This window comes from Vigna radiata, chromosome 7 (assembly GCF_000741045.1).
Source record: "Vigna radiata var. radiata cultivar VC1973A chromosome 7, Vradiata_ver6, whole genome shotgun sequence".
Lineage (NCBI taxonomy): Eukaryota > Viridiplantae > Streptophyta > Magnoliopsida > Fabales > Fabaceae > Vigna > Vigna radiata.
In genome coordinates this window covers 6,837,840-6,973,871 of record NC_028357.1, presented here as the reverse complement: position 1 = coordinate 6,973,871, position 136,032 = coordinate 6,837,840, and the positions used below count along the sequence as shown (strand labels likewise).

General features: G+C 33.4%; 8 protein-coding genes, 1 long non-coding RNA gene and 2 pseudogenes across 17 annotated transcripts; 5 read left to right on the top strand and 6 right to left on the bottom strand.

Moving 5' to 3' along the window:
• Window positions 1-9,356: 9,356 nt before the first annotated feature.
• LOC106766001 (probable LRR receptor-like serine/threonine-protein kinase At1g51810) lies at window positions 9,357-12,378 on the top strand. 3 transcript variants are annotated; one of them, XR_002668981.1, is made up of 9 exons: window positions 9,357-9,618; window positions 9,932-10,472; window positions 10,598-11,061; window positions 11,177-11,312; window positions 11,434-11,505; window positions 11,607-11,675; window positions 11,780-11,851; window positions 12,021-12,086; window positions 12,163-12,378. XR_002668981.1 is itself a non-coding variant. In XM_022784420.1 (8 exons), exons 1-8 carry the CDS (start codon window positions 9,537-9,539, stop codon window positions 12,034-12,036), a joined length of 1,452 nt encoding a protein of 483 aa, XP_022640141.1. In that variant the 5' UTR covers window positions 9,357-9,536; the 3' UTR covers window positions 12,037-12,378. The 3 variants fall into 3 exon arrangements, 1 of the variants encoding a protein (XP_022640141.1); XR_002668980.1 differs by having other exon boundaries at window positions 12,157-12,378; XM_022784420.1 differs by having other exon boundaries at window positions 12,021-12,378.
• A 640-nt stretch (window positions 12,379-13,018) lies between these two features.
• LOC106766000 lies at window positions 13,019-17,044 on the top strand (annotated as a pseudogene).
• A 1,253-nt stretch (window positions 17,045-18,297) lies between these two features.
• On the bottom strand, window positions 18,298-22,737 carry LOC111242009. The gene is made up of 5 exons (XR_002668459.1): window positions 21,836-22,737; window positions 20,699-21,622; window positions 20,460-20,598; window positions 19,537-19,740; window positions 18,298-18,500 (listed from the first exon to the last, which is right to left on the bottom strand). It is a non-coding gene; the product is annotated as an uncharacterized LOC111242009 (long non-coding RNA).
• Window positions 22,738-23,480: 743 nt separating this feature from the next.
• On the bottom strand, window positions 23,481-26,026 carry LOC106769177 (pentatricopeptide repeat-containing protein At2g15690, mitochondrial). Its single transcript, XM_014654686.2, has 2 exons — window positions 23,958-26,026; window positions 23,481-23,839 (listed from the first exon to the last, which is right to left on the bottom strand). Exon 1 carries the CDS (start codon window positions 25,808-25,810, stop codon window positions 24,098-24,100), a length of 1,713 nt encoding a protein of 570 aa, XP_014510172.1. The 5' UTR covers window positions 25,811-26,026; the 3' UTR covers window positions 23,481-23,839; window positions 23,958-24,097.
• A 9,414-nt stretch (window positions 26,027-35,440) lies between these two features.
• Window positions 35,441-37,153, bottom strand: LOC106768042 (cell number regulator 2-like). The gene is made up of 4 exons (XM_014653008.2): window positions 36,900-37,153; window positions 36,717-36,788; window positions 36,396-36,608; window positions 35,441-35,687 (listed from the first exon to the last, which is right to left on the bottom strand). Exons 1-4 carry the CDS (start codon window positions 37,111-37,113, stop codon window positions 35,611-35,613), a joined length of 576 nt encoding a protein of 191 aa, XP_014508494.1. The 5' UTR covers window positions 37,114-37,153; the 3' UTR covers window positions 35,441-35,610.
• A 14,264-nt stretch (window positions 37,154-51,417) lies between these two features.
• On the top strand, window positions 51,418-52,343 carry LOC106768081. Its single transcript, XM_022784419.1, has 2 exons — window positions 51,418-51,970; window positions 52,039-52,343. Exon 1 carries the CDS (start codon window positions 51,557-51,559, stop codon window positions 51,959-51,961), a length of 405 nt encoding a protein of 134 aa, XP_022640140.1. The 5' UTR covers window positions 51,418-51,556; the 3' UTR covers window positions 51,962-51,970; window positions 52,039-52,343.
• A 6,044-nt stretch (window positions 52,344-58,387) lies between these two features.
• LOC106768169 (autophagy-related protein 2) lies at window positions 58,388-73,650 on the bottom strand. Of its 6 annotated transcripts, XR_002668457.1 has the most exons (16): window positions 73,213-73,642; window positions 71,324-72,405; window positions 70,604-70,752; window positions 70,190-70,362; window positions 66,861-70,031; window positions 66,646-66,758; window positions 66,053-66,269; window positions 65,642-65,755; window positions 65,026-65,133; window positions 64,804-64,936; window positions 60,399-60,601; window positions 59,834-60,030; window positions 59,667-59,742; window positions 59,465-59,513; window positions 58,986-59,102; window positions 58,388-58,702 (listed from the first exon to the last, which is right to left on the bottom strand). XR_002668457.1 is itself a non-coding variant. In XM_022783031.1 (14 exons), exons 1-13 carry the CDS (start codon window positions 73,417-73,419, stop codon window positions 59,673-59,675), a joined length of 5,937 nt encoding a protein of 1,978 aa, XP_022638752.1. In that variant the 5' UTR covers window positions 73,420-73,642; the 3' UTR covers window positions 58,744-59,102; window positions 59,667-59,672. The 6 variants fall into 6 exon arrangements, 2 of the variants coding, with proteins under 2 accessions (XP_022638752.1, XP_014508646.1); XR_002668458.1 differs by lacking the exon at window positions 59,465-59,513; XR_002668456.1 differs by lacking the exon at window positions 58,388-58,702 and having other exon boundaries at window positions 58,744-59,102; window positions 59,465-59,564.
• Window positions 60,629-61,528, bottom strand: LOC106768170 (annotated as a pseudogene).
• A 6,836-nt stretch (window positions 73,651-80,486) lies between the features above and the next one.
• LOC106769174 (prostaglandin reductase-3) lies at window positions 80,487-96,910 on the top strand. Its single transcript, XM_014654683.2, has 18 exons — window positions 80,487-80,595; window positions 81,159-81,332; window positions 81,705-81,886; window positions 82,115-82,220; window positions 83,020-83,096; window positions 83,937-84,024; window positions 84,929-85,115; window positions 85,387-85,513; window positions 86,148-86,228; window positions 86,329-86,430; window positions 86,588-86,683; window positions 86,850-86,924; window positions 92,290-92,409; window positions 94,940-95,068; window positions 95,566-95,643; window positions 96,198-96,284; window positions 96,440-96,526; window positions 96,613-96,910. The coding sequence occupies exons 1-18, from the start codon at window positions 80,541-80,543 to the stop codon at window positions 96,661-96,663; spliced, it is 1,902 nt and encodes a 633-aa protein (XP_014510169.1). The 5' UTR covers window positions 80,487-80,540; the 3' UTR covers window positions 96,664-96,910.
• A 9,199-nt stretch (window positions 96,911-106,109) lies between these two features.
• Window positions 106,110-107,496, top strand: LOC106765999. Its single transcript, XM_022784417.1, has one exon. The coding sequence runs from the start codon at window positions 106,493-106,495 to the stop codon at window positions 107,357-107,359; it is 867 nt and encodes a 288-aa protein (XP_022640138.1). The 5' UTR covers window positions 106,110-106,492; the 3' UTR covers window positions 107,360-107,496.
• Window positions 107,497-118,775: 11,279 nt separating this feature from the next.
• Window positions 118,776-124,005, bottom strand: LOC106768788 (CDPK-related kinase 5). 2 transcript variants are annotated; one of them, XM_022783029.1, is made up of 11 exons: window positions 123,040-124,005; window positions 122,689-122,819; window positions 122,378-122,419; window positions 122,157-122,265; window positions 121,612-121,690; window positions 121,218-121,514; window positions 121,023-121,135; window positions 120,833-120,940; window positions 120,690-120,752; window positions 120,432-120,599; window positions 118,776-119,229 (listed from the first exon to the last, which is right to left on the bottom strand). In XM_022783029.1, exons 1-11 carry the CDS (start codon window positions 123,589-123,591, stop codon window positions 118,924-118,926), a joined length of 1,968 nt encoding a protein of 655 aa, XP_022638750.1. In that variant the 5' UTR covers window positions 123,592-124,005; the 3' UTR covers window positions 118,776-118,923. The 2 variants fall into 2 exon arrangements, with proteins under 2 accessions (XP_022638750.1, XP_014509597.1); XM_014654111.2 differs by lacking the exon at window positions 118,776-119,229 and adding an exon at window positions 119,231-119,695 and having other exon boundaries at window positions 123,040-124,001.
• Window positions 124,006-136,032: the final 12,027 nt, after the last annotated feature.

The following is a 136,032-nucleotide window of genomic DNA, read 5'->3' as shown; positions in this document are numbered from 1 at the left end:
TTATGAATAAAATAAAATAAATATTAAAATAATTTTCAATTAAAAAGAACATGTATTGTTATACTATTTAGTTTAAAAATTAATACAATTCAGTTTAAAATTAGTATAGTTATTAGTAGTTTAGTTAAAATTAGTGTAGTTTACAATTTAGTTAATAGTTCAGTTAGTGTAATTTACAATTCAGTTAATAGTTTAGTTTAGTTTACAGTTCAGTTAATAGTTCAATTAGTGCAGTTTCCAGTTCAGTTAATAGTTCAGTTCAGTTCATACTGCAGTACAGTACAGTTCAGTACGGTTCAGTTTGATAAAACAAAATATAGTTCAGTTCAGTTTGTCTGAACTGTTTTGCAGTTCAGTTCAGTTTGTCTGAACTGTTTTACAGTTCAGTTCAGTTTTTAGTAGTGCAGTACAGTTCAGTTCAATTTGCCCACCCCTACAGAAAACCAATGAAACAATGAGTGAGACAACGAAAGAATGAACTGATTATGGAGGCTAATGATGATTGAGGTGGTGTATCAAGATTTGGACTAGGTGAAGGAGTCTAGAGGAGGTTCAAGGTCTTTTTGGTTGTGACTATTAAGTAGAGAAAGAAGGTTGGAGTATTCTCAACAACATTTCAGTATATATGCTCAAAAGTGGTTCATACATGGTGAAAATGGTTGCTTTTATAAGGAATTTAGTCCCTAGCTCGTGTTTATCATACATGGTTGACCACAAGCTACGATATGTGGATTAGATGCCACGTGGAATTGCACATTTAACATATCTTAACATGTGTAGAAAAGTAAGGAAAATGTGAGCATGGATTGTTGGACGTTGGCGCTAGGTGTGTGATAAGTGTATGTTTATGTTCTCATTTAGACTTTAATATTGAATTCTTAATTGATTTTTGTACTTTGAAAGAATATTTTAATTAATATTTGTTATAATTGAGTTTATTGAGTATGAGATACAAAAACAGGATAAAAATTGCATTTTAGTTGCATAAATATTCTTTAGATATTGTGAGGTGTGCTAGTGTAGCTGCAACTAAGTTGACCTCATTGAGGCGTGGAAATAAATTGGTTAAAGTTTCATGACATGTTAAAGATAAATCAGAAATAGAAAATAATTAAGACCACAAAAAGTCAATCCAAGCATAGCATGAAAAAGTGAAGAAATTTGACTGAGCCAAGAAGAGGGAAGAGGCAACAAAAATTGGATTTTGCAGTTTTTTCTATTTTTTCTACAAAAAAGGGATTTGATAATTTATAAATGTTTATGATAAAAGATAATTTAGAGAAAATATATCTTAAGATATTTTATTTGATATTGTTAAATAATTACCTTATTTAACTATTTCAGTAAATATTAAAAGATAATATTTGCTAAATCTTTTTGAATCTAGAAAATATATTCTCAAATATTTTTAGATCTCCACAATAATTAAATATATCTTAAAGATATTAGATAATTTAGAAGATAATTGTGAGATATTGCATTATCAGAAGAGATTTTATCAACAAAAAATATCTTCCAAATAATTTTATAATTATCTAAATTTATTAATTATTTGAAAGATATTGGATAAAAGATTTTATTAGTAGAATATTTAGAATTCAAGTCTAATCAAGTTCTATATAGAGAGACCCAAGGGAGGCAGAAAAAGGAATGACTCATTCATTCACTCATACTCCTTCATTGGAAACAATCATTCACCACTCCTCTCACTTTTATTTTACCATGTATTTTACTCCATTCATGTAGGGCTAAGCTTCTAGGGCTATTCCATTATAATTTCATTATGGATTTTGAGGTTAAGTTGAATTAATGTATTTGTTTCTTTTGATTATTGATTTGAGTTATCATTCTTCTATGTCTTTCATCTATCAACAACGTTAAAAGTAATGATTTGTGCATCATAAGGTGTTTGAATCTACATACATATTAATCATATGAGTTCAAGGGATTTTAAGTTTGATTGAGAATGTACTTTGATTAATTTAGGAACTTTCATATGATTAAACGAGTTTTTGCTACTAATGGAGAATGTACTTTGATTAGTGGTAAGAATTTCAACTATAATTAATTGAGAATTTACTTTGATTAATTAACTTTTAATTTGGTTATGAGATTTAAGAATAGACATGATTAAACACAATAGGATTCGATTGGGAATATACTTTGGTTGAATTCATTGTGAATAATCTAGAAAGGTTTTGCTTTTGATTGAGAATATACTTTAATTAATTGTAAGATCGCCCTCAAGTTAATTAAGAATGTACTTTAATTAATTTGAAACTCGAGCAATAATTTATGGATAGTCAATGATGAATCTATCTTGGAAAAGTAGTAGAATTATCCTATTTCATTATAATTGTTTCTAAGTTTCCTATTTGTTATTCAACTAAACTCAAACATTCTTCAAATATTAATTTCATTAGCATAACTTGTCACTTTTATTTTTAAGCATTATACAACATTTACTAATCTTTCAGAGTCTCCATAAGAATCAAGTATTGAAAAACAATTCTGTATTCATTGAAAAACAATTCAGGGTTACTTTAACCCTATTTATTTTCTTGACTACTAACTTGGTAATACTGAAGTTGCCTTAAAAAGTAATATTAGTTTGATAGCTTCAATGAAAGTGTACCAGTGTGCACCTGGGTCGTTGGGCAATGGCCTTGCTAGGCATTGGGCATGCTTAAATATCCATTGGGCGATTTGCTGTCTTTGAAGATAACTTCGTTTGTCATGTTCTACTTCTCTTTGGTGTTTTCTACTTTAGTTCTTCTTGCATCCTTCTGATCATGCTCCTAGTGATTGGTCCATTGGTTGGACCTAATTACAATTCCATTTATTGGTCTGTTGGTCCATTAGTTAAACTAAATTAAAACACGAATTTAACTACTGGTTGAAAACGGCTAATCACTAGCTCAATTACAATGCTTCTAATCATAGATCAACAACAATTACACACTACTCTAACCCATAATCAAACATGAATTATCCAACTAAGCGAAGACTAATCATGCTTTATAAAAGCGAATCAAGCAAACGCAATACTCCTATTTAATCATGTCCACGCTGCCACAAATTAAGAAAATGCAGTTTAATCGACTAAGAGAAGATTAAATACAATTGGGAAACTAAACGTGTACCTAATTGCAAGCACAAAACATAATTAAATATGGAGCAAGGTTATAACCACAAAAACACACTTCTAGCTCAGAAGTCTCATGGAAACGATGCAATTTTACTAATGACCAACCAAGCACACTTAAGCTAACATTGAAATGAAATTAACACAACCAAACAAAATTGAAAACATCGAAAGAAATGTGGAAATAAAAACTGAAGCGAAACAGTAAGCACAAATGCAATTCTGGAATCGAAATTGGAAAATAACGCAACTGCAAAACGTAAATTGAACTAGAAAACATAAATGAACTTCGAAAACATAAATGGGCAACAATGAAAGAGGGAAAAACGAAAGTGCAGAGGTGAAAATAAAATTGGAAACATAAATGCAAGCTAGAGATGAAAATGACATTCAATTAAAAAGCAAGATTCAATACATAAAAAGACCAAGGAAAGAAAGAACCTAAAACCCCCAAGGGGGTGGGTGGAAAAACGTCCAAGAGCCCAAACCCTAGGAGAAAAATGAAAAATGAGGGAAAGAAGGGAATATGAAATCTGATTTGGGGTTTATAGACCCCAAATTACGATTATGCCCTTCTAATGGGCTTCTACAAAATATTGACCAAAAATAGGCCCAAAAGTCAAACCTGGTCAAAACTAAAATAATTAAAATTACAAAACGAAATTAAATACAATTATTGACGTGGCCACATTCCTTTTGTCCCAAAGTGTGTTTCAAAAATTGTCCTACAAATAATAATTGGAATAATTAGGCCCAAATAATTCAAATTAATGAAAATAAGAATTAATAGTCCAATTAAGCCCAAATAGTGAAAATGAGACAATAATGGAGAATTAAACGCAATTCACTAATACAACTCGATGCGAATAGTAATAAATCAGATTGACTTTAAGAATGGAGAGGACTGACCTAAGATGATGTACATGATCAAGCAGACTCTTACTATACACTAAAATGTCATCAAAATAAACAATTACAAGTGTTCCTATGAAATCCCTAAGAACGTGGTTCATGAGCCCACATGAATGTACTTGGTGCATTAGTAAGGTCAAAAATCATCACCAACCATTCATATAAACCAAATTTGGTCTTAAAAGCAGTTTTCCATTCATCACCTTTTTTAATTCGAATTTCGTGATAACTACTCTTAAGATCAATTTTAGAAAATATGAGGAAACCATGTAACTCATCTAGCATATCATCTAGTTTGAGGATTAGATACTTATACTTTATTGTTATGTTATTGATAACTCTACAATCATAACACATGCATCATTTTTAATCTTTCTTAGACACCAACAACACAGACACAACACAAGGACTTAGATTATTTTGAATCCAACTCTTATATATCAAGTCTTGAACTTAAGACTTTATCTCTTTGGTTTCTTGAGGATTGGTCCTATAGGCAGATGTATTAAGAAGACTAGCCCCAAGCACAAAGTTAAACTCATACGATTGATGTGTTATATAGATTAAACACCTAACTTGATACTATGTAAAAATAATTACTTTTTACTTGATTAAGAAACAAAAGACATAGAAAAATATAAATCACAACAAGAATTAAAAGAATAAACAAGTTTATTCATCTAACCTTATAATCCAGTTAATAAATTATAACATAATCAACCATAGATGTTTAACACTCCATGGAATGTGGAAATAACATGAAAATATAAGAAGAGAGGTTTAAGAACATGAGAGAAGAGGGAGAGAACGAAATTTGAACCTCCAAAGTGTTCTTAAGCTCCCCTAATGTGTTTCTTTATGTCTCTTTATATATTGGATTGAGCTTTATTTCAAGCTTTTCTGTTGTTGTTATCCTCTTTATGATAATGTAATATCCTCTAATTATCTTATAAATAATCCAATATCTTCAAGATATGTTTAATTGTTATGGAGATATAAAAATATTTAAGAAGATTTTTACTAGATTAAAAACGATTTGGAAAATATTATTTTTTGATATTTATTGATATGGTTAAATAAGGTAATTATTTAACAATATCAAATCAAATATCTCAAGATATATTTTCCCCAAATTATCTTTTATCATAAACATTTATCAATTATCACAACCCTTTTAGTAGAAAAAATAGAGAAAAGCACAAAATCCAATTTTTGTTATTGGTTCCCTCTTCCTAGCTTAGCCAAATTTCTTCATTTTTTTTCATGATTTCCTTGCCTTTTTCATACAATTCTTGACTTGACTTCTTATGGTTTTAATTATTTTATATTCTTGGATTTATCTTTAAGGTGTCATGAAACTTTAACCAATTTATTTTCACACCTCCATGAGCTCAACTTATCTACAACTTCACTAACACACCTTAAAATATTCAAAGAACATTTATGCAACCAAAAAGATATTTTTATCATGTTTTTGTATCTCATGATCAATAAACCAAATTATAAAAATCCTAATTAAAATATTCTTTTAAAGTACAAAAACCAATTGAGAATCCAACATTAAAGGCTAAATAAGGACATAAATATGCACTCATCAAAGAGGCTCAAGGTCTCTCTAGATGTGACTATTAATCAGAGAAAGAAGGTTGGAGTATTTTCAACAACGTTTCAGTATATATGCTCAAAAGTGGTTCACACATGGTGGAGGGGGTTGCCTAGTGCGTGGTTATCATACATGGTTGATCACTAGTCGTGATATGTTGATCAAATGCCATGTAGAACTGCACATTTAACATATTTAACATGTGTAGAAAAGCAAGGAAAACGTGAACATGGATTCACTAGTGCAGAAAGGGCTTTAGACGTCTGTTATTTTGGCCTTTTAACGTCGGATCCAGATCCGACGTCTATGTGGGTGATGTTAATAAAACATCGGATTGAAGAAGACTGACGTCTATATAGATGTCGGTTGTGGGTATAACAGATGTCTATATAGACGTCAGACGTGTCCAGATCCGACGTCTATAGGCCCTAGAACGTTTTGTCCACTGTAACCCATTGGAAGTCACTTTGTGCACTAACGGAAACACATGCATACCTAAAAGCCAATAACACATGAATACCTAAAAGTAAAAAACATGCATACGCAAAAGCCACAAACATGCATAAATTAAAGCATATAACATGCATACAAAATAAGTTTTCAAGAAAGAAGCTAACATTTTTAGTAGATTTAAATAGCAATGGAGGGAAATGAAGGAGTGCACGCCCAAAAACGCAGGCTAAAGAGGGTCAAAAACGCAGCTCAAAATGCAACGAAAACGAATTTTAATCTATTCAAATGGAAGATATTTCATCAAAGAGTAATTTAATTGGAGTAAAAGTAAATTTAAACGGTCCAAAAGAAAGAAAACGCACCTGCAAAGCAATGCCGCAGAGAGACAAACGCGAGGAAAAAGACGATGAATAGTGGCAACTGCTCGCGGGTTCACGTTTTGCAGTTTAAGAGGCTATCGACGTCTGGTCAAAGGGGGACCGACGTCTATAGTAGTATAGAAGTCGGGACCCTAACTAATATGACGTCTTTATGATTTAAAAAATAATATTTGCGAGACATATAGACGTCGGTTACTAGGGGCACCGACGTCTAATTGAACTTTTCACCTACCTGTCAGGCATATAGTCTTCAGTTACATGGGGCGACGTCTATAATCGTCTATAGACGTCGGGTTGGCGGGATCTGACGTCTATATGGCAGAAAAGAATGACTATTCACCTACCTGTTAGACCATATAGACATCGGTTNAGGGGGGCGACGTTTAAGGGGTGACGTTAAAAGCTAATTCTCCACTAGTGATTGTTGGACACTAACGCTGGGAGTGCACCTAGGCCGTTTGAGAATGGCCTTGTTGGATGATGGTTGTGCTTAAACATTCGCTAGACAATCCGCTGCCTTCCAAGATAGCTTAGTTTACCATGTTTTACTTCTCTTTGATGTCTTTTACATTAATTCTTCTTCCATCCTTCTAATCATTCCCGGAGTGATTCATCTCTCAAGTGATCAATAAAATATTCTCACTTGTAGTTATAGTGAAAATTATTTTTAAAGTTAATCAAAATTATTAAACTATAAAATATTAAATTAGGTAATAATAAAATTATAAAATTATGAGATTAAAATTTATAAAATTATTAAATTATAAATTTATTAAATTATCAAATTGTAAAATTATGGAGTTAATAAATTTCAGAATCATAAATTTTAAAAAATATAAAATTAGGAAATTAGGAAATACGAAATTATAAGATTAAAAATTATAAAATTACGAAATAATTTTATAATTATTTAATATTATATTTTTATATTTTATGATTTTATATATTTAAGTTTTAAGTCTTATTTTATAAGTGCATTATTTGATTAATTTTAAAAATAATTTCATTAAATAAAGTAAATGGAAGATCTTCGTTATCTTAGTTTTTTCTAATAAAATATGTAGTGACGAATTTATATAGAGTGTTGGCATGTCTTATAATTAACAAAAGAAAAAAAATCTAATGACAGTCAGTTAAAAGTTTTTAAAGTTTTGATGACTCAGTAAACTATTAAAATTATCAGTGATTCAAAATTTAATTAAATCTTTATTAAAAAAATAAAAGTTACTGCAAAGAAAATTTAATATTATTAAATATTCAAAATAATATATTTTTATTTTTATTTTTTCAATGTCAAATGTTTAGAAGTAAATTATTATTGTGTACGTTTTAAATTAGATTTTCATATAACAATGGGATAAAAATTGAATAATTATATAAAATATTGTAGAATTACAAATAAATAATATTTTATGATAATCAAAATATTTACTGAGTTTGCAAACCTTAAAAGTATTTTTAAGTTTAAAAACATCTTATTTTATATATTAACAAAAATAGTCACTTGAATGGTACAGAGAAAAAAATATTAATCTAATAATAATTCAAATTTAAATATAAATTTTTCATATGAACTTTAATATGTATTAAATGGTGATAAATAAGATTTATGACAATTACAATAGTAAAATTATAATTATAAAATAAGTTAAAAAATAAAAATGATTACATAAATCATAAAGTAGTATTCTGCATTATAAAAATAAATAACTAATAAAAATATTGAAAAAAAATAATAATAAAAGTGATTAAATGGGTGTTGTAGAAATCATTTAATACACTTATACAAATGAAAAATGTATAATTAAAGGTTGTCTTACATATTTTTTGTTCCCTTGATTTTAAATAAAAAATGAAATTAGTTTTTTCTCGAAATTTTAGACTAATTTAGTTTTTCATTGGTAGAAATATGTGAATTTAGTTATTTTAACTAAATTTTATTAAGTTTGTTTGTGATTTCAAACACATTTGATAATATTATTTGAGAACATTTGAGTTATTTACACTGTTTGACACATTTTTTTTTTCAATGTTAGTTGAGAAACTAATGTTAATTAAATTCATGATAGCATTTGAGTTGTTTAAACAAATTTCATGATAGCATTTGAGGGTATTTGAGTTGTTTACATTCGTTAATACTTTTTTTTTCAATGTTAGTTAAGAAACTAATGTTAGTTGAGTTTATGATAGCATGAGTTGTTGATATTGTTTGATACGTTTTTTTTTTTTCAATGTTAAATGAGAAAAACGCTTCAAACTTCAAATAAATTTAACAAAATTTGATTAAAATGATTAAATTCACGTAATTCTAAAGATGATAGACTAAATTAGTTTAAAATTTCAAAGATGAATTAATTTTAATTTTCACTAAAAATTAAAATACCAAAAATATATTTATTCCTTAACGATATGAATATGAAAAGACAAAAAGTCCTTGAAGATTTAAGAAACATTTCCTTATATTAAACCTCTTAAAATGTTGAGAAATAATGATTTTTTTTAGTAAAAAATGTTATTCAAATGAAACGAAACGAAATTTAAGTATAAAAAAATAGAATATAAATTTTCTATTACTTTTACATGGACACTTTAAATTGTAACTTGAACATTTTCATACAAAATAAATAAATAATAAATAAAAATATTAAAAGAAAATCTAGAAAAAAATTCTACATTTTAATCTGAAAGTCAAACATTCTACATTTTAATCTGAAAGTCAAACATTCTCATTTAAAAACTAAAACAATAATTAAAAAAATATTTATTCAACTTGAATGAGAATTGCTTTTGCAGAATTGCAATTAGAGATAAATAAAAGATAGTAAATATTCTAATTAATACCAGCCAACGGCGGCAATGTCGCTTTGTAAATTACAGAGTGGATCGGTGTGGGACCAAGTCAAGGCATGACCATCACTATCTTTGAGGAGAGCCTTCTGAAGGATGAACCAGGCCATGCCTCTTTCTCTTCCGTTTTGAACAAAACCAGCAAAAAAGCTTCCCAAATCACAAGCTTTTTGGTGGGGCAGTCGTTTATGACAGTATGAGCCCCTCCGTCTTCCTTCTATGGCTTGTCACTATTCCTGTCCTAGCCTACTCCGCCCATTCTTCTGTCCCACCTCTCGGTATACATTTTCTGCATTCACCATTTTCATCATAGCTTAATCCTTCTTTTCTCAATGCTTGCATCAATATGCATACAATTTCATACTTTTTCACGTCTTTGTGATTTTGTTATTTCATCACCACATGCACAGATCATTCACAGCCTTAATAACCATATTAGGATCAGAGGGACTCTATAAAACTTAACATTGTGATTCAAATTGCAAACCTATCCTTGATAATATAAACAAACAATTGGTGGGCAAAAGTTCAGATATAAATGCATTAAGGAATTTGTGAGTTTGTAACACGATGGATGATGCATGGATGCAGGGTATTATTTAGACTGCGGGGGCTCGAAGGAGGTAACGGTAGACGGTCTGAAATATGTTCCTGATGGAAGCTACATCAAGGTGGGAAACACCAGCCCCATCAACAAGCCTGGTTTGTTGCCCACACTGTCCACGCTGCGTTACTTTCCCGACGCGTCGGCTGGAAAATATTGCTATTCGCTACCGGTGATCAAAGGAAGCAAATATCTGGTGAAGACCATGTACTACTACGGAGGATTCGATGGAGGGACGCAGCCTCCAGTTTTCGATCAAATCGTTGAAGGGACAAGATGGGGCGTTGTGAACACCACTGAGGACTACGCCAAAGGTCTTAGCTCCTATTTTGACATCACGGTGGTGCCATCGGGGAAGACCTTGAGCGTCTGCTTGGCCAGGAACTCATACACCGGTAGCTCAAGCCCCTTCATTTCGGCCCTGGAGGTCAGGATCTTGGAACCCTCTTTGTATAACCCCACTGACTTCTCCAAGCATGCCCTTGTAACCGTTGCCAGAAGTGCCTTTGGAGGTCAAGATATCATTGGGTAAATACGTCAATCTTTCAGCTCTTTATTTTCTTTAGAGTATGGGGGTTGATTAAACAGTGAAGATTAAGATTTAGAGATTTGAAGATTCTGATCATTGAGATGTTGTTTATTTGTGGAGCTAGTTTTCCAGATGACAAATTCAACCGGATGTGGCAACCACACAAGGACCAGAATCCTGTTGTGGAAAGCCAATCAAATGTAACTTCTTCAGACTTCTGGAACCTCCCTCCAGTTAAAGTATTCAACACAGGAGTTACCACTAGTCGAGGGAAGACTCTTGAGATTCAGTGGCCCTCTATGCCCCTTCCAAGCACCTACTACTACATTTGCCTCTATTTCCAAGACAACAGACAACCAAGCCCTTACAGCTGGAGGGCTTTTGACGTTTTCATTAATGGCCACCTCTTCTTTTCCAACCTTAATGTCACATCTAAGGGTGTCAGTGTTTATGCTGCACAATGGCCACTTTTTGGGCAGACCAAAATTTCATTGACCCCTGCTGTAGGAGTACCAGTTGGACCTGTCCTCAATGCTGGAGAAATTTATCAGATTCTACCGCTTGGTGGTCGAACTCACACTAGAGATAGTAACTTTCTCGTCTCTCTATTTTTTAATCTCTATGCTATGATTCTGCCCGTATGAGATACATTTCATGATGATGCTACTAGTTCTAATCTTTTAATTTTTGTGGTCATTCATAGTAATTGCAATGGAGGATTTCGCAAGAAGCATTCATAATCCACCTCCTGATTGGAACGGTGATCCTTGCCTTCCTAAGGGAAATTCGTGGACTGGGGTTACATGCTCTAACGGTTTTCATGCACGAGTCTTGACACTGTAAGTTCACCAATAAGCTCCAGCACTAGTTAGATTCCAGTGATGTCTGCTTTTTCAGTTCGTTTGATTCAATTCATAGTAAATGATCGGAATAACGTTTTTGGTTTTTGTATATGTGAAGGAACTTGACAAATGCCGGGCTTTCTGGGATACTTCCTCCAACCCTTGACAATCTAAGTGCACTAGCTCATCTGTATGGAATGCTGCCATTTTACTTCAACTGCCCCGAGTTATTCCTTCTTTTTGTTGTTTCTAACCTCATAGTCGTGTCAATTTGTGAACATTTGCTTACAGGTGGCTTGGGGGAAACAAATTCTCAGGCGTCATCCCAGATTTGAGTGGACTGAAGGATTTAGAAACTTTGTACGTGGCCACATTATTCGTAATTTTTAAGATTTCTTAAATTGTCCAAAGTTACATAGAACTTAACACCTTTGTTTTTTTCTTTGATCATTATTAAATCTAAGGCATTTGGAGAAGAACAACTTTGAAGGAGCACTTCCTCCATCAATAATTAAACTCCCAAGATTGCGTGAAATGTAAGATCATGTTATTTTTAAACAAAGACACTCATGCTTTCACAAATATCCTTCAAAGCATAATGTCACATTCACTGTTTACATTTCCCCCCACTTTCTCTTTCTCTCCTTCTCACATCTATCTACTAACTTGTTTATGCTCTGTGACAAATGGTGTCTGCAAAACCAGTCATTCTGATTTTTAGGGGGAAGTTAGCAAACCGTTATACTGAAGAGAAGTGAAGTGAAAGTTCAAGTAAGTGCAACACTGTACCCTTTTAGCTATGCTGATTATAACTAACCGAACTAATTGAGTTCCTCTGAAGCTCAAGGTCGCTCAAGAGATTTACCAGTGAAAATTGAATGAGCAAAAGCCATCGCAAATTCGACTATAATATAATCGCTGTATCTGATCGATGGGGGCGTTGAATCATGATTGCATGCATTTGCTGCAAATATTATCTGTAACTATACCTAAAAAGTATATATATGATGGGATATGATTCAAAGAATCTATTTCTTGTTTAGCAACATTCATGAGTCTTACGTTCCAGTAGTTACGTTATCACAGCCAAGCTAATCTAGCCAATAATAACAAATACACACTTATTTCAAACTATATCTTTAATACTTCATATACTGTTAAAATTAATTCTGAATAGAAAATCAATGCAATACAAATTAATAATTGTATACACTATAGATAGATGACTAGATCACTTGATAAAGTGGTAGTTCAAGTACAATATTAATATCCTATTTTAAGATACATTTAATGCTTTATTTTGGAGAAATTGTTATTTTTGATTAATCATTAATTTTCCATATATTTTATTTTAAAATTGTATTTAAGTTTGAAATATTATTTAAAATGAAAAAGTTAATTCTGATTAGAAATGAAACTGATCTAAACTTGAAACAATTCAAAAGAATAAATCATAGTTTGGGTTTCAAAGAAAAAACATGGCTTGAATTAAAAACTAAATTTTAAAAAATAGTTTTTAAATTTGTTTATGTAGCATAATCTAATGTAAATATGTTTGATTGTCTTTTTTCTATTTTTCTCTCACAAATGTTTTAGAGATAAGTTTCTTCAATTATACCATTTATTTATTTATATAATAAAGTAGATTAATTGAATCTGTGACTTCTTTTCTCATAAATTCTGTTTTCACATATTAATGTAAAATATAAACATATCCGATAATGAATAAAAATAGCCTGCTTCGTGCTTCTGCAAACCATTACCAATCTCTACGCACACCTTTCAACACATTTTCCCACAAAATAGGAACTCTTCCAATCTCCTTCTCTTTTGCCTCGCTTCGATTTTATTTCTTCGAATGTTCGCTACCAATGCTGCTACCAACCTATTCTTCCCGTGCAAACCTTCGTCCTTCCGGTGCCGCGCCGCCGCCGGAGACATCTCCGCGGGCCCCTCCTTCTTCCAGTCCGTCGCTGGAGGCCTCCGGTTAGGCCCCTTTCCCGACGGCGGAGGGCTCGCCGCGGAAGGACGGCGTGTCGGTGGGAACGAACCGATAAGGGTGAAGAAATGGTCTCGGAAGAACGAGAGTTATCTGGATAATGACAACGAGCCTCTTCCCCTTCCCATGACGTACCCCGATTCCTCACCCGTTTCGCCGGAAGAGATTGATAGACGTCTCCAATGCGATCCCGAAGTTCAGGTTTGAGCCTTTATGTATTTCTTATTTGCGTAGTGAGTTACTTCTGTAAAGAGGGTTAGGGTTGGGTTGTGTTTCATTGCATCCGTGATTAAAATAATTTGGCTTGAATTGGGTCACGGACGTTGTTGTTCTACGCAATTGAGATTGATCCAACCCCATTAACACTGAATTGAGTTGGATCGGATTTGATAGTATTCAAAAATTAAAATATATACTTACACTATAAAAGGAGTTATTTTTCATTTACCAATTAATTTATATATAACTTTTGAAAATTTATATTGTGTATATATATTTTTATTTAATAATATATAAATAAATAAAATCAAATCTTAAATTAAAAACAAAGTTATGTAGAAGTGAGAAGAAGAGCATTTTTATGGGACTTTCAAAATTCAGTTTGTGAGCTATCAACATTTTTTTATGATGTTTAGTGATGGAGTTGACATTACGTGAGAACTATTTGAATGTAAGGACAAATAAAAAATGTTGTTTTCTTTTCTCACAATCAGGAATTAGAGAGCAGGTTTAGTTTATCTCAAGTTTTCTATTGGAGTAAAAAGTGGATAGAGTTCTTAAATAGGATATGGAAGTCTAAGTTTTGTAAATAGTAATTTCAGAATCCAAAGATTATCCATTAAAAATACTCTTAAAGAATGTTTGGTTAAGGAAGCTGTGACAAATGTTGTACATTTTTTCAATCTTTATTTTATATAAAACATTAAAACTATACTATATACTCGATGGGTTAAGTTCAAGGAATGAACACCAAAGCTCAATATCTAATCTAATGAAGAATGTGTTTAATAGTTAAGATTTGGTCCTAACACTCAAATATCCAACCCGTTATGTTTGGGCTAGGTTCATAGGCAACTGTTACCCATGATCACCCCAACTTTTATTGGAGTAATTCAACTAGTTTACGAGATAAGTTTGTTATTATTATTACTATTATTATTATTACTACTACTATTATTATTATTATTATCATTATTTAATTTTAAATTTGACTTGTAGGATTGTAAAGAGGTGGTGTATGAATGGACTGGAAAGTGCAGGAGTTGCCAAGGATCAGGATATGTTAGCTACTATGGCAAGAGAGGGAAAGCGGTTACCTGCAAATGCATTCCTTGCATGGGAATTGGTAATACATATGATGAAAACTTGTGTTGATATTCATTGGGCTAAAACTTGTTTTCTTTGAGGAGGGGTTAATCATGAGATTGTGATAGGCCCATGGAGAATATTTTAGGCTTTAGGGGAGCAGAATACAAGAGAATGGGCCCAAAATATGGAGTGTCTATGTGAGGAAAAATAGGCAGGGAGGAAAGGATGTTGACATGGACATGGCAGAGAGAGAATGAAATGTGAGTGGGGGTGTGCGTTTTTGTTATAGGGGCAGTTAGGGAGTGGGAAAAGAGGAGGAGAATATCAGGTTGTGTGCTAGAAGAGATTCACTCTCTGTAGGAGCATTGCTTGGGGGTAGAAGACATACTGTCTTTCTGCATTTCACCTATATAGTATCAATACAATTTCATACAGTTTCGTATTATATTTTTTCTGATTCTCTATTATTGCCTATATCTCTTTGTATTGTGTGTGCTGGTTTGCATCATTGATCTGACCTGCCGGATACAAGATTAGTTGGAGAGGTTTTAGAGAATCAGTGAATGCCACCCAAAAAGATGGAGGCGAAGATATTGTCTCTAGAAATTAGGATGGACAAGTTCAAAGCCACCTTGATGGATATTCACGCTTAGGCTGGCGTTGATCAGGAGAAGTTGGTTTCATTACTGACCCATAACAAGTGTAGCGATAGCTGTAAAGAAGAAGATGGTGATAATATGATGGGTTTTCCAGAGATGAAGAAGTTTTTGTAGGGATTTTGGGGGTTAGAATTGGATGATTGAAATAATCGGCTAAGCAGGTAGAACTCCCTTTGTTTGATGGTGACGATCTAGCTTGATGGATTGCTAGAGCGAAGATTTATTTCAAGGTACAGGGCACGTGTTAGGTTCCTAGATAGAGGGCATACCTTTCTTGTTGGTTACATTCTTAGGTTCTTTGTTCTGTTTACTACGTTAGCTATAACAATACAAAGCTATAGATTTCTCTTGCTTCGGAGCTACCATAGAGTTTCTTTCATACAAATGGGTTATATCCTGTTAAAATAAGTGCTGTTTTCATAGATGTAAACTTTCTGCTTTAGTAGTAAGCTTTTCCTAACAGTGCACAGACTTTACTGGCATGCATGACTTTTCTATCAAAAACATTCCATGGTGACCTTAATTCGGTGTCAACTTTCTGAAATTTCGTATGTTCTCTTATCTTCACTTTTATCAACTGTTATTTTAATGTGTAAAGTGGGAATAACTTTCAAACTCTCGATGTCACAGGTTACGTACAGAAGATAACTGCTCGCAAGGATATTGATGTGATGGAGAATTTAGATAATGGGAAACCACCATGATGGTTGATGATCCTCCCGGCCTCCTCAGTCTTTGTTCTACTTTTATGCCCTTTATCCCGGGAACTTGTGCTTCATTTATCTTGATGAGTTATATTCTTCCACAGTAGTTCCTCAAGATATTATGTAAAGGAACATTGTGACGATTAGATTTTTTAAAGGTTGTACCCTCTAGAAAACTGACCTGATAAAAAGGTCCCCACAAATGAAGATAGGAAAACACACTTGTATCTTTTGGGAAGAATATATTCTTTTCCATAAAAAGGCTTATCTTTTGGCGCACACCATTCTTTTCATACCCAGAATTTTTGTTTAGCATCTCAAGTTTCGTACCGATGAGGAATTACCGATTTCCATATCTCGCTAGTATAAAAGGCCACAATGGCCATCCTTTATTTTAGTGAAAGGAAATCCATAGCAGGATAAAATGTCAGGGACAAGTTTCCTTGATTTCCAATACAACCTCTCAAGGAGAAAATACTTAAGGAAGCCATCACGTCTATTCTCCCGGGACAGGCAGAACTCTGGGGTGAATAGTGTATATCTTCAGCCTAACGCTGATGAGATGAAGCGAGTGTTTGATAAATTTGATTCCAATAAAGATGGGAAAATTTCTCAACAGGAGTACAAAGTGACCATGAAGGCTCTAGGCATGGGAGACTCGGTTCATGAAGTGCGAAATATATTCAAGGTGGTTGATTTGGATGGAGATGGATTCATCAACTTCAAGGAGTTTATGGAAGCTCAGAACAAGGGTGGTGGGGTTAGGGCGATGGATATACATAGTGCCTTTCGGACGTTTGATAGGAATGGTGATGGTAAAATAAGTGCAGAAGAAATCAAAGAAATGCTAGGAAGGCTGGGAGAAAGGTGTACCATCGAGGACTGCCGTCGAATGGTGAGAGCTGTGGACACTGATGGAGATGGCATGGTTGACATGGACGAGTTCACCACCATGATGACACATACTCTCAAACCTCTTTGAATGTTGTCATGTCTTTAATCACTGTCTGTAATCGATAATATTAGTATCTAATATTGTAAAAACTTTCTACTTTTTAATTTCTTCTTCATAATTTGTGTAATTGATGAAAAAATTTAGAACTTTAAAGGATTTAAAAAACTTGAAGTTTGATTTATATGTCACCAAAAAAATCAATCAACTATGTTTGAGATAGATGAAATAAATGAGAATGAAATAGAAGAGAGTTTAAATGTTGGGCAAAGAGATTCTAGTGTTTTTTTTGGAAGGGTGGAAAGAAATGCAACTTTTTAGGAATTTAAAAAAACAATGTGAGACTCACTCGGTTTTATTTTAAACTCATGCAATATTACATCTTCGTAGAAATCTTATAAATTGAACATAGTTAACTGCCTTTAAACACATTTCATTATTATTTGGAAAATGATACAATACCATAATATAACTAGGATGATAACGAGTCAAATTAGACATAAATAGTATCTTATTTTAATTTGATCTTGTAAAATAAAAACTCAATTCGCAATCCGTTCATTACTCATGCATATATTCATTTTAAAAAAACTCCCAAATATTAAAAATTATATTTTTAAAATAAAATTATAAAGATATATATATATATATATATATATATATATATATATATAATATTTAATATAAATTAAATTAAATCTTAATTTTAGTTAAATTAAATTTAATAAAATATAAATTTTATTTTAAATTAAATTTAATTAAATAAATATAAATTAAAATATCTATCCGAAACCGCAAATAATAAATCCTAGCTGTCAAAAATTTTATCCATATATGTATGCGAATTTTATCAATAGGTATCGGCAAGCGGAAATTTTTTTGTCAGACCTAGAATAACTTTTTAATGTTTAACTATCACAATAACATCTTAATCAATTATGGTTATCCATGAAACATAATTACAATTATTTGAAATTATTTCACACAACGGATTAGAATGGCCACTGATTTAAAATTATTTCACAAGGCAATTTCACAATTTTTTTTAATATATTTAAATAAAAAATTTGAATTAATCACATTTAAATTTTTTTTTTTTCAAATGTTTTGTATGATGATAAGAAAATTTAAATTTAGTGAACCTTCAATATTTTTGTTTGGATAAAATATTTCGATTATCACAAAATTTAAAAAAAATTATTTAAATATCAAATAATTATTAAGAATTTTGAAAATATTAACATTGATAATCTTTTATAGTCAAGGTATTGTTTTTTTATTAACCAAAGTTCTTCAAGAACTTTTTCCTTTATATTTGCAAAATAGGTTGCCAATTTATGTTAAATAAGATTATTATAAATAAGATTATTTTCAAGTCATGAAATATTAAGCTATGAAATATTAGATTAACCAAACTAAGATATCACAAATCATAGTTCATGTAGCACTGGAATATTTGAAATTATTTCACCATCAGATGTTTGGCATGCATTCTATTGTAGCACTGGAATAAATTGTTTCCATTAACTGGAAAATGCAAACAGATATTGGAGCATCTTCTACCTGCAACAATAAATAAAGATTAGCATGAAACATGATGCAATACACCTTGATGATAAAGAGAAATTAAGTGCATTCCAAAATTATAACAAAAAAATTGTGATGTTTTTTTATCCTTTTTATAGAAAAGGAAAGTTTACAAGGAGGAAAATATGATATATTGCAATAAGGTAAACCCCTTGTATATAGCTTGGGATGAATAATATTTCAGGTTAGTATGCATAGATGTAATTGTTACCATCAACCTAAAAAATAGTTTTCCATCAATCAATGTCAGATGGGTTTCAATCAATGGTTTCTTTCAAGAAGAAAAGATAGGTAAGTTTTATTTTTTATAAAAAAAATTATTTAATTAATATTTTAAATGGTGAAGAGATGGATATGAACAATTCCCCCTCAGCTCCTCCACAGTTTATGAACAATGAGAACAACATAGTCACAAGAACAACAGAGTCAACCAGATTGACCAAATAAAATTGAAAGACAAAGGATAAAAGCACTCAAACCAATAGACACTAGCAATGACATGCAATAAATGTAATAGTGCAGAAGACAATAAACATGATTACAAGAATGAAAATTATAAAGAACATAGATGCCATGCCAAAATTGTCTAACAAAAACGTTAAGAATTTACATAATTTAAAAGGTTGCATTAAGTTTTCAGGTAAGTTTCAATAAATTATGTTAAGTACCAAAGGAATGGTAAACCATTATACATGTATAGACACTTTAGAAGCTTAACTATGATGAAAAGACCTCTTAATAAGGAAATAAATTAAGATCAAATAAATCAAATACAGAAATGAATTCTTCATGTTAACAAAACTGTCGAAGAAAGTGAATTATTTAATGCTATACAATACTACCTCACTCTCGTGGATAACGAATTAATATTCTTATCAAGTGTATCGAGAAGTATAAAAGTAAATGTTACTTGGAACAATCTGCACCAGTTATGTTAAAACCAAAATAAAATAGTAGCAACTATTCATTTAAAAAACAAGATTCACTAACAAGAAAAAAAAAAAAAAAATACCTTAAGAGAAGAAGAATTGAAGAGAGGAGAAGTTGGTTACGGTGGCCCTTGTGGAAAGGAAGTGAAGCAAGAGTTGGCTTCCTATGTACACGTCTGAAAGAGTAGAAAGCCAAGGACAAGGTCGTCCCACATGAGAAGCCAATGTAGTCCAGCATATATGTTATGCGAATTGTTCAGATCCCACGAACAAGACCATGCAGGATCCTGTAATAGAATTCAAGGTTAAAAAAAACAAAGAGGTACTACTAAACTATGATGGGAGATAAAGTGCAATCTCTGAGCAACAAATTAGTAAATTAGCACACAACATAAAGGTGCATGAAAAAACTATTTTAAAAATCTATTTCTATAAGTAGTTTGGAGAATTCCCTCTTATATACATCGTTTCCAAGGATTTAGAATCACAGGAACTAACGAGGATTGCCTTGCCCTCCTGCTGTACGCTATTCAGTATTATTTGGTGCCTGAGGTTGGAGAAGAAAGCTAGACTTTTTGGGAAAGTTACTTACAACACTGCATCCTTTTTGGGATTCAGTGATTTTGTTATCTTTGTTATGATGTTGGGTTGATGGTTACTGTATAAGAGCATCTTTAGAAAACTTTCAAAAGGGATTGGAAACCTTTACTTAGCTTGCGGTCTTTTTGGGCTCCTTAAGGTTTTTCGTTGCTCAATTCAAGGAGGATAACATGTTAAATATACAAGCAATACAAATCTGAGGAAACACAAAGCATACCAATTATACACTATTGCAACAAGCTTTATTACTATTAGTTTACCAAACGAAAATATTGAATCAAACTTCACCTGTAGATCATAATTGATAACAAGATTGCTACTGTCCAAGTTGTAACACAAGAAAATACACCAATTACCGAGGTTTACTATGTCAAAGAAGACCAATTAGTACTCAATGTAGCTATACCTGAGCACTGATAGTTTCTTCCCCAATGAAGAAAAGGGAGCCATACTACTATTAGAAGGAGAAATATGAAGGTCTTTAACACCACTTGTAGCAGAAGGCAGTAAGATATCTTGCATCTCAAATGAGACAAGAAGCTCATCTACAAAGCCAAGTTTCCATGAAAGTTAAATCGAAATCCTTTTTGCACAAGGGAAACTAAAGCCACATACAAATAAATACTTCAAATTGAAGAATCTTACTTTAGTTAGCAAGTGCATTCCTTGTCCTTGGCTTTCTACTCAACTATATTTTCAAGTAATGGAGAGAATGAGCCAGAGTGTAAAAGACAGAGAACAAATTGAAGATTTCATTTTACATATGGTTATATTGACCAAACAGAGCTGCAAAGATTAAATTAGATGCAAAATGAAAATAGTAGCAACTCACCATATACAAACCACTAAGAAATTCCACTATGCATTCTTTATTAAAGTAAATATCATAAATTGGATTCTGAGATCAGTATTAGATTTAAGATTAACTCATTAAAGGAGGTTGGCCATAACATAATAGTTCCCTTATTGCATAATAATGTTACTTACTCTGATATCATCAATATCAGGATTAGACATACATAAAAATAATGGCATTCTCAAAGCCACACATTTATTATAGATAGAAATTGCATTAACAAAGGCAGCAATGAACTGAGAAAACTGTCCGACCATGATCATGATATCCTGTAAGAGTGCAAAGATGTCTTCTTAAATTCCAATAAGAAAAAAAAAAATTAAAATATCCGGAAAGGAAGGAGTATTTTAATATGCCTTCATTATTAAGTGATATGTTATAATAAAAAATAGTACTATGAGCACAGCCAACCTATGCAATTGATTTCATAATATTTGAAAGAAACTAACAATGGTGTTTCAAAATATTCCAAGCTATTATATGAATATAGCAGAATTGACAATCAGAAGGATATATATATATATATATATATAGGTAAAATTGTAGATCCTCTACAATTGCCCCTATCACACACGTCCTAATATTTATAATACGATAGAGCCTGTCAAGCAAAATAATGTTTCTCAAGATGAAAACTTACAAAAAGTTTGAACAAACTCCTAGTTAAACCGGCCAATCTCCAAAATTCTGCTACTAGTAAACCACTTCTGAATCTGAAAGAAAAACAAAAGATGGTTAAGTTACATAGAATTAGTAAGAATAAAATAAACAAAGTAAATGAAAGGACAAAGTTTTACATAAGAAAAAGGGTCTAAGGTAAAATTTAAAAGAAAATAAAATATAACATAATCTACACTGAAAGATTAACATAATATATATATAATCGAAAACTCATTACAAAAGTAATTAGAATAATGAAATTTTACCTATCTACAATTTAGCCAATTAGATCCCAAAAAATAGGTCCTCTACCACTTTACAATGTTCATCTGGGAAAACCAGTTTCAAGATTTGAAGCAATAACCCATAATAATAACATCCGTAAGAGAGGCAAAAAGGAAACTTTTAACCAGATGAACAATAAAATAATGTAACAAATGAATGATGTCTATATAAAGATATATAAAGATGCCTAGAGAGATGCTTAAGCAAAATAGTAACTAGCCCAAATGCCTCTTAGAGAGGTTTCAAAGACAAGAAATTACTAGGTATGTTATACTTATGTTCCTGCAATCTCTTGGTAGGTACTGGTGATGATAAAATCAGTGCTATTCATGGCTATTAAATCAGTAGTGAATTGACTTTCGAAAGGCAAAGTAAGATAAGAAAGAAGGGGGACAATAACTATTGTAACTCCCATTTTATAAGCCAATAAAGATGCAACAAGATTCCCATCACTCTATTTTCCAGTGATGAAGTCAGGATAACCTTGTAAACTCAGCAGCAATTTCACTGGCAACGTCCTGTTGACATACTCAGCCATCAATATTAAATGGAAATGATACAAATCTAAATTAAGGTAAGAAATTGCTTAAATCCTAATAATGTTTCATGGGCAAGTGAACAATTCAAATTACCTCTGAATAAGTCTCTAGATAAGGCCACACATAAAACCTTGAAATCCATTTACGAAGAGCCAGGTAAATTTCACAGCAAGATCGTTAAGAAAGAAGTTTATGTTTCTATATTTCTTATAATATATCATCCCATTCATACTCCTATTCTAGTTTGAGAGATTTAGTTGTGCCCATATCCATGCAATCCAGACTTCATTCAAATGCACTAATAAATACAGAAGTTGAGTATTGAGTGATATTATACTTTCAATAAATACCTTGTCAGCATTTCTCTTTAGAAGGAAAAATTCCTTTTCCAGCCGCAGCACAGATAGGGTGACAGGATCTCTGAATTATTTCTGAAAACCTTCCAAACAGACCATCTATATCAACAGTTCTGGAAATGCTTAAGATATTGTTGACCTGGAAAATAATTTGAAACAATTGATAATAGCAATAATATAATTGAAAAAATAGCATACAGCTATTTAATCATTTATTAAATTATATAATTGAAAAAAATAATTTTTTTTCAGATAAAGCCCATATTTCTGCAGCCATATAAAGATACAGTGAGATTCCTTTTATGAAATGGTTTATGTTCCATTAAACTAAAGAAAAAAGTTCGCAAAAATGCTTGAAGGTGATGGGCGACATTCTCCTTGTAAGCTTTTCAACATTCATCAAGTCAAGAACCTTTTTAGGCACAGGTTCTGCAGAAAAAATTGTTAACAATAAAACGGTTAAGGACCTCAACATTTCATTGCTATCNCCTACTCAAATAATCATAAGAAGCTTGTTAAAATAAAATTCAAGGAAAGAACAATTGATAAGAAACAGAGTAAATTGTACAAACAACTATTGAGGTTGTTCAAAAACACAATGTTCTAGCTTTTTTATGATCACAGTAACGGTCCTTATAATATTCACACAACACAATGAATAACAAGAAATGGCAGTGTAATTCATTTCAAACTATTAACAGTGGAAACCAGAGAAAAGGGTATCATGTGAGTTCCAAAACGAGTGGTGCTAGTGTAATTTGCTCTGGGAAATGAGATAAAGACGATTTGGAGTAAGAGATAAATTAAAGAGCATACTTTTAAAGCCTATTTGATTAACAACAGAAACAAACTTGTGAAGTTCCACAGTCCAAACAACTCGAGCTTTCTTATGACATGATGAGTACTCATTGTCATGGCCATTCTCTTGGTCCTCGTTATCATAGTCATCCTCGTTCCTCCTCTTTCAAGAAGACTTAACATTTTGATCTGAATTTCCTTTTGCTACTGAACCTCTTTCATTATCACAGATACCTTTGACACCAGAAGAGCAGCAAGTTGCCTTTGATGTTGATCAATACATTCACAGAAACTAAAAGCGCGCAACAATAGAAACCATATTACTTTCGTGTCAACAAAAAGCACACGCAAAACCCAAATCCAAATTCGCAAAAGAGCATAGATCAAAGGAAAAAAAGGAGAATGCTCACATCTTACGTAGAGAGAGAATAATTAAGTGAATTTCAGAGCAAGAAACAACACATTCTAAATCAATGCATATTACATATTTCATGTTCCATCCTAGTAGTATTTAAAGCTTGGGCGGCGCACATCTATTTTCCGGTATATTTCACCAGTAATCCCCACAAGAGCATTTTCCATCCTTGAAATGATGAAACCTTTTGTTATCTCTAACAATTAATTCCCTCCCAACAATCCTAGACATAATCTTGATGGCATTGTGGCAGTCACCACAGACACGAAGGTTCTTGATGATTCTAAGAGGTGTTCTTGGTGGAGTACTAATAAGGCCATAGGCAATTGCTAGACGTTCACTGTGGTAGAGCAAGGCTTGCTCCTTTGCTTCTTGATCAATGTCATGAAGAACATATCTTGTATCAGGAACATATCCCGCATCTTTCATCCCACTCAAGGCCTTCAACTTTTCATCATCCTTGTAAAGAGTAGGATTCTTATATTCAATAATTCTGTTCCTTCCATCAAGCATGCTAATTGCAGTATACTTCTTCGGAGGTGGCGTGGGGATCTTATTCACAGCAGCCTTTGATGGGTCAAGACTAACCATCAACTCTTCAGCATAGTCTTCAAGATCAACATCTCCATGAACCCGAGCATAATGCTTCAGTTTCTCCCATACGTTTACAGTAGGCTCAAATGGCAATTTGGCAATAAACTCCTCAGCTTCATTGAGATATGCAGATTGTCCCAAAACATCCAAAAGCCCCATGTAGTGCTCCACCCCAGGCTCTATTCCATACTTGCTTTTCATTGACTCAAAATGTACGTAAGCATCCTCCACAGCCTCTGCACTTGCACAAGCTGACAACACAGCAAGGAAAGTCTCTGAAGTAATCTCCAAACCCAATTCATTCATCTGCTCAAACAGCTGCAAGGCATCATCCCCATTGGTGTTATTTGCGTAACCCCGCATCATCAAGAGCCAAGAATCCATATTCCTGTTGGGCATATGATCGAACACCCTACGTGCATCCGTCATGCTTTTACAATTCCCATACATTTCAATCACCTTGTTGTTGAGCATGAGATCACTCCTAAAAGAAGACTGCAGAAAGTGGTCATGGGCCTTTTTAGCATCTTCAAGGGACTTGGATTGGCCACACAAGTCAAACAGAAGATTGAAGCAACCAGCATCAGCTTTGACCCCTTTGTCCATCAACTCTATTGCTTCTTTAACATTACCCTCCGTGCACAAAAGTGCCAAATCAGTGATTGAAGGAGGTGGCGGTGGAGGAGCAGGGGAGGCTTGTCCTTGAATAGATGTTTGATTGTTGTTCAGCTGGTTACTAGGGTTTCGGAATTGGTTAGGGTTTGGGAAACCCTGAGTACTAGGGCTCCAGGGATTCGGGGTAGCAGGGTTTTGACTGTTCCCTCGATTGGGGGAAGTGGATGGGCGTAAGTTAGGATTTTGAGAAGTGGGAGTTTGAAAATTAGGGCTTTGACGGGTTGGGGATTGAGGATTCCACTGATTATGGTTTTGGCCATGTTCTGGAAATGGAGGAGGCACATTATGTTGACGAGGTTGATGGTTATGGTGAAGAAATTGATTGGTCTGTGGATTGAAATGTTGAGACTGATGTTGCTGCCATTGTTGAGGCTGAAAGTGTGGAGGATCAGAAGGTGATTGTTGTTGGTTTTGGTGGGAAGGGAATCTTTGATAGTGGTGTGGAAGAGCAGAGGTGCTTAGAAATTTAGTGGTTAGGGTTTGGGTGTAGTGGTTGCCATGGATAAGGTGTGTCCGAAGCTTGAAGGAGGAAGAAAGCATTGTTGTACGCGCACGCTGAATCAATGGAAACGTCGCCATTTCTGATCAAGGAAGTTGCAGAAGGAGCTAGGGTCTTGGAGGGTAATGATAAAGATGAATAATGATAAATTGTTTAAAAGATATACGTTCATACATATGAAGAACGCCGTTTCGTATCTATATATGAATAATGCACTTTAAATGATCATAAAATGTAACTTTTTAAAGGTTCACTCAACACAAAACTCTGTTTCATTATTTCACACGTCACAACTTCACAGCATAATGCTATTGTAGTTTTCCTCTGTTTCGTTCTAATTCTTCCTCTCATATTTGAACATTAGATTTGTGTTCTAGTCTCTACTCTCTCTTTTTTCACGTAACTTTTACTTATGGTTAAGTTCTTTATATTTTTTTTTTGTCACTTCCTCCCTACAAAATTATTCTCCCCTTTTTGAAATCCAATCAATTAACATTATATGGAATTCTTATTTTCTTCTTCTCACATTTAATCTCATATTTGTGTTTTAACTCTATCTCTATATATTTGTATTTCATGGTGTTCTTAATACCATGTATTTATAAATTATTTTAGAAATTAATAATTGTTTTAATTTTTTATGATTTTAAGTTTTTTTTGTCTTTTATAAGGTTGAATTTTAAAGAATATAATTACAACTGCGTTTTTAAATAATAAGCTTTTTAATAGTGTATGATTTGATTTTCTTTATTTCTCAAACATAAAACTTAAAATGGAGTTGGACTTTTTTTAAAACTAGAAATTTATAGTGGAAATTGATTGAAAACCTAAAACTTTACTGGACTCATATTGTAACCAATGGGGTAAAATTTTTATTTGTACAGTTGAATTGACTTAATTATTTTTGTTTTAAATAAAGAAATATGTACAATACACAACTTAGACTCAACTACAAGTCAATCTCTACCTATTTCGGCTACAAGTTGACTTCTACTAGTCCAGTCACAGGCCGACCTCTATCAACCTAGCCACAAGTCGATTTGTATTAGTCTAGCCACAAGCTGGTCTATCGTAATCTATTGACGTGTTATTCTTTAGCTTAGCATAATCTACATCAAAGTTAAATGGACTATTGGGTCCACCGTGACCCATTTAGGTGAGAATCCATAAACTTATAATTACCTTATAAATAATATAGAACTTATAATTACCTTATAAATAATATAGTTATCGAGGTAAATGATTTACATTCACGTTTTACAACATTTTTTGCAGACACACCACCATTTATTCCATGGAGGACGAGTATCGAGACAAGGAAGGGAGAATATTTGATGCATGAAGGGTTCAGGAAGTCCATGGAGCTCATCTTCTCATGGTGTACTCGACTTTGCAAGAACCAATGCTGCCCATCGTGGGATCGAGAAGTATTCTGCAGAGAAAGTCTCATTATGCCTACAAGAAGTAGGAGGACAAGCACAAGAGTTGTCCTACCCCTTCAGCCTCGCCAACAAGTACCGATATCTACAAACAACATGTCTTGGCTTCTACATGCCAGAGTAGTGCAACAGAATGTTTAGCATGAACAATAAACCAAGAGGTGAGTAAATTGGTTTCTTATCACAAATATGTGCCTTTAATAATTTTCTCTTAATTTTAACTTCATTGGCGAATAATTAAAACAATAACAAAGAGTAAGGGAAAAGAGAAAACTCCACAAACTATTTTAAAATGGTTCAGACCACAAGAATCCTATGTCCAGTTGCTAATCTCAAACAGAGATTAACTATTCATTATCACAAAACCAATAAACTATTACAATCACACAAAAAGACAAGTTTAAGGGTTTAGAAACACCTCACTTGTTACCACAAGAGATGAAACTCACTTTCCTTGAAGGCCACAAGGGATGAATACCTCCTCTGAATGCTTCACGAAAGATGAATACTTCCTTTGAATCTTGACAAAGGATGACAAACTTCACTCAGCAACAACAACAACAACAACACATAATCACATTCCCAATGAAAGTTTTCGCTTTTGCGAACACCAAGTTCTCAAATCCAAAGCACAAGAGTTATACAAATCCTAGATCACACTTTTCACAGATTTAGTAAACAGATGTGTGTTAGAATGAGAGTCTAAAATCCATTGTCAGTTTTTTCTCGCGTGATAATTGATTATCCACTTACGGTAATCAATTATGCATTTAATGAGTGCAAAATGGTAAAAAAAACATGCTTAAAAACTCAGACGGTTAACTATGATAACCGATTATGGATAATTGATTATCATACTTTGGTAATCGATTATTCCAAAACTAAAATTGAGTTTTTAGCAATCTTTAAAAACCTCTTTGTGATAATCGATTATCTTTAAGTAGATTGTTATGAGCCAATCTAACAGTGATATGAAACAGAGAAAATATGCACCAAGAATTGTAGTATATTCCAGTATTATTTTCGACTGTGAGTTCAAATGGTATCACAATATACAAAAAAAAAAAACTATAATATTAACAAGCTCTCAGCAATGAAGGAATACTCTAGAGAGAAAGAGAAGAATTTCCAATCATTGCCTCCCCAATTGCATAACTAATTTCCCTTTTTGTAACAATCCTTTCCCCATACAAAATCCTTCAGTCGTGTATTCTCCTTTCTCTCCCTCACGTGTCTGTGTCTGCCATTACCTTCTGTAGACGGTGCCATGTGGCCATGTGACTCATCTTTATCTTCCATTTCCTTTTCCCATTCTACCCATGCAGTGACCCATTTATTTCCGCTCGTTACAATACCCTGCCCATCAAGATTAACCTTGTCCTCAAGGTTAAAGTCAGGGTAAGCTTGGACAAACTCTTTAAGGTCTTCCCATGTGGCTTCTATTTTAGATAACCCAGCCCAGTGGACTAGGACTTGAGAAATGTGGTTGAACCTGCAGAGGATGTCCCGTTTCTGAAGGATAGCTTGCGGCATCAACAGAGGACCCTCGGGTAGTGTCGTCAATGGGAGGGGAACATAGACAGTGTCATAGGGGCCTTTGCATTCTTTTAACTAAGATATATGGAAGATGGGGTGGATTTTAGCAGTTTCAGGCAGTAAGAGTTTATAAGCCACGGAGCCAATTCGATCTATGATTGGGAATGGACCAAAATATCTCAGTCCAAGTTTTTGGTTTTTTCTCAAGGTAATGGAGTTCTATCGATATGGTTGGAGTTTAACCAAAACCAAATCACCCACCTTCAGTTCTTTATGCATGCGTTTTTTATCTGCATATTTCTTCATCTTTTCTTGTGCTTTAAGAAGTTGCCTCTTCAATTGAGCCAAAGCTCTGTCCCTTTCCTCTAAGAGCTCCTGGACGGATGGTGGATCTTTAGGATCCAATGTATATTTCATGATGGTTTGGGGATCTCTGCCATACACCACCTTAAATGGTGTTGTTTGTAGACTGTTGTGAAATGTTGAGTTGTACCAAAACTTTGCTCATGGTAACAGTCTAGTCAAGGTCTTAGGATTATCAAAAGTGAAGCACCTTAAATACATCTCTATACATTTATTTAGTGCTTCTGATTGGCCATCGGATTGCTGGTGGTAAGTTGTAGACATGTTCAATGTTGTGCCACTCAACTTGAAGAGATGTTGCCAAAATTGACTGATGAAGATTTTATCTCTGTCAGAAACGATAGTTCGAGGAAATCCGTGCAGTTTGACAACCATGTTGATGAACATTTCAGCCACTAACTTACTAGTATAATCCGCTTTTAGGGGAGCAAGGTGAGCATACTTAGATAACCTGTCAATGAAAACCATGATTACAGTATATCCATTGGAAGGTGGAAGACCGATAATGAAGTCCATAGCTATATCCTCCCAAACTTGATTCAGAATGGGTAGTGGCTGTAATAACCCTACTGGAAGGGTGGTGGCAGATTTTGCTTGTTGGAAAATAAGGCATTCTTGGACATACTGAGTAATATCCTTGAGCATGCCAGGCCAATAAAATTGGGAACACAGTCGAGCCATAGTTCTAGTTATTCCAGCATGACCCCCTAATGTGAACTGTGGTATTCCTTGAGCAACAATTGTATGATTTCTTCATCTCGAGGAATTACCACTCTATGCTTCCATTGTAAGAGTCCATCGGAGTATGAGTAATTACTATTAGGTGGTTTCCCGGAGACACAGGCTTGTATCACAGCTTGAAGATGATGATCAAGTTGTGTTGTGTGCTGAATTTTGGACAACAAATTAGTCTTTCTATTGGACCATGCCATAAGGAAGGATCTGAATAAGGCATCTACGGCCTGATTATCTTTCCCTGGTTTGTATTCAATTGTGAAATCATATCCCTAAAATTTGTGTAGCCAAGCCTGTTGCTTAGGGGTTTGGAGGGATTGGTCCATTAAACTTTTGAGGCTTTTCTGATCAGTTCGGATGATGAACTTGTGACCCAACAAGTAATGTTTGAATTTGGCGATGGCTTCTATGATGGCATAAAACTCCCTGGTATAGGCAGATTTTTTTTGCATCTTGGAAGATAATTTTTTGGAAAAGAAGGCTATAGGATGCTTGTCTTGACTCAAAACTGCACCAATTTCCAAACCGGATGCATCAGTCTCCAAAACAAAAGGTTTGGTGAAATCTGGTAGAGCTAATATAGGAGCAGTGGTCATTGCTTGTTTCAAGGCCTCAAAAGCTTGAGTGGCAAGTGATGTCCATTGAAATTTATCCCTTTTAAGGAGATTGGTCAAAGGGTGAGCTATGACACCATATCCTTTTATAAAGCGTCTGTAATAGCCTGTTAGACCAAGGAATCCTCTCAATTGTTTTGTGTTGTGAGGGCAGGGCCACTGTAAAATCGCTTGAACCTTGCTAACATCCATTGCAACTCCATTCCCCGAGATAATGTGGCCTAAGTAATCCATTTGAGAGAGACCAAAATAACATTTGGATAATTTGGCATATAATTGGTTTTCTTTCAAGACGTGCAAAATTGTTTCCAAGTGAGCAAGATGAGCAGACCAAAAAGGGTTGTATACGAGGATGTCATAAAAAAAACCAACACGAATTTCCTTAGAAAGCCTTGAAATATGTCATTCGTGAGAGCTTGAAAAGTTGCTGGTGCGTTTGTTAATCCAAATGGCATGACAAGCCATTCATAGTGGCCTTGATGGGTTCTAAAGGCCGTTTTACATATGTCAGCAGGATGAACCAAGATTTGGTGATAGCCTAAGCGGAGATCCAACTTAGAGAAGAATTTAGCACCAAATAATTCACCTAGTAATTCCTCCACAGTTGGGATAGGAAATCGGTCTTTGATTGTGATAACATACGATGCCCTGTAGTTAGTACAAAATCGCCAAGTACCATCTTTCTGTTTTACCAGAATAATTGGAGATGAAAAAGAGCTGGTGTTGTGGGTAATAATGCCTTTGGCCAACATCTGGTGCACCATACTCTCAATCTGTTGTTTCTTACTATGAAGGTATTTGTATGGCCTTACTCTCACAACATTCACATCCGACAAGAGGGGAATGCAATGGTTCTAAGATCTATTTGGGGGAAGACCCTTTGGTGTGGCAAATATCGTTCTGTAAGTGTGAAGAAGAAGTGCAATTTTTGGTGCAATATTCTCTGGTATAATTAATCCATCATCTTCTAGAGGTAGAGGTTGAGTTAGTTGTAAGGTAAACAACTCTGCAATAGCATCTGTTTTGCACAGTCTAGTCATCTGATGTAGCTCTGCTGGTTGAGGCAGAGTTGGGAGCTCACCTTGCAGTGTAATAAGTTTTTTGTCCAAATAAAACTTTAAGGCTAGTGAACGATAATCAGCAATGTGTGGGCCGATAGTTGCCAGCCAAGTAACACCTAATATCAAATCAACACCAGAAACAGGGAGTAAGTACACGGGAAGTGTAAGTGTATGGCCTTGCACCTTAACCTGGATTTCTTTGATAAGCCCTTCGGTAGACATGGCACTTCCATTGCCTACCAGAACTTGCAGTGATGACATCTCCTCCACCGGAAGCTTAAGGCAATGAGCGATTCATGGTTGCAAGAAATTATCAGAATAGTCATGCCTTGTAATGACCCTTGGAATCTCATAGTTCCCACACCGATAGTACCCTTTAAGGCATTAATAGAAAGATGGTGTTCAAGGTGTTGTTCTAAGGCACGAATGTCGGTATCAGTCTCCTCCTCCTCCTCATATTCAACTTGGAGAAAGGTATATTGACGATTCGGCCACTTATGGGTTGCTGTGAACCTTTCATCACATGTATAACATAGCCCTTTTTCCCTACGTGATTGCATTTCCGCAGGTGACAGACGTTTAATGGTGTTGGGTCGAAAGGTCTGGGGAAAAGGCCGTTGGTTAGGGGTAGGGAGAATTGGTTGTTGTGATGAATTTGTGTAAGATTGAGTAGTAGTAGGTGAGGTGTTTGGAGTGGTATTTCTGGAAGGGTTGGGTTGGTATGGTTGTGGTTTGAAGGAGTATTTCTCTTCAAACAAGCAGGCTAAGGAAATGGCTTTAAGTATTGTGTTTGGTGCTTGGGCTATGACCTCCCGACGAATGTCTGGTTTCAGCCCACTGATGAAGCAATCGAGAAGGGCTTCACTACTAACACCATAAATACTTTTAGCCAAGGCAGTAAACTGCACATAATACTCATTGACAGAGGTGGATTAGGTGAGTTTAAACAGGGCAAATCTAGGAGATTCGAAGGGAGAAGGGCCAAATTCCAACTCTAAGGAGCGGACCAAGGTATTCCAGGAAACGATGGGATTATTTCGTTGCATCATTTGATACCACGACACTACTTCTTTCTCGAAATGAATCGCTGCTATGGTCAATCGCTGTTCATCCGGAGTATCGTAATACTCGAAAAATTTCTCCGCTTTAAATATCCATTTGTAACACGTCCGAACCATCAAAACGCGGAAAATCCAGCTTGACATTTCTGACCTGAAATGGTCCGTAGGCATGGCGTGAGTTCGCTCCTCCATGGGCCATGTTCTCCTTCAAATCTTCAATGGCATTACAGAGTTCTTGCATCTCTGCCGCGTGCTCTCGTTCGCGTTTCTGCATTAGTTCCAAGATCTGCCTGAAGTCATTTGAATAGGAAGACTCGACCATGTTCAATGAAAACACCAGTTGTTATGAGCCAATCTAACAATGATATGAAACAGAGAAAATATGCACCAAGAATTGTAGTATATTCCAATATTATTTCTGACTGTGAGTTCAAATGGTATCACAGTATACAAACAAAAAAAAAACTGTAATATTAAAAATCTCTCAACAATGAAGGAATACTCTAGAGAGAAAGAGAAGAATTTCCAATCATTGCCTCCCTAATTGCATAACTAATTTCCCTTTTTGTAACCATCCTTTCCCCATACAAAATCCTTCAGCCGCGTATTCTCCTTTCTCTCCCTCACGTGTCTGTGTCTGCCACTACCTTCTACAGACGGTGTCATGTGGCCATGTGACTCATCTTTATATTCCATTTCCTTTTCCCATTCTATCCCTGCAGTGACCTATTTATTTCCACTCGTTACATAGATAATCGATTATTGCATAACTTTCGACTCTAAAATGAATTTTAAGGCATAAATTATATGGAACCAATATAAAGCCAACTACTTGTTACAAAAGCTTTAACATATAAAATAAGTATTTATAAAGGTCTTTTTGCAAAATGAACACTTGAAACTTGATTTGGACATCATCACAATTTTTAACTTTATGATTTTGCTAGTAGAAATATATAAACTCTTAATAAAAAAAATTCATGCATAATTATTATCATAATTAATTATCACTCATTTAGGTTGTAACTAAACACCATAAACAAAACTTAATTAGTAAAACCTTGTGATTTGATTTATTTGAAGAAATATATATATATATATATATATATATATATATATATATATATATATAATATATGTATAATTATTATCATAATTAATTATCACTCATTTAGGTTGTAACTAAACACCATAAACAAAACTTAATTAGTAAAACCTTGTGATTTGATTTATTTGAAGAAATATATATATATATATATATATATATATATATATATATATATATATAATATGTTTGTTTACAAGACTATTCTTTTTTTTTTCCTTTATGAAATTTTCTTAAACTAAGAAGTTTAATAATTTAATATTTAATAAACATGTTTAATATTATAAATTAAAGAATTATAAAATCTTAGAACATGAGAATTAGATAATATTTTTTTTTTATTTTAAATTATTTATCATTAAATATAAAATATTTATTTTCATAAAAATAAAATGAAATAGATGTATGTTTGTACATATTATTTACCCCTTCTTAATGTTGATAAGCTTGTACAAAATGCTTAGTTCGTCTACATAGTCCATTCTAAAATTAAACTTAACATGCAATACACCAAATACACTACAATATAATCTAATACTTTAGAAATGATTAATTCATTTAGATAACTAACCTAGTATATTGTCTAATTTTGTATATATAATATTTGAGAGCATGACACTATCAAGTCTCTATCGTGTAGACTAAAGCTGGTTAGTTCAACTGATGAAAAGTCTATAGTTTCTCTTAATAAAATTGTTTAGTTTATATATTATAGAAAGAAAGAAAAATATAGCTACCAACATTATTTTATCTTCGATTCCAGTCAACTTGAATTATGAATATTAAACTGTTAGAAAAATAAAATCTTCACTGCAGATTCTATCTACATTATTAAAATTACTGAATTAGATAGCTTCTATGTTCTCTGCTCTAATAATTTATTCTGTATATATGATTAGCACGTGCTAACGATATTGATTTGCTAGGCACCATAAAAAACTTCTTTATATTTTTTGTATTTTTATTTCTCTTCGTTTTATTTCTTTCATTTTAACTTTTCATTGGATAGCCCTCTGAGGGTAAAATAGTTTTTGTATTGATAAGACTAAACTTAGAATGGGTTGTATCAGATTGAGCCTGGTAACTGCAGGTTAGATTTGGCACAATTTTCCATTTCTGGGATAATAAAAGAATTCAAACCAAAATCTCACTGTTACAAAATTGTTAATATATAGAGTTTAATAAAAGATATTGAGTGGTGCAAGCTAAAAGATTTAACATGGATCAGGAGTTTTGAAGGGGGAAGAGAAACACAACTTACTTTCCAAATAGTAGAAATTTCCAGTATTAAGCTTATATTTACTATATGGAAAATGTATTTTTAACATTCTTCTTTACAACCATTTATTTGACAGTTTGTGATTAGTCTGTTTTAAATATACAAACAAAAAACATAATGACACATAATATCATGGTCATGGTCATTTATGATATGCATGAGTGGTCTAGATATATAAACCTTCATAATAGATTGCTAGACTCATTATATTCACTTACTTATCTGCGTTCAGTTTTCATGAAAGTTACACAAGTACACATACAACTCTCCCTCTCATTTGGTGGCCATAAAAAACATGCTATTAATGTTAAAGCCTTAGATTAGATACTCACATGTTGTTCCAAGTGTAATGAACTGACTAAAAAAGCTAGCAATCATTAGTAATAAGTCATTTAAAACACAGCCTTTATCACTATAGGTGTTGGAAGTCCCACATCGATTAGAGAGATAAGACTAATTTATAATATATAAGTGAGGTGCAAACTTCACCTTACAAACTGGTTTTGTGAGATTGAGTTAGACTTAAACACACTTTTTAATAATAGGCGGTACATCCATCAAGATACATTACTATGTGGACAAAGACACAAAACACTGGAATCAACCAGCAAACAGCAAGCAGTTGAAATTAACAGCACCAACTGCTACGAGGGTTGCCTCAAAAGGCTCCTAAAGATGTATCCCTTTTCATCTTGTCATAGACTGTGATATTACAGGTGATAGTATAGCTCCTTGTCCTTGCCTTTCCCTGTTGGCTTCCCAACCTATATTTCAGTTCATTGCCCTCAAAACAAGTTAGTTTTATCTCATATCCTTTGAAATGAGAAAGGATTGCTAAGAACACAAAGGTGAAGTTTTATGCTTCACTTGTCAGCATAATAAGGAAAATTATACATTGATTACCAAACCTTTTAGAGTAAACAATCACACCACAACCTTAAACTTACACATAAAATTGGAATTCATCTATATCTTAAACTAACTTTAATATATTTTTGTTTCAAAACTAAAAAAATTAAAAGATAGAATGATGTTAACTTTTTTTTCTGTTAAGCAATCTTTTATATTGACTTTGAGTTGTAATGTATCTTTAAGTATTAATCTAAAATACTATTTAACATGTAAAAACCAAAGTTAATATAATTGAATTAAATTTAGAACTAAAACCATATGTAAATTGGTAAATTTCATGGTAGTATGAAATATGATAGTTGTCAAAATATTTTACTTACAAGTTCCAGAAATATTTTACTTACAAGTTCCAGGAAAATATAGCAATAAACTACTCTAGCTTAAAAGTAAGATCTAGAGGGAGAAAGATGACAAAGGATTATATCAAAGCAAGTTTGACCAATAAAATAGTTCCAATCAGTAAAAAAGAAAGTTCAACCTGTCAGCAAAAGAAACAAAGAGATCTTAAAGATGATGAGATGCACAGTATATTTGTTAGCCAAAGTTAAAGATAACATTACCTATGCTCAAATCAAATCCACGGTTTTTAAGTTCTCTATACTCCTGACATAGAGCACAGGTTTCACAACAGAAATGAACTAAGCAATCCATACATGGAGCCTCAGGCAAGTCATATTGTGCCCTCATTTTTGACCTATAATAGCATGAGTACAAGCATGCAAGCCCGCTCAGAGATAGCAGTGTCGCATAAATAGCCCCATTACAAGTGCAAGCTGCATATATAACAAGAAAAAAGACAAGAGAAATAGCAGTAGATATAACCATTATGAGTCATCACCTTGAATATATATTGTACTCATGATTAATGCACAAAAACTTACTTCTATTGCCTTTATCTATTATTTCTGCTATAAATCCGAATGTAACACAAGGGCAGAAGCAAGTAACCAAACCTTAGACAACAACAAAAAACAACCATACTATGTCAATTGTTTGATGTTTGTACACTAAAGACAACAAAAATAATGAACCCACATGATTGATTCATGAGTTCTTAGTCTTACAGTTTCCAGGATCATCAAGACAACGACAAAGACCAGTTGACCATCGCGGTGTCCTGATCACAGGACCCCTAACACTGTTGCTGATGTATGGAGGTGCATAAGATGGTATATGGGGACGGCCATAAGTTGGAGGAACCACCACTGGAACAATATAGCTTGGATGGCTATGATGAACTTCATATGCCTCATCATGTTCATCCACTGCAGGATACATTTTTCTCAGACTTAGCTAGATTTACGTTCCTGCAATGACCCTCTAAGGAAGGCAAACTTTTCTGGCTTATGTTAGTGTATATATGAGCATTTTATATTTAATTACTAGCTTTGGTGAATAGTTTTTTGTTGTGGTTATTTTAATAATCAGAAGTTGCAAAGAAAAGAACCAACTAGTAATGAAATGAGCATTGAATATCAGCATAAATAATTGAACTTTATAAGGTAGGTGCTTCCTCGAAATTCTTACTACAAAAGGATAGGAAGAGAAGACAATTTATGATTACATGTAAGAATGGTAGAAGAATTTGCATGCATGAATAATTATTATTTCCGGATATTTACTATTTGTAATTTATTTATAAGTGACGGATATTTTAATATCTACTTATAAATAAATCGGATGTGAATATTATACTGTTATGAATAGTGAATATTTACTATTTACATAAAATAAAAATAAAAATTTAATTTATATTTTATTAAATAAATTTAATTAAAATAAATATTAATTTATATTTTACAAGATTAAATTTAATTAAAATTAAATTTTAATTTAATTTATATTATATTTTATATATTTTTTAATTCTATTTAAATTTTATTTTAATAATTTATAAAAATATATATTTTTAAAATATTTATAGATATCCACAGGTATCTACAGATTTTAAAATATCTCCGAATATTTTTTAAGTAAATATCCATAAAAGTAACAGATCAAGTTTTGGATAAATTTATTTTTATCAAATCGGATTATAAGTAGACACTATTCCTCCCGACTCAACCCATTGTCATATCCTAGTGGTATGATACATAGTGACTTGGAGATGGTCAAGAACATTATATTCATTTTGATACAAGTGTGAATACAAAATATTTTATCATTTGGTATGACGCAAGCTGTAAATTTAGGCACCAATGATTACTTGGCATTGTAGCATACGGATCAAAAGGGGTTGCAAGACAGGGATAGGGATATAAAATAAATAACAAGTCAATGCAATATAAGCTATTTAACAACCAAAAATGTTATAGTCTGCTCAACAACCGAAGGATGTAATTTACAGTGTTTTCTGATCAACCAGACAAAATTATAATATCTGCAACATGTGCAAGAGGAGAAAAAAAAGAAGCTAAAGAAACAAAAATTACGATATATGTTGAGGTTGGGATATAATCTGGTGACCAACTCAGTCATCTCAACTTACGATGTTTATTATCTTTAAATCATAAGATATCTCAAACAATCTTACATTTGTAATATTTTCTTTTTGGCCTTTTCTAATATCTCTGCAACCTGAGGAATATATAGTTTACACATTGACTTCAATAAACCTTTGTAATAAATTATAACTGGTATTGAAAACTGTATACCATAAAGTTTCAAACCTAGAGATATATTCAATTAGATTTCAAAAAGATTTTAAGAATTTTTTTATAAAAATATATTATCTTATTCAATCAAGATTTTTAGTTTTAAACATTAAAAATAAAATCTTATGATATTTAATCAAAGATTGTAATTAGAAACAACAAAATTTAGATATATTTAATTGATATAAAAACGAATAATCAGATATGAGGACTATACAGTAGATTATTTTATTTATTGCATTATTATGAATTTCATGTCATTTTTCCTTTTGTATGTATAAATGTCATTATCATTAAACAATCTGGCTTAATTTTTTTTTCACTTTTATTAGAATTTTTTTTTTGTCAAAATAGTGATAACATATTACAATTTTTTTAATAAAATTAATATTCTCTTAAAAAATAATTCTAACCTTTTTACTTACAATAACTTTTAGAAATAACCTTTTTAATTATAGATAAATATTTAAAAATTACTACTAGTGCAAAATTAGACTTTAACGTCACCTCATAGATATCGGACCAGAAAACACTCAATGTAAATTATTGATCGGTGATATTTTCGTAAATAAGTGGGCATATAAACGTCAGTTCGGAGGGGCCCCGACGTCTATAACATAATAGACGTCAGGGCCCCTCCTAATTGACGTCTATATGCCTGACAAGTAGATGAAAAGTCATTTCTTTCCGCCATATAGACGTCTTTTAGGAGGGACACCGACGTCTATAATATTATAGACGTCGGTGCCCCCTAACCGACGTCTATATGTCTGTCAGGTAGGTGAAAAGTCATTTCTTTCCGCTATCTAGATGTCAAATCCCTCCATAATGATGTCTATATGCGATTACAGACGTCGACGCCCCCTACATCCAACGTCTATATGTACCACGAATATTAATTTTTAAATTAAATAGACGTCTCATTAGTGAGATCCCCAACGTATTTTCAAGAATATACGTCTGATATCCTTTTAAGTAAACCATTATGAACCAACAGTTAAGCGCACTTCATCGTCTTCCTGCGCCTTTTCTCTCTGCAACATTGCATTTCCAGGTGCATTTGATCTCTTTTGAACCGTTTAATCTTACGTTTACTCCGATTAAATTAATCTTTGATGTATTATCTTTCGCTTGAACCGATTAAAATGAGTTTTCGTTGTGTTTTGATGCGATTTTTCTCGTGTCTTTGGGTAGCATAGTGTACCTTCTCCCTTTGCTAGCTTCCTCATAAGAAAAACTTGCGTCTTTTGGATCTCTTATGGCATTTCAACCTAAAGCCGAACCTGGGTCCCTGCCTAGTTTCCATGTCACTGTATTATTTTTCTTTGGCGGTTGGAATGGAATTAGGCAACGACCCAGGTTCTGTTTTGGGTTGAAATGCTATAAGAGATGCAAAATATGCAATTTTTTCTTATGAAGAAGCTAGCAAAGGGAGGAGGTGCTACAACGCTACCCAAAGATACGAGCAAAACTGCATTAAAATACAACAAATACTCAGTAGACGTCGGTTAATGCCATATCCGACGTCTATTGTGCACTTAGACGTCGATTAGTGCCATGTCTAACGTCTTTATAGTGCTCTTAGACATATGTTAATTGCATGGACCGACGTCTGTATAGACGTCAGACATGGAACTTAACCAACGTCTATAACGACGTCGGATCTGCAGAGTCTGACGTCCGATTAACGTCACCCATATAGACGTCGGGTCTGAATGTGATGTTATATAGGAGAATTAATTGGACTAGAACTTGAAACTAGTTTCCACTCAATCCCAAGCCAATGAAATAAAATGAGTGATCAATTCATCCATTAATAAGTATAAACCAAATTTGTAAATAGATTGAATGAAAGCATAAATAAATTCTAAGAAGTAGAAGTACAAAGAGTTAGAATTGATTACATCCAATCTCAAAATAAGAGAGTTCAATTACTCATAGAATATTGCAATGCGATCCCATTAACATTTAGACATAAGATTTACAATGAAATCATCTCTCTCAAGCCTCACATACTCATTCCTACTGTATTAATACATATTTAGTCGTCCACTCAATGCCTAAAATGAAGACATGAGGTCTATATTTATAACTGTCTAGGGTGTGGCTTGAGCCACAACTTTTGGCACTTGAGCCATAGAGGATTTATTCTAGATCTTTTCAAACTACCTTTTTGCAGCTTAAGCTATACTTTTTTGGGCTTAAGCTGTAAAAGTTATATTCTAGATCGTTTCAAAGGTGGTTGCTTAAGGTTTCCCACCAAGATGGGTTTCCTCTATGGCTCAAATCTCGCGCTTCCATGGCTCTACTTGTGCAGTTTCCTCCCAAGCTAGGTTTCCTTTGTGGCTTAGGTCTTGTGTTCTATGTTGGAGCCTCCTGAGATTACTTCTAAGTGAAGGATTCTTCATGGCTTAAGCCTTAGGTTAAGGTTTGAGGTTTTCTTTTAAGGTGAGTTTTCTTTTAAGGTGAGTTTTCTTTGTGTGGCAAAAGTCCAAATTTCACGTTGTAGACGTGTTGAAGTTAGTTTGTTGTATGTTGCTTAAAACTTTGACTTTCTATTTGATATCAAGAACTGTAAAACAAACTAAATAGGAGTGAATTAACCATAATGTAAGAAAAATGAAAAGAAGATAAGTGCCAAAATTATCTTAAAATTCACTTAAATTAGACACTTATCAACAGGTAGCTGTCTACACTCAATGTACGACATATGACCCTCAATTACACTTAGCTTTCGATAGATAGCACTCGGTCCTCGACATGCAACATATGGCCCTTAAGAGACAACACTCAACCTTTGATAGGTAACACTGAAGTCTTGGCATGCGACATACCTGGTGTGTTTTTGCACTAAGTTATCTTAGAAAGAGAATGTTGATAAAGTCAAAATATATTTGAACATACATATAATACATATAATACATATATATATATATATATATATATATATATATATATATATATATATATATATATATATATATAAAAGCTATTGTAAAATAAAAAAAATCAACAAAATTATTTTCTAACTTTTGAACAATTAAATAACCATGGCAAATATTACTATGAATATATAGATTAATTTTTTTTTAAAAGGAATCGTTTTGACCATGCGAATATCATCCAGACCAATTAGATATGTTTAGAATTATAGGTTAGCAAATATTATAACTTAAAATTTATTCTTTGGACATAAGAGCATGAAAAAAAATGTTAACATTATGAACAAGCAGACAATCTAAGTATTCTCTAGAGAACCTATTATTAGGTTTTGATAATAATAAATAAAATTATACTTTTATGATTACCTTATATTATAAAAACAGGATTTTGTCAAATAAATAGTATATAATAAAATGAATATTCTGTATAATAGACCATTTAAAATTCTTGTACTGTAGAGTGTTTATATATAGGTTGCGTCTATCTTATAAATATTAAATGAGTAATAATATCTTTATTAATGGTCTTTTTCACAAATCAATTAATCATACAACAAATGAAGGTACTCACCACGCAATATATATTAGGATACAAGTTAACATTAATAAAACTTTCTAAACAAAAGAAAAACTTATAATATACAAACTGCAAATTGTTTTGTTTCATTGCTTCTTTTATCACAACTGTTATAAGTATATTGAGATTAAGTGTTTTTAAAGGAAGATTCCACTTAATAATACAAGACGGATATAGAATATTCGAATATATAACACTATTAAGATGAAGTTTGAAGCGACACAATCATATTCATTTAAAGACTATATCAGAAGAGAAGAATGAATGCATAAAAGAAAGACACAATGATCTTAAAAGCTTTTATACACAATTTTTTCTGCAAGTTTATTCTATCACAGAAAAAGTATTCTATAACATTACAAAATTGTTTGTATATAAAGAGGATTTAGTGTGTCATGTTTTTGTTGGGAGTTGTCGTTTAACCATTCTTTTGTGTTTCTCTTCTAAATTCGAAGTGATAATAAATAATAGATATTTGATATTGTTATTATTGCCGTGATTAAATTAATATTATTAAACTACAATAATTTTAGTATTGTTAAAATAATAGCAAATAAAATAGAAAAGATAAGTCTTAAGTCATCATTTCTCAAATAATAGAGAATCGATTCTTAATAAATTAGTTTTTATAAAAAGTATACAAAATGGTTAGTAAAACAAAAACAATAACAAAGATAAAGATCAATAAAAGATTAAAGAATAAAATAAAATAAGAAAGAGAAATAAATTATAAAAATATTAAAAAGATAAAAATAATGATAAAGAAAATATGTTGGTTTCAATGCTTTTTCAAAATAAGATTCATCATTGATTATCTAAAGATTATTGTTCAATTAATTATTGTCTTAGAATTTCAAATGAATCATTGTAAATTCTCAATTAATTTGTTAGTATTATCATTATTAATCAAAGTACATTTTCAATTAAGACCAAGAACTTTATATAGAAAGTCCATTCTTAATCAAATATTACTATGTCTAATGATAGTCTATTCTTTTACTTCTTATACCAAGTAAAAAATTAATTAACCAAAGTATATTTTTTATTAATTATTGCTAAAGTTTTTACTATTAATTAAAGTACATTCTCAATTATTGGCAAAAACCTATTCAATCACATGAAAGTTTGTAACTTTAATCAAAGTAAATTTTAAATAAAATAAAAAACCCTTGGACTCATACGATTGATATGTTATGTAGATTTAACACCATGCTAACTTGCTATAATGTAATAATCATTACTTCTACTTGATTATGAAGCAAAAGACATAGATAAAAATAAATCAGAACAAGAATAAAAAAAAAAAAGCAAATTTATTCATCTAACCTTATAATCTAATTAAGAAATTATAGTAGAATCAACCCTAGAGGTTTAACACTCCTTAGAATGTAGAAAAAAACATAAAACAGAAGAAGAGAAGGTGAAGAACATGAGAGAAAAGAGAGGACGGAATTTAAACGCCCAAAGGGTTCTTAAGCTCCACATATGTGTTTCCCGTAGTCTCTTTATATAGAAATTGGATTGGACTTTGTTCCAAGCAATAACACTCAAATCTCAAACCCACTTTATTTCCTAATTACCACATTTTTCTCGAGTTACATTTACCCCTCCTTAAAAGAATTTTCGCCCCCGAAAATTGATCCACTTACCAGAAAGATAAGGATACTCATTCTTCATAACTTTCTCTAACTCTCAAGTCATTTCTTGCGTAGCTTTATCCCATAACACCTTCACTATGTGAATATCCTTTCCTCACAATGTTTTAGTTTGCACATCTAGCACTCGTACTGGTCTTGCTTTAATGGTTAAATCTTCTTTAACTTGAATGTCATCCACTTCTAACACATGACTTGGATCTGACATATACTTCCTCAATTGAGACACATGAAAAACATTGTGCAAGTTTCCTAACCGAGATGGTAGTGCTATCTCTCATAGGCTGCTGGACCAATCCTCCTAAGCACTTGATATGGTCCAATAAACTTTGGCCTCAACTTCCTTGACTTAATAGTCCTCTCAACTCTTACTGTTGGTGTCATTCGCATAAACACATGATTTTCAACTTCAAACTCCAAAGATCTTCTCCTTTGGTCAACATAAATCTTCTGCCTACTTCGTGTTGCTCTCATTCGCTCTTGTATCATTTTCCCCTTATCAAGAGTTTGTTATAACAACTCTGGACCTACAGTAACTGATTCACCATCCTGACACCTTCCATACAGAGCTTCAAATGGTGTCATCACGATGTTAAAATGGTTAATATTAATGAACTCAACCAACGATAGAACCTCTTTCCATCACCCAAGATGATCCAAGACACACATCCTCAACAAATCTTCCAAGGATTGAATGGTCCTTTCAGACTATTCATCGATCTAAGAATGATAAGTCGAACTCAATCTCCGCTGATTTCCCAAAGCTTTTTGCAAAGTCTGCCAAAACCTAGTTTTAAACCTCAAATCTCTATCCAAAACAATACTTGCAAGCACTCCATGCAACCATACAATCTCACAAATATACAATTCGGCTAGCTTCTCCAATGACATTTGCTGATTTATTGGCGAGAAATGAACATACTTAGTCATTGTGTCCTCAATTACCCAAATGGAATCATGTCCTTCTAATGATCTAAGAAAATGAGTTACAAAATCCATAAATATAATGTCCAATTTCCACTAAGGTATTCCCAATTGATGTAACATTTCTCCCGAACTCTAATATTCCACTTTTGCCTTCTAACAAATCAAATAAGATGATACAAACTCAGTCACATCTTTCTTCATACCACTCCACCAAAACGAAACTAAGACAATAAATTGCACCAAATAGCAAAATTGAACATGATCTAGAGTGAAAAGTTCTTGTTCTCGTTGGTGTATTAAATGGAATCTTGACTCAAGAAGACTTATTGGAAAATAACAAAATTGAATTGTAAATGGGTAAAACATTAAAATCAATGCAAGTAGCATGGTACAAAGTCTGGAAATTAAAATTCAGAAAGATCAAGTGCAAGAAAATAAATTTGATATAGGTAAAACAGAATCAACATTGAAACTAAGGGAAACAAATTTGCAATTGCATTAGATTCAAGAAGAAAAATATTACAAAGAGGTTTACTCAAGGATTTTGTGGTCACTTTGTACTTACAAGACTCCTCTCACGTAGCATTCCCCTCTCCAAAGGCTACTTTGCATTCAATAAAGATCAAAATATTATGTGTTATTGGTTGAACCCTCCACAATTTTCACAAACTCTCTATCTACTCTTGGTGAAGACGAAGACTCCTAAACTACACTTTACTCTAAGCAGCAAAAAAGAAGGAGGAAAGAAACCGAGCCGATACGCCAACTCTCTCTTAGATGCTTACACCTCCCTTTTTAAAAGAAAACTAAGACTTATTTTACAAAAAAGGACAAGAATAACGAAGGACCTAACCCTCAGCTCCCAAACTGCAACTTTCGTACCAAAGGGTTTTTGCACATTACCCTCTCAACTAAAACCAAGTTCTCACTTAGTGCCTCTTTGGACAGCATATTGACTCAACTTCAAGCCTTCACCCCTGCTTGCCTGTGCTCCCTGGTTCAGCAGCTATATCAACATACAAAGGGGAATTTCGATTCAATTGGGCGCGGGCTGTCCAATTCTCTATGCAGCTATGCATTTTGGGCTCAAAAGCAAATGGGTTGAAGCCCTCTGATTTGACCAAGTCAGCCTTCTTTGACTAGGGGCTATTCTTCAATTTGAGAATATTAGAGCATGGTTAAAGTCCGAAAATGCAAAGCAAGAGACCTATCTAGGCAAGAATGTACTTTATTTTTTATTTTTATTTTTATTTATTTATTTTCTAAAGAAATAAAAAATTATTATTTACAAGAAAACACTATTTAAGAGAAGCTTTTTAAAGTCATAAAACTCTACTTTTTATACAAAAGCTAAAAATCTATTCTAATCGAAGAAAATTACAAACTAACTAAAACTAGAAAGGAAATTTTATAAACGAAAAAGGAGAAAAAAAAATGAAGGATTAACTATGACTTCATAGAAAATTTTTAGAAACTTAAAATCATGGACATGTTTCCAATCACTAGTAGTTGGGAGACCTTCATCACCAAAAAAAACCCATATAGTCTTCATTGTCAAGGTTTTCAAATACAACTTGAAATTTTGTTGTTGGTTCTAACATCAAGACACAATAAATTTTTGCAATCAATATTTGAAAACTCTATGCAATCTCTAAACTTAGTCAATCTTTGTGGTGAAGACCTTTCAAATCTGACGGTATTCCTAATACTTGTTATTGAATTGTGCAACTTTTTTAAGCCATCACTCACAAGTAAGTTTATGCATATGAGCATAACATCTCATATGGAAAAATTGTTCATCTAATCCACCCATATTCTTCAGTTTTTTTTTTTTTTTTTCTTTTATAAAATATATAGCAGCCACATCATTAGATGATACATTATCAACTGTGAGTATGGACACATTACTTACTCTCCATTCCCTTAAAACTTCTTCAACTTTTCTTCATATCGTTTCCCCTTTATAATTAGGTATGAATAAAAAACTAATTATCCTTTTTTGATACCTTCAATAATTGCCTATGAAATGTGTAGTGAGTGTTAGGTAATTTAAATTTTGAATTGATGTCCAACAATTGGTAGCGAGTGCAACTCTAGCACAATTTGACTTAAAACATAACTTTTTCATCATATACAACTGAAAACAATCTCTAGCTATTGTGAAGCTTGATGGGATAACAAACAAAGGTTGTAATTATCTACACAAGTTCTTAAAACCCTCACCCTCTACCACCCTGAATGGTTGTTCATCCACAATGACAATATAGAAATTGCCTTTCGAGGGTTGCAAGAAGACTATTACTATCACCACTTTTAAATGTGAGAGTTGTTTGGTTGGAGTCATTAGTGGTAGCAAATGGATATTTAGAAAATAACCTTGTAAGGTGATTAAGAAGATTAGATATTCCATGTGTCTTTGGATCACATCTAAATTGCTTACCATAATGATTACATGTTGCAATTGAATATGTGGATTCAAGAGATCTTGTGAAGTGATCCCAAACAACATAAGTTGTTTTCTTACCACTAACATTTGATTTTCTCTTCTTTTTTTTTTTGTATTTTTCGAAAGAGGAACATTATGGTCTACTCCTGCAGGTTCAGGTTCAGTTTTGTAGGGTTTGGCTGGTTAGCTTGTTGTGAATTTGGAAGCAATTCTTAACTATATGTCTCTCCATTACATTTGTAATGAAGAAGTCATAGTCAATAACTACCAATCATATATTTGTAATTTATTTTAGAGAATTCTATATATAAATTTAATTGTTTAACCTTTCTAATATTGTAGAACAATATTGACAGAGAATAAAGAGTTTGTGAGAAGCAATCAAATTTCTAGTAGATATATTCTTAAGAAAAAAAGTTTTAGTGTATAATGGATAAAATTAATCAATAGTGAGAATAAAGAAAAGTAAATCAATATTTGAAGAAAACCAAAGAATCAGCATTTGAAAAACTCATGTGCCTTGGGTGTCATCATAAAGAAAAGGGGAAATCAATGTTACCTTACAAAGGTTTTGTACTTCCACTGTCCACAACGACCACATTCAAAACCTCTTTCCTGTGGAAGCCTATTCTGCTGACTCCCCCTATGTGTGCGTCGCCGAAAAGATCCAATGGCCACTATTGAAGGATGAGATTGTCGTGACCCAAATGATTCGCACTACTTCTTCTCATTCCACGTCCCTACGGGGCTCTGATCCTGGGGAGGAGGAGCTTGTCGTGGTTTTGGGGAGTTGCAGCTGCAGCTGCTTCTCCGTGCAAAGGTTACGGAGAATGCGATGAAGAAAGGCACGTGATGGGAGCATGGCGGAAGCGGTTTCAACGAAGGATTTGAAGTTGGGGAAGAAGAATGAAAAGCAGGGGCATACAACTACTAGAGTTTGTTCCCAAAGAGAGTGTTTCTATTCTTAAAAAATTATAATAATAGGAAAAAATTGTTTTAATAAAAAAAATTTAACAATTTTTTTTTACAACATATACAGTTGTAATTAGTTTATTTCAAATTTTTTTTTAAACATAAATAAAATAATAATTTGTTATCAAAAAATTCTTAAAAAAAGTTGTCAAAATATCGACCTTCATAATAATATTTTAGGTATTTTCAAATGATGATATTTTGACAAAAATTTTCTATAATTTTTTTACAACAGAACACGTGTAATTATTTATTTAAATTTATATTTAAAAAAATATTTAAAACAAACCAATCATAATATGTCACATATACGTTATCAAAAAATTGTTAAAAAAATGTTGTTAAAAGAAATTTTTTTTTTCAAATATTTTTTCCTCGTTATTATCCATCTTTTGTACCCGTTTTTATCAAACTAGCAATCCTTTCATGTTACACTTCTACGTTTATTTCATATAAAATATAAAGATAAAATGATAATAAAAATATAAAATTATAACTTTTAAAAAAGAAAAATGTAAAAAATAGAAAAAAATAATAGGTTTAAATTTTGTGGTTCCTAAGTTAAAAGTTAGTGTTCAGTTTAGTACTCATTTTTAAAAATGTAAACCTTTAATTTCTATGATGTGCAAAATGAACACCAGCTTTTAACTTAGGACAAAAAACGATTTAAACCAAAATAATATTAAATGAATGTAGAAAATAGAAAAAAAATTATTTTTCTATCCAAATTCATGTAAAACTGATCCACCGTTTTTTTTTTTTTTTCATTCAGTTTATTCGGATGCAATAGTTTCCTCAGTTTCTTTTTTTTTCACCCCTAGCACAAATGAGAACCTAACATTTCCAAATAAAAAATGTAATTAAATTTTATTGGGAAGAAGTTATATAATTCTTTATAAATAATATAATGCTGTCAAAATAATTCATTCCATAAAATCCTACATAAATATTTTTAACAATATTTTTATCCAACCACATAATGTTTATATAATTATAATTTTAATAGCCACGAAATTACGGATCTCCCTATGAAGATTTTCAGCAGTCCTAAGTTTTCTTACAATTTGAGTTTTAATTTATTACTCAGATGATTGGTCTCTTAGTTTAATAAAAATGATATTAGATTTAACATGAGAAAAATGATAGTTTGAAAAACATATTTTTTTTTTACATTCATTGATACTAACTTTTTCTTGCTTGTTTTCAAAGAATTATAAAAGTTGAATTTTTTAAAATAATTTTATCTTTGTTAAATATGTTAAATAAATTACTCTTACTCTTAACATAAATTGAAGTGAGATTTAATTAAAACTGACCTAAATTTTAAATTTCTAAAATGATTTAAATTTTAAACTTCTAAAATAATTTAAATTAACTCAAACCAAAGTTTTAACTAAAAAAATTTCCAAATAGTAAATCTTGAATGAAGAAGTCTAATCTAACCTTCCAAATACAATATAACTTTCAAGTAAATCTTGAATGAAGAAGTCTAATCTAACCTAAAAATAAGGTATACAAGAAAATAATCTAAATTACTGTACATAAGTAAGTCAGAGAAGGAAGGTTGTATTGCTGTATATACCTAAACTATGAAGGTATTAATTTCAAAATGGAAACGAATGTTTAGACCACTAACCTTAACAAAGAACACTAAAACAGAATCCAAATTCTTACGTTAAATATAAATAATGTATCTGTGTAAATTTTTTACGTTAAATTCTTCTTTGTTCGAAGTTAAATCTGTGACGGAAATAACTCTTTTCACTGGTTTCTTCAGTATGACCTAATCTCTTTGGTTAACCATTGATAATTAAGTTGATGAGTTAACTAGGGTTCAACATTTTCTTGCCGACCTAATGAAGGCTATAAAGTATCGATTCTCTTTTAAAATGTTGAAATTCGAATGTCTCGAGAAAATTGGGGTAGATTCTCCTCTAGAGTCACCTTAATTACGAATCCGTGATCACTTGTGCTAGGGTTCCAACAACTACCAACATCCGTTCACACCATAATAATCTTAACCCCAAGAAAAAAGAAATCCCCTATAGAAATCATTTTCACAAGTTTTTGTCACAACTTTATTTAATCAAGTTCTAACTGCAAAATGTTTGATGTCGGATTTAATTTAACCTATTATTATCATGTGATAAGTTAAGAAACAGGCTTTAAATCTAATTCAAAATCGACTTGTTAAGAATGTTGTACTCTACTTATATATTATAAATTGATTTTATTTTTAGTCGATATGAGATTTTCAAAAACACTTCTTTCGTATCGAAGTATAAACATCTCAACCTGAAAGTAAAATTAATGGACGATCTAATAATAACCTGACAACAGGTGAAACAGAATGTCTATACCATTAACTTGTGTTAAAAGAACGAGTATGTAGTGGTATAACATGGTGGTATGACTCTTTGACCTATATTTTTCCAAACAGGATCAAAGTTGGATACGTTGTGTATTGATTTTAAAATTAAGGTACTATAGACTAAACTGATAAAGTAAGAAATAAGGAAAAAGAGGCATATTTGGCAGGATTAAATAAAGCAATTAAAAGTTTACAGGTCCCTTGAGCAAGATAATCCAAAGAGATTACTGTGTTACGTTTTGCACAAGATTCATGCATGGCATGCGACAATAAAGTAGAGAGGGTTTGTGGATCTGACATAGTAAAATGAGCCTCGAGCATTGAGTGTGAGCATATATGATATTGGATTAGATTAGAATAATAAGGACTAAAGCTTCGTTGATTGGATGGTATATATTAAAATAGAATAATAAGAAGTAAAAGCATCATTTATCGGATTACAAGAGACAAAGTTTGCTAACAGGATGGGAGACAAAAAGGGGGACAGGCTCTCATAGCTATGTGCTGCTTTTCATTAATCTTCTGCTAATAACAAACATCAATCTACGATGCAGCATGCGACCATTTGTCCTAAGCTCAATTGCCAACCAATATATAAAACCTAGTCCACACACTCAGAATGTGGATTTCATGTGAACAACACTTGCAAAAACAAACACGTGAAGCTCGATACTTCAACTCAAAGATTCTTTGCCGCATGAATTATTACTCTTTCATTGTTTCCTTCTTGTGCTTACAACTAGCTTTTCCAATATTTGACAGAACAAGAGAAGAATATAATACAGACATGCTAAACAATCTGACTTAACCCACATGACCCTCAGAATTCATATCATCAAAATCTTAAACAATGTATAATATAGATAAAGGAACACATTTTTTTAAAGATTTTTTCTGCAATTGGTCAATAGTATCAGGTAACTGTTAAACACTTAAAGGTGAAGACCCGCATTCCTAGCATAAAAAGACAAATCTAAACAACATGTTATGTCCACTAAACACACACACACATAATAGAATCCCCATCATTATATAAGGGCAAGCAAGCAAGCAAGCACCTGCATTTGGAAATTAACCCTTCAGACTGACCGAAAACAGTAATATATATATAAGTTTTTCCCATATTTGTCCCTGCTCTATAATCTCAAAGTTCTGTAGTAGTGCATGAGCTTCAATCATGGACCCCAGAATCTCCTTCTCCTATGATTTTGTGGTTTCCCAGCAGGCAATCAAGCATGAAAATATATACACAGAAGATCCTGTCTCTTCGGATTTTGAATTCTCTGTGAAGAACAATTCTATGATATCAGCAGATGAAGCTTTTTTCCAGGGCATGCTGTTGCCTCTGAAGAGTAGTGACTGCTCCAAGAAGGTGACTTTGAGGGATGAGTTGCTTGCTAACGATGACTATGAAGAGGAGTTAGCAAGAATACCAAAGAGTTCAAGTCGGTGGAAGGAGCGATTAGGCCTCAGGAGGGTTTCATCTAAGAAAGATAAGAACAACAAGAATGATGGATTTCAGCAGAGAGTTGGTAATGAAAAAGGGTTTACTTCGGGACAAGGAGACAAGACTGTTACCTAAGACAAAATGGTAAGATAATGTCAACCATATTTTTTAGCTCTTTATCTTTTGATACTAAATATCCTTGTTTTATGAAGGTGGTGTAAGTTGTAGAAGCATTCATTTCTCAAGGATGGGATGACATTACTAATATCTAAAGACATATGAATTGCAAGAATTTTGGTCTGACTTCCTTCTCAACCCTTATGTTAAATTTAACCTAAGTTATCTTCCCCACCTATGTAGTAGTAGAAAGAAAGTAGTAATCTTTGTACAAAAAATTTGCAGTTGAACAACTTCCATGTGTCAATGAGTATTTTTCTTTGTGTAGTACATCAGTAGAAGTGGCTTTTGTTTAATAGAAAGTGACTTGCTAGTTGTTATTAGTACCACTACTACGTAATCAAGCATCTTCTTCTTCTTCAAGTTCTCTACTACATCTTATGCTGCATATTTTCATTTAAGATAATAATCCTTTCACAACATTTTTTTTTTCACACCATTTTAACAGTGTGTCATTATCTAATTAGTTCGTGATGATGTTTATAATTATTATTATTGATTATAAAATAATTTTAGACCAATAAAAAAATAATAAATAAATTATGTTAAAATATTATAAAAAAATATTGTCAAAATATATTATCATTTCCAAACTTTAGTTTGAATAATATTTAAACTTGCAAACTGAGTTCACTGTAAATCAGTTTCAAATTTTATATACAATTTTAATGCGCAATGATAAATAACTTTATTTTTTAAATAGTTTCGGGTGCAAATGCCTTCTAGCACTGATTTTGCTTACTCAAAAGCTATTTTTGCTAGAGAAAGACAACCAACCTCAATCATTATTGATAAAAATTAAAAAAAAATACCAATTACTATCGTATACTTACAAAAACAATAAATTTATTAAATCAAATTCCTGAATTTTTATCAATAAGTAAAATGCCATACTTTCCTATTTAAGGAAAAGTATTCAAGTGTTAGGAGAACTAGAGAGACAGAAAAATGAAATTCAGTACTATCATGGAATAAAATAGATTGATACATATAATTTATCTTAAACAGAGTTGAGAAGCAAAGGTCCTAAGTGTTATTCTTTTTAATCATCTTAATCTCTTCTTCTATAACCTTGACTCATATACTTCTTGCATTGATGTTTCTTCATAACAATTAATCTCAATCATAGACATACGGCAAGTTTTGTATATGTCTACCAAAGATCTTACTCGTCTTGGAATGGATTCTGATGAAAAATCTTCTTGCTGTTTTTGTTAAGGTGGAAAAAGCGTACATGAATCTCCTACCTTTTCTTGAGTTTCTTTTTAAGATTGTTGCATTAGAACTAAAATGTTGCTTTTAATAACTTTCTCTTCTTCCCAATTCCAAGAAGCATTTTCATCAACCTTAACATCTTGACTCGACTAATGATGAGCATTTTTGTTCATAGGTTATAGACTCGATAGCCTTTTGACAATGTGTTATATCCTAAGAATATTCCTCGTACAGTCTTGTCTTCAAGCTTATGCCTCCTTGATCAATAACATGTATGTAGTAGATAGATCCAAATACTCGTAGGTGTTTATCTAATGGCTTTCTTCCACTCCAAGGTTTAATAAGAGTCTTGTCTTGGACTATCTTGATTAGATATCTGTTTAAAATGTAAATTGTAGTGTAGACTGGCCCAAAAAGTGTTAGGCACACTTTTCTCTTTTAGCATTGGTTTTGCCATCTTCATTACAGTGTGGTTCTTACTCTCTCAATCACATCTAAGTAATTTTATATATTTTTGCTTTGCTTTTGTTGTTGTAATGGTGGTGTTCTCATTGGCCTAGAAATGTGAGTGTAGATTAACTTTAGCAATTCTTTTGCTCTCCAAGTTTTTTCGGTAGAGAATGGTAGTCTATGTTGCTTTCCCAAAGACATTCTTCATAGGCTTCATCACTATCTCTTAAAGATGGAAGATTTCTCATCATATTCTTGTGATATAGCAACTTCATGGCATGGAAATTGAAGTGGTTGAATCTTTTATGCCATAACCATGAATCATTGACTTGCACTTTCATGGCAATGTTAGTAGCATATTTGAAATTTGTTGGAAAACCTTTGTTCCCCTCTTCCATTTTAACTTGACCTATCTCTTGCATTTAGTTGTCAGATAGAACATGTATATCTTTCAAAATGAAAACTATAAACTTTCTCCATATTTAGCCAATGCTTAAGAAATTTTCTTTACGATTGGGTATTAGTAGGACGTCATTAATGAGTCTCGTTCCTTTTTTAGTCTTCAACATGACAATGCCTTTGCCTTTAGATTCCATCATTGTACCATTCCCCAATCGTACTTCAACTCTAATAGAGTTTTCGATTTCTTTAAAGATGCTTAGATCATTAGTCATGTGATTATTACACCCACTATCCAAGAACCATCTCCCTTCTGATTCTTTTTATTCTTTTGATTCTTTGCTTGTTGATTCTTGTTGCAACAATTTTTTTCCATGTGTCCAAATTTCTTACAATGTTGACATTAAGGTTTTTCATTATGCCAACAATTTTTTTCCAAGTGATTTGTCTTTTTACAGATGCCACATGAAGGATATTTTCCTTGATGGGTCATAAATAAGCTTCTAGAATTTTCTTTATTTCTTGTAATTTCTCATTTTAATACGTTGTTGTTGAAGTTATCAAATTAATACTACTTTACAAGGCAATTTCAGTATTGTCAGGTTAGTAGTCAAGAAAATAAATATGTTTAAAGTAACCCTGAGTCGTTTCCAACGAATACGAAATTTCTTTCCAATACTTGATTCTTATGGAGACTCTGAAAGATTAGTAAATGCTATGCAATGCTTAAAAATAAAAGTAAAAGGCTATGCTAATGAAATTAATCATGTCTATTCTTAAATCTCCTAACCAAATTAAAAGTTAATTAATCAAAGTAAATTCTCAATTAATTATAGTTGAAATTCTTACCACCAATCAAAGTATATTCTCAATTAGTAGCAAAAAATCATTTAATCATATGAAAGTTCCTAAGTTCAATCAAAGTACATTCTCAATCAAACCTACAAACCCTTGAACTCATATGATCAATATGCATGTAGATTCAAACATTTTATAATGCAAAAATCATTACTTTTAATGTGATTGAGAGATGAAAGATATAGAAAGAGGATAACTCAAATCAATAATCAAAAGAAACAAATACATTTATTCAAATTAACCTCAGAATCCATGATGAAATTATAGTGGAATAGCCCTAGAAGTTTAGCCCTCCATGAATGGAGTAAAATACATGGTAAAATAAAATGGGAGGAGTGATGAATGATTGCTTCCTGTTAGCAAAATGATGAAAGTAAAGTTTTGATGATGTCCAAATCAAGTTAAGATATATCAAGATTCATGAAGATCCTTTGAAGACTTATTTTTGTTATAAAAAGCTTTTGTAATAATTGTAGTTTAAAAGTTTAAGACTTAGATTTGTAGTAGGTTTTGATTCTTGTACCTTCATATTTTATATTTGCTGTTCAGAATAAAAAAACGCACGGTTTTAATCGATTAAATCAAGTATTAATCGATTAAAATATTACAGGTGCTGAAAACTCAACTGGTATGGAAATAATCGATTAATACATATTTTAATCGATTAGCTAATCGATTAATCCTAAGAATAATCGATTAAAACTAGTTGTTGGAGTTTTCTAGTTTTTTGAAAACTAGCCATTGTACTCATTTAATAAATTAACACTTGTATTAATCGATTAAAAGCGTTAAATGGCCAGTTTCGTAGAATGGAAGAGTTTTTGGTTGAGTATATAAATTGGCTCATTGTTTCTTTCAAAAACAACTCTTCCCTTGTGCTTAAGAACTCAGAAACTCTTGAGAAGTGTGTGTTCTTGTTCGGCTTGTGAAACTCTTGTTTGTGGAGCTGGTGAAGTGTTGATACGGTGACAGAGGAAATAGTCGGTCCATCCTTGGTGCATCTAAGGAGGTGTGTGGAAGAGGATCATCCTTCGTGAAGTATTCAGAGGAGGTGTTTCATCCTTTGTGAAGACTCAAAGGAGGTGCAAATTCATCTCTTGTGGTATCAAGAGAGGTGGTTTCTAAACTCTTACAAATTATTTCTTTGTGATTGTAATTTGTAATTGTTTTGTGATTAGTAAACTGTTTATCTCGGTTTGAGATAAGTGACTGGACGTAGGATTGGTAAGATCCGAACCAGTATAAAAATCATCCGTGCAAATTTCTCTCAACCTTACTCTTTTATTTATATTTATTATTTGCGTAGTAAAATAAATTGAGTAGAAATTAAAAGGCACACGTTTATATTAAAACCTCTCTTGGTTTGTTATTCCACGCTAACCATTCCGTTGCAGCCGCTCTGACACTTCCAATGGAGGAGTTTATAAATGGGTTATGATTTCTTCTTCCCCTGGATCTCTTCGTATAGGGCTTGATTGGGTTGGATTCTGAATATTCTATTGATAAAATCTTTTATCTTATATCTTCCAAATAATTAATAGATTTAGATGATTATAAAATTATTTGGAAGATATTTTTTGTTGATAAAATCTCTTGTCTGATAATGTAATATTTTCAAATTATATTCTAAATAATCCAATATCTTCAAGATATATTTGATTATTGTAGAGATCTAAAAATATTTGAAAATATATTTTGTTTAACAAGGTAATTATCTTTTGATATTTACTGATATAGTTAAACAAGGTAATTATTTAACAATATCAAATAAAATATATTAAGATATATTTTTTCGAAATTATCTTTTATCATAAACATTCATCAATTATCAAATCCCTTTTTGTAGAAAAATAGAGAAAACCACAAGATCCAATCCAACTTTTGTTACCTCTTCCCTCTTCTTAGCTTAGCCAAATTTATTCACTTTTTCATACTATTCTTGGATTGACTTCATGTAGTCTTGATTATTTGTTATTCTTGGATTCATCTTTAAGGTGTCATGAAACTTTAGCCGATTGTTGCAGCTACACTAACACACCTCAAAATAGCCAAAGAATATTAATGCAACTAAAAATTTATTTTTATCTTGTTTTAATATCTCATGCTCAATAAACCCAATTATAACAAATATTAATTAAGATATTCTTTTAAAGTACAAAAACCAATTAAGAATTCAATATTAAAGGCTAAATGAGAGCATAAATATGCACTCATCACCTTTACTTTTATTTCCTTCATATTCTTTATTATGATATGGTAGTTTTAGTTTTCATTGAAAGAAATTTTCAACTAAGTCTTTTTTACTCCTTTTCAATCTTTGTTCATAAGTTTCAAGAGAATCCACTACTTGTATTACTAACAATGTAGCCTAATATTTTGTTTGTTCAATTATGGTTGCAATTGAATCAAATTTTTGGAAAATAGATATTAAATGTTTTTTTAAAGATTTTTTGTCAAAAATATTTTCTCCCCATGCTCAAATTTGACTAACTATTTTTTTATTCTATAATAATATTCTTTAATGACATCAAATTCTTTCATTCTTATTAATTTAAAATCTCGTCTTAGAAAATAAAATTTAACATTGTATACATCATCACTTCTTTAAAACTCTTCTTATATTGTCTTCCTCTTCTAAACTTACTTTGCATTTATAACACCTATTATTGTCAGAAGATCGGGTCATCAACTACTTCTTAAAAAACATACAGTCTTTAATCCCAGTTTTGGCCCAATGGTAAACGAGGTTTAGCTTGATGTTTGTTATCATAAAACTTCTTATATACTCTGTTTCCATAGAATTATGTTGACCAAAGTAGTATATAGAGCAAAGAGCATTTCTTCTCCTATCCTCTGAATCGTTCTCACCAGTTTAAGATACAAAGTATGAGGCAGGTTAAATGGGGTGTCTGCTTTTAAGTGGCAGATGATATATTTACACAAAGTGTCCTTTTGATCACTCCTTTGAAATCAAAATCACGTTACATAGTTGTTTCCTTATCAAGTTTGGCCAATTAAATAGCTGAAAACTATGACACCTCTTAAATTGTACGTTCTGTGTCTAACATCTATCAAACACCGACACGTATACAATACCACAATGTGTAGTAGTGTAATGATTTTCTGAAATCTTCCCTACTTATTATATATGTTTCTGTTATTATAACAATAAGGAATATATATTACACAATCAAGAATATGTCAAGTATATCTATCTATCTATCTAAAATGAGAGCGGAAGTGAAAACTACGAATGAAAATCATTCAGTCAATCAGATAGTTTCTCTCAGGTCTAAGATACAAAAGAGTAACTAATTAGTAAATGAAACTTTCACAACAAATTAGTTGTAACAGAAACCTATACAGTATGACTAAAAATAAAATTTTAAAGTTCTTTTATTTAAAAGATATTAATAAAAATAAATTAAGTAAAAGATCAAAACACTAAATATATTATAATTTCAGTTTACTTTTACTTTATAAATTATTAAACTATAGAATATTTATTAAAAAAGAGAAACCTGTCCTCCCTTCGTTAACCCTTAAACCTCAACTTTCAAACATTTCAGAATCTAAATCCCCATACATCATATAGCATAGATCTGTATCCTGCTCGATTATATCCCAACATTGTAAAAGTTCACCAAGGAACACAGCTCTTCTGCACAGACCTTTCTAGCAAAAGCATGACTTTTGTTGTAAAGAATTTGAAACCAAAGATCAAAATAGGCCCTTCTAGCATCGCAAGAAATAATAGAAATCTTACACTCGTAGTACCTATTCAGAATAAAATATTCACAGTAAAAAAAATCAATTAATTTACAGTAATAAGCAATTATAATAAATAAACATTATATTACAGGGGAAAAATATTGGCAACACAAAATTGCCACATTATCAACAGCTCCGGTACTGACCACAGTAAAATTAATGGATTGGACAAAGCTGGGTTTCAAACACGATACACTATTTACAACAAATAAAGGCATTATACATAAATATCAATTTTTGCAAAGAATGATATTATGTACATCTAACTACATCAATTGGGTCATTGTACCTATAATGACAACCGTTTGAATAAGATTAACAAGCACCATCCATATTTACAGCATATGCAGGTTACTCAGAATCTCTGATAGAAAAGAATCATCTGACTGGTTCTGTAACTCTAGATCTGCAGCCAATGCACATATTTAGAACTGGAAAATGAAATACTAGAAAGACTATACGCATAAATAAATGCTCAATTTACAGCATATGAAAGACAAATCTGATTCAAAGATGATTTTATTAAATAGAGTGATATTTCAAAACAACAACGTTTAGGAATCAATGGTTATATCAACAGGTATCTCATACATTTTACTGAAATCGATACATAGTGAGAATAGTATGAAGAAATGTTAGTTTCATGGCACCCATCAAGAGATAATATTGAAAATTAACAAGCCACCAAAGATTCCTTTTTAAGTCATACTTCAATTGATAGAGTACATTTTTTTCTTATCTTTCACCAAGAAGGGAAGCTCAACTCACATGATACACAAGAGACTATCCAGCAAATTAAAGAAAAACACTTCTGAATCTGCTTGGTAACGGAAGCAACAGTATCAATAATCAATCCTCACATAATAATCTGCATAGAGTTAAATATATATATATATATATATATATATATTAAACGTTAAAATTGTAATGTCAATTTAGTACGAAGACAAAGTAATGTCAGTAATGGAACCATTAATCAGTCTTCTTCCCAGGGTTGTGCTGGACAATATTTCTCCATGGACTCCTTTTTACGTTCTGGATCTAGGCTGTAAAGGGGGAGGGAGGAAAACACTGTTTATATCCAATTTTGGAAAAGTCAACGAGTTAAATTAAAGTCAAGTCAGCTTTATCACAGACCTATTTCTGAATCCAAGAAGAGCACAGTGTACAGCACTTGCACAAGCTGAAGCGGGGGCTATAGCAGCAGCAGGAACAGCTCGAACAGCAGCAGCCAAAGCAGGTCCAGCACCTGAACCTCGCTGAAATTTTTTTAAGGGACTCTGAACTAACACGGCAGCAGATTTTCCCAAGCCATCACTAAGGCTCTCATAAGCCTATAAAATCAAGAAAAATAACCTTAATGTAGCCAAGGAAATAATGAACACAATGAACTTTTGTCATTTGTACAAGCATCCATGATCCCCAAGGGAATGAGTAAATAAATCAAAACATAGATTATGTGATTGAAGCAATTAATCCAAATGGTTTCAACAAGTATAATGATATTTGATAAGAAGTGGGACTTCCAACAATATTTAAGAAAATAAATTGAATACTAATTTTGGTACAGGCAACTTCAGATCAGATTATTCATAATGTGTTCACAGAAGACACATTCTATGTCCCTTCACTTAACACGTGTTGAAGAAGTCAAACATAGACCAAGACTAACATATCATTCTCAATAATTTTGACATTTCACCTGTTGAATTCCTTCTTGGGCATCTTTAGGTTGATTGGATCTAACATCTGTTTTTATTTTGTCTTTTACAGGCAGTGGAACTGGAGAAGGTATGCTTGAAAGAATATACTCTGCTTGGAGGAGAATGTCGTGGGCTCCCGCAGCTAGATGAACACCAAGTCCCACAGCTTCAAGAGAAATACTTCGAAGAAATGCAATTGTACCTACAAAGATTTTTTAATATTACAATGAAAACTGAACCAGAGTAGAGCAACGTGGCATTAGAATTTACTGTCCCAGAAAACTAAGAAAATAATTTTATAATAATTCTGATAGGTTTCTGATATAGAAACCTAATCAATGAATATTAATTCACACTCACAGAAAAATAGACAGCAAGAATGAATCGAAACTGAATATTATTCACAAAAGAATAGGTTTGTACATTCAAGACTCAAGGGCCTAACCCCTTTCACAGGCTAACCTGTCAACACTCTAACTTCTCAAAAGTCCCCCTTTACAACTATACAAAACCTATTTATACCACTCCTTTGCCTCCTATCCTAATCTCCTTACCCATTATAACCAAATACCCTATATCCTAACATTACCCTCCTATCCTTCAACAACCTTGTCCACAAGGTTGACTCGGGATATTGATCCTAGATAGTCACCAGGTATATAACTCCAATCCTCACAACCCCGAATTGTTGTTCCAGGCGAATCCCAATGAATACCAGACTCAACATGTTAGCAAGCAAATGAATAATCCCAGCCTGTAACCAAATGCAAGTGACAAGTCTCCATCCATGATGCTTGTTCCCAACATTATCCCACCGAAGGGCTCCCATCTTGGTCAATGTTGAAGAAGGACCAAGCAACGGATTCTCCTACATAGGTTCGAATGAGAATCTTCCAAGGAACTTGGCCACGCAACCACCTTGGGTATCGAGGTTAATCTTGGGCCAATTGTTAATGTACATGGAAATAACAAAAACAGCAATATTAGCAACCACAAACATAGGAACCAGCCATGATGTCCAATAGGTATCAGCTTCGTAAAGATTAGAAGACTCATGCACAGTGTAGTTTTCTTCTGTTCAGTTGTTCTTGGTTCTCCCACCGCCAGTCTCAAGATCTCTTCTAGCCATAATTTTTTTTTCTCTCAATCAAACCCAATTTCCACGTCTCAAATTTTATTCTGTAAAGATGCTTTATATCATGAAGTGGTGGTAGGCCCTGCACCTCCTGAAGTACTCGTAGTGCGCCTGCAGCACTGCCTCCAATTCGGCTTTCTGCTCACCTGTCAAGTAAATTGGTCCCTCACTGTCCACCTTTTTCTCCACTTGGCCCAGATCCCAAACCATCGGCCAAGCATCTGTCAACTTTAATAAAGCTCTGGACAAAGCTGGGTCACCTCGTATCATCACCTTCTTACCCTCCAGGAAATATCCCATGGTCATCTCTTTCCAATATATCATCACTTCTCCTAACTTACCTAACCACTCTACACCTAAGATGACATCCACCCCGCCTAGCTCAAATAAATGAAGCGTTTCCTCGATGTTTGCACCTGCCAAAGTCATGGCCACTTTCTCACAACACCTACGCGTCTCTCTTCTCTGCCCATCTCCCAAACTCACATGATAAGGAGGTGTGTCGTCTATGGATAACTTCAGCTCTTCCCGACTGATAAAGTTGTGACTGACCCCACTGTCAATGAGTACCAGCACCTTCCGGTCGCTTATCATTCCCATCAACTTCATAGTTATGGGTTGAGTCAACCCCTCTGCAGAACAAACAGATAGTTCCATATGTTTTGGATCCTGGTCTGTTCCTTTGTCTGCGGCGTCCCCCTCATCTTCTCTAGAAGCAGGACTCGTAAACTCTTCTCCGAAGAGCGATGGTCGGGTGCGAACGGACTTCCACATCGGAAACATCGCCCCTCTTCTCTCCTCTTATGGAATTCGGGGTACAGTAAGTTTCGCACCATCCTTCCCCTATTGTCGCTCCCTCCTGTCGTACTCCCTCTCGCACTACTCGCCGTCACCACTCCGTCTCTTCTCACGGGCCCATTACCCTCTGTTTCGCCTGATTGGTGCATGGAAGGTCGTTCGGTCTCACCTTGTACCACCGCTCCTGTCGCGCGCGACCCCGACTGTTCAACCTTGAACCCGTTCCAACTTTCCCCTCTCGCTCTGGTCACTGCGTCTTCTACATCCCGGGCGATCCTCATCGCAACCATCAATTCTTGAGGATCTTGAATGCGAACTTACCCCTTAATATCTTCCCGTAGTCCAGCCAGGAAAAACCCCAATGCCGGCTCCTCTGACAAGCCCTGGGTCTGACCCAACAATATCTCGAAACTCCTAACAAATTCCTCCACTGTTCCGTCTTGTCTCAGCGTCACTCGTACGCAATTCCTTGAAATCCTCCTCTGAAACAATTGATCAACCCAGCTTTCAGCCCAGACCAAGAATAGTTCTTGGCTTTTTCTTTCCAGAATTTGAACCAATAACTCGCACTCCCTTCCATACTAATGTAGGCGAGCTCTACCTTGTCCTCCTCCGCCACTTTCTGAATGTCAAAGAAACGTTCCGCTCTGTTAATCCAATTGTGAGGCTCCAACCCTTCAAACGACGGTAGGTCAACCTTTTTTCGCCAATTTTGCTACCCCCTTCAGAGCTTCCATCGTGATCGTTCGGCCCTCCTCCCATTAGCCTCATCATTTGCTGCATGTCAAGTCGTATCACAGCAGTCTCCGCCTTTATTCCCTCCACTGTGATCTCAAGATTCTCCAATCTTCCCTCCATATTGCTCTCCATCACCGTCACAGCCTCCTCTTGATCCGACAGGTCGGACCAAATAGATAGGTTTCTGATATAGAAACCTAATCAATGAATACTAATTCACACTCAGAAAAATAAACAGCAAGAATGAATCGAAACTGAATATTATTCACAAAAGAATGGGTTTGTACATTCAAGACTCAAGGGCCTAACCCCTTTCACAAGCTAACCTGTCAACACTCTACCTTCTCAAAAGTCCCCCCTTACAACTATACAAAACCTATTTATACCACTCCTCTGCCTCCTATCCTAATCCCCTTACCCATTATAACCAAATACCCTATATCCTAACACATTCAAATGGGTTTAGAAAACTGAATTCACTAACAGAAGGTTCATAAGTGCCAACTGGCATCATAAGGAACACTAAAACTGATGGTATGAGTTGTTGCGACTGGACACTATTTATTTACTAGTGAAAGATTATGTACAAATACAGGGTCTAACATGTCCTGCAACACCAAAGCAAACTTTTACAAACAAGCAAACAAACAAGAGTAAATTATGCAAAATATTATTTAAGAATAAAAAGGGTTCTTAGCAACAATATTTATAGTTTGGCAACAACCAATCAACTAGTTAATAAGTAATTAATGTATGGTTAATGAGAAACCACTTGTTATCTTATTAATCAAAATAATTAAACTTTAAACTTCTTAAAATGTAAATAAAAAACATTTTTTTACATAACCTATGCAATCAGGAAATCCTTATGCAATTAAAAAATGTCCAAACATTTATAATGAAACTCAAATTAATAAACATGTAAATTAGCCTTAGTCAAACAACAAACTCCTAAACTAATTAAAAAATCATGAATCAACTAATCCCTAATTCTGATGCGAAGGATTGGCATCAATATTCAAAAACTAATTGAAATCAAGATAAAGAGCTAGCTCCATTCAACTATGACATTCAATCCATGTTAGATTCAGTGAAACCGAAGTCTGTTGTACACAAAAAGAAGAAAACAGTTTCATCAAGGATCTCAAATTAGGATACTGTGAATCAGCTTTAAGTGTAGATAGGATCCAATTGCAATGTATAGGTCTTGAGTCACGCATTGAATGTATGGTATAATGGGATTCACAAGACCTCGAGCTCTACAACTACAATGGTTAGCTTTTATCGTATGGTTATGCCAAGGTTATTATCAGTTTGTACCAGCGTTCTCCACCATCTCTCCTCAATTGCAATTGAGTAGCACAGGAGGTGACACCAGTATTGTAGGATTCACTCGGGATTATAGTCTAACGGCTGGCACACAACCACACCTTTGTAAGATCTGATTGCAAGCTATAAAATTGGAGTGCTAGATGGGAAGTAAGGGCATGCGTGATGTTTATAGAACTGTGAGCTAGCCAACTACAACAGCTAGCTTTTGTGGTGTGATTCTTCTATGGTTAGTATCATGTTCAATATCTAAATAAATTTGCAGAAATGTTAGTACTATCTACAGATCACTAATAAATATTTTGACAAATTATACTGCTGTAGCTGCTTATATTTTATTATCTTGTGCAAAATTCTAAATTATACAGGTAAAACTAGCAGAAAAATATCTACCAACAACCTACCCCTCTGCACACCCTTGAGCACTCTCCGCTCCTTCTTGTAGCTCTCTACTGGTGATGAAACCAGCTTAGCAGCACCAGCCCCAACTGCAATCAATGATCGTACAGTAGGAAGACCCCGGAGTATTTTATGAATCTACATATTGAACAATGTAAATATTATAAATGAAGAAAGCTAAAAGGTAAACCTGACATTTCCAAGGAATATAATCCAAGTTAGCATACCTGATTCTGAGATATATCTTCCAACCAATCCCCTACAGCAGTTTCACATACACTGGCCCAACCGTAGACGCCAGAGGCATGAACATGTTTGAGGTTAAGCTCAATCCCCTGGACAACATTCAAAAATATTCATATTTACTTTTTGCAACAAATAGTTTATTTTTTGAATTAGTTGCCAAAGATAAAAAGGGCCAACAATGTTTTTTACTCAATTTTCAAGGTGCACAACCAGGAGAATCATTGCAACACCAAATAATATTCATGAGTCAACAAACACGTCAAACTCAGTTTAAAAGATAATGGTCTATAATTTGAAGAATATCTTGAAACAGAGTTGTCATGTACATTCTTTGTGAAATATTATGCGAAATATTATTTAAGAATAAAAGGGGTTCTTAGCAACAATATTTATAGTTTGGCAACAACCACTAAAATAGCAAGCCTTGATGCTATACTGTTTAACAATGAGCCCATCAGGTGATAATATAGGTAATTATAAAACTAAAATATGAAAGAAAAGAGGACAGCCTGGGGTATAAAGCTGGGCTGGACTTTTTATCTAAATTTAATCAACAATAAGAAAGAAAAAAAAATTAAAAAATTGAAGAAATTTTACCTTCCAAGGGACAAGATTTACAAGCTCTACATACTTTCCATTCCTTAAGGCTGCTAGATCTACATGAGTTGGACTGTAATCCACCCGAACAAGAATAGGCCATATATCTAGCTTCTGAAACCAAAATAAATATATGAATACAATAATATTACCAGGTAGAAGAAAAGCTTTTGAATTAATGTCTTAAGTATGCTTTAAGACAGGGATTAGACCACAACACGTGTTTCTTCAACTTCATGGGAGCAACAATTCAATTCCCGTGCAACACACTTTCACCAAAGTGAGGAAAACGGACTAACTGGTATAGTAATTGGGATTTCCGTATTTCTTAAACACTTTATGTTGCCCTAGAGAACAATGTACAGTCCAAAAATATGGCAAAACATGAAATTATTATAGAACACAACTTGCCTGGAAGTAGGGAAGCAGTGCCTCTGGTGCAACTGAATGAAATACATGACCTTTATCTTGCTTAGTCTTCTCAAGCAATGATTTTGAACCCTCCAAATCTTGAGAACTATTAGGAAACTGACCCTTCAATGTGTTTTTTCTCCCAAAGAAGTCAACAAAAAAATCAAGCTGGCGCTGATGGAGATGTAAAAGCAGAGGTAAAATAGTAACATTTAACCTGAAAAGGAGAAAGAAAAGCATGTAATATATGACATACTTCATGCTTAATATTTCCTATATATTATTTTAAAAGTTCTAGGGATTGCTGTAATTAAGTGGACTTTAGTTGTGAAGAAAGACCAAAATATCTAATATCCCTGTGTATATTTATTAACATAAATACATAGCCATGAAAGTTGTGAAAAACACAATGTAACTGCCATGCCTTTAAAGCTATGAGGAAACTGGAAGTCGAAAGTCATCACAATGACTTTACCTAATAGTTGAAGAAAGTTTAAGCAATTCCTAACCAGTCAGCCTATTTCACTCAACTAATAGTAAGGTTTACAAAGGCAATACCATCTCCAACAAAAACAGTCAGAATGGCACTTTACCTGTACTCCTCGAGGGGAGTAAGAGGATCTGGTCTAACTGCATCCAAGTCCAATTTAAATGCTTTCGAAAATGATTCCCTAGGATGACCTTTTGAGTGATAATATCCTAATACCTTCCAATTTAAAAATAGAAATATTAAAACCTATAACTTGTAATTTTAAAGATGTTTGAAGTAAAATCATGTAATTTAAATCAACAAAATTTTCAAAGTTACCAGTTTCCAAGGTGCATCATGGCTTCTGTCATACAGATAAAAATCTTTAACAGACACAGACATCTTAGATACATGTAGTCCACCAACTGGATATATATCATACTGAAATTTCAACCCAGACAATGCAAGTTCCATGCAAATAGATGTGTCTCTCCCAGAATGCTGCCCACTTTTCTCAGGGTCAAGCCAGTCAGAACCACCATACATTCTCCATCTTATATCAATTTTCTTAAGAATTACACGTCCACAAGTCTCACCATGTGTTGAACTATCATCAGATGAAAGCATGCCTTGATGATCTACAGCCTTTTTCATTCCAGGTTGTTTGTTTTCCTCTGCAATGTGGTTTTCTAATACTTTCAGAGAGGTTCCTCCATACCATCTACCACTTCCTCTTTCAATCTCTTTATGTTCCACATTCCTCAGTTTGTGTCTAGAAAGCTCATCACAATGAATACCTAAAGATAGCTCTGAGAGAGGGCGCAAGTCAGACAAACAATAGCTTTCTATAATCTCTGGAAAACAACCCTCTTGCAGAAATGAAGTATCACTACCTTCAGGTCCAGGCACACTCACTGGCTCAGTCAAAGTTAGTTCATGAGAAAGAACTTCAGGCTTATGCAAATTCATCTGACCAACTTCAATTAAGCTTCCGTCAAGTGGAATCCCTGATTCAAAAGGATAAGATTGGGGTGTATTATTGTTGTTTACTTTAAATGCATCTTCACATATTTCATCCATCCAGCCAGCTATTCTAGATCCATCCATTGAAAATGTATGAGGGGAGCATTGTTCAGATATTGCAGACATTGAGTCAAATCTGCAATTCTTGTTTTCAATTTTTAATTCGTTCCTTTGCTGTGCCTTTTGAACATTATGCCACCTATTCTGCAAATGCACGATAGATTCCTCCACGTCAGGAGCAAATAATTGCTGAAGTTGGGCAGCCAAACGAATCAGACCAGCAGTCGTGTCATAGCAAGTTTCCAAATTAACATGAGATTTAGATAATTCCAGTTCCCAAAGAAGACTGCTAGTACAGTTTGTTTTCAAAATTGCCTCCATAAAAGCCTCCTGAGAAACTTTAACATAACCAGATTTTTGAAGATGTTCAACACTATAAATGTCAGACATAGAATTCAGTTCCGAAATTAAATGAAGTAGAAGCCCCAAGTCATGCACTCGAATTTGGAAAACATTTTCAACTGTGTCCGCTGAAGATGAATTTGAAAGAGTTAAGCTGGATGCGGCCAACAAACAGGAAACACATTGTTCACTCATATCTTCTTTGATAAATGAACAGCTAGACTCTGAATTCAGTTCACTCTGAACTGCAGGATTCTTCAGATAAGGCTCATAGCTTAAAGCAATATCGATCAAGCACAAAGCAAAATAAGTTGTGTGAGAGTTATTATGTTCCTCCTTTAAAACACTATGATCTCCTATACCTTCGGTATTAGAAGCAGGCAAACAGAAAAAGGATGAAATTGCATTAAACCAATCCAAACGACCACCTACAGCAATAACCGTACCACAGCTGACCGTAATGGATGTCACAGCGACGGAAATCTCAGGATCAGAGAGACAAATTACTTCAGAACCAGCAAATTTGGAAGATAATGTATTAGAACCTCCTCCATCACCTCTTTTCACAACGGAGTTGCTACAAGTAATCAGAAGAAACTCATGATCAGGAAGTCCAGTGACAGACCCCCACAACTTGCCTTCACCATGAGCTAACCGGAAGAAATTTGCAGCCTTAATGCCACCAGTATTGGTGACCGATAGCACCTCAAACTGTTGAACCTTCAGCCTGAACTGACACCAAATTCCAGGAAGTTCACTCTTGATTGAACTTTTGGTTCTCTCAGATGTATCCCTATCAATAAGAATTTCAAGAGAATCACATTCCAAAAATACTGATGATTGTGACACAGAAGATTCCTTTTCAACATTGGCTTGCTTAGAAGCCGCACATGTCAATGCATTCAGTGTCTGATGTAGAAGATGATGTATGCCTTTATATTGAGAATAATTCATATTAATCACAAGTTGAGATAGATGGACATGTATGAGAAAGGATGAGCTTAAAATCATCTCTTGTTGAGTTTGAGACTTCCATTCTTCCAGATCTTTCACTGTTGATACAGACACAAACTCGTCCCCCCTTCTTCCAGTGTCCTCTTTGCCCCTAGTTTGCTCTGAATTAGCAAATAATCTGGCTTTCTTAGCAATCCAAGGACCAGTAACTTTACCCTCTTGCAAAACAACACGAAAAACAGAGAAACATCCTCTTCTATGAAAAATAGAAAAGAAGCAGCTAGCAGAAAATTTCTCATTCTGCACATCATAGGAGATGATTCCACCATTCTCATTACTTGATGTGATCAAGTAGATGTCAAGATCACAGAAACTCAATTGAAGAGATTGAGCAGATACTGAAGGAAATCTTTTCTTCGAACTTGCATTTGAACTTTGACTATAAACTGGAGCACATCCATTGTTCAAAGGTGATGATGAAGTAAAATCAAGAGCAATGAACTGTTCCCAGGGAAATGAATTGTTATGATCTCCATCCCTTTCAAAAGGAAAACACAATATCACTCTTGCATTAGATATTGATATATCACCATGCAAGCACTGTGTTGGGGAGAAAGATATCACACAGGGACTAGAACCTTCCTTCATATTACTCTGAGATGGTGCACACTTGATATCTAAGGCTTCAGATAGAATTTCCTTTTCTTTGTTATGCATCCCAAGTGATTTCTCAACTTCTTTTAGCAGATTCATGAGCACATTAATTACTGAAAAGATTACCCAAAAACTAAACGGGGGCAAGCTCAGTGAGAATGATGTGTTTCCTATGAGACAACCATCAGATGAACTTGATTGCACAGAGAATTTGCAATTCATGACACCAAAAGTTCTAAACAGTGTAACTTTCAACAAACAATCATTGTTTCCAAATGGAAAATCTGTCGCAACAGACCCAATTAATGAATGTGAATCTATATTGTAACAGGTAGAAGAAGGGAGAGCATCGAGGACCTTAGCTTGTAGGTGTTGAACCAAAGCAGTTTGATTTTTAGCATCAACTCCAATGTTCCAAAAATTAGCAACTTCTATATGCCTCACCTTTGCATCTAGAGTCATGCCTTGAGGGCATACCTATGGGGATTACAATGCATTCTAAGTTAGAGGAGGAACTTATTCAAAAACAAGTATCAGAGTAGATATAGGTAAATAGGTCTCTCAAAGAAAGCATGAAGCCATGGGTAAAGATTTTGCAAGGGGGTTTGAGGAGAAAACATCAAAGCAAAATTTACCTGCAAAGCAAAAACGATGTTGTTGCACTCTGCACCAAGATAATCAATTTGTAACCCATCCTTGTGACCAATTTCAGTGTCAGAAAATTTCTTCTGTTCATCAACACAGCAAGACAAAACAACAGATACTCCAGCAAAAGTTGCGCTGAAATTGGTTTCCATATGTTGCTGTTCTGTTTATTAATATCATAAAAAAATTAGTGAATACAAACTATCAAAAGGAAACAGCATATATTTTGTGTGCCTATTTGTTCAGCACAAACATTAGAAATAGTCGTTTAGCTCCATATGTTTACTTGTATGCAGACATAAAAAAATGCAATATTCAGGACTGAACTGCATACAAAAAGTTTAAACCAAACAAATTGAAGATATAAAGTTTCCATAACAAATAATAGCTTGAGAAGTAAATACCAGATGGAATATGCAAAGATCCAGAAGCAAGGCTGGATGCAGCAGTAATAGCACTAAAAACTGAATATGTCCAATTCCACATTCCACTGTTTCCTAAAGCTGATTGAGAATTTCTCATTCCATCAAAACATTCAAAAAACTGGTCCACACTGCAGAATCCCAATAACAAAATTATCAACATATTAAGAGTCAATAAAGATAGGAAAGACCCATGAGCTGATAAAAATACTTAGTTGATTTAGCTACCATGTACATAATAGATGTCCTAAGGAAGTGATATTTCTTTACATTGTTAACATTAGGTAAAATTGCACAAAGTACTTTAAGGTTTACTCAGAGTAACCATAAAGTTTAATTGATAACACAACACGAATTATACTTTCATTTTAAAGTTTTTAGACTAATCTGTAACAGATACATCCAATATAGATGTTTGAATGAATTTTAAAATTTTCTACTGGAGAGTGTAGTTTTCTCTGAGAGAAGAGAATTAATTGATGACAAATATTTAATCAGAAGGTAGCATAAGAAACTTTTCTATTCAACAACATGGAGCAAAAGAGAAAATATGAGATTGCCATGTTGTAAAGTTAATTGGTCAAACTAAATAAGATTTTCAGAATTGTCATTTGTCAAGGTATCCAGAGAGTCTCGCAATTTATTTCAATTAAATGTTTCTCTAATAATAATAACATTTAAGAGGGAGAAAGAAGGACCAACCTTGCCCCAAAATCAAGTTCTTGAATACCATCCTTATTGTGACTGGTATGAGTAGATAATGGTACCCAATCAGATATAACATTAGCTGCAGGAAGTAAATCTTCAGCAAGGGTTTCAGGTTGGATCAAAGAAGCATATTCAGCTGACAAACTGCCATCGGCAGTTATAATCTCACTGGAAGCACTGCCAATAGAAACTGAAGTTGATGAATGCCGTAACAATGTAGAATTTAACTGGGCAGATCCTCTTACATTGTGATTTGTGCAACCTTTTCCATTCTTATTCAGATTCTTAAGAGTTTCCCATGATTGCAATAGCCATTTAATAGAGCTGGGCTGAAATCTTAACACTATGGGATCAACATGAGCAACTGCATCCACCTTGCAAATGTCCAAGGAGCCATTCTTCCAAGGAATACTTAATTTTATACTTCCACTAAATCCACCTTTGTTCCCGGTCATGACTGGACATGTTGCTATATTTGACCCCAAAACAGGTTCATCACATCCTGCACTTGATTCATGCTGAAAGTAGAAATCCTCATTATCTATTTGGAGAAGCTCAATAACTGCTCCATGAAACTTTACAAAGTTTGTTAGCTGGCTTATGCCAAGGACATCAACATTCAAATCAGCATCTTCAGACAGACTAGTTCCGCATTGTATTTCAGAAATCTGAAGAACTAAGGTATGATGACAATGTGTCTTATTTTCTACATTATCTACAGATGGATCAAATGCAACAATTACATTTGTTACTGTAACATGGAAGCTTGTGAGCAACCACTTTATCATTTTTGCAATGGTTTTCACACCTTCGTGAACATCCATTGAAGCCAACTTCTCAGCATCATCTGATATTCCGTGTTCAGTCCTCGTTGAGCTGTATCCATGGTGATGGTTATTACTATTATCCATGCCACATGTTTCATCTTCACTTGTTGACATTTTATCTAAGCATGGAGAAACTACTAATTCAAGCCCATTCACTTCAACCTCACAACCTTTACCACTCCAAGGCATTTTAATCAACAGGTAGCCAATTGAACCTTCTTTGATCATTATGGATGATTTCTTACCAAACTGATAAAACATTTGCAGAGGAACGCAATAAGTCAACAAAAAAAAAAAAAAACTAAATAAATACTGTTGATGATTTTCAGCTGAGAACAACTCCCAATTCTATAAAAGCAATCTTAAGAGTTTACTTTGTAATAAAACTTAAACCCTACATTAAGAATTCACAGTTTCCCTATAACAAACACCTTTTGACGTACTTAGGTCCCATTTGAAATAATTTATAATCTGGCTGTCCATAAACTGTTTTCAGCTTATTCCAATAAGCTCTTAAGAATAGTTTATGAAAACAGCCTATATCTTGTATAAAACAATTATATGAGTACTTACTCAGTTAGACCTTGAGTTATTTGACCAAAATGATCCATAGTCCTTGTGAGAGAGGTGATGCATGTATGAGGAGCATATCAAGTGACAGTACTATATTATCACAAGAGATTGACGGAAAATCATTTTTTTAGCCTCAAGGCCTTGCCTGACCCTACCGACGCAACTCATGTAACTTCAATTTATCATCAAAAAAGGAAAAAAGAACATTGACAGAACCAGAGTCGACCGTTAAATCTCAGCTAGCTGGCCAAAACTAGAAGTTACAGAAAACCACATGACTTTACATCCTAACCTTGACCATACATACATGACCGAATGAAAAGAATTTAATCCTCTCCCTTCTATGTGTGTTAATAAACAACTAATTCAAGTTAGACTTCCTTCCGGGCTGTTGGCAACACACTATTTATTAAAATTTCATACCTTCCTTCAATACTACCAACCAAACCATCATAGAAAAGGCGGCGAGAATAGCACGAATACCTTGGTGTTGACGAAATCGACATTGAGAGCGAGATCGGAGAGCTGAATGGTTCCCTCGGAGAGTTGGACGTCGAGCTGGTCGAGGTCGAGGTCGCCGAGAATGAACTGGCCAAGTTTCTTCTTGAGGAAGAACTTGCAAACCCTCTTGAGGGCCCACCGCGAGAAGGTGGCCTCGGCGGATTTGGCAAAGTTCCGCCAGGGAAACATGGCTGCGGGAAGGAGAACTGGGCAGAATTAGGGTTGGGATAGAGAATCAGGAGGGAAAATCGGAGGGAGGGATGTTGGGAGGTGGCGGCGACGAACCATAAAGCTCCATAAGATTGGCACGCAACCACGAGATTGTAGGAGGAAAAGGAAGGATGGTTTTAAATTAAATAAAAAAATTTAAAAAAAATCTACTTCTACTTTTTCTTTTCTTTTTTCCTCCCCTTTTCTCCTCCTCTTCCATCAAATTTACTTTATCCTTTTCAAAATCAGTTACTTCGAATTATAAATTCGGTTAACAATAACAACCAACAGATCATAAATACAACTATTAATTAATAAATAAATTAACAATTCTCATACTATTTTATTGTCATCTAAATTCTTTTTGTTTTTTGTAATTTATTTGTTTTATAATAGAATAATAATACCAGGACCTTATAAGAATAATTTATATTTTGAGAAACTAACCATTAAATCATAAATACATTTTTATTTTTAATATTTGTAATATTTATATTATCATGATTTATTTTATATTTAAATAGAGCACTTTCAACTTATTTATGTTATATGATAGGAAGATATAATTAGAAATTTATATATATATATATATATATATATATATGATCTTTTCGTATATATTTTCTTTTGTTGGATTTACTCTTTTCAGTAATTTTTTATGTTAAAATAATTACTTATCAATTTTTTTCTTTTAAATGACTATTTTTTAAAATATAATCGTTTTTTTAGTTTGATATTTTTAAACTTAACCTTTTTTTAAAATAAAATAGTTATATAATAAAAAGTTACGTATAAAATAAAATAAAATGGTAATATTCAAAAAAATTGTTATTACTAGATGTAATTTACTAGTGTCATGTATAGTCTATATATGTATAAAGAAAATTAATTTCACTTGTCTAACATATAACGTATATAAAAATAAATCTTAAATGTATAGTAAATATTGTTTTATTATTGTATTTCAGATTTATAAAATTTTATATACATGTAAATTTTACATTTCTTTATAACTTATTTTCCAAAATGAAATTTTAATTTACATTACTTCTAGGAATGCAAATTATTTTATAAATATATCAAATTTTTCAAACACTACTATAGTTTTATATATAGGTAATCTTCTACACAATCATATGCTCTTTGTATCACATGATTATAACATAGCAATCTAATACACAAAAATATAAGGTAAATTAACATGAATAGTCACATTAGACAATTCATAACCATATAGTTTTCTACACATTTAACATTAACAATTCATATAAGTATCTCTCTACCATGCATTCTATACATGATATTATGACCTACTTCTCAAAGATTTTGTGCATTGAATCGAGTCTCATAGATTTTGCATATGTCATATAGACATCGTCCTCTTCAAGTGTTAAATTACTCTACAGAGCTAAAGTCCTTCAAGACCAATTTCTCCTCATATGATATGATATTTTTTTACAATTCTACTATATATGACTCCTTTTCATACCATACTTCATAACACAGAAACTTCCATCAACTTTCACTTTCTAATTATCTTCTTCTATGTAAATCAAATAATTGGTAGAGTTTGAATAATTTCTTTACTTGAGATTACCGATTTAAATACACTTACGGTATACATTAATAGTGATTTTCCTACTTCAAAAACACTATACCAATTAATATGACATAGCATTCAACTTCTTAGTTTATGCTATACTTAGTCTCACACATACAAACAAGCAATGCGTATGTGTGTAATAATAATGAATATTGGCTTCAATGCCTTAGCTCTTCTTAATCTTACACATTAAGTTATAGGCTTATTGTCTTAGCTCTACTCAATCCCTACACAATAGATTAAGATATCGTGTCCTGACTTTACTTAACTTCATGTATATGTATACACATATACTTTTGTATCAATAATAAATTTTGGCCTCTTGTGAAGGCTCTATTCAAGCTCACACTTGTCATTATTCTATCTCACTGTAAAAGAATACATCATTTGTAAAAAGTTTTCTTCTCTTTTATTCAAAACACTTATATTGTCATTTAATAGAGTATTGTCTAATGAATACACTCCACTAGATGACTTAACACTTAAAAGAAAAGGACTTGTCTGATGAGTGTATGGTCTACTCATCTCATAAACTTTTTAGTATCTCAGTTTGACATGATTGGCTTGGATAACGGTTGAATTTACCGTTATCTATCCTATAATTTTGATACTAAATTAACCCTTTTTGACTTAAAAACTTGCTTGAACTCTTATTTTTAGTATATTTTGTGAGTAAAGAGAGTTGAGGTTATATTTTATGATTTTATTACTAAATTTCATTGATTTTGTAGGTTATTGGGATGATTTGGAAGAGGAGTTGAAGTATCAAGGAGTTAAAACTCAAAAGGGATAGAAAAAGCACCAAAAAAGAAGGCTATAAAAGGTCACAAGACACTTGACTGCCCTTTTCTAGGGCCCTCAGCGCTAGAGGCTCACAAGCACGCCTGACTGCCCCCTTTTAAGGACCCTCAGATTCAAAGTCTAGCTTCAACGCCTAGGCGCCCTTTTTGGGGAGCTGAGCGCCAACTTCTTGTATCGCACACCGCCTAGGCGCCCTCTGAGGGGCCCTGAGCGTTATTCCTCTCACAGCAACGCTTGGACACCCCACTTAGAGCGCCAGCGACGCGGGCTTGGACTTTTTATTTGATCTATTTAAGGACCTCTGCACCTTAGGGTTTGTATCTTTTGGCAGCATAAGCGAAAATTCACACTTTTCGACCCTCTAGAGGCAGAATTCGAGAGCTCTCCTCTTTGATTTTTAGGGTTTTTCTATCTTTTTCATTTCATTATTCACCTAGTTTCTCCATGACGATGGAGAACTAAACCTTATTTATTGTTGGGGAAAGATGTAATCTTGTGAACTCTCATGTATTTGAATTTGTTATGATTTATATAGGCTTCTTTTATTAATTGTTAGGGATTTTCTCCTATGCTTATTACGTGTTATGTTTTGATCATTCATAGCATGATTTTATTGTCTTCTTTGTTATTGGGAAATACCTAGAAACCACGATCTAGAGAATTTCTCCCAAAAGCAATATTGCCTAGACATAGGAATAAGAGGTTTGGTTGTCTTAAGCTTCTAAAAGTAATGTAGAATTAATTATTAGGGATGCAAGACATTATGGTCTAGTAATTAATGATAGACTTTCTTTGTCGAGACACTGGGTTTTAAGTAATTTAGAAAATGACATTAACAATTTAATGAAGAAGAATTCTTATATGCATGAGAGTGAATATGTGAAATCTAAACCCCAACAACATAATCATCTCATATTTTCAACAAACATCCACTCATTCTTGTGTTTTGCCCAATTGATCAAATTGCATTCATATATTGTATTTGCATTCCAAAATCAACAAAATGTTCTTTTCAGTTTTAATTAGTTAAGCGATTACATAACTGTTTAGTGTCATGAGTCTTTTGGGAAACGATATTTGGTCTTACCATTTATTATTACTTGATACGATTCAGTACACTTGCTGACATCATTAGCAGGCTTCTACTTAGACTTTCTCTTTCAACTTTTTCATAATCATATTGTTTGATCCTTAAAATAATTAAACTTAATCCAAGTAATCTCAAACCCACACACTAATACTCTATTATAGACAATTGTGTAATACTTTCTCCATTAACTATAGAGTACTCTATAATAACATCAATAATAATAACATTAAATTTGTAACACCCTAATTTCTGAGATGTCACGGGTTATTAAAAATCGGTAAAATTCCAAATTTACATAGCGCGGAAACGTACTTAAAGAAAACCTTATGCAATTACATTATTCTAAGTAATAAAATAATGAAGGAAATATTCCAATTATATTGCCTTAATTTGTAAAAATAAAATATTTAAATGAATACCAATGTTATTCCCCATTCTCTCTTTATTCAATCGTGCTTCTGGAACATTTGTAACATTATCTGCTCACGTATGACACATTATATGATTATCGACGATAATTTCATTCACAAACACACCAACACAAAAATGTATAAGGTAAGCTACCAATAAAACAATCATAACAAATAGATACACACGTCTTGATTATATCAACATAATCAAACACACAACAAGATACATACTTTCTAATTATACCAACCATAATCAAACAGACGATAAGATACATACCTTCTAATTATATCAATCTTAATCAAACACCCATACATAGTAGTAATAACAATAACATTTCTAATCCTCTAACATAAATAATTCAATTATACTAAATTACTCGATCCTCGATCCCCCAATCCTTGAACTTTGATCATTGGTTCTTGATCTCTAACTCTTGATGTCATCACTAACATCTCACACATAGACCCTTGATCTAGCACCCATGCTAACTACTTACTATAACCATTATAGTAACACCATTATCAACATAATATAACCTAGAGCATCTCAAGTACCATGATCATCATCATAGATACACCACCATCACAATTATCTCAATAATGAACAACACCATGAGCATCACTATGCCATAATACCATAGTGGAAAGAGTTCATCTCAATCTTATACCCTACCTCACCAACTGTAGCCTCCCCTACAGATAATCTCCTTCCAATGCACACAAGGCAAAAGAAAGTACCTATCCGCAAATAGAACCAAGATTTACGAGGTAAAACAAGTAGACTTATCCTCCATTCTCATGTTCATCAATCACATACTCAAGTACATCTCAACAATCACTCATGCTCCATTCTAAACCACAAGTCAAACTGACCATAAACATAACCACTAACCTCAATCTCTGATTATCATCATGTTTAACAGCTCCTCAGGCTTGGATCACGTTCATTCTTCATCAAATTTTTCATTTTTCACCAAAATGCATTGTGGTAATTGATCATCACTTAAGATAATGGATTATCTCAGTAAAATTTACCTAAAAACATTACGTGGGAAGGGATAATCGATTATCATCCCATGTAATCTATTATTCCCGAAACCACACTCAAAACCAATGAGCAAATAATCGATTATAACTAATGATAATCAATTATTGCCGAATCGAAACACATCCTAGACATGATTCAAGCACTCAAACATACAGACATCAATCCTAGATAACGTGGAAACATAGTTAACACTTCATACATGCATTCAAGCATCACATACCCATGTAAACTTACTCAAACACATATAATTCATTACTTGAATCATCCAGATCCAATCATTGACATGTTATACCCCCAATAATAGCATGCAAAATAATATCCGATAAAAACACCAAATAGGGTTTTCAATAAGCAAAACTAACTACGTATAATGCTTACAAATGAGAACCAAGCAGATGAAAATTCTCGAAAACAAAGCTGATGATGCGAGGTTGTTTTCTCCCAAACTAGACATAACAATCTGAATGGCTAGAATGAAGTACTGTACGTCTGGAACCCAGTGTCCAAAAATTAGTTCGATCAAACGGTGAACGACTTCACAACGACGAAAACACCAATGCAGGTTTTATGAAATTCTCCAAAACATAGTTGCTGATGCGAGGCTATTTTTTCCCAAAATAGACATCCGATTGACGATCTGAACTGTTAAAATGAAAAACTATACGTTTGGAATCCATTGTCCAAAAGTCAGCCCGATCCAACGGTGAACGACTTCACAACGAAGAAAACACCAGTGCAGGTTTTATGTTATGCGAGAATGACTTCTTCTCTTCGTTTCTCTCTCACTTGGCTTTTCCCTATCTTCAAATGACTCTAATGTGCCCTACTAATCTGACCCATCTCCACTAAAATAAAGTGAGACATAATTGTCAACATTATTTGGCCTATTCTCCACATGGGAATGGAGCCTAATAACCTAACACTTACAATATATATTTGCATGGAAACTCTCAAGCATCATAACTTTGTTCTCTGTTAGCATCAAACCCTTTGTTGGGATAACCCAACAAAACATACATAATACATTCATAGGGAAAACTTATCACAAATATTACATAAACCCTATGTCCATTCATATACAAACTCTTACCCAATAATAACCACAAATAATCACAATCATATATACGTGTATCAAAACAAGGACTACAAATCAAGATAATTAAAAACACATATAACATACAACCATAAACAAGCAAAGGCAAGCTTCTCTATACCTTGACCAATACTAGAGTTTTATCTACAATCCCAAAACACCACCAATCTTCCCTTTGCCCTAAGGGTTTTTGTTGTTATTTCTCTTCTCTCAAACGTCTCTCTATCCTTTGCTTCTCTCTTTGATTTAGAGTTTCTAGTGTTTTTAAATACAAATATCATCACTTTCTTTATTTCTTAATATTTTTAATGTCATTAATTATGATAAGTCTAACAATAATATATATTATCATTATCTAGTCATAATATTTAATTATATCTTTTTCTCTAATAATAATATCTCTTTTAAATTTTAAGATTATATTTCTTATTTTAATTCCTGCACCTATTAATAAAATGTAAAAGATCCTTTTATCTATAGACAGAAATATACATATAATAAAAAAAATAACATAATAATTATGTCTAAATAAATATATACACACAAAAACATTATTTACCATATGAAAAGACCAAAGTTAGACAAACTTATTTCTAATAGTCATATTTTCCCGGATCTTACAAAATATAATAATAATAATAATAGTAATAATAATAATAATAATTATAATAATGATAATAATAATATTAATAATAATAATAGTTTTAATAATAATAATAATAATAATAAAAATATAATTAATAATAATAATAATAATAAAAAAAAAAAGTTTCTTCTTAAGGTAAGTTTCTCCTTAAGGTAATTTGATATATATAAACTAAATATTATGTTTACAAATTTTGAAATAAAAGTGTCTATAGGTGTCTATTTATTTAATTTAAAAAGAACTTTTTCATCTTTTTTCCATCTTTATTTTTTTATTAAATAATACTGCTGACGTGTTTTAGACAAAATCTATTTCCATACATAGATAGTATCATATATCGTTTATTTATATCACCAATCTCGTCATTTTTGTGACAACCGATCGTAGCTGCCGAAGTGTAAACATAGCAATGGAAATCAAGCCTGGTTTGTCAGCACTAGTTACTGGTGGTGCCTCCGGAATCGGTAACTCCTTCTTCTCCTTTATGTTATTCATAATCTTATCCGTCACTCTTCTCTCCCACTTCGAAATTATCGAATTCAAATAGTTTCAAAAATAAGCTTCAGTTGACTTTTGGAACCGATTTAGCGAGCTATGTTCGAAAGTTTTGCCACTCCTGAATTTAATTAACACAAACTGTTAAATATGTTGGCGCTCTTTCGAATTAAGGATCTCATTCCTTCCGTATGACAGTTTGTTGCGTAAGCACTTCGTTCATTGGTGCCGTTTCATAAAGAATCGGTACTAGTTTAATTGGGAAGAGAAAATATAGCAAACTACATATGAATTAGTTTGTTTAGATATTTTTTTTCATAAATACTATAATTTTTTTATGAATTAAAATTTATTTTCTACCATTTAAAATCAATTTTGAAGGAGGCTACAACCAAGTTAAGCTTAAGAAAGATAGCACATTTTGATGCATCTGCAACCAAAATATACGCTCGATGAGATTTAGTTGTATAACGTGATTCACTTGTACCATTTTAGCGTGTGATGTGATTCTATGTTTCTGGTTTTTGTATAGGCAAGGGTCTTGCCTTAGCTCTTGCAAGGAAGGGTGTATTTATCACTATTGTGGATTTCTCTGAAGCAAATGGAAGAGAAGTTGCAAGTCTTGTTCAGAAAATTAACACCAAGTTTCATTCGAAGTTGGAATTTCCCTCTGCAATGTTTGTGAAATGTGATGTGACTGATGCAAGTAAGTGGGATATAATCTATTAACAAGCCATTCACCTGGCTTCTGGGTGCTGGTAGTTGGAATTCTTTTCTTATAGACTCTTTTTAAGATCCTTAGCAAATCTTTCTTTGTTCTTCAATGGAAGTTTAGTCTTTCCATTTGGTGTAGTGATGTAACACCACTTAAACATGAAAATTTGTAGTTATGGAGACTCGAATGGCAGAACACATATGATAAAGTTTCATAATCTGTAAATGAATTCTGTGTTCCAAGTTCCAATTTCTAAGTTTTAACTATTATGAGGTGGGATCTACACACGCAAACATACAAGCATTTGCTGTTTAGATTATCTTTGGTGTACATAAATGTATATTAATTTATAATTATATACAGGGGATTTAGCTGCTGCATTTCAAAAGCACTTCTTGACATATCGAGGTCTAGACATTTGTATTAACAGTGCGGGGATTTCTAGTTCTACACCATTCCGTAGTGATCAAACAGATGGTACTCGAACATGGAGGCACACTGTTAATGTGAATTTCACTGCTGTTATTGATTCCACTCGCCTTGCGGTAAGCTTGACAAGTTACCTCGTTTATCCAATATCCTTCGATTAATTATTTGCTTTATGCTGTGAAAAGAAAGTTGTTTCACGATCTAAATGACATAAATATTATAATTTGCTCCCGCATAATCACATTATAGATCACATACTAGAGTTCACTACTTTTCTTTTTTAAATGAGAAAAAGGGGCCAAAACCATTGTTTATGTTGGAACTCATTATCTTCATTTTAATAGATTAAAGCCATGGAAGCTGCCAAAAGGCCTGGTGTGATTATCAACTTGGGTTCTGCTTCCGGTCTTTATCCAATGCTCCTTGACCCAATATACAGTGGCTCTAAAGGTTTGTTATTTACCAGCTTTGATCAGGGTACACTCCTTCAAAACAAATTTAAAAAAAAAATTTGCCGGACAAAAGAGCTTAAAGACCTATTCAATTCAACTTAAGTGACGCTGTTAACAACATGAGCATTCATACTTGTGGATGACCATTTAGCTTAAAGTAGGGGTCAAGCAAAAGCCAGTGTTACCGTGGTCTAAAATTTAGAACTGCTATTTTTGAGAATCAGTTCTGAGGTATTTGAGAGAAAACTGAGGAACTATTATTGAATGTACATATGATAACAGTACAGAGGTCTCCGTATATAGAGTTATACAAGGTTACCTAACTAGCTAGACGAACTGTGAAAATTATATCATGAATAGTGATACCTGTTTACAGCTGTCAGCGGTATTGACTTGACTAGGCAATGTTATCTGATACTCTAAAACATCGACTATTTATTAAGATTTTCATCTTTTTTTTAGTTTTTTTGCCTGTTTCAAAATTTAATTAAGAATGGGGTTTGCTGTTATCCAAATCATGAAATTTGTGATTATCTTCTGATCCTGAGTCGCACCTCCTTCTGCCCCACAAATAAAACTAATTATATGTCCCAAAAATAGAAAACAGAAACAGTCACTGACAGTGAAATCTCCTTGTTGTGCCTTAACATATATTTAAAAAACTTCAAATAAAGATAAAAACATATAATATAGCTTTTCAGTGAGATTTAAATAATGGTTTCAAATCTCTATCTGTAGAATTTATGTAAATTAAGTTGCTATATTGCTTCCTAAAATGTTAAAATATACTTCTGCAGGTGGTGTTGTTATGTTTTCTAGAGCACTTCGTCTATACAAACGTCAAGGAATTCGAGTCAATGTGCTTTGCCCCGAGGTAAGATCGACTTTGAAGAATGGATGTTCTTAGTTATATTATTATTCTTCAATCTATGGAAATTCTTAGAAAGTAGATTTTAAACTGTACTCAATCTCACAAAATAAGCTTATAACGTGAGATTTGCACCCACTTATATATTATAAATTTATCATATCTTTAGTTCATATGTAATTTTCAACACACCTCATGCTGACGATTAGACATTTTGAGCATGAAACTAGATATTTATGAATGATTTGATAGTGACACACTAATAGGTGGCATGATAGGTGCAATGAACTTTACTAGAATAAACTTTGGTACCATCTTAGAAAGTAGACCTTAACCGTAACTCAACCTCACAAAAGTGATTTGTAAGGTGATATTTACTCTTACATTATAATTTAACTATATCTCTAATTAATGCCAGAAATATTAGATACTTTGTTGAAATTGACTAGAATTTTTCTGAAAAAAGTTCCTTGTGAGATGGAATAGACTAGTACTCCTGGGTATTGATTTTGTTAAATCATTAATGCGTTTCATTAATTTTTGGTTCTGGACCGAAGCATTGAGATGCTATTTTGGGTCCCAAGTTCCAAGTCGCAACTAATTTGAGCTGAGTTACAAGGACATACTTAGGGGAAGTAAAGCTTCCCATCCCAACGCTTTTCTTCTTTTTTTTTTTTTTTTTTTTTTTTTTTTTTTTTTCTGTTAAGAGTCTCAAACTTGAAAGCTTGGTTGGAACCAGGATCATTGCCTTTCAGACCAACTTGTGTTAAATGTGTTTTGATTTTCAGAACAAAATTTATTTTAACTCTTTGTTAAAATGAGCTATAATGTGAAAGTTTGGTGCAGTTTGTTGAAACTGAGATGGGATTAAAGATAGATCCCAAATTGATCAACTTGATGGGGGGCTTTGTACCTATGGAAATGGTGGTGAAAGGTAAGTCTATAAATTTCATTGTTCTCTCATGTGGCTTGAGCAAAAGAGAGTGGCCGCATTGTTCCTTAACTTCGTAGCTTTCTAAATCACAAATTTGTAACTGCTGCTTTGCATGCACATCTCTTTAAATAATTTAACATGCTTAAGTGCATCACTTTTATTAAACATATCTAGAAATGATCTCACATGATTAGTCTTGTATCTAAGTATTTTATAAGTATCTTGGACAGTATTTTGAGAGTAAATTCTGCATTGTGTTAAACTATTTATAAATGTTTAACCCTGTGTGCTCTATACATACTAAGGATTTAGCCTATGCCTCTCTTTTATTTTAACAATTTGACCAAAATAAAGTATACAAGTGAGGGACAACTATCATTTCATGAGTTAGTTTTTGGTGCGGAGTTAGTCCCAATTCCTTATTATTAGATGATATTAGAGTCTATTACTCATTATTGTTAAACTTATATGGCCACATGTTATTGGACAGTTATCAGCCTACACACAAATGTCTAGTTTATCAAACTTTCTATTCAATATATCCAATCTTTCACATGAGCTTGTTTTAACATTGACCAGTGATATACTAAGGTGTAATTTAGTGAGATGGGAAGAGCAAATCTCACGTCATGAGTTAGTTTTTAGAGTTGAATTGGGCTTAATCCAAAACTATTATAATATATTTACTGGTTTGATTAGATTTTAAGTTTCTTGTAAAACTATTATTTGGGTTTAGTGCATATTTTGTATCTATCAATAATTCTATTTTGTTTGAAAATTGTGCCGTTAATAATATTTGGTCGACATTTCATGCATGTTATGAGATTGTCCATTAACTCGATAAATAGTCATTGTTTCTTATGTACACATGAATTTTGATATGAAAGCATTTTAACCTCTCAAGGTGCTTTTGAGCTCATTACGGATGAAAGTAAAGCTGGTCATTGCCTATGGATTACAAATCGTCGGGGTATAGAATACTGGCCCACACCATCTGAAGAAGCAAAGTACTTAGTACGTTCCTCTCGTTTCAAGAGAAGATCCGATTATAAAGCTCCATCAATTAAACTTCCCGAGACTTTTGAGAAAATGTGTGTATTTGAACTGTCTCTCTTGTTATAAAATATACTGCCTCCGGAGGATGTTTATTTTCTATTTCCATAGTGTTAGAAAGGGACCATTTATATCTTCTAATTGACGGATCTGATGACTATTTGTTATAAAATATACTGCCTCCGGAGGATGTTTATTTTCTATTTCCATAGTGTTAGAAAGGGACCATTTATATCTTCTAATTGACGGATCTGATGACTATTTTCTTCTCACAATTTAATTAATTGAAAGATGCTTTATTGCTTGCAGAGTTGTCCACACCTTGACTCACAACTTTCGGAATGCAACAAGCATTGTGAGAACACCACTGAAATTACCTATCAAGCCGAAGCATGTTCTTGTTAAGATAATTTATGCTGGTGTGAATGCTAGTGATGTAAGTTCAGATATCTTTCTAAGAGGACTTGTGTATGCATATTGTTTAGTCTTTTTTTCTTTCTTTCTTTCTCAATTGTCTCTATTAAGAGACATGTCCGTGCCCTAACTTGCTGAAGAACAGCCTCGACTTTGGAAAAAGATACAATCTTCACTGTTGAACTTGTCAACTGAAGAATTATTCATTAGCTCAACACATGCATGTTCAAGTCAGAAACTGCACGGCTTACCATAAAATACACACTAATCTAATAAACACGTGACTTTTCTGTACATATAGAAAAAAAAAAGGCTCTGTTTATTTATCGTTTAAGTATGTTACAACTCTTCAAGTATGTTAAAACATCATTAATTTATCATGTTTGTAGTGTGTTCGTGGATAAAACATGTGGAGTCTCATGATATCAGATCCTCATTTTTGAATCTATACTTGCTTGACGCCAATGACTTGGAAAGTTACGAAGTATCTATATTGAGTAATATTAGTTTTTAGTTTTTTTTTTTTTTTTTTTTTTTTTTTTACAATATAAAGCTTCTCCCTGCTACACAGTTTTTTCAAGCGTTATCACCTCTAATTATCTAGAACATTTATTTTAATCTATAATCTATAATTCTAACAAGTGTGAACAATGTAGGTAAATTTTAGCTCAGGCCGCTATTTTGGTGGAAACAACAATGATACTGCTTCTCGTCTTCCATTTGATGCAGGATTTGAGGTATAGAAATATCCCCATTTGTAGATATCAAGATATGAAGTATACCACTTGATGCAGTGGACTGCTACTTATATTTGTACATTTTTTTGTTATATTTTAGGCTGTAGGAATAATTGCAGCAGTTGGGGACTCTGTCACTGACTTGAAAATTGGTATGCCTTGTGCATTCATGACTTTTGGAGGCTATGCTGAATTCATAATGGTGGGCAGTGCTTAATAATGTTAATATTTTTTATATTAATTGGATAATTATTGGAGTTTCCACGTACTACGTATTTATTAAATCATACGAGGTGATGATACTGAGGTGATTCTTATGACAATGTAAGTTATTGATGATGTCTTGTTACATTGATTAGATTCCTTCAAAACATGCCCTTCCGGTGCCTAGACCAGATCCCGAAGTTGTGGCCATGCTTACATCAGGGTTAACAGCCTCAATTGCGCTAGAAAAGGTTAACTAATATAAGATTTTCTCCTTTTGTTCAGATGTATCCTTGTTACTTCTCTGTTCATCTTTCATATCAATGTAACTCAAGTTTTTCAATTATTTACTTTATTTGAATCTTATATTTGGTTTCAGCTTGTTCTGACCCTAGTTTCCTTTTGTACATTGAAAAGGAAGGACGGATGGAATCTGGAAAAGTGGTCCTTGTAACTGCTGCAGCTGGAGGAACTGGGCAATTTGCTGTTCAGGTACTTCATAAATCCTGTGCCACTTTTCTCAACCATATGCATTTGTGCATATGTTTTCAGAAACTATTTGTTCCATCAAATCGAAAGTTTGTTGATATTCTGTAGAGTTAGGCCAAACCTGGATAAAAAAATTAATGTTTTGCAAAAGAGTCTGCGGATTTTGTATCTTTTAGTCTGAGTTTCGCACTCTTTTTATATTGTATACATTTCTCACGGATACACTATTTTATTCTTTCTTTTATTCAAGCATTACTTGTTCTTGAGGTCACACAAAAACCTCTTTTATATACTCCCTTGATTCCTTAATTCCAAAGATAACTGACATCTATTTTAACACTAAAGATTGCTTGTTTTTCTGCCGTTTCTTTAAATTCTTGGAGATGAGGTCCTACGTCTATGAAATGAAGAAACAGAAAACAAAAAAGTGATAGAACAACCAGAAACTACAGAAACATTCAAGACAGGTTCTTGATTGACTTTATTATGAGGAACTTTGTTTCTGCTAATGTGGTAGAAAACACAAGGTACAAAAATTGAGGTCTTATGAGAGGACCTTAAGCTCTATTTACACTCAAGGTACAACAATGACACTTAGGACCTTGTTTCTTTACCTCTTGGCAAGCAAAGTGTTGGTTGCCGTTGGGTTTATACAATGAAAATTGGACCCGATGTTCAAATTGATCAGTTAAAAGCTTGCTTGGTTTCCAAGTTATATACCCAGATTTTTTTATCTCGATTATGGTGACACCTTTTCTCCTATGGCCAAAATAACTTTTGTTTGTCTCTTTCTAGCTATGACTGCCATTCATCATTGGCCTCTTCATCAACTAGACATTAAAAGTGCATTCTTACATGGTGAATTGCAAGAAGTTTATATAGATCAATCCCTTGGTTTTCTTGCTCCCGACTATTCTCGTCTTGTTCGTAAGCTTTAATGGTCTGTCTATAGTTTGAAGCAATCTCTTCGGGCTTGGTTTGGTCGTTTCAGTTCTATCTTGATACAGTTTGGCATAATCAGGTGTGAGGCTAATAATTTTGTCTTCTTTTTTCACTCCTCTTCTAAGAAGTGCATTTACCTTGTTGTTTATGTTGATGACATTGTCATAATGGGTGACAATGAGACCAAGATTCGACAACTCAAAGAGAACCTTTCACAACAATTTCATACTAAAGATCTGGGCTCTCTAAAATATTTCTTAGGCATTGAAGTTGCTCAATCTGCTTCTGTAGTTGGCATTAATCAACGTAAGTATGCCTTGGATATTCTTATTGAAACTACTATGCTTGACTGTCGTTCTTGTGATACTCCTTGTTAAGAAGCGGACTTTAAGCCTGATTCAACCCCACAAAACCGGCTTGTAAGGTGAGGTTTGCACCCACTTATATACTTTAAATTGGTCTTATCTCTAGTCGATGTGAGACTTCCAATACACCCCCCTCACGCCGAGGTATATACATCTCGAGTGTGAGACTAGATATTAATGAGTGGTCCGATAACAGCCCGATAACGGGTGGAACAATATGTCCAACAAACAACAAATATCTCTAGGATAGGCTTTAACCATGGCTCTGATATCATGTTAAGGAGTGGACTTTAAGCCCAACTCAACCCCGCAAAACCAGCTTGTAAGGTGAGGTTTGCACCCACTTATATACTCTAAATTGGCCTTATCTCTAGTCGATGTTGGACTTCCAACACTCCTATTAATCCCAATATCAAGCTTCTTCTGGGTTAGGGTGAGCCATTGAAAGACCTGGAAAGATATCGTCGCCTAGTAGGCAGACTCAATTATCTCACTATCACCAGACCTAACATCACTTTTGCGGTTAGGATGGTAAGCCTATTTCGAAATGCTCCTTGTGATACCCATTGGGATGTTGTGACACGTATCCTTCGATACATAAAAAATGCTCTAGGATAAGGACTATTGTATGAAGACAAAGGCAATACTAAGATCATTTGTTACTTTGATGCAGATAGGGCATGATCAACATCAGATGAAGATCCGCTACTGGGTACTGTGTTCTCATTGGAGGAAACCTTATCTCTTGGAGAAGCAAGAAGAAAAATATAGTTAAAAGATCTAGTGCAGAAGCAAAATATCGTGCTATGACAGCAGCCACTTGTGAGAGCTTACATGGCTTGGGCAACTACTTTTATAACTAAAAATAGGAGACATCCATGAAATAAGGCTTATTTGTGACAATCAAGTTGCACTTCAAATTGCATCAAACTCGGTTTTTCATGAAAGAACCAAATAAATTGAAATTGATTGTCACTTTGTTAGAGAAAATGTGCTCTCTGGAGAAATCACTATTGATTTTGTCAACTCTAGCAATTAGGGGGTTGACATGTTCGCCAAGTCCCTTAGAAGGCCCTTGGATTGAGTACATTTATAACAAGCTTAGTACATATGACATATGTTCCAGCTTAAGGGAGAGTGTTACAATATAACCAGCTGTTACATATTTCTAGGGAATCAAGCATTACATCTGGGAAATTAGGATGATTGATTCCTAATTATTAGGTGTATTTATTATAATTGATTTTGTATTATGCTATAAATACATTCTGTGTGATTTCCATTAGACACACAATACATTCAAAACGTATACAATTATATAATATTTATAATGAAGAATGATACAAGTATATATGGCAACCAAACATAAATATGGTAAATAGAAGATATTGTTAAAAAATAATATCAACAACATCTACCAATATCAAACAATATCAAAAGTCTATGTTTCCCTAATTAACATGAAACACAATATATCTAATAGGTGGTATCCAGATTTAAGATCCAATTTGGAAAATACCGATGCCCCAACCAATTCATCCAACAACTCATCTATAATTGGATTGGAAATTTATTGGGAATTGTCAATTTGTTGAGAGCCCTATAGTCCACACAATACCTTGAGCCTCCATTTTCTTTCTCACTAGAATAATTGGGATAGAATAAGGGTTGATAGTTGGATGACTAATTCCCGCCTTCAACATCTCACTAATCAACTTCTCAATTTCATTCTTCTTTTGATGTGAATGTTTGTAAGGCCTAAGATTAGGAATTGAAGCTCCCTCTTTAAGGTGGATTGCGTGGTCATGCTGCCTTGTAGGTGGTGGCCCCTCCAAATCTTAGAAAACCTCAATGTGGGAAGCCAACACCCTTTCCACTCCCTGGGGTATTGCAACAGATCCACCCCTTCACTTCAACCAAAATGCATGTGTCACCGTTTTGCAAATTTGTGATCAATCTTTTAAAGGATGTTGCAGCGGTAGAAAGAGCTAGATCCCCACCACTGTTCATTGATTATCTCCTCTTATGGGTAATCACAGCTTGCCAAAATCAGCCGTGACTTCTCCCAAACTAGCCAACCACTCCAATCCCAAAACATCAGCTCCTCCATTATCGAAAATGAAAAATTCTTGGCGAGTTTTCAATCCTTGAACTTCCAACACAAAATCAGTACATTTCCCTTGACACCGAAGCCTACGTCCATCTCCAATCTCTACCACATAAGTAGGAGTAGCTACTGACTTTAACCCACATCTTCCTATTAATTCTTGTGCAAGAAAATTATGGGAGGCTCCACAATCTAACATGAAAATAACCTTCTCGTCACCTATGTGTCCCCAAACCTTCCATGATTTCTTGGTAGTGAGGCCAGCCAAGGTAAACATGGATAACCGCAGAGTTTTCGTACCCTCATTGCCCTCCTCCATTTTCTCCTTTCCCTTCAATGACCCATCCTCATCATCAACCTCTTCTTTAGTGACTAACAGCATATGAAATTTCTTGTTACGGCATACATGATTTGGACCGAATTTCTCTTCACATCTAAAACACAGTCCCTTCTTAATTTTATCCTGCATTTCCTCATTTGTCAATTTTCTGAAAGATCCACGATGATGATTCACCCCTAGATTTTTAGCAAGGTGATTGACAGTCCCTCCTAGTTCTTCTTTTGCTCAGCCTTGAAGAGCCAATTGATTACCCCCTTCATGTGAAAAATTCCTTGTCATCCAACTAATCTTGGAACTCGAGCCACCCTATTTTCGACCGGGCCCTTCCCTTTAGACAATATTTTGATTTTGTCTTCCCCCATTTGAGTTTTCATCATTAATTCCGTCTTAATATCATCCCGTAAGTCATTCTAGAATATCCCAATAAGATAATCTTGATCTATACCCTTTAACAACCTTGCATACGGCTTAAATTGTTCAATGTATTCTTACACCGTCTCAGTCTGAGTTAACGTCATTAAAACTCAAAGGGATTCCTCAACATGTTAGGCTGGAACCTTCGCACCTCTGCCAATTTGAATGATTCCCAAATGGGATTGGGATTGCAAGATTCCCACCATTGGAACCAGTTCCTTCCCCTCCAAAGCTATCATTACGGCCTATATTCCTATATTCTTTCCACCTCGGATACATCTTGTAAACGGAAGTGTTTTTCTAACCGGTTGACCCAGCCAAACGTATCATCTCCCGCAAAGATAGGAATATCTAATTTACGCCACTGTGAACCTGCACTATGCTGCCAATCTTGGTCTTGTCGAACAGACTTTTGTGGAGTACCCATATTTACGCCACTGTGAACCTGAACGATTCGACCCACACATTGGTCCACTTGACATCTTCTCCACCACCACCATAAGTTCGTTAATCAAATTTTACAGTTGCTGAAAACACTCGTGTTGCTCATTCTTAGATTTTATCTCTATCACGAATCACTTCCTCAAACATGCGTTCTAAGGTTTCGAGTCTGGACTCCACTAAACTGTTGACCATAACCCTTCAAACAAATACCACAAGACCAAGAAGGATGCTCTGAATACCTGTTGATATAACAACAAGCAACTAAAGAAACATTCAAGACAGGTTCTTGATTGACTTTATTATGAACAACTCTGTTTCTGCCAATCTAGTAGAAAAGAACAAGGTACAACAATTGAGGTATTTTGAGAGGACCTTAACTCTCCCAATTCCGTTTTCCTCCAAAAACCCAAAAACTAAATTCCTGACAACCTAAACCCAGATTATATATAATAGTCTGTTACAACATGTTACAACTGTTACCTACTTATTTATTTCTCCTTTTATATACTCTACCAAATCTATGAAACACTCATGATAGACTATCTCTTTCTTAAAACATTTGATATTATCGGTGGACTGTGTAATAGCAAAATTATTTCATGTATAAACAAAAATGAATTAAAATTACAAAGCTTGCGTAAATCTATTAGTAGATAGCTTGTTAGGTGCTTCAATCTAGGTTTTGTAGTTTAAACTTCTATGTAGTTTCTCTGCATGAAAGTTTCTTTACCTGACTCAATTTGGATTATTGTGCAGGTGGCAAAATTAGCAGGGAATAGGGTGGTTGCAACTTGTGGAGGTGGGGCAAAGGCCAAGCTTCTGAAGGAGTTGGGAGTTGACAGAGTCATAGACTATCGTAATGAAGATATAAAATCTGTATGTTTTAAATGCTCTGATTCTTTTGAGAGTTCTGCTAACCATAACTACTTTTGTTGTGATTCTTATTAAAATGGACAAGTTTAAAATAATATCTTTTGTAATCTAATTAACCATTCAGATGGTTGTGGTGTCCTTGTAAATAACTTCTTCCCTGATCGTTGGCTCCTTAAGACATGCATGCATGCATATATTTCTGGTCCTTTATGTATGCACTAATTGAAATATCCAACAAGTTGTTGTTTACTTTCTTACAAATGATTCTAATTCTATTCTTTTATGGGAACTGCATATATTATCTCTTCTATTTTATTTAATGAGTTTTTCACCCATTTACCAAAATATGCCTGTTACTATTAACTATCTAGTATTGATTGTTGTAATTAGAGAAAATATCTATAGAATCTGCTTAATTAGAGAAAATATCTATAGAATCCTTTTAATTAGAGAAAATAGGTGTATGATCTTCTAGATTATTTTTTAGTACATTGTTTCCTTATTTCCTTGTTTTAGAAGATTAAATTGTTGCAAATAGAGGTAAGGAGAATGTAATCATCATGAATAAAAATAATAAAATCATTCTCTTTTTCAAGTTGGTATCAAAATTCCCGATCTTGAGAGATCTGTTTCTGCTGCAACAGTAGCCACCGCCGCCACTGTCCGACCATTGTGTTTGTCGCCGTAGTCGATTGGGGTCGTTGATAGAGCAGAAATGTGCACCTTACTCCAGTGATCACAACACTGGAAATCGCTCCGGGAAAGAAGCCGCCATGTGCCACCACCATCGTCGGCGCGTGTAGCCCACACGCCTAGTTCCAACAAGACCCACTTGCCTTCGTCGTCACAAAAATGGTTGCCGGAGCACCTGAGTTCGTTCCACGGGTTGGTGACATCCTGTTTGGCCCATATTTAGTAGATCTAAGTTTTAAATTTTGCTCCTTTTCCCTATGTAACCCACATGTTGTCATTGCCTCGGATAAAGGTCACAAGAGACACCTATTTGCATTTTCTGTGATGTCTAAAGTAAAAATTATTCCTTTGAGTCCTAATGATCTACCAAATATGGTGGGTGCCTATCAGTTGGATGGTTGGAATTTCTTACAATGGAACCAGTACATTTGAAGGATTCTCAAAGGACGTTCAAGACTAGATCACATAGATGGAGTAGGACTAGGACCAGACGATATTCATTTTCCAATTTGGGACAATGAAGATTCATTAATTATGACTTGGATGTGGTAGTCCATAATTCCTAATATGAGTAGAAATTATGTGTTCTTCTGCCAAAGAAATATGAGATGATTTAAAGAGTACTTTTTCATTAATGGGTAGAAATTATAGTGTTGAAGCTGAATTTTGAGCTCTTGCAATGTGTGAAGGACTCTGGATGAAAATCATTTTGGATGACCTTAAAGTCAAGGTGGATAACCCTATGCAACTACAATGTGACAATAAGTCTGCCATGAGCATAGCCCATAATCTAGTACAACATGACAGGAGCAAACACATTGAAATTGACAAACATTTCATTAAAGATAATCTAGACAGAGGCTTTGTGATTATAACTCATGTTCTTACTGAACTTCAGATAGGATATATTTTTACAAAAGGTCTCCTTCTAGGTAGATTTTAAGATCTTGTCGGCAAGTTAAGATTGATTGATATTCATTTACCAACTTGAGAGAGAGTGTTGTAATTAGAAGAAATATCTATAGAATTTTCTTAATTAGAGAAAATATCTATAGAATCTTTCTAATTAGAGATAATTAGAGATAATAGGTGCATGGTCTTCTAGATTATTTGCTACAAATAAAGGTAAGGAGAATGTAATTGTCATGAATGAAAATAATAAAATCATTCTCTTATTCAAGTTTGATACACCTCAAATTCGTTTCCTCCTTCTTTTATAGTTCTTTTATGTCGTACACAGAATTTCGTATAGACAAAGGCATCAATGGAGTAAAGCCCATATGGTAGCATACACGTGAATAAAAAGAAAATCTTTGAACTCCGGAAGAAATTATTTATCTTATTCTAGTGAAAGGAAAGTTGAAATATGAAATAAACCTACAAGTGAAAGGAAAGTTGAAATATGAAATAAACCTCTGTAGGAAGAAATAACTCAATACCTCTGCTGAGCAATTTGCATCGTTGAATATCTATCAACATTCTTTAGACAAATATGCTCTATCAAATAGGCAAACCTTACAATATTATCTAATTACATTTGCTAATATAAGTTTGAAACTCACTGGACATGGTCTAACGGGTTCTAATTGCTAAACAAGAATGAATTATAATTGAAGGGACTGAACAGTGATGGAGAAGACGATCCTTTACATACTGACGACCAATTAAGCACCATAAATTAAATATTTAATGAATATTCACTTTTCAAATCAGGACCCAATTTAAGTGCAGAGTGGACATCTTTACTTTGTTGATTCAATTGTGGCTCTAGTTTCTATTGGAATAAATTATGTAAACTGCTTCCAATCAACATGTTTAAAATTTTCACTTAATTTTTCAGGTTCTGAAGGATGAGTTCCCCAAAGGTATTGACATCATCTATGAGTCTGTTGGCGGTGACATGTTAAACTTGTGCTTGAATTCTTTGGCAGTTCATGGACGACTCATTATTATTGGCATGATTTCTCAGGTTTTTCTTTTTTCTTATCATGCCACGTTTTTTGTCCTTTACAGCACTCCTGAAAATTTCACTGCGACTATAACAATCCTAAAAACTACCCACTACTCTCCACACTCTTTTTATTAAGAGTTAGTATTAACTCATTTAATGATTCTTAATTCACGTAATACCTTGGATTTTATCCTCATTATGTATAGTGAAAATTAGATTTTAACCTTTTCTTATCAAAGCCACAAATTAAAAGGAACATGAAATTCTTTTGAGATGTCTGGAATGAAATTTGGATGTTAGCTTGGCTACATTACATGTAATATCGAATTCTTTTTACCTGTCCCATTTATCTGTTGTAGTAAACTGTTCGAAGAATGTATGAAGCTATTACCCTGTTTTAGTCCCTCGATAGTAGTGTGCTTGATTATGGATAGCAGTAAGTTGTTTCTGACCTCTTAAGAAATGTATTGTTAATGAACAATGTTGATTTCATTTGTTATGTGCATTCATTCCAGTATCAAGGAGAAAAGGGTTGGACACCATCAAAATACCCTGGCCTATGTGAGAAGCTCTTAGCAAAGAGCCAAACTGTGGTATGTAGCAATATAGGCTACCCTTTTAATTTTGCTGATTTCATATTTCATTGTTAATAGAAGTTGTAACTTACTCAGCTTTATTATCCATCTCATTCTCGAGTGGAACATTTTCTTGGTAGATAAGTTGAGCCTTTAAATCTGAATCCTGTCATAGCACGGAATAATGAGATGTTAAAAGGACAATTACTTGTTCCGATAACTATATCTTGATACCCAATAAATAATTTATACAACCAGTTGATGCCTATAATTTTGCTCTCCTTCCCTTTTCTTTACAATACAAAGTTTACTTCCTTTTTTTAATGAGATCAGTACTCTTAAAAGCAGGTCTGTCAAGTAGTTATATGGTTATCTAAACATAATTTTCCATATAGTGTCTGAATTTTTAACCATAATATATAAAATTTTGTACAAGTGGTATGGCCAACTCATCATTCACTTGTTTAATTGTTCTAAAGTGAACGCTTTTCGTTTCAAAACTTACAGCTCGCATGCAAAGTTCCATTTTATTTTTTTGACTTATTTATTCATACATAATTCCAACTTTTCAGGCTGGCTTTTTCCTGGTTCAACATGGTCACTTGTGGCAAGAACATCTTGACAAGCTTTTTGATCTTCACTCTACGGGAAAGCTAAAGGTTATTCATACACATTCCATCCATATATCATGATCAATAAAATTCTCGTTATTAACGGGATATATATATGAAGTGCTAATAAGTATACTTAGAAGTTAACGGTTGCCCTGCCTTTAACGTTTCTATTTCTAAACCTTTCTTGTTTCTTCATACAGATTGCCATTGATCCAAAGAGATTTGTAGGTCTGCATTCTGTTGCTGACGCTGTTGAGTATCTCCATTCGGGTAAAAGTGTCGGGAAGGTATTTACTTAACAAATATAGTGCTATTCTTTTTTAGTTGTTTAGTGACTATTCAGTAACAAAATCTAATAATATAACTTGTCTAGGTTGTTGTCTCCGTGGACCCGAACTTCCTTCCTCTAGAGGCCAAATTGTGAATCATCATCCCATGTCAAATGACCTCACAGATTATGTTCTAGCACTTTCAAAGTAGAAAAGGATAAGCTAAACTTGAAGCTCTTGTACAATTATTGTTGTTGAATGTTTCTGAAATTAGTTTCATCAGCTCAATACCAGAGCTGAAACATTCGCAATGATTTATCTTTTTTTGGATTACTTGTGTGACCGAGTTTCAAAATCGGTAAGAAATACCTGTTCACGTTTATGAAATACCTTTCACATACACGAACTCGGCGAAAACTGGCCACTCTTTCCCTCTTTTGCTTTGTTGTTACTTCTGAAGTTGAAACTGTTCAATCAAATAATTGCTAGTTCGGCACTAATGTTTACATTTCCTTTAAACCTGCCGCAGGTTATTCTCACATGACTTAATTTGGCTCTAGAAGTTTAAATTTGCCTTACACCTGCCCTCAAATTCTTCTTCAAAAAAAATTGCGATTCTTTGAAATTTAGTTGACACGTTAAAAAACTTGAGAATCTGATTTAACCCCTCAAAAATTAGAAGCGTAACGTAAATGATCAAACAGACAAAAGTTACAAACTAACCATTTAAGTCCTTAATCTTGTAAAAAAGTATATTGTTACGAGCTTTCATAACTGCCTTAGGTTTGTAAGTCATTTCCTACATTATTCTCAGCTATATGCTATCAATCAATAATATACGCAAACCACCTTAGTCAATCAATCCTGATTTCACGAAAAAAAAATGTATAATCAGTAATTAATCAAATTATCATGAATCAAATATTTAATATAGTATTAATATATCATCATACAACGCTGCTTTTCTTTTACGAGAGCTTCTTTCATGCCACTTAATCATACCATTATTGTCTTTAGAAGGGTCCCTTAAAACACTTCCTTTTTAAGTCCTTCTCCATTTATAAAACAATGACAATAACTAAGTGCCAAACAATTTGATGTATTTAGGTAAAAATATGATGCAACAGAAGAAGCTGAATTGACACGAAGATACATCCAAGACAAGCTCTTGTCAAATTAATACATCTTATTATTACAATTATTGTGCACTAATAGATGGAGACAAATCACACAACTTAACATCTCTATCAAACACAATAGTTTTGAGTAAGCCATACAAGGTAACTACTTCTTTAAAGAAGAGTCTTAAAATGTAGCTAGCATCATCTATCTTGTGGCAGGGTATAAAATGAGTCATTTTACCAAAACGATCTACTACCACAAAGATAGAATCATAACTCCTTTGAGTCCTTGGTAATCCTAAGACAAAGTTCATGTTTATTTCCTCCAAAGGGATACTAACTCTAGGAAGATGTGTATAGAGTCAATGATGAATTATTTTAGACTTGGCTTGTAACCAAGCTATGCTTCTAGAACAATGTCTCTGTACATCTATCTCATATGCGGCCAATAAAATTTGTTTTTCAAAAGACTAAGAGTCTTATCAACTCCATGATGGCCCATGAGTCCTCCTCTATGACTCTCTTTTATAAAAAGCTTCCTAATGGATCCTTAAGGAATGCAAAGTTTTCCTTTATTAAAAATATATCTCATAGAATCCATCAAAAGACTTCTTAAGACATGATGCATATGTGGATGCAAATGTTTCATCTTTCTCATAAAATTCCTTTATATCATCAAAGACTAATATTTGAGAACCTAGAGTAACTAATAATGCATGCTTTTGAGGGATAGTTCTCTTTGTCCTTTTGTCTATCCCTTTCCTTAGACCCTTCATACTTGGATTTGGATGAGTTAACCTCCCTCTTGGAATCTTTCCTAGTGTAGGATGTGGTAGGGTAATCGCTCTTAGTAGTGATTTTTCTTTTTAATTGTTGTTCCACTCTAACAAACAATTGGACTAGATCATTAGGGTCATTGCAAGGTAAGAGTTCTACCTTATCTCTAATGTCATAGTTTAGTCCACTTTGGAACCTAACAATTGTGATCCTTGGCTCCTCTCTTATCCCTACCCTTAACATGAATAATTTCATTCTTTGTCTTTACTCTTTAACACTCATGTTCCTTTGTTGGAGTCTATGGAGCTTGTCCATCAACTCCCTATCTTATTTGTGGTTGGTTACAGATTCTTAGGTTTCTAACCTAGGCAATCCACCAATACATTGCATGGCCTTGGAACCTCAAGGTAGCCATGAAAACTCTTCTTTCGTCACTCACACAATGACATTCAAACAATTGCTCAACCTCTATTTCCCATTCTAAGTATTCTTCTATGTCATTTTTTCCATATAAGGGAGGAAGGTCAACTCTAGGCTCCCTAGTGTGTTGATCTCTAGGTCTTTAAGATCTCCTAGGTGGGGTTTGATAGAAGTCATAATTGTGGTGACTACTATAAAGCTCATGCTCACTAGGAGATAGGGATGTATCTCTAGTGTACTTCTTCTTTCTATGTGAGGATTCTTCCTTTTGTTTGCCCTTGTTTTGACTCACCATGAATTGGGAAAACATGTCTTTGAGCTCACTAATTTATCTCCTTTGTTGCTGGAGCTCATCTCTTAAGTGGATGCCCTCTTGGCTAAATTTCACACTTCCATGTACACTAGACTGATGGTCACTTATGTTGCGAAGTAGGAAAGTGTTTAACAAGGGTTTTCAAAGAACTTCATAACTATGAATGAGAAAGGTTTTCACAATTGATTTTCTTCTTTTTGGTGAAGGATTTCTAGAAAGAAACTAAGGGCAAAGATGTGTTACCAATGAGGAGCAGCGGTATCTTGAAGCTACTAAAGTTTTAATGATGTTACAAGCTGAAGAATTAAAGACTCTTGTTGTATTTACATTAAAAGCATTTTTGTAGAAATTGTATAGGAATAACTTTGATAATGTAAGAACACTTAGAAGTTTTCTTGTTTAGAGAATGTTTGCACATATAATCGATTATTTGGTGTAATAATCGATTATCACGAGCTTGTTTGGAAAAGTGTTGCTTGCACAAATAATCGATTATTTCTCATAATAATTGATTATCTCTGTCTATCTGAATATTGCCCAAGTCACGTAAATAATTGATTATTTCTCAGGATATATAATTGATTATCACTTTTTGAAAAAACCCCATAACGGACACAAATAATCGATTATCACTTATGATAATCAATTATCACTGGTAGTTGGGAGTTGGCTTTTTAGATTCTGACCCCTGGGCTATATATACCTATTTTTAAAAATTTTAGGAACATCTAAGTCATTTTTAGAATACAGAAAAGTCTGAGGAAGCTCTCAAAGTGTTAGTGTGTTCTAATCAAGTCTTGTGAATAGGAGAAGCTTGCGCTTAATGGGTCTAAGGTTGAAGCAGTTCTCTTCAAGTTGATTGAGCAATTTCTTCCGTTCGTGTGTCGAAGGAAGGTGTTCTCTATCTTTTATTTTTTTGTATTCATCTGATTGTAATATGTAAAACTATATTTTTGTGAAAAGGTTAATCACTCTTTATAATGATTAACGATTGGATGTAAAATCTTTTGATTCGAACCAGGATAAAACATCTTGTGTGATTTTCTCTATCTCTTCACTTTTAATTTACCAACTGTTTGATAAAAGTCCTAAAAGAAAATCACAGTTTTTAAAAGAACTAATTCACCCCTCCCCTCTTGGCTTTTGACCGATACACGCTCTCTAAAACCTTTCCGCTGCGCGATACCAATCTCAATAATTGGTATCAGAGCTTGATTTGATAGTTTTTCAAAATTTTCGAAAATGGTCAGTCATAACCAAGTTTATGCTAAGGGTGCTTCCATCAACAGACCGCCACATTTTATTGGTGATAATTATGCCTTCTAGAAGTCAAAATGAAAATTTTCAAGGGGTCTGTTGACAGAGGTAACTAGGAAGCGGTTCAAAATGGTCCTTATATTCCCATGAGTAATGTTGATGGTGTATAACTAGAAAAACCATATTTTACTTAGACTGTTGAGGAAAATAGGAGAGCCCAATTTGATATTAAGGCTCGTAACATTATTTCTTCTGCTGTTGTACTTGATGAATTCTACAAAATCTCAGTTTGTAAGATAACACATGAAATGTGGGAAGTACTTAAAGTCACACACGAAGATACTGATGACGTGAAACGCGTAAGAAAGAACACACTTATCCAGGAGTACGAGATGTTCAGAATGCAACCTATAGAATTAATACCTGATGTTCAGAAGCGCTTTACTCACATCGTTAACCATCTAACAGGTTTGGGTAAGACTTTTGATATAGATGAATTAAATGTTAAAATTTTGAAGTCTTTGGACAGGTCTTGGCAACCAAAGGTAACAACCATCTCAGAATCACAAAACCTATCCCAAATGTCAATGGCCATCCTCTTTAGAAAGCTCTGTGTGCATGAGCTTGAGTTAAATAAATTGACTGCAGAAGAAGATCAAGGCAAGAAGAAGACTTTGGCCTTCAAATCCGAAATCTCCAAAGGGAAAAGCTCAAAGAGAGATGATGATGATGAGGAGCATATGAGCCTCATGAAAAAGAGATTTGCTAAATTCATGAGAGCAAAGAACAAGGATAAGTTCAGAAGTGAAAAGAAGGACAATCAAGGATCTTCATCAAGCATCAAGTGTTATGGGTGTGGAGAAAGAAGAGATGTCAAGTCTGATTGTCCCAAGAACAAGATAAGTGAAGAAAAGAAATTCCTAAAGAAGAAGAAAGCCTACATAGATTGGGAAGAGAATGACTTCAACTCCTCAAACTCAAGTGACTCAGATGAGGAAGTAAATCTTTGCTTAATGGATTATTTTGTGACACTAGAACTCAAGTAAGTGACTCTAGCCATGAAACTAATGAAATAGATTTACAAAAGACATTTCTTGAGTTATTGAATGAATTTGAAAAATTAGATGTTGCACATAATAAGTTGAAACTTGAATTTCATGAATTACAACTTAAATATGATAAAGCATTAGATGAAGAAGTAATTTTAAGGAATAAGATTAGTAATCTTGAAATGAAAGAATCTGAATCTAATGTGATTGAAAAACTTGTTGAATGCTTATCTTGTAAAAGTCATATGTTTGACATTGACATACTTGAAAATTTACTTGTTAAAGCAAGCAAATTTCTCTCACATGTTCAAAATGGTTTTAGATAGAACAATTTTAAAAACAAGAATGTGCATAAACATAAGAAACCTCAAATCAAAAGAACTCAGAGTTTGGGTTGAAAAATGTACTTTTGTGAAAAACAAACTGCATATAAATTTTTGCTTCTATTGCATGAAGCATGGTCATACTTCTAACAAATGCAACATTAAGCATTTTGGTGTGCCAAATAAAAAGTATGCATGGGTTAAAATTGTGAAATGATGTTTCTTTGTTTGTACTAACCACAATGAGATTGCAAACCTAAATTCTTGCTTAACTTGTTTTGTGGGAACCTTTAAAGTCTAAGAAGTCATTGTGGTACCTTGATAGTGGTTGTTCAAGACACATGACTGATGACAAGAGGATGTTCATATCTTTTGAGAAGAAGAAGCAAGGATTTGTTACATATGGGGATAACAACAAAGGAAGAATAATTGGAACCAGAGACATTGAAGGAGGGAACACATTGACAATTAAATATGTGTTGTATGTTGAAGTACTTACGCACAACCTCCTAAGCATAAGTCAGCTATGTGACAAAGGTCTCAAGGTAACCTTTGAAACTGATAAATGCACTATCTATTTTAAAAATTCTTCTGATATAACTTTACAAGGTGTTAAACATAATAACATATATTTGATAGATATTGAGAGTACATCTAGTCATAACATATCATATTTAGTTACAAAAGAGGAAAATCCTTGGCTATGGCATAAAAGGGTTGTACATACTCATATGCAACATTTGAATAAATTGATTTCTAAAGATCTTGTAATTGGTTTGCCCAAATTAAAATTTGAAAAGGACAAACTATGTGTTGCTTGTCAAAAAGGAAAGCAAACCAAATCTTCTTTTTCATCTAAAAGTATGATTTCTACTTCAAAACCTTTAGAAGTACTGAATATGAATTTGTTTGGTCCTTCTAGAATTAAGAGTTTCGACGGAAACTATTATGCACTTATGATTGTAGATGACTACACTAGATTCACTTGGATATTCCTTTTGACTTTGAAAATTATGTTTAAACTATATTTTAAAATTAAAATTAATAAATATAAACTATTTATATATTAAAAATAATTGCATAGTTCAATCGTTTTGATGAATAAAGCTTCCCAAGACTAATCTTTGGAGCTAGATCAGATAAGTTTAAAATGTAGCTAACATTTAGTATTTGCTAACTTCAGTTCCTAATTCATTTAAATTTTAGTAAGCTTTGATTTATATTCTTGTATTCTTTAATTCATAAAATTTGAAATTATTCTTTTTAATCTTTATAGAATATATGAATTTAAATTTTAGATTCTATAAACTACTATTTTTAAATTTCATATCTTTAATATTTTAACTAATTATTTTTAATTTCTAATGTTTATTTGAAAGTAGATAAATAATATTTATTTTACGAATTTAAAATATACTTCAAATAACATATACTGATATTATATCACAAAACTAATATATATTATTTGGAAATTATTATTTGATATTTTTAATTCAATGCATAAGTAATTAATTAATATCATATAATGATTGAAAGATATAATATGTGATTTTCAAAAAAGTAAGAACAAAAATCCATATATTTAAATCGAAAGCTACCTTAAATTCATTTCATAAAAATATTTGAATGTTTATTATTTTACCAAAATTAAAGTAACAAAAAGCGAAAGAAACAACCAAAACGGTAATCTAACTTCTATCATATCAACAGATTCACATAGACAAGCCAAAGCACTATCTCTGTCTTTATCTTGCTTCTTCCTTTTTTTTCTTTTTTTTCCTTTTTTCTTTTTCATTTGTGACATGCACTTCTTTACTTCTAACGGTAGTTTTTTTTTTTTTTTTTTAAATTTGGATTTGTTTTTTCATCGTCCAAAACCTTTGGCTTTGTATGGTGCCCACTTGAGTGAAAAGAAACAGACTAAAGGTCAAACGACCATAGAGAAGCAATCCCATGAGCACGCATGAGAAATTGTTGGAAAGAGTATTAATAGGAATTTTCAAATAAAATTATTTCTGCTAAAATGAAACGAGGATAATTGTGTGAAAGTTCTGTGTGTCTAATGTCTCTCTATTCTGTGTTCTGGCAATCGATCAGTGGTGTATAGAGGTGACCTGCAAAATACACTCCTATACTCAAGTTAGAATTTTTCTCTATGCAAACTTTAATCATTTAACAGTAGCCGTTATAACATTAATTACGCTTTAACTCTACTTAACTATTGTTGAGACTGAGCGTTCGTGAGACACTTTCTTACATGTTACCCACTCGGTCCTTATCATCCAGTTTGCCACCATATTTGATTAGTCAGCTATAAACCCATAGTAACAATTTCAGTTTAAATTAAACTTAATTTTGTAAAATCAAAATATTCAAATTTAAGTTTATAGATATTGATCTAGATTAATAAATAATTTTTATTTTTCATAAGAACTTATGCACACACTTTATTTTGCGTTATATCTTCTAAACTTGTATTTTCCTTTAAAGAATAAAAGGTGTTGTCTTATAGTTATAACCGAAAATACGATGTCGTATTACCAACAATAAGAAGTATTTTCTCCTTTTCAATAAATCAAGTCATAAATCTAATAAATTACTAACACCGCTTTACTGAGATTGCATCATCTTTTCTCAATTGAAGCCCAAATGAATGGCATGACTAACACCACTTTTCTGAAAATTGCAATAATTATATCCTTTCTGTTAAATTGATTTCAACGGCATTAGTGTGTGTTTGACGTGGCACGCTGAAGTGAATTTCTTACCTGACGTGGGTAGGGACACCTTAATTGACGTGGATGGTTCACGATTTGGTCTCTTAATGGCGGTGAGGAAACCAATGTGAGGCAACCACCTCATCATCCCTGCCACATCAGTTTCGTCTTTCATCTTCAGAACCCTAATCCTCTTACTAACCTCCTTGTGCCGCCACCATCACCGAACCACCACAACTCCTCTGTCAGTCACCATGCACCGTCGTCACTAGCAGTCACCATGGTCCATCTTCTACTCCGTCAACCATGCACAACTTCTCCACCACAGTTCATCTTCGCCAGAGCACCACTTAAACATGCACGAAACTTCCATAGCGTCATCTCTTTTTCGAATCCTCGGTTCACTTGCAAACCTAGAAATCATAGAGCCCTAATACAAAAAATCCCCACATCAGAAAACCCAATCGAACCATGAAACCCACTGCGAGTTCTTCCCTAAACGTGGCAACACAAAAACCCTAATTTGTGAAGGAGGGGGCTTTCGAGAATGTGGTGGTGTAATGTGTTTTCTTTGATTTTGGTTTCTGCTGGGTTTTTGGAATTTGGTAATTGCAGGTCCGCATTGATGATAAACAAAGCTTGGATGGCAGCGACAATGAAGCTTGCGAGGTGACGGCGACCTGACTGGTATGGTGCGAGGTCGATGGTGACGCGAAGGGTTTCACGAATGGAGGTGGAGCTCGTCGCTGTTGATGGTGCAATGGCGTTTGGGTGGCGCTTGCGAGATTTCCTGAATCGCAATTCTCTGGTTTCGAGTTTGTCGTTGTTCGTTGCGATTCTGATTGGTTGTAGAGCTTGCGAAGATGGTGATAATGGAGGACAAGTCACAACGGCTTGCAGTTCGAGTGCGGCAGCGCTGTAGTGGCGAGGTTGATGGATGGTGGGGCTGTCATAGTTGCTGGATGAAGAAGCTTGCGTTTGACGAAGGACGAGAGTGACAGAGGGCTTGCGGTAGCCATGGAGGTTCACGACAAAGGTTGAGGGGATGGTTGTCGATGAGAATGGCAATGGCGACACATGGTATCTAGGGTTTGGGAATTAGGGTTTATGTTTGAAGAAGAGTTGAAGGAGATGCTGACGTGGCAGGATGATAAAAGTCTAGTGTGCCATGTCAAACCCACACTAACGCCGTTGGACCCAATTCAACAGAAAAGGCTCAATTGTTACAATTTTTAGAAAATTAAGACCCAATTGAGAAATTAAAAAAAAAAACAAGACAAAATTGAGATTTCCGAAACTTAAAGAAAATTATAAAAGAACTAAATTACTCGATCGTATAACCGAAACAATTATCATGTCTTTCACGACAGTGTGGATAAGAAGTTTCTGGGAACATTTTTATGCATACGATAGGATTTTTTTGTTAACACTTTTCTAGCAGTACGTCTTTTATTGGTTTAAATTTAATGAAATTTACCAAAACTAAGAGAAAGTGAAAGTTGTGAAGCTTAAATGAGAAAATTTGAGGTACTGTGAAAGGAGTGTATAAGAATGGTAAAATTTTTGTTGAAGGTGCTGCAAACGAAGAAGAAAACGTTATTATCATCTCCCTATGAAAACAATTAAAGCAGTGAAAAACACGAAGCAACACTGGAGATTCAGACCTCCACGATGAAAATAACCCAAAAGAAAAAAGAATGAGGGTCTAAAACGACGTAGTAGAGTGGGCCACGGTGTAAGGGAGAATGTAAAACTCGGAAAAACAATAATAAATGTCAGAAAAAACAGTAGGTACTCTTGCAAATGCAAACCAAAAGCGGCTTCATTCAAATGACAAAGTCAATATTTCTCACTCCTTCCCCTTTCTTTCCTTTCTCTCTCTCTGTCTCACTCAAAGTCACAATTCAGTACCTTTCTTTCGCTATAAATTCAAAGATCCCATCAGAACAGACACTCATTTTCCACGCTCGTGGATCGCTTTCACATTAGGAGAAAAAGAGAGAAAACATGGAAATGGAAATGGTGGTTCCGGTCGACTTCAACTTCGACAGCAGCAACTGCTCCTCCCCATTTATCACCGCCCCTTCCAGCCCTCAACGCTTTGCTACTAACTCCAACTTCTTCTTCACCGCTCCCTCCAGCCCCAATGCCAACCACAACCACCATGATTTCGAGTTCAATTTCACCGGACACCTCGACAGACCTTTACTCTCCGCGGACGAGCTCTTCCTCGCCGGAAAGATCCGTCCCCTAAAGCCGGCTCCGCCGACGCCGCCCCTTCGCTCCCCTTCTCCTGTGACATCTCCCCGCAGGAAGAAGGACTTCGACCGGCTCGCAGAGGCCACAAAAGAAACGCACAGAGGCAGGAAAGAAGAAGAAGAAGAAAAAGAAGAGAAGAATGAAGCGCGAGGGAGGCAAAGAGTTTTGGTGTCTGGTCGGAAAGGAAGTAGTAGATCTTTGTCTCCTCTAAGAATCTCCGACATAGTGTGCGAATCCGAAAACATTTCTTCCTTCACAAGCAACTCCAAATCTCCTTTCCTCCTAGCTTCTATTTCTTTCACCAGAAAATGGAAGTTCAGAGATTTTCTCCTCTTTCGAAGTGCTTCAGAGGGAAGGACCGACAAGAACCCGCTCAAAAAGTACGTGATTCTCTCCAAAAACGAAGATGTTCGGAACTCCAGCTTTCGGTCCACCGAGAGCTCCGGTTCGCTCTCCAAACGCCGCGGCCCAGTTTCAGCCCATGAGTTGCATTACACGGTGAACCGGGCCGCATCCGAAGAAATGAAGAAGAAAACGTTTTTGCCTTACAAGCAGGGTTTATTGGGCTGCTTGGGCTTTAACCCTGGTATGCATCACATCTCTAAAGGAATGTAATCAATTCAATTATCTCCTTTGGATTTTCTTACTGTTCTCTCTTCTTTTCCGCAAAAAGCACTCAAATAATTTTACCATACCTTACTTCTCTAATTTCTCATTCTTAAATCATTCCAATGAACAATAAATAAATAAATCCCAACACATTTTACATCATATTTAACGAGACTATATATTTTTGGAATATATCTTTTCTTTTTATTATTAAGTTTTAAAAAATTACAAAACAAGTTAAGAGTATCGAGCTTTGGTGTGTAAGAATGATGGAAACGGTGTCGTACAGTGTAAAGCGTGTGGTTGTGAAAGAAAAGTAGAAGTGAAGGGCCAGATACCGAACTTGAAAAAAGCATAGCACAGCGTGGCCTTAACATAAATTAAAATTAGAAAAAGTAGAACACGTAAGTGCAAAATGCTAATTGGAATTTGGAAATCACCTACCAAGTGTCTGCTCCTAATACATATATATAAGATTAGCTTTGATGTTGTAGTACTTTAGAGATTTATACAACAAAAGTAATGTAGACTATTAATAAACTTTAGTTAGGAATCATTTATTATACATATTTTTTTCACCTAACTTACAATTAAATAAATATTTCAACTCTGTATAGGTTTAAATATATTTGATGTTCTTATACTCACAAATTTCTATCCATGTAAAATACAGTAATTTTTACTTTTAGATTGCAGAAATATTCTTTTTACTTTTATTTTATGTTATTCCATAATAAAATATAGCAACCACTTTTTTTAGCATTTTATTATTTTTCCAAAGACTAACTATAAACAATTATTTTTCCAAAGAAAGAAAAGTAAACAATTACAATTATTAGAGGTAAAATATATTTAATGAGAAAATATTCTTTTAACATGCCCTTTCGAGTTAACTTAGAAATAAATTCGTTTTCTATATAAATTTGGTAGAATCGATTATGAAATCAAGTAAGATCATATAAAATCATGAATTTGGAGGGATTCTAGGAACTTGAAAAGAAGAAAAATTAAAAAAAAAAATACAATATTCATGTTTTATAACATTTTATTTATTTTTATGAACAATATATTTATAAATTTTATTTATTTTAAGTTATGTAATTTTATAGATTTATTTAAATTAAGATATTATTTATATAATTTTTTTTATCTGAAATAAACTTTTTTACAAATTAAATTTACGAGTGGAGTTCACAAATTACAAATTATGTAAGTTTTCAAGTTTGATAACCTTTTCTGTCATATGACAGTTCATGTTACATGTCCAATTATTTAACTGGGTGAAGAAAGAGGGAAAGAAAATATGAATGAGAGAGTTTAATCGAGAAATAATTATTTTACAAATTGAAATATGAAATGATATGAAATACTAATATATAGTGACACTTGAGTCGAAAAACTAATAGCATGGTGTAATAAGTGATTGAAGGATATGATAATTTGCAGGTAAAGGTAAAAGGAATGTACAGATATGCATGCATGCATGTTGATGGGTTTATGCAGTCCTTTAAGCGAAAAGAAAAAGAAAAATGTCTTTTGGGAAAAGAATGAAAGAAGAGCTGTCTTTATGTAAAGGGAAGTTCTGTTCTGTCCATTGAAGAGGAAACCCAAAATGATTATGAAGCTCTGCAATTTGTTAGCTACTATACTCTTTTTCTTCCTTACTTTATTATTTTCCACTTTTGACACTACAATATACTGTAATATATAAAGCCATGTTAAGAGAATATTTATGCACATTTTCTTTGCACCTCGTTATAGTCATAATACCATGGACAAATGTATCACTTTATCATTAATGCATACTCTTATACGTTTAATATCACATATACTTACAAGTCAGGTTAAAAAGTATTTAAATATATTTTTTTCTTCTAAGACTCTAAAACGAAACAACATTTAAAAAAGTTTCAAAGTTTCAAAATAGATGACATGTTTAATATAATGATTATCTCTAACAATTAAAAAACTTTGATGAAGAATTTGGTGTTGTAATAATCTTGTATTATTACAAAAGAATATTTTGTAATGTTAATAAAACCTTGATTGCAATGTTCCTTACTAGAACGTTGGTATTTTATTAATTGGTAATGAGAAAAAAAATTGAGCAACCTTCAATTCCAATATTACACTTTTTTGTGATTTTTAATTTCTTTTATTTAATTGATTTTTTTCCTAACTCTATAAATAGGGAGTTCTTTCTCTATTTCAATGCACACCAAAATAAGTTTTTCTCCTTCTTTTCTCTTCTTAATTTCATTCTTTAGCTTTTTTTCTTCTTCTAAAAATATTCTGAGTTATTTTTATATTTTTTTTAGAGATCCTTGCTAGTTCTGAGACCCTAAAAAATATTCTGGGAAGTTTCCATTGTATCCTATGAGACATAGGTAATACACCACGGATAAGTCTTTAAGGATAGTGTAACTACACACCTCAGGAAATACTATTTTGTCAGCTTTTATACAACAATCTTAAAAACTTACAACTGACATCAACAATATGCCTTTGGAGAGCCAAACCATTGTTTTCGGAGTTTAGACGATCTTCGCGAAATCACTTTTGGATGTGTCAAAGGTCGAGGTTTTCTCTGGACAGAACTTCTAGTGCTGGCAAGAACGCGTGTCCACCCTTTTAGACATGTATGGAGTTGCTACTGCTCTCAAAAGGTACTTACACAAACCTGATCACAAAAAGAAAAATAATTTTCTTAAATCACGTCCTAATGAATCTAAACCCACCTACCGTAGAGTAAGAAACGACAATCCTCTTAAGGCAAATATAGTCAAAGGAGATGACATTATTGTTGCGGTCGTTTCTCAAGTAAATCTGATGACCAATGTGAGCAAATGGGTGGTAGACTCTGGTGCTACCAGGCATATCTGTGCAAACATAAGTGTCTTTACCTCTTATACTAGTGTAGAAGATGGAGAAGACTATCATCACGTGGAGGGCTTTGCAAGAGGTTGAAAATTTACGTCAGTTAAGGTTAGTTCCATTTGTTCTGAGTTAGGGATTTCGACAAGATTTTGATTTTGTTAGTGTATGTTTATAACATGTATGACCTATGTTCTTACTCTGTTGTTCTGTGAATGGGATCTTAGTTTGGTATGTTATTATATGATGGTGCCAGATTTTGCATGTTGAAATGTGTACTATACTACGAACATTGTGAGGTACAGGCTGCATGGTGATGTTCATGCTGCATGGTGATGTTCAACCTCCTGCAAAGCCCTCCACGTGATGATAGTCTTTGTCTACTTCTTCTTCTTTCGAATAGCAATCCCTAATTTTCGCTTACTCCTCAGGTTAAATCCCTAGCTCAGATTGAAATCCCTAATCCCCAACTTAACTAAAAACACTTTATACAAATATACGTGTCACTTAAATGATTTTTTTTTAAATAAAAATTTCACGTAATGGAATCACTTAAAATAAACAATAAATGTCTGTTACAGATCAGTACAGTGCCAACAACGTCAGTGGCAAGTTAATGGAGGGAGCTTTATTGCCTCAAATTAACAAATATTAGGATACAATTGAGACAAAAAAAAACATGAGGACCCAATTGAAAATTGGACACAAATATGAAGACTAAAACATATATTTAACCAATATCAAAAAGAAAATTACTCTTTTAGTGGAGATGTAAACTAACTGTGTAAACTTTTCTAATGACATATCTTCTAAACTTAATGTACCAAAAATACTAAACCCCAAAAGGTAGAAAAATTAAAATAAAGATTAAAATTAACACTTAAAGAAACTTTTTACTCTTCAACTTTTTGTTTCAATGTTTACCTTTTCGACAATCATCGTTAAATTTTATACTATCAATGAATCAATCTTTTATCAATGAAATTAATTTCAAAACTTGGTAGAAGTTCAAAACTTTAATTATGAATGGATTTATATTTTACTAATTTTTATATTACACTCCTTCGTGTCTTTTTTTTTTTTGAAAGAGTTCGATATAGTCTTCTCTATAAAACTGTTTATAGTTTCAATACAATCTTATATCATTACTTTTTTATTAAACATTATGTGCATGTTTTTTTATTAATAGATAATGCCAAAACTTTTAAAATTATTAATAATCAGTGTACTTTATAATATCTTTTTACATAACAAATAAAATCAACTGAATTAATTAGTGTTATTAATATATGTGATTTATATTAAGAACACACCTGAAAAAAAGGCCTTATCTGACTGTATTCAAAGAAATACGAGAAAAAAAATCGGACAAACTCTAGGTTTATTTAGAAGCGGATAATATTAGATAAACAAATTTGGATAAAATATATAATAATTTTTAAATTTGAATAAAAGGTTATTAATGTTTTGATATAAGATTTACTTTGAAAATGATGTTTTAATATCTATATTTTTAATTTTATTTTTATATGATATTTTTTTGTTAAAATTTAATAATAAGTTAAATAAAGTCATGGTTAATTATAAAAATAATTACTAAAATCACATACGCAATATTTTTATTCAAGATTCAGCATTTATTTCATTCATATAAAACTAAAATAAAAATATAACTTAAGAAAATATAACTCAATATGAAGGAAAGTCAAATAATCACTTAGATTAATCCATAGTCTAAATTACTTATATCTGATTAAATTAAATTACCAAACATAATTTTTGATAATTAGAGTGGATAAATTAGTTTGGATCCAAATCCAAATCCCTAATTAAGAATAAGAGGTAGTATATTCTTAGTACCAGATACCAAATAAATGCTACCTCATTTTCTTAGTAGAACTTGGAAACCTTCAAACATGAGCTGGAGGCAGAAGCATCACCATCAGCCGAAATCATTGACTTCGTACACATTTTAACTTGCCAACAAACACACACAATCTCTTGTTTATTTAATCCAAATTATAAAGAAAAAAATTCTTTTAACAACTTTTTTTTTACAAATAGCAGTGATTTGTGATTTGTCCGTTTTGAATATTTTTTTAAATATATATTCAAACAAACTAATAAAATGATAACACATGTCTTATTATAAAAAAATTGTTAAAAAAAATTATTAAAATATCAAGATCTAACTATAAAATATTAATAAGAATAATAGTATCATGATATACTTTTATATTTGATACAAAAAATGAAGATAAAATGATCATAAAAATAAATTTTTATATTTCTTTTAAAAAAATAAAAAAATAGTATTAAATAAATGTAAAAATTTTAAATATTATTAATGATAATTTTTCATAAAATAAATCTCAATATCACATATATCTCATGTCAAACAAAGTCATTCAACACTCATAATTGAGTTTGCAATAATTAAGGATCCTATCCTACATTTCAATGTGTCATAATGAACTGTTTCCTAATCTTGTTTTAATAACTCAACAATAATTTCTGATTTTTGTTCAGTCATAGCAGTGATTAATAAACAACATTCTGATTAATGAACAAAACTTCCTCATAATTTGTCTTTAGACGTGGAAAGCAAAATAGAGAAACACATCACATAGACATATACATGAATAAAATATCGATAACATTAAACATAAAAGAAGGTTTAAAATATGTTTAAAATTTTTAAATGTTGCAAATTTAACATTTAACATAAACTTCTTAACTCCGAGTGATTATAATATACAATTCATTTACATTATTAATGAATAATACTTTGAGATATTTTGATATACAAATTTAAAATTTGAATGAGATTTTGTTTAAGTATGGTTGAGTCTACGATGAACTAATAATTTTAACAATATTTGAAAATTATTATATAGCATAACTTGACATACTCAAGCTTTTATACGTACCAATGATTATTGATTTTTTTATTTGAGAAATTAATTCATACTATTTATCACTAGTAGTATCTTGTTATGAGTTAATCTTATATTGTTTCAGAATATTTTTTTTCATTTAAAATTATTTTTTATCTTTGTTTTTCTTTAGTTTTGTCACGTCTACAGTAATTTTTATTTTTAATTTAGTATTTTTTTTATGTTTATCATTAAATTTCCTCAAGTTTTTACTTAAAGTTTTTTTTTTTCAATTCTTAAGTCACTTGGTAGAATTTTTTTTATTTTATTTTGGTGTTGTATCTTTCTTCACTTTCTTGTCTTATAAGTATTCTATTAAAAAAAGAAGGTAAGATTCAAACACCAATTAGTTGTTTTTTTTATTGTTATTCTAACTTGTTTAATTTGTATTTGATTGATTGTCGATATTATCATTTTTTTCCACTCTCTCCTCGATCAATAATATATAAGGTAGAATACAAATTGAACTTGTTATTCTAACTTGTATAACTTGTATTAATTTATTTATAATTTGAGGACTATATCACAAAGCATGGTAATAACAAAACAAAGAGATTATATGTAGTTTTTTTGGAAGACTTAAAAAGTTTTATTTGCTTTAGATTTGTTTCTTCAAATTACAATAAGAAATTCATTTTAAAACTTTAATGATTTCAATAAAAACAGAGAAGTGATAAATATTTAAAGATTTAAATGCTAAGATAGCTAGATTTATGAGTAAACTTAAGGGAGATATGTAAGACGTAATAGAGTTGCAACATGAAAAACACTCATAGGGAAGGAGATGTTGAACAGTGTTAGTGAAAAAATTTTCACAATCCTTGATATAGTATATTTTTTGAGCTTTGAAGTTTTTTTTTTTAAAAGTTTAGACGCTTGACTTGATAAATATGAATAAATGATAGTAGTTTTTGTCGTGTTATTCACACCATATACTACAGCGTTTTATAAAACTTGTTGTATGAAAAATGATCGTTTAGTATAGAAAATTCTTGTGTTTATAAGTAAAGCGCAATTGCAGATTTTTGTAAGAGGATCGTTTAGATAAAAGAATAGATAATTACATAAGTGTTTTTATACTGGTTTGCTCCAACTGAGCTACATCCATTCTTTTCCGTAGAGGGTTCCACTATAATCTTCACACAATTACAAATGAGTATTCAAACCACTTACTGTCTCTGAATATTAGCACCACTCTTGGTACTCAACAACCCTAACCGAGATTTCCTTTGAGTATTCACACCACTTCTGGTACCCAACAACCCTAGACAAGATTTCTTTTGAGTATTCAAACCATTCCCGGTACTTAGCAACCTTGTTGAGATTCCTCAACTCAAACAGAGTTCAGTTGTATGTATATTAATTCTCTTCAAAATTGTAATCAACGATTGCTTACAAGTCATTCAGACTATAACTATCACAGAGAGGATGTGATTACAATACAAAGCAGTCTAAACATTGGTAGGTGTTTATCTCTTTTCTCTAAAAACAATAAGCAATACAACAGTGAAGCTTGAGAGTATTTCTTTTCTCTTTTGCTCTTCTTTTCTCTTCTCTTTTTCTTCTCTTCTTCTCAGATGTACTCTTTTTCTTGAGCTCTTTCTTCTCTTCTCTTTTGAATACTTCTATGATGGATATTTTGCTGTAAGCTTTTCACTTGACTACCTCTTCATTTTCGTTTTGAAAGTTCGTTTATTTAAAGGCTTCATGGATATATGTCCTTTAGACTGAGCTTTTAGTTTTGATACTTGTGCTTTCTCTTTCTTCTTCGTACAACAATCGTTGTGACGATGCTTGTCTTGAGATTTGTTCTTTTTTGCCTATCAGTGTAAGTGTCAGTCATAGGATGGTGTCCTTTGTCAAAGCATACATGTTTTTTAGATCTTTTATCAAAAGTAGTCTTGACTGATCTTCTTGGCACAACTTTTGATAATTTGATTAACCTTTCTTTTCATTTTTTTCTCAACGTTCATTTTGGTGTTTATATGATGAACGTTTGTAGAAATTGTCCTGCACAAAATAGAGACGTGTATAGCAAGCGTATTTATTTCTTTTACTTTAACGTTTTTAAGTGTTAATCATTTGTTCAGGATTCTATGTTTCCTAATCTTTTTTGTTTCTGTAAGATTGGTTGATATCGTTTAGTTTGTAGGAGACTTCTTGTTTTACTTATTAATGATTTATTTTGACATAAATATTATGTCATTGTTTTCTAGAAGAAGAACATTCCATGAATGTCTTTCCTATTCCTTACTTTTGATCTTATTGGATTTTGGTGTATAATCAGTTGATCGGATATCATTTTTGTTGTTTTTGAACGTTGAAAATTTATTGTCATTAAATGCTTGCTTAGAACAACAAAGTGCTTTTTTATTTCCTATCGTTAGGTAACATTTGACAATTGAGCTCTTCTTTTAGAGATACCAAGCATTAAGTAGGGCTTCATCTTTGGATGAAGTATTGTTTTAGCTCAAGGTATCATCTAGGCAAGAAAACGCTTCTTTTGATCTTTGTCTCTTCTTTAGACATATAACGTTTAGCTTGTTTATGTTTTCTTTTGTATTTTCTCTTTTAGTATTTTAAAGTGTTTTGTCGAAGACATTGTCTTGACATTATTTTATATTCGAGAGCTAAACTGAATACCTTTTGAGTATGATAAACTTTAAGCATTTAGCTTTAACTCTCTTAGACGCTTTAGGCAAAATTTTCGTTTAGCATAGCGTCTAGGTGTTTTTGACCTAGATGTTTTTCTATTACCTAAGAATCTAAGTGTTTTCCTAAGCTTTCTTATGTTGGGAATTCAGGTTCTAAGTTTTGTGTAGGTTTTCTATGTTGGGGATTCAGGTTCTAAATCTTGTGTTTTCACCCTAAGTTCCTTAGTCTAGTTTTAATTTTGACTTTTTTTAGACGATCATCTACATCTTTTCTTCTTGGTGAGTTTGGAAATCTTTCTTCCAACTTAGAGTTACTTTAGACACTTATTTTCTATTCTTTCATTTTGTGAGGTTGTGATTTTCATTAGACCTTCCTGGCTTATGGTTTTCTAGCCTAGTGTTTTTCTATCTTAATATAGGTTTTCTGAACTGACATTTTTCCTTAGTGTTTTTCTAGCTCAAGGTTGACTTTCTAATCTAGGATGTTCTACCTTAGTGTTTGGTGTCTGTTTTCTATCTTAAGGTTGATCTTCTAACTTAGGGCTTTCTACCTCGGTGTTTGGTGTTTGTTTTATACCTTAAGGTTGGTCTTCAAACTTATCCTAAGGTTTTTTGTCTTAACTGTTATGCTTAGTGTTTTTTTAGTTTAGAGTTAGTTCTCAATACACAGAGACTTCTTTGTTTCATGTTATTTAGTTAAACATCAAAACTAAGTTTTCTATTTAACGAACTTGTCTTGTAGCGAGCTTGTCGTATCCTGACAAGATGATGACAATTCTTAAACATAAATGGAGAACTAGCATCATGATTATTTCCCTTACCGATATATAGAATGAAATGGTTATTGATAATACCTTATTACACCAATATTATATACTTTTACTCTAAAACAAAAAAAAAGTCTTGACTTATTCACCAGTTTTGTGATATTTATGTGTCAAAGCTAGGATAAGATCTTATTCTCATGACTAACCAACATTAACTTCTTGCATGATCTATCTATCTACACACATAACACAAGACAACATGATATGCAAAGATTCGTTAACACAAAATCATCGATTAAAACTCAAGTAAAGGATTCCAGCATATTCCAGCATATTATGGCATAGTCTCTACAAAAATGTAAAGGACAATCTCATAATCAATGTGTGCATCAATCTCAAAAGGTTGAACATTAGAAATAAAATTTTACTTGACTCCATAAATGAAAGTAATGAATGCTACTCGCGCATTCTTATGAATATTAGTCCATGTGTCCATAATTAATAATCACTTGTTTTTCCTTTTTATTTCTCTTTATGTTCTAACATAAAGGTTGATTAAACAATTCATAATAATGATAAAAAAAAGAAAAAAAAGGAAATTTAATCTTTCATTTAATTATAATTAACTTCTGTAAAAATACATATAAAAAAGATAATGCATAACTTTTTTTACTTAAAAATATAATAATCCAAACATCATAATTCGATTAAAACTCGATTTTTGTCATAAGACAATGGATGTAATTAACAAAAATGAAATATTTACTAAAAGACCAAAAGTTGCAACCAATATTTAAAACAATTATTTCTTAAAATATAGCACTATAACCACTATCTTTAAATTTGATTGGGAGTAATTTCAATTAATTTCAGCATTGATACAACCTACTATAATATTATAAATTACTTTTCATACTTTAAATTATCTAAAAATTTCCCATTTATAAAACAGAAGATATATTTTTTGAAATTACATTCCTAATTTATTTAGTTTTCACTTAAATACTTATAAAAATGAAAATTATATTTCAACGATTTGAAAAACAGTAATTTTATGATATAAAGAAAAACCCACTTTATCATAATATATAACAGCATTATAATAAAAAATAATCTTATTCCAATAATAAATTTTATTCTAAACAAAGAATAGAAAAAGATAGAGTTTAAATGAAATGTAAAAATTTTGAAATGCTGAGACATGGTTTGTCTGTACTTAAGTTTTTTATTTTTCTTTTTTATTTTTTTAACCCTCCTAGTAAAGTAAAGACAGCCCCACCTACCCTTCCTTTGCATTCTCACCCCCACGCTTCACCTTTTCTGAAAGTTTTCAACTTTTGCAGTCAACTCTTCCTCTGTGGCGGTGCGACACGATGGTGTGGCGTGGTGGTGCAGCGCGGTGGTGCGGCACTGTGGTGTGGCGTGGTTGCTTCGTTTCGTTTCTGTCGTCTACGAGGTTAGTTTTCTTTGCACATCTGTGTTGATTTCTTGCTTTGTAAATGTATGTGATTTAGTGTTTAAGTTTGTATTGATTTATGCTCTGGTTATGCGTCATTGTTGGTTTTGCTTCGTTCATTTTGATGTTGTGATGTTTCTGGTAGAGATGTGTACGTAGGAGGAAGAAGACAGACCATAACGGATGTCGAACATCCGTCGACAGATGTTGACATCCGTTTAGGGCCCAATTTTTTATTTTTATGCTTTTAGTTTATTTTATAAGTAATTAATTTTCAACGTTTTATTTTCAAATAATTTTGTTACGTAATTATTTTGTTTTAATTTTTTTTATTAGTTTATTGTATTTTTAATTAATTTATACAGTATTTAAATTTAGTATTAAACGTGAATTACGTACCTCTCCGACACTCACGTATCTCTTTCCACAGCTACGCCTTCAACCACCATGCTGCAAACACGATCACGAAGAAGAGACGAAGAATTCTGTACAGTTGCAACTTTCCTTCTAGCACGCCAAAGATTCTCACACCAACAATTCTCAGAATGAAAGAAAAGAGAACACAAAAAGAATTCAAAAAACCAACAATAAAAAACAAACGAGAGAGAGCATAACGTGAGAAAAAAATTAGGTTTTTTTACTATAGAAGATTAGAATTAAAATTATTTTATAAATTAAATTTTACATAAAGGTATAATAGGAATATAAATAAAAAATAAAAATATAAATTAAAAAAAAAAAGGATAAAAGTGGGATGAGGAGGTGGAGATCCAAGAAGGTGGAGGTGCAGGGATCAACGCCCTAATAGTAATGGACTTTAGTTCAAGTAAAGTTGACGGTGCATGGGGTAGAGAGAAACTCACTTTGGCCCATTAATACGATTTTAGTATATGTCCTCATTACGCGAACGTGTTACGCCATAATACAACCAACACCTGTTTTCTAGAAGCGAGTAACTACATACATACATGTGAATGTAAAAACGACAAGTAACACAAATTACCATAGCAAAATATTGAAAACTGAATAAAAATTGATAGACTGGGCTACGATTAAGACCACGCTTATGGGAATGTGCATCATGGTTAACATTTTTCACTCTTTCCAAACAATTGGTATCGCTCAGCAGCAGCAGCTTCCTAATTATAGTTCCTTCAACGATACGAGGATTCGTAGAATGTAAAGTACACTAACACAACAAAACATATAAAATTAAGACTCAAACGTATGGTTATACAAGAGCATTCATTAATACAGGTGAGAGGAAATTATTACCACCCATCGAGACAAAGCTAATCTAATTCTACAATCCATATATTAATTCTTAGACTATTTTACAGTTTGAGCTCCTTCAAAAAGAATCAGAGATGCATTTCATTATGAACCTGTACTTTTTTAAATGGGTGTGCTAGCAAGAGCTTCAGATAACAAGACAATAATGAGTTCCAGCGCTAACTAGACACAAATCCAAATATGGTAGAGTCTGCCACACAAGGCTTCCTCTGCTTTAAATTTTATTGAACCTTCGCAAGGCTTCGGCTAGATACACCGTGTAATAATTTGACAAACCCAAGAAAGCTTAATTTTCCATCAGTGTGGCGTATCCAATCGTGAAGAACAACATGAACAGGGATAGAGGGACCAAGTCCAAGTTCCTAAACAATATTTTGAAGAAATATGATGCGTATTAGGCATATATACTCATGATCTATAGACAACTGTAATTTTAAAATGACTAACAAGAGTCACATCAGTCCATTCTTGACAGATCCAGCAGTAATCAGTAGCAGATAACTGCATATAAAGTGGCAGATAGAAAGTGTATATGCATTAAATTATGCAAAGTGATGCCATCAGATGTAGTTACTCAATTATTTTTGGAAGACCTTTGTTAAATTTGGTTGGAGGGCCATGCATGAATTTTTAAGGTCTTTAGTCCCTTCATCTATTATGGGAAAGGGCCAAGCATCTTTATGGTTCAAAGCCTTGCTACACATCTAATTTTTGGGTTCTTTAGTTTCTTAACTTTCCCTACTGTCTGTGGAGAGGATTCCTTATCCTCCATTACTTCCACTTTCCTAATAAATTTTCTGCAACTATCCCCTCCATCTGTTTTTAGTTTCCTATGTAACTACCCCTGCCATTAGTTCTTTTCTTTCTTTACTTTCCCTACTGCCTATGGAGGATTCCTTATCCTCCTTTAGTGGTACTTTCTGTTCTCCATAATAAATTTTGTAACTACCCACTCCCCTCTCGACAAAGAAGGGTTACAACCTACATCAATTACATGCACACACACATATAAATCAGTTATAGTGGAAATAACGGTAAATGCAGCTTCAAGAATAATCGCTAATAGTCTAAAAGTGAAGTGTTCTTTTCTGAACGTACTGAAGCAAGCTCTTCAATGACAATAGCCCTGTTTCCATCTTTATCAAAAAGCTCATAGGCACAACGAGCATGTTGTTCCCAACGATCAAGAGCTTCAAGTTGATGCACACTTAACGCAGCTGCACAGAATTCTTCAAAATCCATCCTTCTATATTGTAATGAATTCAGCTGTCATAAAAAGAAATATAAAGAACATGTAAGATTGAAACAAATCAAATTAAGAGATATATCTATATACAGAGAACACGGTAGTTTTACCGAGGAAAGAAAGTCAGGGATGCGAGACTCTTTCATGGCATCTGTTGCATATTTCATCAAGGCCTGCCCAGAATGTATGTGAATTAGGAAAGCTTGTGGAATCTAACATAGATAAACTTCATACACATTGTGTGATGACTAACCTTGTTAACATTCTCTAAAGATATGCTGCCATTTTTGCTTGGTTCTAGCAGCGAAAATTGCTCCCTCAGATAATAGAGTTCATCTGCAGTCAGTGTCTTTGACAAGGCCTGTGAAAGAGACAAATAAAATTAATTAGTCAATTACAAAAAGAAAACTAAATTGCAAACACTTTTGGTCAGAAGCACGCACCCTTAAGGCAGCCTTGCGTAAGGATGATGATCTCATATATGTCTTCATGAGCTTAAATATTAAAATATCAAGTGGAACTTTTACATTGTTGTAATTTCGTATCCAAGGATGACCTGCAAGCAAAAGATTATTGGTGGAAGCTTGAAAAATATCTTACTAGATGTGAATGATGATATAGGTAAAAGAAAAACTAACTTAGAGCCTGAGCAGCAGATATCCGCTTCCGTGGGTCCTTATTCAGTAAGCGTTTGACAAAATCCTTTGCTTCTGAAGATAAAGATGGCCACGGTGTTTCGTCAAAGCTAGGATCAGCTTTCAGGACTGCCCTGAAAATACCAGACTCCGTTCGAGCCCAAAATGGACGACTACCACATAAAAGAATATATGCTATCACGCCTATACTCCACACATCAGCCTCTGTGCTGTAAGATCTATGGAGAACTTCAGGGGCCACATAATATGCACTTCCAACAATATCATTAAGCCTTTCATCTGTAAGATGCAATTCAAGAAACAATATCATTCCCAAGGTCTCATGATGTAAAGGATACAACTACCAACTACCAGGTAAGGACTTGTAAAGGAAGACCTGGTCTGACAAAATCTGATAACCCAAAGTCTATAGCTTTCAACTCAGAACTTTCATCCTTTTTAGTGTACAAAAAATTCTGAAAAGAAAAAAGCAAGGAGGTTAGATAATATTCCAAGTTGAAATTCATATTCAATGAGTCAATCTAACCTTTCAATATGTATGTGTGTGTATATATATATATTAAGTAAGCTAATGCTAGAGCTGGTGCCCAAGTGACTGGTTATATATATATATATATATATATATGCTTTTCTATATATATATATATATATATATATATATATATATTAAGTAAGCTAATCTAGAGCTGGTGCCCAAGTGACTGGTGAACTATAGCTAGGAACTTTCATGTAGATAAGTTAGAGAGCTTCATCAAACATTTTACCTGTGAGACAAGAATGAGGGGCTTCTTTGGGGAAGGGGTGTAAAATTCAGTTACAAATGGGTAATCCACCCATGCCCAACTAACCATTTCCATGCCTAGCTAGTGTTAGATGAGTCTGGAAATATAGCAGATTCGGAGGCTTTAACCATATGCTCACCTCTGGCTTAAGGTCTCGGTGCACAACACCCTGAAGATGACAAAATGCAACAACATTTAGAATCTGCACCATTACAGCCTTTGCATCATCTTCTGAGTATTTCCCTCCCCTAAAGAAAAAATAAACCGTGTAGTTAGTTAGTGGCAAGGCGCAATTCCAAAGGTCAACTTTCTTATCAGTATAGAATGTTAAAGTAAAGCAGGTCTGTTAAATGAAATTACCTTGATAATATCATATCTAAGAGCTCCCCCCCTTCACATAACCTGAATTGTCAATAAGATCCAGCTGGTTACAAAAATAGTATAAAGCAAAAAAGAAAAATCAACGTCCAATAGGTATTCTATAAACAAAAATATGATAACCTAATACATAGTGCAGGTGTCACTAAAAAGGTTGTATCATATATTGTTATGATAAGATATTTTATTTGAGCTAAAAGAAAAGTTATTGTTAAACTTCACTAGGTTGGCCCGAGAGCACTACAGCTACAATATAGCTTTGAAGATAAACAGAACAAACATCCCAAACTTACTCCATTACAATGTACACATTATCTTGGTCTTCAAACGCATCATAGAACTGTATCAAATTGCTGTGTCCATTCAAAGCTCGCAATATTTTCACCTCCCTTCTCACATCTTCAATAGCAATTGCTGTTGTCATCTGGCAACAAAAGAGGGAGAAGATAAAAACAATAGTCGTAATTCCTTCTATACAAATCATCGAAAAGGACATAAAACCTCGAGTTTTCTCCAGTAAACGACCCAAACTAGTCGGAACTCAACGACAATCTCAAAACTGCTATGTGTTCCAAGTAACGCACCAAATGTAAGGCAGAAGGGCATATGATGATTAACGTTAAGATTGAACTTAAAAAATTAACCTTTGATTTTGGTATGACCTTAACAGCCACTTGTTGACCCTTAAGCTCACCCTTCTTGAACCTAGCAGAACAAGTATACCCAAAATGCCCTCGACCCACTTCTTCACCAACTTCCAACCTACTCGTGAACTCCTTGGAGAATCCAAACCTCTTATCCAAATCCGCCGCAGCTCCACCGCCATCCTCCCCCTCCTCCGATATCGCAGCTGCCGCCGCCTTCTTTCCCTGTCGCCGCGCCAGCACAGCCCTTATGTGCTTAGCCGGCGACGGCGGAGGGAACGGCCTCCGGAAGAACCTCCTCGGTGTGGAGGCCGCGCTCCTGCTCCCTCCCGCCGGCGCTGGAGACTTCTTCAGGAAGCGCGCGGGGCTCGGGCTGTAGAACGGGAAGAACGGAGACTGTTTCCCGGCGGCAACGTCATCTTTCCGGCGGTGGTTCTCGGCTGCGGCGGGACTAAGTGGGGCTTTCGGGATTTGCGAAGGGTCGGCTTCGGCTTCCGCTTCGCGAAGCGCGTAAGGGTTCGCCTTCTGCGGCTTCGATGTGCAAACTCCCATCACTGAAAGATCATAGAAGCTGAGAGCTACTCAATCATTGGTCACGCCATTGCAGAGAAGCTTCCTCTGGGTCTTGTTTTTTTTTTGCGAAAGATTCGAACTTTGCAGAGGGTTTTAAAGAGGGCAGAAGTGGATTTGTTGGGGGCAGTGGAAGAAGAAGAAGATGAAGAAGAAGAATGATGATTTCACGCGACACGTGGCATGCACGTGAGTATTGGGTTTTGGGTGTTCATTGAATTGAGAAGTAAAGAGAGGAAGCTAAGGAGAGAAGGGAAGGTCTGAAATTGAATTAACGAGGAAGAGGATGATAACGAGAACAGTGATGTGCTTAGGTAAGAACATGGCAAAGGGGGGTTGTATTCTATTGTTTCTTGCCACAGGTTTGGCTACATATTGTTCCCCCTTTTTGACTCATCACCAACACCGCCGTACCAAGAGAAATATACCATTATTATAGTAAAAAAAAGAAATATTTTATCTTTTAATCAAATTATTTGTTACTGTGAAAGATGAATAAGACAAAAGTGAAAAGGCTAATTGATTCGGTTTAATTGATACAAGAGTGGATTATTTTTCTTTTTTTTTTTTTTTTCAATCGTTTAATTCTTTTAGAGAATATATTTCGCTTTGATGGATTGTTAATCTGGAAAAAACATTTCAAAAAGAAGACTTTATTTTATTATAATAGAAAAAAATATAGTATATTTACCGTGATAGTCAATGATTAATATTATTATTAATGTAATATGTTATTAGATAATCAAATTCATTAATATATGTTAAAATTGTTCATAAATAATCAATCGATATATTTTATATAATAAACTAGTCCATAAATGAAAAAAAAATTACCATTTATCGTTTGAAAAAATACTTTTGTGTGCAGGTTTGAAAGAATGATTAAGGAATTAGAGATCATAAACAATTACATAGAGAGCCAAAAATCTTTCAATTTTCAAATGACTAAAACAAAACACGTTATTGATACCACTTGTTATTCGGTTGAAGTAAAGTACAGTTCAAGAGCTTTAATATATTCTTGACTTCATTAACCACTTTTATGTAAATAGTTTGGGCATGCTTCTTCCCTCTTTGTTTGGCTTAAACAAGAAATCAGGCCAAATGTGGTATTTCCTTTCCAACTGTGAAGTGAACAACAGCGACGGTTTGAGATCAGTTTGTTAGATGTCACACGTAAATAAGCAACACCGAAATCACACGTATCACCTTTTCAAAAACATCTTTTACTCCGAAACCAATAAAGAGAGAAAGAAAATATATATGCTCTGTCTGCTCGAGTAACACAGCTTCTGCATACTGATACAAAAATTGAATGCAGTTTGAATTGAAGTATACAATAATAATATTATATAATGTTAAAGGATCTGTTAATATTTTATGTTATGAATAGAGACTGAGATCTGTTTTCTTATCTTGGGACTCAGATACGGATCTGGTACATGGAAGTAACTTGATTTGGCAGTAGCATATGATTTGTTGTTCACATGCAAACTCTGGATTTAACAATGCACGTAAGACAATTTTATAAATTTCCCTGTGACCAACACGACTTGGAGGTTCTCACCCATGTGAGAGGGCCAACTTCAAAACAAATTACACTGAGTGATTAGTAAGCAATCCCTTCCATCCTTTTGCAATCCTACTGCCAAATCTTCTCTTATGAATATACTATTATTTTATTCAATGGCTTCACCATTCTTTTTTTTTTTTAAGAAAACTATTTTTGAAAGGTATTTATATTTGTGAATGATATTTAAAAACTCCCCTTTAGTTTTTAAGAATAAATTATTTCAGTTTATTGTCCGTTCATAGAAATTGCTAGATGTAATTTTATCCAAAAGAAAATATATTTTTTAAGGGAAATATATATGGGATGTATTTTTGATATATTATTTCGTCTTGGTCAATTTAAAGTATAACATGCCTCCGGTTTTATCTCTCTAATTACACTTGTCTTTATCTTACATATATGAAGTTTTGTTATTTTGTTATCTTTTGAGTTAGTAGTTAACTTTGTTCATAATATGCTATTGTTAATTTAAAGATACATATTTTGTCAATCTATACATTTTCTATTTCTGTATTTTCTTTTATAAGTGTTAAATTATCTTCTTCACCAACACTATATATATAATCAACAATTCTACAAATACTAATGAATTTCACATATTTAATGAAAAATTTGATGATTTTAACTTTTTGGAACGAAAACTATAAGTGATTTTAATTTTGAAGGCTCGTTGTAGTCTTCTAGTTGAATCAAAAGTTTCTTCTTAATACATATCATTTAACCTAAGTTGAAAAATCACATGTATTGGAAATGGGAATGATAACATTAATTTCATCTCAAGTGGATTCAATCATTATTGTCCTTATTGATATTAGTAGGAGTATGTGTTTGAGTTGTGAAACAAAATTCAGAATCACTTTAACACATGAAATCACAAGCTCGATAACATAGGATTGAGCTTGACAATGAAAAGCAAGGTTATAAGATATATTCTATATGAAATTTTTTATTAAAAGTCATAGGAGATTTTACTTTAAATCAATGAAAATTTTCACTTATTTGATTAATGAAAAATTCAAATATTCACAATCACTTTAACAGCTATATATGAAAACATGAGTGTAAAAACTTTGAACCAAACTTCATAATGTGAAGAAAGAATATAATATATTATTAGGGTCTATCTAAAAGTCATTGATGCTTGTATGAAATCCTACATAGATCTTGTATCAAATCAATAACAACTCAATGTTCTCCTTGTTGGTTATTCATCTGAATATGAGACCATTATTTTAATAATCAATAATAAACTACATATCTTCTTATTCAATGAGATTGAATCTTTGATTGTTGCTCAAGAATCTCACATTGAATGTTTGAAGCGGTATAGTGAAATGACTTTTGCTCAACATTACTCAAGTTGCATCGGAAAATGAGAATCGTGCATGGACTTACAACCTTAAGTAAAAGTATGTAAACCCAGATAATGGTAACTTCACCTCCAACATTAATTAATCGTCCTTTGATGGACATCATGGAGGAAAAAATAATTGTAAGTGGAAGATACGGTGGTTAATGGAAATAATAATGTTCGGTATCAAGTCTCCAACAAGTATATTCATATTGTTACTGTAACACCCAGGAAAAATAAGGAAAAATAAGGGTTTTAGGATTAAAGTTTAGATGGAATGAAGAAGTATGTCGCGAGACTAAATGAATGAAGAGATGTGCACTAGTAAAAAATTAGGTTTATACAGCGCACATTATGCTACAGTTCACCAAAAATCGCAGTATAATGGTGCGTGGTAGCAGTTTTGTAAATAAATCAAACTTATATGTCGTAATTCTCCTCTTAACCGCGACATATACCCCAGTCAATCATCATCTTTGACGCCACATATGCAAAACAATTAAATAACAGGGGAATAGGCCGCGGTTCTCTGAGCAATAGCGGCATATACCCCTGCTACCTTCTGACATTCCCCATCAGTCAGCCCCTATAATAAATTGACAGGGGAATATGCTGCAGTTCTCTGAAGGACCGCGGCATATTCCCCTGCCAATTTATTGCAGGGGCTGACTGATGGGGAGTGTCAAAAGGTAGCAGGGGTATATGTTGCGGTTGCTCTAGGAAACCGCGGCATATACCTCCTGCCACCCAGTGACATTCCTAAAAGGCAGTTGGAAAGGCAGTTGAGGGATTCAGAACGTCGGGGAATAGGCCGCGGTTGGTCAGAGAACCGCGGCCTGTTCCCTCATCAGAGTAAATTTTAAAAATTTCAGAGAATCTACCATTGGTGGGCGTTGAACCGCTACATATGGTGTAAAAATAAATTCAAAAATGCCATTATTTTAGATGAATAGGTTGCGGTTAAGTATAGAACCGCGATATATTCCCCTATATGACCGCGGTTAAGTGTAGAACCGCGGCATATTCCCTTCTGAAGGTTAAAAAACCAAAAATCACGAAAGTGTCGTCTCCTTCATCGCGAAATAGTTTCAGAAAACGCTGCTTGCCTTCTTCGTCGACGACACACTGCCTTTGCTTCCATTTTTCATCGTTTTGCACCGATTAAACTCAAATTCGTTTGGTTCATTTGCCAATTTCAACGTTGGGAAAGAGTTTTGACTGATCAGAATCATCAATCTTCCACTTGCTGTCATTCCTCTTACGCCATGCCAGCCACGCCATCCTTCTCGCCGTGCCCATTCCAGATATTGATGCCCTTCATCGTTTTTTATTTTTTCAACATGATTTGTTCGTTGTTTTTGTATAATAACAATTACTGTTGTTTGATAATGTAGACATAGAAAATATATTGTTTTGGTAATTTAGAATTATAATTATTATTATTATAATTATTAGAATTATTGAAATATGAAAACATAGAAATTATAGAATTATGAGAATTCCTAAACCTTATAATGTTGGTATGTATGAAATTGCAAGTTTGATTTTCAGTAGCTTATCTTTTTATGTAATATTTAGGAATGGATCGAAATTGGATTAATTTACCACGCATTAGTGCTGAGTACGAGAGAGGTGTAGAGGAATTTATACAATTTGCGCAACGTAATGAGGGAAGAAGTGATGATGAAGTGAAGTTTAGATGTCCTTGTGTGAACTGTTTGAATGGGAGAAAGTTGAACGCAACCCAAATTAAAGAACATCTTATATGTGCAGTTTTATTAATATTTCATGTTGCTATTTATTTTGACAGATATATGGCTGATCATCCACATTCTTTAGGGGATGAGGCTCCCCCTACCAGATCCACTAGAGGACCCACCAGGATAAAACAACTTTTGATCTGAAAGAATAGTGGTGAAAGAACTCCAGTGAATGTGAACGTGATCACGGGTGTGGCAATTGGCCCCTATGCAAATGACTTCCGATCATACCTTGGAGTAGTGGCACGTGATAGGATTAGTATTCTCACTCCATCTTTTGATCATGTGTCCGAGGTTGATCGAAACATTATATGGAACGATATATTGGTAAGTTAGTTAATATCATTTTAATTAAAATTTGTTTATATTGATAATTTTTTACTGATACAACTTTATTATGTTTATTTCAGCTGACATTTGACATTCCAAATGTCGCAACACTTAGAAATAAGTGTTTGTCAACTGTTGCTGAAAACTTCAGAAACTTTAAAAGTAAGTTGACATCAAGATATATCTTTGGACACCTTAAACATAAGTCTCCATGTAGTTCATATAAGTCCATTGATGAGGAGACTTGGCGGCTTTTTAAAGAGAGTCGGATGTCAGAGGATTGGTAGGTTAGTATAGTTTTTATTATTCAATTCCTCATTAACAAATATATATCATATGAACTAATTAATTAATGTGTATTTGATAGGCAATTAGAAGCAAAGCACAAGGAACAAGTGCTCATAAAAAATACTCCCACCTATTATCTCGTGGTGGGTATAGGAAGCTTAAGGAGAAAATCCTCAAGCAAAAGGCAAATGCTAGACCACCATCTCAGGGTGGTAGCCCCCCTTAGCCTCCTTCTCCACCTTCTAGACATGAAAAATGGAAGTTGGCTCATATGAGACCATCGGGCACCTACTCTTCCGACACTGCACGGGAAATTTCTGAAAGAATTGTAAGTTATCACTATTCCTAAAATAATAATAATTGTAATTATACATACTACATTGAACTTTTTAAAGAATAATGGTGTTTTATAATGTTATAGGATTCCTTGGTTGAGCAGAGCTCCCAAGGTCAATTCACTCCAGAGGGTCACCAGGATATTCTTGCTGCTGCGATTGGACAACCTGAGCACCCTGGACGTGTACGTGCTGCTGGTCCTGGAGTAGGAATTAAAGATTATTTTGGGAGCTCTTCTCGTCAGCCTTCATATGCATACAGCGAAGCACAAAGAGAAAGGATGACACAAGAGATCACAAAAAAGGTCCGAGCGGACCTTACTAACGAGATCACAAACAAGGTTAGATTAGAGCTCAGGGCTGAATTGTATAGTAAGTTCAGCTTCATGTTCCAGTAGCAGTTTGAGACCTATGGCATGCGCCCGGTGCCATCTCCTGTACAGGAACAGGAACATGTTGTGCCTCCCACAGGTAAACTTAATAAACATTTATGTGCAATTATTTCTATCTTTTGTATAATCTAACATTTACTCTGACAGGGAGAAGCGGGAAAGGAAGTTGTTCCGCACCAGCCGTCCTAGGGGATGACATGAACGATGCTAGTCCATGTCTGCTATACATTTTAGACGATACCGAGACAATCCTGGTAGCTCGTGGAACACAGTTTAGGTCAGCGACTGTTGTTCATGGTATGCAGCTATCAGAGGATGAGGTGAAGGTCTCAGTGGATGAAATGATCATGCCAGATGCCTCAGTTCCTCTGGCCACAGAGGATATTTTCACTGTGGAACAAGCATTCAAGTCCTTTATCGCTTGGCCTAAACATTTGGTTGGTCCAGTTTCTGACCTCCCGGTATGAAATTCTTCTTTACACTTCTCAATTTTAAAGGTTATTGATGTCAAAACTTATCTTATTTTTCCATGTAACAACAGACGCAACCACAAGAGAAGATTCCTCTATCTGAGGATGATCCTCTTGCTTCATTGTATCTACTTGCTGACATCGTTGAAGAAAAGCCTTTGGAGGTTGAGTATGATGCTAATACATTTGGGGCAGGCTTTGAGGTCCCAATATACCTTCATAGCCAAGTTATCAGAGAACTTGTGTCGAGAACACAAGAGTTGAATATTTCAATTATTCAGCTATGGATGATGTAAGTCTATGAGCAATTATTTATATATAAAATTGATTTATATATCAAGTATCCTTATATCAAAGTTAATTTTTTATTTCAGGTATATGTCTGGGGTTTGTAACAAGTTGGGGTGTATAGATGATTATGGATTCATTGATCCCCAATCCATTCATGAATCAAATGATTTTGATCAGATCAACACAAATCTGATAAGAAGTTTTGGAAGCGGCAAGAAAATATACTTTTTGCCTTATATATCCGGGTAAGTGAACTTTATTAACATAATAAAGTTCCATATGTGATTTTAATATATAATAGTTAAGTTATTATGAATTTCAGGCGTCATTGGCAACTTCTTGTTATGTCTATGCAAGAGAACTATGCTTTGTGGTTCTGCTCATTGCACATGCCTCCTCCCACACATCTCAGACAAGCAATTGATTGGTAAGAACCTCAATGTTTGGACTTTCTTTGTTATATAAATGAATGATGAAACCTTTTTTTATATATAGTTCTATTCCAGCAAGTATGATGATGGTTGGGAGATCAATTGCTAACAGTAGAAAGATTGCTTGGATTTCTCTCAAGGTTTGACATATGCTAAAGCAATACTTTCTTATAATTGTTTTATTTTAATGTTATTCACTAACTATTTACAACTGTGATGATATATTGTAGTGTAACAGACAAAATGGGTCATATGAGTGCGGATACTATGTAATGTATTGGATGGCCCATATTGTTCGTTCTCACATCACAAGAAACTGGGAAACGGTAATATTTAACTTTAACAAATTTTGATTTTTTCCCAAATTTAGAATTCATATACACTAATGAATATGAATTGTCTTGTGCAGAAGTTCAAGACTACTACACTAGTTCCTGAGAAGCCATTAGCATACATGAGGAACGCTGCTACAAAGTATATAGTTAGATTATACAATAGATCTTAGTTACTAGATTTAAACATTGCATTTGATTAGATTGTATTTTATTAGAAATTGTACTTTATTTGATGTTTAAATACATTTCAACATATGTTTGTTCTGTTGAAAATGAATTTGAATGTGTATTTGATATGCAGGTCTGTTTTTGTGGTAGTGAATATCACAAAAACAGACCTGCAATTTAAAAAAATTGCAGGGGAATATGTCGCGGTTGTTACCACAACCGTAGTATAAAGTGTTCGTTTTTTATTATTTTTTTTAAGACCTTTGGTTGCGGTTAGAGCAAGAACCGCGATCTATTCCTGGGTTTTTTTACCGCGGTTCAAACCGTGGGATATATTGGAACAATTTTATTTTATTTTTTTAAAAAAAAGGGTTTAGGCAGCGGTTCCTTTTACAACCGTGGTATATTCCCCAACCTTTTTACCGCGGTTGTAACCGCGGCCTAAAGTCTCTAACTTACTACCGCGGCTGAATATGCCGCGGTTCATGAACCGCGACGTATAGTGAAAAATAACCGCGGTAGATTCCTTTCCCTGCACTAGTAGTGGCTGATGACGAGAGAGAACGCGAAATGAAGTTGTGGTTCTGTGATGATGAGGCCTTCGAGAAGCGGAGGGAATTGAAGGCTCAAAGACGTGGCTGAAGATAACGTTGATGCAAGACACACAGATGAAGCAATTGGATGAAAGAATGGTGTCGTGGAGGAGAGAGAAACGAATGAAGCACGAAGGAAAATGAGAGAAATAGAAGTGTGTTTGGAAGGTGGCTGGAGGAGGATCCTTAGGATTCTCTAGCCTGGACTTTTAAGGAGGAATTGTTTCTAGAGTTCAAAAAATCAATTTTTCATTTATCTCAAAAGTGATTTACATTGGTGAAGTTTGGGTATTTATAGTGACTCATAGTTCATGCAAGCTAAAGATTCTATGCAATAAACACAAAAATATATAATTAGAGGACACTGAAAAAGGCTTATCGGACAATTTTTCATCAAGTTTTGTTAAAACTTGAGTATGTTTTATTTTAAGAGTTTATATGTCTAATAAGGTGTTGTGTGTGTACATATTTGTTATAACATAATTATGTTATTTCCTTGATGCTATTTTAGTAAAGTGTAACACATGGTTTGATATGTTTGTTGGATTGCAATATATGTGTGTTATTACCATGTGTAATGTGTTGGCTTATTGGTAGAAAGGTTGTTGAGGATTGAATGGTTGTGGGTTCACACTTCCTAGGGAGAGAAAGTTAAGGGTAAATCTTAATTTTTATTTATTATTTTGTCTAAGGAAAAAAAGGTCTTTTTACTTTTATTAATTGGTGCACAAATAAAATAAAGGGGTGTGGGAAGTAAAGAGTGCATGAGACATATTAAAATCAGAAACATGATGAGAGGGTAACATGAAAGTGAGGAAAAAGACAGTTTGAGATATATTTGGATTTAAAAATCAGTTGGGATATTAGAATAGGAGATACCATTGGGCGATTTTCAAGATTTGAAATAGATTTTTATAAAAGATAGTGTTAGGGCTACAAAATAAGAAGGAGAGAATAAAAGAGAAAGATAGCTTCTTAAAAACCCGGAACCCTACGTGGAAGGAGAGAAAAAAGAGGGAGAGAAGGAGAGAAGGACGTTTTATAGGAAAAAAGAAAAGGATTTGTAGAAAACCTTAGTGTAAGGGAAGATTTGTGGTGTTTTGAGGTGGTAGATAAAGCCTTAGTATTGGCCAAGGTATGGGAAACTTACCTTTGTGTTTGATCATGTTTATTCTTAAATCTTCTAACCAAATTAAAAGTTAATTAACCAAAGAAAATTGTTAATTAATTATAGTTGAAATTCTTACCACCAATCAAAGTACATTCTCATGTTAGTAGCAAAAGCTTGTTTAATCATATGAAAGTTCTTAAATTCAATCAAAGTAGATTCTTAATCAAACCTAGAAACCCTTGAACTCATATGATTAATATGCGTGTAGGTTCAAACACCTTATGATGCAAAAATCATTACTTTCATTGTGGTGACTATTTTGAAGCTCATTTCTACTATGAAAGATGGATGTTTCTATAGTGTACCTTCTTCTATTGGATGACTTAGCTTGTTGTTTTTCTCTCCTTTGTTCCATAATAAACTCAGTAAACATACTTTGTAACTAGCTTACTTTTTGCATAAGTTCATACCTAAGATGTAAGTCCTCTTGATTATCTATTATACTACCATGAACAGTTGAATGAGAATGATCACTCATGTTGTAAAATTTAAAATATTTTCACAAAAGTTTTCAAAATACTTAAAAACTATGAGTGAGAAAGGTTATCACAATTAAAATTTTTGTTTTTGCTGGATGATTTCAAAAGAGAAACAATCAAGTAAGGATCTTTCATGTAACTCCCAAGAAAGAGATGTGAGTCACAATGGACAAGCTTAGAAACCAAGTCTTTCCTAGACAATATCCTTGAGTTAGGGAACAAGTAAACTAACGACCCTATATGAAGATGCAAATGACACTTAAGAGCCACTTGACACACCTTCACTTCTAAGAGTGGAAACTAAACTATTACACAATTTTAGCAATGGAGATGAGATTTTACCAAAGACATTTTCCCAAGACATCAAGCAAATAAGAAAATGAAACCAAAAAATTACAAGAACACAAAGGTTTTGTGATACAAAACAGCAAATAAAAGTGTAAAAATAACTGCTAAATTATTGGTTTCTTGATTTGTTTATCCTCTCTTTATGTTCACTCCAAATCCATCTAATAACTCATTCTTCCCAAGTCCAAAGAAATGCTTCTATTAGCCTTCTTTCAAGCCTTCAAGATGCTACCTTCAAAGTTAGTTAAACTCCCAAAAGAAAGCACCAACCAAATTTGATTTCAAGCACCAAAGAGGCTAAAGAATGAAATCAACAAACAAATAATTTGAAAGCTAAACTCAAATGGAGTAAGATGAGACAATACTTCAAAGAAAGCTAAGAATGACAAGCAAAAAGGGTCAAGACCATAGGTAGAAAGAATTTATATCAAGGACCAGATCTCGAGGGTTAGATAAGTGATGACAATGCTCAAACAAATTTCATTGACAATTGGAGATTGAGGAAGTTGATTCCTCACAAGTACGCGAAGCTGAACTTCTTCAAAAGAAGGATTTGTATTCCAAAACTGGCTGAACAGACAGGGCTTGAAGAAATTCGTTGAGATGGTTGATCCTTGGTATCCTGAACTGGTCAGGGTATTTTACTCAAACCTAAAGATCAGTGACGGAACACTATATTCCAGGGTAAAGGGTATGGATATCAAGCTAACTGAAGATGTATGGTCGAATATTGCTGGGTTCTGACTAGGTGGTGAGAGGTGTCACCTAGGAATCGAAGGATTCCACAAATTCACAGTATACCAGAGTTGCCTACGTAATCCAAATGAACCAAGGGATTATTCACATTATAGTACTGAGGGAATGAAAACGGATGACTGCTTATGTGTTTTTGTTATTACTTGGATCCTCCTCCTACCAAGGGGAAGCAATCATGCACAGGTAACTACTGAAGATTTATGTTTCCTTCATGCTCTCAAGGAAAACATCCAGTCTGACTAGGCAACCGCCATATCCGATAACATGCTAAAGGTCACCAGACTGGAATCTACAAACTTGCCTTATTATGTATTCATCTCCAAGGTGCTGCTTCATTTTGGTGTAGATTGTGTTAGTGAAGCGTGCGAGTCATATGGGAAAAGCAATTTTATTGAAAAGAATGCACCACATCACATGGAACTTCAACATAGTCTGGATGGGTGGCTCTTCAAGGATGAGCACATGGCTGAAGAGGAAGGAGCCTCTACATCATCTTTTGCACCTTTCAGACCTCGTTCTGAATTTGACAGATGCACTCCCTAACCATTCTCTGCCAATCCATTAAGCATGATGTAGATGCTATCAAAAGCAAGCTACAAGTTGATGACTCTGAAGATGATAGTGAGGAGGATGAGGAGGATGAGGAGAATGGAAAGGAAAGTTAAGCAGAAGACAGTGATATTGACATATTGATTAGAGATTTGATTTAATCTGTGTTTATGTTTTGAATGTTTTTTATGTATGTTCTGTTTCTTTTGAATGTAAAAAATGGTTGTTTAGCCATCTATGATCTATGGTTGTACTTTTGCTTTTACTAAATGAAATGAATATATATTTTAGAGTACAATTTTTGAGTTAACAAATTGGTCGGTTAATTGAATCTGACTAAATGAATATGTTGTATGTTTTATGTGAGTACCAAACTATGTCATTCACTGTTACAGTTTTTTTTTTTTTGCATACTCATACTCAGTTTATGATTCTGTTTATTTCACAATTATGCTTTGAATATGGACTAATCCTCAACAAAGTTGAGAAGAAAGTTTCATATATTCTATCACATTCATACTGATTTCGCATGTGTTTATTCATTCTAAATCTCATTGTTTAATATCCCCTGTAAAACATCTTGAGCTTTATGAATGTTAATACTCAATTGTATTGGCTTCAAGCACTATAAGAATTACTCTGCTCTCATTTCATATGATACATGCTTGGAACTATTTCTTTTATATATGCTCTGATACATCTCTATCTGTTGTTCTGATATTGCACTGTGTATTTGAAATAATTTGGAAATACTACATATTGATAGAGGAAGCTTTAATAGTTGATATAAATTTGTCCACATG

Bases quoted from the DNA above. Each gene is read 5' to 3' on its own strand.
- LOC106766001 (XM_022784420.1), top strand. From the start codon at position 9,537: ATGAGCCCCTCCGTCTTCCTTCTATGGCTTGTCACTATTCCTGTCCTA. The intron at 10,473-10,597 runs GTAAATACGTCA...TTGTGGAGCTAG, and splicing joins GGAGGTCAAGATATCATTGG to TTTTCCAGATGACAAATTCA. The intron at 11,313-11,433 runs GTAAGTTCACCA...GTATATGTGAAG, and splicing joins CATGCACGAGTCTTGACACT to GAACTTGACAAATGCCGGGC.
- LOC106769177 (XM_014654686.2), bottom strand. From the start codon at position 25,810: ATGGCGACGTTTCCATTGATTCAGCGTGCGCGTACAACAATGCTTTCT.
- LOC106768042 (XM_014653008.2), bottom strand. From the start codon at position 37,113: ATGTATCCTGCAGTGGATGAACATGATGAGGCATATGAAGTTCATCAT. The intron at 36,789-36,899 runs GTAAGACTAAGA...TTGTTGTCTAAG, and splicing joins TCTTGATGATCCTGGAAACT to GTTTGGTTACTTGCTTCTGC. The intron at 36,609-36,716 runs GTAAGTTTTTGT...TTATATATGCAG, and splicing joins AATAGATAAAGGCAATAGAA to CTTGCACTTGTAATGGGGCT.
- LOC106768081 (XM_022784419.1), top strand. From the start codon at position 51,557: ATGGACCCCAGAATCTCCTTCTCCTATGATTTTGTGGTTTCCCAGCAG.
- LOC106768169 (XM_022783031.1), bottom strand. From the start codon at position 73,419: ATGTTTCCCTGGCGGAACTTTGCCAAATCCGCCGAGGCCACCTTCTCG. The intron at 66,270-66,645 runs GTAAAGTGCCAT...TCTCCTTTTCAG, and splicing joins ACTCCCCTCGAGGAGTACAG to GTTAAATGTTACTATTTTAC. The intron at 65,756-66,052 runs GCAAGTTGTGTT...TTTTGGTTTCAG, and splicing joins CACTGCTTCCCTACTTCCAG to AAGCTAGATATATGGCCTAT.
- LOC106769174 (XM_014654683.2), top strand. From the start codon at position 80,541: ATGGAAATCAAGCCTGGTTTGTCAGCACTAGTTACTGGTGGTGCCTCC. The intron at 85,514-86,147 runs GTAAGTTCAGAT...TGAACAATGTAG, and splicing joins CTGGTGTGAATGCTAGTGAT to GTAAATTTTAGCTCAGGCCG. The intron at 86,684-86,849 runs GTTAACTAATAT...TACATTGAAAAG, and splicing joins CCTCAATTGCGCTAGAAAAG to GAAGGACGGATGGAATCTGG.
- LOC106765999 (XM_022784417.1), top strand. From the start codon at position 106,493: ATGGAAATGGAAATGGTGGTTCCGGTCGACTTCAACTTCGACAGCAGC.
- LOC106768788 (XM_022783029.1), bottom strand. From the start codon at position 123,591: ATGGGAGTTTGCACATCGAAGCCGCAGAAGGCGAACCCTTACGCGCTT. The intron at 122,266-122,377 runs GTAATTTCATTT...TTTTTTCTTTAG, and splicing joins TTAGATATGATATTATCAAG to GGGAGGGAAATACTCAGAAG. The intron at 120,941-121,022 runs GTGCGTGCTTCT...TCTCTTTCACAG, and splicing joins TACGCAAGGCTGCCTTAAGG to GCCTTGTCAAAGACACTGAC.